At 43.5% G+C, this 144,179-nt stretch overlaps 5 protein-coding genes and 1 pseudogene across 5 annotated transcripts in view; 3 read left to right on the top strand and 3 right to left on the bottom strand.

The window, feature by feature from the left end:
* Positions 1–6,185, top strand: part of LOC137632508 (acetoacetyl-CoA synthetase-like) — a 68,807-nt gene extending 62,622 nt beyond the window's left edge. Inside the window, exon 12 of the mRNA XM_068364473.1 lies at positions 3,418–6,185. Within this exon, the coding sequence (XP_068220574.1) occupies positions 3,418–3,555 (138 nt within the window). The 3' untranslated portion in view covers positions 3,556–6,185. The remainder of the gene's footprint in view (positions 1–3,417) is intronic.
* Positions 6,186–27,785: 21,600 nt separating this feature from the next.
* Positions 27,786–57,560, bottom strand: LOC137632509 (zinc finger protein 454-like). The gene is made up of 2 exons (XM_068364474.1): positions 57,385–57,560; positions 27,786–30,747 (listed from the first exon to the last, which is right to left on the bottom strand). The coding sequence occupies exon 2, from the start codon at positions 30,558–30,560 to the stop codon at positions 28,890–28,892; it is 1,671 nt and encodes a 556-aa protein (XP_068220575.1). The 5' UTR covers positions 30,561–30,747; positions 57,385–57,560; the 3' UTR covers positions 27,786–28,889.
* Positions 46,810–47,766, bottom strand: LOC137632398 (zinc finger protein 664-like). Its single transcript, XM_068364331.1, has one exon. The coding sequence runs from the start codon at positions 47,764–47,766 to the stop codon at positions 46,810–46,812; it is 957 nt and encodes a 318-aa protein (XP_068220432.1).
* Positions 57,561–60,483: 2,923 nt separating the features above from the next.
* On the top strand, positions 60,484–127,319 carry LOC137632394 (zinc finger protein 721-like). Its single transcript, XM_068364329.1, has 5 exons — positions 60,484–60,886; positions 65,346–65,422; positions 70,212–70,274; positions 97,273–99,564; positions 124,149–127,319. The coding sequence occupies exons 4-5, from the start codon at positions 97,832–97,834 to the stop codon at positions 125,848–125,850; spliced, it is 3,435 nt and encodes a 1,144-aa protein (XP_068220430.1). The 5' UTR covers positions 60,484–60,886; positions 65,346–65,422; positions 70,212–70,274; positions 97,273–97,831; the 3' UTR covers positions 125,851–127,319.
* LOC137632396 (uncharacterized) lies at positions 60,899–63,833 on the bottom strand (annotated as a pseudogene).
* LOC137632395 (zinc finger protein 501-like) lies at positions 70,436–71,647 on the top strand. Its single transcript, XM_068364330.1, has 2 exons — positions 70,436–70,984; positions 71,147–71,647. Exons 1-2 carry the CDS (start codon positions 70,436–70,438, stop codon positions 71,645–71,647), a joined length of 1,050 nt encoding a protein of 349 aa, XP_068220431.1.
* Positions 127,320–144,179: the final 16,860 nt, after the last annotated feature.

Below are 144,179 nucleotides of genomic sequence, written 5' to 3'. Positions count from 1 at the left end.
TGAGGAAGTTGATTGTTGTCGCTTGTCGCGAAGAGGTCGATCTGCAGTTCCGGGACTTGACAGGAGATGAAGGAGAATGATCTTGCGTTTAGGGACCATTCCGACTCTATGGGGCTTGTCCTCGATAGAGCGTCCGCCGTCACATTGTGGAATTCTTGCAGGTGAACTGCAGACAAGTGCCATTTTTTCTTGTCTGCCAGCAGAAAATGGGCTAAAGCACTTGGTTGAGGTGGGGTGATCTTGAGCCCTGACGGTTGAGACATCTGACTACCACCGAGCTGTCCAGAGTTAGACGAATGTGGATCGAAGGAAGAGGAGATAGTTTCTTCAGAGTGAGAAGAACCGCCATGGCCTCCAAGATGTTGATGTGAAACGTCTTGAACAGGGGAGACCATGTTCCTTGAACTTGTCGTTGGTGGGAGTGACCCCCCCCCTCCATCCCTCTAGCGAGGCATCCGTGTGGGTGTTGATCGGTGGAGGTGGTGGTTGAAGAGGGACAGATCTTTTCAAGGTCCTTGCCTCCGACCACGGCTTGAGGAGTGAGCGAAGCCTGTTTGGTAGGGGTCTTTTGAGATCTCTTCAAGCGATGGATGCGTTTCGTCTCCAGAGTCCTGAAGCATCCTTTAGCTGTGGTCGTAGCACCGGGTCTGTCACTGAGGCGAACTGTAGGGAGCCGAGTACCCGCTCCTGCTGTCGTCTTGAAATCCATTTGGATTTGAGAAGTCTTTAGACAGACCCGGCTGTTTCCTTCCTTTTCTTCAGAGAGATGGAAAGGTGGTGTGACTGAAGATTCCAATGGATTCCTAACCATTGAAACTTCTGCGCTGGAGACAGGCGAGACTTCTTGGTGTTGATTTTGAAACCCAGATGTTCCAGGAATTGGGTCACCTTTCTGCAGGCACGCAAACATTCTTCTGATGATGGCGCCCAAACCAGCCAATTGTCTAGGTAAGCCATCACCTGGTCACCTTGAAGGCGTAGCTGTTGGACGATCGTGTCTGCTAGTTTCGTGAAGATTCTTGGAGCCACGTTGAGCCCGAAGGGCATGACCCTGAAGGCGTAATTTCTTCTTTGGAGCCTGAATCCTAGGTAGGAGGAAGCTTGGTGATTCATTGGAATATGCCAATAGGCATCCGCCAGGTCTATTGAGACCGTGTAAGCCTTGTGAGGCAGTAGGGCTCTTATATGTTGAAGAGTCAGCATCTTGAATTTGTTGTTCACAATGAACTTGTTGAGAGGGGACAAGTCGAGAATGACTCTGAGCTAGTCTGAGTCCTTCTTGGGAACACAAAACAGTCTTCCCTGGAACCCGATGGACTTTAATCTCTCGATCACCTTCTTGTTCAAGAGTTCTAGGACATATTCTTCTAGGATGGGGGTTGAGGGCTGGAAGAATTGGTGGAAGATTGGAGGTGGTTGTATCCAACTCCACCCTAGTCCCTTCTTGATGATGCTGTGTGCCCAAGGATCAAAGGTCCAACGATCCTGAAAGTGGCGGAGTCTTCCTTCCACCGGAAGCACTTCATTGCTTCTAGTTTCCTGAGGGTTTACCACCTTGGCCGCTTGCTCCCCTTCCTCCTTTGCCTCTGGAAGGACGACGAGAGGAGTCTCTGCCGGAGCCTCTACCTCTGGGACGAAAGGTAGTGGACTGTCTCTCGTAGGCAGGAGTGAAAACTGGTGATTGGGACACCACCGGTTGAGGGACCAGCTGAAAGGTCTGCTGTGGCTGGGCCACTATCTGGGGAGTAGCGGGAGCCGGAAACTGATGTTTGGCGTGACGCTGTTGTCTAGGCTTGGAGGGTTTCCTCTTAGGTTGCGGACTTTCATCCTGAGAGGACTTCCTCTTCCGGGACATGCCCCACTTGTTGAGAAGGTTCCGGTTCTCAGTGGCAGCCTTGTCCACGATCTCCTTCACTAAAGCTGTTGGGAAGAGATGTTTGCCCCAGATGTTGGAGGAGATCAGTTTCCAGGGTTCATGCTTCACGGCTGCATTGGCGAACATGTACTCTCTTCAGGCTCTCCGGGCCTTGATGAAGCTGAACAAATCCTTCATCACGGTCGCAAGGTGGGTCTTAGCAAGAACCATGTAGAAGTCCGGGACCCGAATGTCCCCGGCCATTGCCTCAAGTTGAACTTGATGGGATAGGGAGGCAGCTAGCCTCTCCTTGGTGTCTTGTTCCCTACGTAGCAGATGGTCGTTAAGCTTAGGGAGTTCTTAATTACCTTCCCTTAAAGGGACTCGGAAGGCTTTTAACTACCATAAAATTCATCGTCACTGAAGAAATACGCCCCCAAGGCTTTTTTTACAGAGGTAAGCCACTTAGACACTAAGTTAGGTTTTTGGGTAGTTTTCCCTATTTCGGGTGTTCTCTTTCGATGGGTCAGCGGAACCTAGCCCCCTATCTAGGTTTCCCCTTTTTTTGCTTCCATCTTCCCAGTCTCTGAGCCCTGCAGTACACTCCCACTTCCTAAGGTATAAGTCTCCTAAGAAAGTAGTTCGAGGTAAGTACTCAGTGTTGGAACAAATCACAAATTTTAAGTAATTTGTATTTTTCCTAACAGTACTTACCTCGAATTACTTTCGGGTTATGGCCCACCCATCCTGCCCCGAGTGACTTACAGGACTTAATAGAGAGATGAGAACCTCTTTCCACCAAAACTTACTGAGGAGCGAGACCTGAGAAAGCATGCTCTCTTACCCTGGGTTATCTCTGGGCGCGTATACTCCGCCAGAGATTACCCCACATAGAGAACGGGAATAGGGTAAACTACACAAAATTCTGGTCGGATGGAAGGAGATCCCAGATCCTCCTAAGAAAGTAGTTTGAGGTAAGTACTGTTAGGAAAAATACAAATTACTTAAAATTTGTGATATCTCCTTCCATTCCACTACTTTACCCGTCATCCATTCACTCAGCAATAAAGCCACTCCTTTTCTTGCTCTTCCCCTTTCAATCCCAGACACTATACCAGACATTTCACCAAACATCACTTTACCTTTCCCTTTTATCTTTGTCTCACACAAAACCAATATATCCATCCTTCTATTCCTAAACATACTTCCAATCTCACATCTTTTACTCTCTATCGCACTACATCCACGCACATTCAAACACCCCAAAACTAGAGTGCGGGGAGCAGTCACTCTCCCCACAACTCCACCTCTTTGATGTCTCACAGGATTGTAATACAGGAAAGGGGGTTCCCAGCATATATATATGCTGATTTGCTCCCCCAAGAGGAGAAAGATATAAGGGTAGAGAGAGAGAGCTTTAGTTTTCTATTTCAACATTGAGAAACTTACACTTAGAGGATATTAGCTTAATGGCTTTGAAGTAAGTATTGAAATTATTTATTTTTTTACAAAATTCTGTTATTCAATCAAAATTCAAAGTTTTCTTTTCCTTTTTGTTGCAGTACACTGTCAGTGGCAAGAAAGTAGAAGTGGCAGTTAGGCAAATGATCGAAGGAGCAACAGTCAAGAATCGTTCAGCCCTTTCCAATCCTGATTCACTTGACCTTTATGCAAACTTGCCAGAGCTACAAGGATGGTAACAGTTTCCTGTTGCAATATGTAAGTCATTCTGAAGCATGCTACTTTGGGTCTTTTTATATTTTTTTTCGATTATATTGTAGATCTATTCCCCAAGATTTTAAAAAGTTCAAACCATAGTGAATCTAATTTTTGGCAGTATTAAATAATGTCACCTGTTGACTTCATGGGGTATGAAAAAATTGTGTTGAGAACTGAATCTCATTGAACTGGCTCATTATATTTTTTTTATTGTGTATGTAGTTTTAGTTATTTTTGACAAAGCCCTCTCAAAGTAGTATCTGTTGCCTGATGTTAGTATTAAAGCATTCATTCCATTTTTATGGTGCTACCATAACTAATACTTTATTGGTGATGTTCACACAATGGTATATGATGGCCTTAAACCTGGTGTTCAATGTAAGCCATTTTATTAGAAATAAATAATTCATATTACATACTATCCTAGAGTCCAATAATATGTATTCAAAAATCTATTTTCTATGAGTGTAAAGGATCTCGTTTTATGATATTAATATTTTATATTTTATATATATTTAGTGAAAAAAGAAAAGCTATGATCTGCAATTCTTTGCCTGTCCAATCTCATCACTTTTTATTGCAGCCCTGCCATATTATCCATGCTGTTCCCCCCATTATTCAATTTGGTTGAATTTATTTTTTCTAAGATATTCTTGTTCCTCAGAAATCTGAATACCACATTTAAACCGTGTTTGATGTGTCATTTGTTTCAGCAATCTTGAGTTTTCATAACTCAAAGTATAATATATTTCATTTCTTGAATATGACATTTTGCATCACAAATAAATTGCACCATCACCAATATCATTTAGTTTTATGAATCTCCCCCAATGTTCATATTGCTTCTTTTCCAGAAGCTCATTTTATCGATACACGCCTCCATCAAAGTAATGAAACAATTTAGTGCTTAGTGGTAAGTAGCACTCTAGAAGCTTCCCATTCCTCAGTTTCCTCAGTCGAATTACCTTGGTAAGAAATGTATCTCCCCTTCCAGATTGTGATGTTTTTATTGTATTTCAATCCAATACTTACCCATTAGGTTAGCACTTCTACACAAGGAAACCAGGGTGATTTATCAGCTCAGTTGCATCACGTGATCACTCTGGATGACAGTGCGTTTTTGTTCGATTACAAGCTTGGCCACTAGTTCATCACATTTACTTATTTTGTGTGGTAATTTCGAACACTCATGGTTCTATTACCCTTCTGAGTCTGGCTGTAAAGAAGACTTAAATACTATATTGTATAGGATTCTTTGTTTGCCTCTATAGTAGATCTGGTGTTAAAGAACAGACCTCAACTTGGTGTAAAAAAGGGCAACTTGGAGGGAACTTTGGGACTGCCAAGTACTACTGCCCTGTTGGTGCAAAACGATTTTCAGTTCTTGAGGTGATGTCAAATGCTTTGGTTAGGTCGGACCCTTTGGTTCCTCCCCCAGTTTTCATGATCATTCCTACATATGCTTCCAAGTCCGGTTGGGGAGATAATTCCGCAAATGTTCCCTCGTTTCTCTGTATTTCACATATGTATGTTGGAACTGATGGTGTCCTTTCTGACATTGAAGAGGATTTGTCCAAGATGAAACTCATATGTGAAAATCTTCATGGACAATTAGGTGGCAATCTTTTACCTCATAAAAAGGGATCATGATTAAACACCTCAGTGCAGAGACCCTCTCCATTTTGAAGTTACTTCAGGAGAGGAAATTGTATCTCTCGCCATTACATCTGACGGTTTCACTCAGTGTAGTGGTGGACATCCTATCCAAGCAGAGAGTCATGCAGAAGTCTTTTCTGGAGGTCCTGGAGTTAGTGCTGGGTCTCCAAATAGACTTGTTTGCTCTGAAAGAGAATCACCATCTGCCACTCCACATAGCTTTGAATATGGACTCCCAAGCAGTGGCAAGAGATGCTCTGAATCTAGATTGAAATAGGTGGTCATTGATTTATCTGATAATGCTGACAAATTTAATTTCAAAGGCTTTGAAAATCCTTCAAAATTTTAGAGGGACAGGTGTGCTAATAACATCACTTTAGGCCAACAGCCTGTGGTATCCACTGCTTCTTCATCTAAGACCAAGAATACTCTTTCTTCACTCACACATCTGTATCAGAAACTGGGAGGGCAGATTACCTTCGCTTCCTCTCTTCTGACCTGGAACCTTCATGCTTGGATATTCTCTCCCTTATTTTCTAAAAAAGAATTCTCAGCCTACAATTTGACTTATTCGAGGAGTTGCAAAAGTTCTTCATACACAAGACAATGCCAATCAATGTGGAAGACGTGGTTGGCTTTTCTGCGGAATCGATCAGTTTGTCAGATAACCCGAGACTTCTTTGCTTACTTTCTGGTCCCCCTCTTTAAGGAGAGGAATCTCCAGCTATCGACTATACTGTCATATAGATCCATTTTAATGGAGCCTCTCAAGCGTGCTTTTGATGTGAATCTCGACTCTGACATGTTTCATGTCATTCAATATTTTGCCTTGAGAAGACCATCACCATCCAGTCCAGTGGTCTCTTGGTCTGGGTAGGGTCTTGGAGTTTTTAGCTAGATTGGCTGACTCCACCGTTCCTTTTAATGAATTATTATTATTATTATTATTATTATTACTACTACTACTACTACTACTACTTGCTAAACTACAACCCTAGTTTGAAAAGCAAGATGTTTTAAGCCCAGGGGCCCCAACAGGGAAAATAGCCCAGTGAGGAAAGCTATTTTTCTTATAGCATTACCTTCTGTAGCTATTCAAGTGATCTTGTAGACTTTCTCAGAAATCGGGAGTTTACTACCGTACTCCAGGTTGACTCTTGATTTTTACTCTAGGACTCTTTTTCTTAGCCAAAAATATTAAGAATAGATCAGTTATATATAAACGATAAAGCTAAACTGTGTCAACCTTATCTATAGAAAAGTATATTTAAAGTAAGTTTGAACTTCTGAGTCCCACCGATTCAACTGCCTGATTAGGATAAATCATTCCACAATCTGATCACAGCTGGAATAAAACTTCCAGAATACTGTGTAGTAATGTGCCTTATAATGAAGAAGGTATGATTGTTAGAAGTAACTGCATACCTATTACTACGAACGGGATGGTACAGGAGAGTTTGTAAATTGTTTTGTTGGAATATGGTCCCTAATCACCCTTTAACCAAAAATGCAATGTCACTCCTAGTTCTAAGTTTGGTCACAGAAGCTCATAAAGAATTAGATCAAAATCTGATGAAAGGCTTGAAAGTATATGGTAATAGGAGAGCAGATACATCCCTTAATTTTTGTATAAATCTTTCTTTTAAAAGTCTTATCAGCAGCTTAGTGGCGTACCAAGTCGATTTTTTCCAAATATTATCTTAAAGAATCCTGGTATGCTTATTAGGAAGATTTCTGTGCCCCATAGTGGCTTCAGGACCGTAGTCTAATTAACTTTGAGTTTAGCAGATTAATAATGTATCTGCGAGTTATTATTATTATTTTTATTACTTGCTAAGCTACAACCCTAATTGGTAATGCAGGATGGCAAAAGCTCAGGGCGCCTCAACAGGTAAAATAGCCAAGTTAGGAAACGAAACAAAGAAAAATAAAATATTTTAAGAACAGTAACATTAAAATAAATATTCCCTATATAAACTATAAAAACTTTAACAGAACAAGAGGAAGAGAAATTAGGTAGAATTGTGTGCTCGTGTGCACCCTCAAGCAAGAGAACTTTAACCCAAGATAGTGGAAGACCATGGTACAGAGGCTATGGCACTACCCAAGACTAGAGAAGAATGGTTTGATTTTGGAGTATCCTTCTCCTAGAAGTGCTGATTACCATAGCTAAAGAGTCTCTTCTACCTTTACTAAGAGGAAAGTGTGCCACTGAACAATTACAGTGCAGTAGTTAACCCCGTGGGTGAAGAAGAAATGTATGGTAATCTCAGTGTTGTCAGGTGTATGAGGACAGAGGAGAATCTGTAAAGAATAGGCCAGACTATTTGGTGTATGTGTAGGCAAAGGGAAAGTGAACCATTACCAGAGAGAGGAATGCAGTGTAGTACTGTCTGACCAGTCAAAGGACCCAATAACTCTCTAGCATGTTTTATTTGATAATTTATTTGAAATCGATCAAAAGGATCATTTAGAAACAATCTACATTCTAATATTTTATATATCATTAGTAAACAGTCTGGAGACCTGTATTTCAAACAGTATTTTGAGATGGTTTTTAAGAAGCAACCCAAACCAAACTAGTAAATATGAACTAAATTGCTTTTACTTAAGGTTATCCTATCCCTTCACTGGCATGGCACTTCTAGCAGTGTGGGAGTCAGCACTATGAACATCAGGGAAGGTTCATAGAATTTTGTTAATAATATTTCTTATTTTTGTATTCCCCAATGACCTGTGGTATCAAGAGGGTAGAGATAATTTTGACTTTGAAACTGAAAGACCAAACAGATTGGCCTTTCATTTCTGGGCTTCTTACCACTTTACTAAGAGCATATGTTTATTGAAGGGAAAGATGGTAAAGTTATTAAAATTTTAAAGTTCCATGTGTGATATCGATTAAACAGAGCTTCTAAAGAAGAAGAAATATGAACATTGGGTGATTATAGAAATGTAAAATTTAATTATAAAAATTCCATTTTTATTTTATAATTATTGAACTTCATCTGTAAGAAGCTTTCTTTTTGAACCTGAAACTCAAGATCTTAACAGGACATTAGAATAGTCATATAGAGGACCCAAAGTTGGAAGAATGATATGATTGAAGTAAAAAGACAATATAACTATTCCTTAAAGAGCTGTAGTTTTGAAGACTTGGAGTTTAAGTTTTGTTTTGTCAGCAAGTTATTTAACAAAAATTGCCACAAAAAGTGGCTTTATATTTTGTTAAATATTAGTGTTATTTGTACCCTTCATTGCTAATTTTATCATGTTAAGTATTGTAGAATGTTGTAGACTGATGTAAATATTGTTTTGAAAAAAGGTTTGTTGTTATTTTTGGAGCAATTATTGATTAGAAATTTTTAATGTATAGATTTATGAGTACAAATGAATATTTGAAAAAAGGTTACAATTTATTCTGTTATTTTAAAGAAAAATATTTTATTAGCAATAATAAGTTTCATTTGTGGTTGAAGTGGCCCAATGATCTGTCACATTTATTGACTGGGTATTTGAGAGCTGTGTAATTTGATGATTATAATTTCTTAAGATAATGTTTCATCATTCTTTATATGTTTTATTGTAGCTGCATTGAATTGAATGTTAAGCCTATTTGAATGGTCCAATTTAAAGTCCGTGCATAATGAAATACTACTCTAAGAATTACTCATATTTCCCAAAGTAGGGTTGTGGTGGCTGCTTAAACTTGATAGTTTCTTTGGTTGCTATAACCTCACCATCCTTGTGAGCTAAGGATGGGGGTAATGGGGAAGTTATAGGTCTATCTGCTGAGTCATCAGCAGCCATTGTCCGGCCCTCCTTGGTCCTAGCTTGGATGGAGAGGGGGCTTGGCTGCTGATCAAATGTTTATATGGTCAGTCTCCAGGGCATTGTCACTGTCCCTTGCCTCAGCCGTTCATGAGCGGCCTTTAAAACTTTAAACCTTTAAAACCATCACTCCATTGTTTATACAGAAATAGATTACTCCTTTGGTTACTATTGTACAGTAGTTCAATGTGAAGAATGTATGAATTTTCCACTATATAGATACGAGACAAAATCATTTTGATCTCCTTTTCCTATAAATGGATTAATACAAAGTGAAAAAGAATGTTTATGGAAAAAAAATGTAAAAGAATTTCTACATGTAAGCACAGTGCATCCAGAGAGAGGTTAATAATCAAATGGATATCAGATTTGAAAATGTAAACTTTCATAATGCACACCTGGTTAGTCGGAATGAGTATTTGAAGATGAGTCGAGTGTGAAAGACAGAAAGAGGCTAAGCTTAGTAACTCAGCATAGGAAATGACCTTTGTGGATATTAGGTTTTCAGGCCAGCTCTGTAGTGGTCTAAGTATGAATGATTGGGGTAGTTAATCTCCTCCCTTAATGGTCAAGTAGATATTAGGCGAACCGGTAAGAGGTTGGTGAATGGAAAAGGACCACAAGTTGATGGAATTGCATGTAAATTACTGTTGTAAGGGGTGATTGCATGAATGAGTTGCATGTCAGTGTTTGTAAGGTGTCTACATACAGGAAATTTTTGAAGGAGTAGGCGAGTGGATTAAAGGTTGATTCACACTATCGGTCCGGTCTCGCTCCAGTCTCGGTTTGGTCTAGGTACCGGGGTATTCACACTTTCGGTTTGCTCTCGGTCTGATCTGTGTCTTGGCAAAATTATAAATATAAGGAAAAAGCATAATTGTATAGGGATATTGTTTAGTATTACTAGGAAATGTATTTACGCAGTAAACATCAGCCTGTTATTGTACATTCTATAATGCATCCCCAATTGTTCAATATCCTTATGGATGGACCGATGCATGAATTCAGAGAAATGATAATAGCCATCAGTAGTGAATGACGAATAATTGCAAATGAGATCATGACTGATTGGCAATACTAAATAGAAACTGAAGAAACTAGGGAAAGTTTGAAAACATCTTCTAAATGATATTGACGGTAAATATTAGTGAGGTCATGAAGATAAGTAGAAAGCAGGAAACTGGAAAAATTAAAACATATATGGTGGAAGAATGGAAGTATTTGATTTTTGTAGTTGCAAGTAAGAGGCGATTTGCAAAATATGAGGAATTATTTATGGATGATATTGGAAGGAAATGGTGACCCAAAATATTGATATGAAAGTGATTGAAAGAAAAACAGGTGAAGCAAATATGCTGTTAGGTTAGAATTTTGATTTCATCATGTGGACAGAATGAATAATAAAGAAGTTATAGTTGAGGATGACCTAGAAACTGTTGGATAGATGCTGTAAAAGATCTATTTGAGAAGGGCCTAATATTTCTAGTGAAGGCGTAAATGAGTGTACGAGAGAGGCAAGTGCTCCTGTGTTTGGGGTCATTCAATGCCCTGTTAATAATATAGGTTTTTAAAGCAGCTAATGGAGTAGAAATTTCCAACCCTTGTGGTTCTTCCATGATCTGCAACTGAAGTATGAAAGTGGCAGTGAGTGTTAATTATACTCTCTGGAACCCCTCCCTTTTGGGAAAAGTGCATTAATGATAAATATTTTTTTCTGTACAGTTTAGATATTTTATTTATGTATCATTTTGAGTATTGTTAATTTTTTTTTCTTTGCTATATTTACTTATAATTTTCATAAAACTATGGTTGTAAGTGCAAGCTGAAATTGGTTAAGAAAGTTGTTTATGATATTGTACAGCTACCTTTAAAGCTCTCTTGTAACTGCATGCAATGTACTGCATGACAACTTTTATACATTTTTCAAATAAGTAGGAAATAAAAGGCTTTATTACTAATCAAAATGGTCTTGGAAGAAATGTGTATTTATATATTACAAGCCATAAAATACGGATATTTTGAATGGGATTGTACAATCCCACAAATGTAAAGTCATATAATAAGTTGTTGGTTACTTTTGGCATGTAAATACAAAAATTATATTTTATTTTATGAACATAACTATTTTGAAGAGATCTTAATTTCCAAAGATGCTTGTAATGTTAATTGGTAAGTGCTGATACACAAAAGAATATGTACAGAAAAGGAAACTCAGTAGCTAGTTTTAGATTATTAAATTCTTTGTTTTTATTGCATTTCAATGTAATGAAAGATATTAGTTCTGCAAACTTCCCTAGGCACTCATATTGCCTCCTTCATAGCTGGCTTAATTGATAATGTCTACAGTACTCAAATTTCCCTTTCCTTTGTAATAAATAGTTGCACCCCTCTTGTTATGTATTGAAATCGTATAATGGTACATAGCAATTATACTGTGCGTGTAACCGCACTCTTTGCCAGCAGCTCTCTCGTCACTTGATAATGCGTAGTTGCCTGTGGTCCAGATTTTGATTTTTTATTCAAATTAGAAAACTTTTATTTATGTAAAGGGGAAATCTTCATCTGGCTTTGCTATGTCTTATTGTGAGAGTTGTTCATGAGATGTATTCTTTGCCGATAATGATCTTCATTCTTTTTTTATCGTGACGGGGAAGTTTGTGAGATGAATGTACTGAGGAATGTAGTTCTCCCTCAGCTCCTTTCATGCAGGAGTATCTTCGGTTAGTAGCAGTTCATGTTGAAGATTCTATTCGTAAAAGCTAATTATCTTGTAATTCAGGGGATAAGACTACTAATCATGACAAAAGTGAGATTGCTGATGCCTTGTTGACTAGTACCAAGCTTGTGGGTCTTGAAAGTATTAAGCTAAGAATTTGGAGCCTATTTTAGTTTAAGATAGGATTGATAATGTGGTAGCCTCCTGAACTTAAATTGATGATCTGAGGTCCTTTTCATGGAAGTCTTCTTTTTCACCCTACTAGTCAGGGATATTTCTTTAAAAGGATCTGACTCCATCACCACTAGGGAACATTTTCGAGGCACTGAGAGGCCTTCGGGATTTTGCTCTTAACCCTTTTACCCCCAAAGGACGTACTGGTACGTTTCACAAAAGCCATCCCTTTACCCCCATGGACGTACCGGTACGTCCTTGCAAAAAAATGTTATAAAAATTTGTTTTTCATATTTTTTGATAATTTTTTGAAAAAATTCAGGCATTTTCCAAGAGAATGAGACCAACCTGACCTCTCTATGACAAAAATTAAGGCTGTTAGAGCAATTTAAAAAAAATATACTGCAAAATGTGCTGGGAAAAAAATAACCCCCTGGGGGTTAAGGGTTGGAAATTTCCAAAAACCCCGGGGGTAAAAGGGTTAACAAACTTGTCACTCTTATAGAAGAACATTATGGTGGTCCATCCATCGAGATCCTTGTAGGCAGAAGGCTCTCACATTTTGATCAAGTTTAGGAAATCCTTTAACCCAATCCTTAGGTCTCATCTGTGGTAAGGGAAGAGTATCGCTTTCCTCTGTCCGTAAACCTCCCCTGCCAAAGGAACCTCTCCCCCTTTCCATTTATCAAATAAAAGACCTGAAAACTAAAGTTAATGATATTAAAAGTGCAGCTGCCACTTTTGATTTCAGCAAGAAAATCTTTCTGCACAATGGCAGCTGTTCAGTGATGTACCAAATCTGCTTTTTCTTAACATTATTTAAAAGAGGACTGGCTTGTTTAAAGGAATTTATGGGTATTTGTTTCTGTGGTTACTGCTTGATATATATAGTTCAGTAAAAGTTTTCTTTTTAATTTATCTTTTGTGGTTCTTTTAAATTTTATTTTCATTTAAACTTTTCCAAATTGGAATACAATAGGGAGATGGGTAATTTGATATTTGCATTTTTTAATTAGTTATGTTATTCAGTTTTAAATTCCATAATTTTTCTATTAATGGTTAAATCCTCAGGGGTTTTAATCTGGATGGACATTTTCTTAGTTTATGAAGACTTACTGTTAAACCTTTTTCAAGTAAAGGCAAGCCTAGTAATTTAGTTACTAAATTAATCCATCCTTCACCAAATCAATGTGGGAGTCGGCAAAATTAATGCCTGGGGAGGTTAATAGAAATACAATCAGAATCTTAATAATGGAATTACTTATTTCTATACTAAGATTCTGATTTTTATATCTACTGAAAACTGTTTAACTGACCTGCCAAACTTTTCAACGCCTATGTTACCAAGCTTCAAGGTTATGTAATATACAAAAAACATAGAATTATTAAAGTCTGGGCATCAGTGACTGTGTCTGTCTGTTCGTCCAGCATTTTAATCTCTTGTGCTGGATGTGTACTAGATATTTAAGGTAATTTTCGATTACCCAAAATTTAGTTTTATTATTTTATGGAGGTTGTAATTTCAATAAAGGCTAAAACAGAAAGAACTATTTTATGTAATATTAAGTATAGAAATATATATGCTAATATTTGGTAGTATAACTTGCTGTTCTGGAATAGGGGCATGAAATGCACAAAAACTCTTGTAATCATTAGCTTATTTTCATGTGTCGGTGCCGTTATAGTATGTGGCCTACCTTTTTGGATCTGTTATAGTATGTGGCCTACCCGGTTTGAATGTGTCCTACCTTAGAGAAGCTAACTTAAAAAACCCACCTAACCTATGCTAAAAGCCGTGTCCTTACCCGGGGGGGCTGCGCCCCCTCGGACCCCCCCCCCCTTCACAACATTAACATTAACTACATAGTTAAATACTGAAATCCATGTGTACTTACATGATCAATATTCGTAATAACAGTATGTAGGCCACATACTATATCAGAGACAAAATTCCGTAGGCCACACTCGAAAGGTAGGCCACATACTATAACGGCACCCATGTGTCTTTAGGAACTTTAGAAAATAACTATGTATTATAATTATAGAACAGTATGTATCTTTGAGAAAAGATACTGTATTGAGTGATATGTAAGACATTAGCACAAATATTCTCAAATGAGTTACTGGCAGCTATTAATATTTGAAAAGAATTTTTTCAAATAACTTTAAAGAATGTTTATACTCTTTAGAAAATAACTATGGATTCATTAAAGATTAATGTTTAATTTGAATTATATATTTAGCGTGTATTTATAAATACAGAACAATATGTATTTTTCAGAAAAGAGATACTGTATTGGGTGATATAAGATAGCAAAAATAATCTCAAGTGATTTACTGGCAACTGTTAATTGCAATATTGCCCTCTTAAGACATGTTAATTCAACTTTTGGTTGTTCCCATGTGTCATACAAACCCCTGTCCTTTAATTAAGGAAATTACTTAGGCGCCATCTGGAATCAGTCGCCAAAATGGACAACGAGAAGGCCCGATCTCCTTCCAGTCAGCTCATCACTCACTTTTGCTTCAACCTCTGTGGTGTACGGACATACTGCAGCGCTTGTCAAAACTGTTCATTCTTTCTCTCTTTGACAAATGTGGTTGTTGATAATGGAATGGAAACAGGAACTTCAGATTTGCCTGAGGATCCACACTCCCTCTGTGCTTTGTGTCGGGAGCATGTCTGTTTGCAGGCATTCCCTTGTGCCGACGAGTGTCGATCGTGGCCTCAGGTGCAGTAGTAGGCATTATGCCCTGAAGGGGAAGAAGTTAATGAGGCGATCGTCTGGGTCAAACTTGGCAACACCTAAGAAAGCAGCAGCAAAGACCGCCACTGACTCTTTTGGGAGTGTATCTGCAGCTGCTACCCCTTCGCTTATACCTGTGGATTGATCCCCAGAAAGTACATTGTCGGAGTCGGGAGAGTTTGGATCAACATTGGCATCCTTTTCAGTCTTTGACAGTGAGCCGGGAACCCCAAGTGTTTGCTGTTCCCCTTCAAAGGCCGATTAATCTTTGTGGACTGCGCATGCTGCTGCCGACGAGTTTGACCTAAAAGGGCTTGGGCTTCCTTAGTTCTTTCAGGTAGGCCTTCCAAGACACTTTTGAGGGAGGTGGTAGCCAAGGCTACTTCCCCCCTCCCCGGTACCCCCTTAGCCCGTCATTAGAGGGTGATGGATCCTTCAGTGGCAGACTGGTGGTCAGTAAGTCAGGTTTAGCTGCCCCCACCATAGCCAGCAAGGGGCTAGGGGTAGGGGCCATGGACCCAGTAAGAATTGTAAATCTAATGGTAAGATTAAGTGGTGTCCACCCTTTCCCTGACCCTGATCCCTGACTCAGTGCCAGTGCTCCCCACCTCTTCCCCTGTGTCCTCAACCCCTATCTTTGTGCCAGGGAGTCCGGAGTTGGTTCCTCCTCCCTCAGTGTCAGTGGTTGTACAAGACGGGTCGCAGGGTCTAGTGATTGTGCCTCTTCTTGCCCCTGTGACAGTGCTCTCCAGTGTTGTGATTCTTGTGGGAGCAACCCATGTAGTTTCTCCCTCCGGGGAGTGTCATAATCAGTGGCGACCACTCAAACATCGACCGCTCTGCTTGCAGACCCAAGATAAGGAAGAAGCGTGTGTATTTCTTCCTCCTCTTTTTTGTCCTCTGACTCTGATTTTCACTTTATCTCTGAAGAAGAGGAGGAAGAGATCAAAGAAGTTCAGGAAGGCTAGCCGTAGTCACAGGGACAGGGTTCCCTGCGACACCATCTCTCTTGTAGGAAGGGTGGATGGTACCCGTACAGTTCCCTTCCCACACGGGCCCGTGGCCCAGCCACCCCAGTTACTTTGGTAATCAGGGCCAGCTGAACTGCCTACCCTGGTAGCTGGATGGAACAGAGGTGTAGAGTCCCATGCATAGTTTGTCCCAAGGGTAATGGAGGAGCTATGCCAATCTCCATTTCCCTTCCATCCTAGACATACAACGGCTGCCCTCCTACCTTTGTGCAGTGGATTATGAAGGAGAAGATAGTACTATTCAATGTTGTACTAAACTGCATGTGCGCTTAAGTAGAAAAAGAATCTGGGGTAGTAGGCCTCTCTTCAGGGCTGTGATTGACCCTCTGCTCCAACCTGTGGCACCAGAGCCACAATGTGCTTTTCAGATCTCCTCCCGTGCCATATGCCTGCCCGGGCATTCATCGGCCCTTGACTATGTACTGTACCTGGACTGTTGTACTTAAGGGGTGGGTTGTAGATTCTAAAGAGCAAGCTGCCTCACCCTCGCCATAGGCTGAGGACGAGAGAGAGAGAGAGAGAGTGTATTTTCTCGGCTAGATTCCTGTTGTGTATAACACGCTGGTAAAAATGTCACGTCCTGATAATGGAGCCTATTTATTTTACCCCCCAGGTTCTGAGTACATTTCTTGTATTCCTCTATATTTTTTGGATAAAATTACATTGAAACCATTTAAATTCTAAAATTTCATGCATTATAATAAGTCCCTAAACAGTCTTAAAAGAATTGCTGCAATATGAATGAATTATTTTGAAATCCCGCCAGGTTACCCGCTAGCCGCAGCCATGGTTTAAAACCCGCAAATCAAATTTCGATTCCCCCAGAACTAGCGGGATTCCCACTAGTTTGGCAACGCTGGTCTTGAGGACTCTGAACCATATAGTCTGAAGCCTTTGGTGGCTTGACTACTCTAAGTCAAAGAGTTTCCTTATGAAGTTCTTTGGTATCATTTGATAGTAAAATGGCCAAGGGAGAGGTTTTCGGTAATTAATCGGCACTTCAGTTCCCCTCAAGGATGGAAGCCCTCATTGGAGTTATCCTGGTTGGATCTTTTGAACCTGGTTTTGGACTGGTTAGATGATCAGATATCTGGATCTGAGAATTCTCTTTGTTCCAGCAATTCAAACAAGATCCTGTCTCCCTGACTCTCAAGGCAGTAGAGGTTCAATATGCTGGAGAAAGCCCTGTCTGCACCTGTGCAGGTAGACCATTCAGTTTATATTCTGACGGGAGGGTGGGAGGACATACCCACTGGAGATAATCATGGTGGAAGGTACCTCCTCGGCCTCCGAGTCGGAAGTCATGGAGGCCAAGGCCTTGGCTTCTGTCCATTCTGTCAACTGGCTGGACCAGTGGTCGGTGGCAGTGATCTACTTCAGAAAGTCGATGAGGTTATCAACCCCAGAGGCTTTAGAAAAATACTGTACAAGAGCCTTGTGCTGTATATGTGGAAGGCAAACACCTTCATGGCTTAACAGACAGCAAGCCTGTTGGCTAACTGGGTTTTAGAGAGGCATGATGCTGTAGTCTCTAGCTTCTGAAAATAGGTTATCCCTGAGGTAGCGTCAGCGTTGAGGAACTTGTCAGTGCGGGATGCCATGTCTCTCCTGCCATAGAGTCATGTATAGGCAACAGTTAATCATAGAGGACTGCTTTGTAGGGCTCCCTAATCCACCAAGCTGTTGCCTTTGAGGGTTCCATCCCTTCGAAGGGAACAGCGACCAAACTCCAGGGCTGCAGGTTCAGAATCGAGGAAGGGCCCTGCGACTGCTCTGAGACCCTGTTCTGCAGCTCCCGGCGACTTCTTCTCTAATAAGAGTCTGGTCATGCTCAGCCTTTTCTACCACCTCGATCCTCTCCTTTTAGAAAAAGGGGAGGGAGAGGAAAACACGGAAATTGTTTATTGTCTCCCGCTGCCGAGAGTAGGGAGTTGCTTGTTTCGCCACTGGGAAACGTGGCAGAGAGACAGGGCTGATTCCTGGGTAGTGAGTATCCTTCAGGATGGCTACTTTCTACCCTTTCTTGGACCACTGGACCACATATCTCCTGTACCATTCGAATTCCCAATGGAGCGCCCAGCATTGGTGAAAGTCTTGGCTTTGCAGGCATATGCAGAAGCAATGTTGGAGAAGAACACTTTCGATGACTTTCGAGACGAATCTCCGGGCTTCTACAGTCACCCTAAGACAGGGGCTGGAGTCTGGTCATCCACCTTTCTCTGCTGAATAAGTTTGTTCAATAAACAAAGTTCAGGATGGAAATAGTATAGTCTGTGCTGTCTTCCATGAGGGAGACTTCATGCTTTATGAAAATCTGAAGAACTTGTACTTTCAGGTGCCTGTTCATCAGACCTCTGGAAAGTACCTCAGCTTTTCCTTCTACAGTACAGTATATCAGTTCAAGACTTTGCTTCGGACTGTGCACAGCTCTTAGGTGTTCACTCGGGTGTTCACCATGGTAGCCAATTTAGCCCAGTCATGAGGTATACGTCTCATGATGTATCTCTATGATTGGTTGATCCTGGCCTCCTCAGAGAGACAATTGCTTCAGAACTAAGATCAGATTTTTTCATTTTGCCCCAACCTTTGAATTGTTGTAAACTGGTAGAAGTCGAATCTCATACTCAAGCAGAGGTTGAAGTACCTGAGCTTGCTCATAAGCTCGGCAGTAGCGTGAGTCTTTTCCACAGATGAAAGTGTCACCAAACTCAGGGAGGTCACACAACTCTTTCTGTACAAGGCAGTTGTTCCTGCTTGGCAATGGCAAGGTCTTCTCGGCCATCTGTCTTCATTGGAGAATCTTCTTTACAGGCGATCCCACCAAAGATTCATTCAGCAGTGTCTGAAGGATCACTGGGTAGCCAACAGGGATCTCCCTGTTCCATCCTTTGCAAGTGACACAGGAGGTCCAGGACACTTCTCATCTCCAGACTTTGATGACTTGGTTGCCTTAGGAGTGTGGTCTGAAGAAGAGAGGCATCTTCACATCAATGTCCTGGAAATGCAGGCAGCCTTCCAAGGCTTGCTGGCATTATGAGAACATTTGAGGCGGCACTTTGTACTGTTGATGAGTGACAACACCATTGTATTGGCTTAAGTCAATGAGGAGGGAGGCACGGTCTTGCACCCCTGTACGAGCTGATTAAGCAGATGCACATCTAGGTGGCGTTTCATGCTGCGGAGGTGTCAACAAGATACATCCCAGGCAAGAGGAATGTACTGTAATAGCAGACACACTAGTAGGCAGAGACAGGAGTGGTATCTACATCCTCTGGTAGTGGAAAGGCTTCTTTCCCTGTGGGGCTCTCCTGTGATCAATCTGTTTGCATCTGGCTGGACAGGAAACTCTCCAAGTTCTGCTCCCTCCTTCCAGATCCTTGGGCTATGTTAGAAGACACTATCTAATACTCATGTGATCACCTGGATGTGTACTTCTTTCTCCCGTCCAGCCTGATTTGGCCGTCAATCAACAGTGTTGATTATACGAGGACTCAGGATGACCCTTGTGGCTCCCAGGTGGCCACATGCCAAGTGGTATCCCGATCTTACTCTTCTGGGCGAGGTCCCAAGAGAAATCCCCCCCGGCTTATTTTTCTCTATTAGCCGCACTTGCAAAGGTACAGTACCACCACTCCATGCAGTCGTTAGCTCTTTACAGATGAAGATTCTCCACCGTCTCCTCTGAGCAAAAGGCTTTTTGCAAGGCACTGCACAAGAAATGTCTGGATATCTCCAGAGGTTATTTACAGAAGTTTACCAGGCTAAGTGGGCTATCTTCTGCAATTGGTGTTGAGGGGGTATTTCTCTGGTCAGAACATCTTTAGCACAGATCGTGGATTTCCTCAGCTTCCTTCGCCAAGAGAAGCATCTCTCAGTTGCGACCATCAAAGTCTACTGCTTAGCCTTGAATATGGTCTATTGACTTAAGGGCTTAAACCTCTCCGCTTCCTGGGAGTTGTCTATACTCGTGAGTACTATCGAGAAGTCTTGCCCACCCTGGAATCATAGGCCCCATAGTAGGATGTAACCTTGGTCCTCACGGCTCTGACATGTATCCCGTTTGAACCTTTCAAGAGGTGGTCATACAGAAATAGGACTATCAGGACTGTCTTTCTGCATCAGTGAAAAGAGTGAGTGAGTTGTACAGTCTCTTATGTAGTCACCCACGGTCATTGATGGAAGGAATTCTCCTTCAGTTTTGTGCCAGACTTTATGGCCAAGACTCAGAACCCAGTGGTGCATGACCCCAGCTTTGAGTCCTTCTCCATCCCCTCTCTCTGTGAGGCATCAGGTTTTCATGAAGATGAGATGTTCTTGTGTCCCATGATAGCTCTGAGGTGATATCTGAAGTGGAACCAACATCTCAGGCCAAAGTGTAAGAGACCTCTCATTAGCACCGGCAAGTACAAGAAAGAGATGTCAAGAAGCAGTCACTTTCTGGGTTCGTGATATGATCTGTAAAGCTTACGCCTCAGCTCACAAAAGTGTCGAGGTACCAGCCAGGACTAGAGCTCACAAAGTCAGGTGTATTGCACCCACACTAACTAATAGAAAGAAACCTGTCAATGGGCAAAGTGCTGAAGGTAGGTGTCTGGAAAAGACACAAACCTTCACGGCCTTCTACCTGCTGGAGTAAACCCACATGCTTGGTTCAGTGGTGGCTGCTCAAGCTGTTGTTTAGCAAGCCTAATTCCCTTATGGGAGAGATTGCATCTTATCTATAGTGACATTTTTTATGTAAGTCAGCAATGAATAGTCCCCACACTTTGTTTCTCCACAGATCTAGCCTGGAACACTTTCAGAGAAGTACAGAACCTTCCAGTTTTGGTTCCAACGAGACTTTCATCCCTCCAAGCACCGAGTCTCCCTAATTAAAGGATGAGAGTTTTTATGATGTGTAGGAACAACAAATTTCAAAAAATAATTTGTACGTTTCCTATCCATACAAACTTGAGTCCTCTAAACTAACTTCCCTCTAAGTCTTGGGCCGAAGTATCTAAAGTAAGTGATGAGCCGACTGGAAGGGGGCAGAGACTTTTGCCCCGCCCCTTCTACAGTCGGATTACTGTTCGTTATCCATTTTAACAACTAATTCCAGCTTGTGCCAAAGTAATCTCCCTAATTAAAGAACTCAGATTTGTATGGCTAGAAAAACTACAATTTTTTTTTATTTTAGGTGTTTGTCTTAGAATTGCTTTATGTCTCCAATGGGGCCTATGCATTTTTGCCAAGTATCCAGCTGTTGGTCTTTATGGGGTGTTTTTATAGTTCAATCCTATTAGTTTTTTAGGGAATGCCTTTTATTTTATTCTACAATGCATTATCTGGTATTAGTTAGCAACCAAGCAGGCTGCTATATTTCAATTTCTTTATTGCAGTGGTGGAGAAACATTTGGATAATTGCTTTTATCATTTTATAAGCTTTGCTTTTTGTATATGGGAGAGGATGTTATATATTTTAGTAAGGTTGTATGTTATCTAATAAAACTTTAGTACATTATGTGATATTTAATATTCTGTAAGCATCCCCAAAATTATGCTATCATAAGGGTTTAAAGGACTCAAGCCTATAACAAAAGACTCATCTTAACCAGCTTTTATGTCATATAATTCACATAATATTGAATTATAATCTTCACTGTCATTTGTTCCTATGCGGTATGCAAACCCATGTCCTTAATAAGGGAGATAGATTCAGCAAGAGCTGGAGTCTGTTGTTAAAGTTGGATAAGAAGCGTATATACAGCTTGTGAGGGTGCACGGTGAGTAGCCACGCCCCCTTTCCACCCAGAGAGCCTTCACTTATGATTTGGCAACTGACTGGTACACATGTACAACAATGTTTTCATTTTCTTTCTCTTCTCAGGAAGTGATTGCAGTCGCTAGTGATGGACTGGAAGAAAGAATTTAGTGTATGTTGGTGGAAGGATGGACGCCATAGCCGGTTAATGGCTGTACATCCACAGTCCCTCGATGCATTTTGTAGTGGGCATGATTGTTCGCATTTATCCACATCCGCTGGGTGTAGGTTGTTGCCTCCGGTGCTGTAGTAGGCATACGGCCAAGAAGAGTCCGATGAAATCTTTCCCTATTTCGGTCTCCTGGGCGGGGGGTTGCGGTTGATGCTGCCTCCCGTGCATACGCTCTGGATCGGTCTTTGGGGAGTATGGTCCAAGGGTTTGAAGCTCTCTGATCTACATCAGCAAGTTTTTAAAATTTTGCTGGTGTGTTGGAAACGCTGTAGTCTTTGCCACACCCCTTCAGAAGCTGAAAGCCCGTAACCTTGCAGCCGGTTGATGATAAGTTTGACCTAAGGAAGTCTTGGGCATCCTAAGGAGCTAGCAGCCAAGGCTGCTTCTCCCCCGTATCCCCCTTACAAGTACAGTATCGAAACTGTCCCTCTTGGTGATGTAAGATATGAAGGGGAGGTGGTTCTCCCAGTATCAGGGATCCCATAGTTTCCCCTTTCTAAAGCCAAAAGAGCCTGGTAAGTATGGTAAGGTAGCTCCCAGCCCAGTAGGCAACGTGCCAGCATCGAGAGGTGTTGGCCACGTAAGTGGGAATAAAGCTAGGGCCAAGGCAAAGGTAAGTATTACCTGTCCCCATGGTTACCACAATACCTGACCCGGCCCCTTCAATTCCCACCCCTTCCCGTGCTCGTGATTTGGAGCTTGGAACAGGCGTGTCCTCCTTGGGAACATACTTAAATCTCCATCTTAGGATTTCATAAAAGTTCTAAGGTTACTCATGATGGCACCTTATGAATTACATAAGGCGTCGGATAAGGATCTAACGCTTTAGATGGTTTTCTTCTGCCCCTAGCATCTGCCAAGAGGGCGAGGGAAATACACAGCTCACAGTACTCAACATCGTTTCAACGTGTCACTTTTTATTCAAACCCGTGACACCTTGGACCTTTTTGATAACCAAGTCTTGGCTACCAATAAATCTACTTGATCCAGTAAGTCATCAAGACTACCTCCATTAGCACTTTCTCACTAGAGAAATTTCTATTTAGATTCTGAGGCTTACCCGAGTCCTTTCCCGATAGATCCGACATCGCTGCCCTGGTACCAAGTGTACCTAGAGATAAATTGTCTAATCTCCCTTTCACTTTCTTAGCATCAGAGCTGCTAAACATGCAAGTGGCTGCCATGTCAGCTGTCCAGGCATGCTCTTGGTTAGATCACTGGTCAGGAACAGTGCTACTCTTTATAGTAACAGAGAACATTAAACACTCTAAAGTAGTTAAACATTTCGAGGAACTGTTGTGGTCTGGGGCTAAAGCCTTCAAGATTTTGCATCATCAAACAGTAACTGTATCCTCAAATGCAAAGATACTGTTTTGCCCAGATGTACCAAACAGTTGTCTCTCAGCGATTCCTGATGTCTACATAATTTTAATGGGATTGATTTTCTCACTGTCCTTCCCATACAGAAGTCGCTTCTGCGACACAGAAGGCAGAAAAGGCTAACCAGTCTTCTTTCATGAGGAGAGCAGTGGCCCCTAGGATGCCAGCCCCTCAGCAACCATCGAGACATTCCCCATTCAAACAGAAATATGAGCAACATAGGATCTTGCCACCTGTGGACAGCCAGCAGCCTAAGAAATCATCAACACCATAAAGTGACCTTTGAGGATCTCCAAGAAGTGGAGTAACACCAAGTATTTTATCTCTAAATAATTGATGTGGCAGGTCCTGTCTTCCTGTGACGATATTCCTGAGATTTGCTTCTCAAGATAGAAGCATCAGGTATCCTCCCACAAGTGAACGGGCAAGAGGAATGCCGCCTATGAGGAGTAAGAGGCCTGAGGCAATAACCCAGAACAGCCATGTCTCGCAAGACTTGTCGAGGCTTGTTGCACCCTAGGGGCAAGGTGACGAGAGGTAATAACCGCAAGCGATCGGTGTGCATCACCATCTGAGAGCTCTGAAGAGCTGGAGCGAGGCTTAGACGATTCTAATGACCGCTTACGAGAAACTTGAGGGGTTACCACTAGAGAGAGGAAGCTCTTTCGTGCTAGTGAGAAGGGTGGAGGAACAGTGCGAACGCATTTCTCCTGCTGAGGAAAGTAAGCACGCTGAGCAAGCTCAAGTTGCTGAGTGCGCCCAGCAAGCTAAGAAAGCTAGGCTGGCTAACCGAGATCAGCTGGCCTGGTCACTCTGGGGGGATCGAAAGCCTGGCAGGGGCTCCAATGGATGAGAATTTGTGGGAGATGCTTCGGCTAAAGGCACAAGACACTCTGAAGGGACTCCACTCCAGAGGCTCGGGGAGGGGGAGGCCATGGCCAACTCCTGCAGAGGCAGAAGTGCGCTCTCTACAAGCCCATAACTTCAGCACCTCTAAAAGTGATTCCTTATAGGGGGGGGGGACTGGAAATCTCCATGGAATGCCAAAGTTGACGCTACCAAGAGAGACCACTTGGGCGATGACAGTGTCTTTCGTATCCGAGTTGTCTGGGGATCAAAGGGTCATCGCTCTTTCTGTCAGCATGGGGCCGACAAGACGCTGGAGTAAGAAATCGGGACCTCTTCAACCTCGAGGACAACCCTGAGGGAAAAGGATCCCTTTTAGACTTATTCTGTCGCCTACTGAACCACACCCACTGGGAGGATGGTCTCTACCAACACTCGGCACAAGGAGACTCCTGAGTGCATGATAGTGCCGCAAGAGCGCCCTTTGGTGCCATGACAAACACGCATCTTATTAAGGCCTCAACCAATTAAACCTGAAATAGAAATTGAAAATAAAGTACAGTAAGTTTATAGCCAGTTTTAAGGGTTTACAGGAGCCAAATCAAAAGCAGATAACAGTACACCTGTGTGTGTGAGCGGGGTGGTTGGTCCAACCCTCTGCTAACTAGTGGGATGTTGTTTACCTTGTGTTAAAAGTGTACGGTTATTTTTCCAGCAATCCAGAATAATATATCCATTCTAGAGAGAATGGCTTGTAAGTGTGTAGGAAGAAATCATGAATTAGTTAACTTTTAATAGTTTTACAGAGTTCACCCAATTAAGTCTACCTTTCTCCAAAGTTTGAGAACTAAAGATTGTGTGTTTATGAACACTGATATATTCCTGCTTATTTAGTTACTGACTGTAGTTTAGATCATTAGAGTATACCACTGAAATATAAAGAAACACTTTTGTTGATCATAGGTACAGAGTACAATAAAGTATTTTCTAAATAATACGAACAAAAAATAAAAGTTTTTAAACTTTTATCATTGGGCATACAATCTCGTTTAACCTCATCAAAGACTAACTTGTCCAAAAGTAAAGCAAAATATTATCTTTTTTTCACAATCCATCGTCAACAAGATCAAGTTACTTATATAAACAAAACCAAAATACTTTCATTTCTTGAAGTAAACAGTGGCAACAAATTACCTAAATTGTTTTTAAACATGGAATAAACAGTGTCACCTACATTACTATAAATTAATACAATCTGCCATTCACCCACTTACCCATGCAAGTTTGGAGCTCCAAGACTTATGCTCTTCTTTGAATACTTGTTTGGTAACTGTCAATGTTTAAGATTTCAAAGTAAATATCTCAAAATTCTAAATACTTTCTGTATTGAGACCTGTGCATTTTATAATACAGAAGTGCAAAAGGAACTAAAGTGTTGATTAATTACAGAAATATTTATATAAATAATGTACTCACTTTATACATGTTGAAATTACAATATCTCAAATTGACAATTATTTGTTATGAGTAAAGAATATTAAAACATACACTTTAATTACATCCAAATAAGCATAAAAAATCATAAAAATATATTCAATCAGTTTCAAATTTTAGACAAATTTTTTTTTTTTTTTTAATAGTCCAACTGACAAAATATTCACTTAGGAAGTATGAACTTTTCCTCAGAATTCACATGGAAAAAGGGCACCATCAGGAAAGAAAACTAATGTTACAGTTTGACATATAATCAAAGCATATGAAGAGGAAGCAAGTTAGCTCGCAGTGCGTTTTGCACAGCTAGCTTTGGCACAGTCTGTCCCAAATTTGTCAGAAAGCCAGACAAAGATAGTTGGGTTGGCTGGAAAGTCTATTGATTAGTTTGATAGGTATGAAATGATGATCGTGAGTAAAGTCATACTCAAGAAATATTGATCTTATCACTCAGTCCACATAACAATGTTAAGAGTATCACAATAACTTGGTGTCCGAGCACATTCAGTATTAGGAAAAACGGGATGAATGAGCAACAAAAGACGTCAGTGGTGGGACACACAAGGACTTAATGGCTTGTCTGTAGCTTTTGAGCACAGACATCCTGGCGTGAATTTTATGAAAGAGTTTGTGGAAGGGGTAAGATGAAAAAAAAAAATGGCATAATTAAATGCTACTAAGAATGTGGAATTATGTTGAACTAAATCCCATTGAAGCAGTGACCTAGATTGGTATTAATCTCTTCATGGTATTCTAAAAATAGAATTTATATTCATAAGAAACCATATCGGAAGCAATGGAGGACATGTTACGTGGACTCAAAAATTCCTGAAAAATAATCCAGTCGTAAATACCGCCCACCTTCATTTCCTTAATGATAACTGCTTAGCTGCCAAAGCTTGGGACCAGGGAGGCCGTAGTCATCAGAATGAAAGGGGGGACACCTGTATTTGCTTAATGAAATTGAAATTAACATAGGTAGGAAGAAGAAAGTGGGAAGAGAGATACACCCAGAAAGGGGTTCTCAGTAGCAAAAGGACACATAAATATTTGTTCTCTGATATGCTGTGTTTGCACTATATTCTTCCATTCAAGATTGTCTCTTTACTTATACATTAACCAATGGTCTTTCTTTGACTTGTGTACGGATTTGAGATACAAAAATGAGGAGGGGGAAGGAAAAAAGGTGATTAAATTTCTGAAGATACAATATGCAGGATTGGGGAATGAAGCAAATGGTACAGGTGGTCAACTTCATGTAAGACAGGAGAGAATCATCATAGAAAATGGTGAGGTCTTTCATGGAGGCCATCCACAAGGAAGTGCACACCTTTGCTTGCTGTAAGTCCATGTCTGTTGAATTCCACGAGAAGCAGAGGAGGAAAGCTGTTTCAACTAACGAAAGTAAAGGGTGAACAATTGTTGCATCTGCTTTTTTTAAGTGAACTCTTTCAGATAAAGAACAGAGGGTTTAAGTACGTTTCATAACAGCAAAAAGGCTTTTGATAAGTGTAAGTAGGGAGAGCTATTAAAAATGTTCAATTCTATGAGTAGATAGAAGAGATACATGAAAAGAAAACTTAGGTCAAAGAATCAAAAGTCATAAGTAAAGACGAGACTGCACTGTTGCCGATTCCCAAGAAAAGTTGCAAAGATTGTTAGTAGTTGATATACTGTACACTGGAACATCCTGGAAATCGTGTGATGATTGCACTCATGGATGATTGTGAACGTAGACCATAGTGGGAGTGAAATTTTTGAGCATGAAGACAATCGTGTTCGTACCATTCTCATGCCCGTGGAGATGTTCATGAGTTTGTAACATCTCATGTGCTTGAAGTTGGCAATAATCGATAACTTATGTAAGTTCCACATTATGCTGGCAATCACGTTCCTGGGAGCGATAGAGAGTGTGGAGAGAGACCATGAGGTGATTATGATTGTATTGTCGTTTCGTGAAGCGTGGTCTCGTGGCAATCATAGCACTTGTGTAGAAGGAAGATTGTCTCATGGAGACTAGGATTGATAAGTAGCCTTCTTCATGTGTACGTGAGGGAAAGGTGTTCACTGCTTGTGAAAACTGATGTGAAGAGTCAACCCTCTCAAGAGAACTCCTGATGGTCGTCTGGTAGTTCGTGCACGTGAAGAGATCACCAAGATCACCAAATTATCCAACAAGTGTCCTGGCAGAATAGGAATTAGAGCAAGGCTATGCATCTTGACCAACAGAGCTTGTGCCTTGTCTCTTCCAAGATTTGGCATTTGTACCTCAAGTGTTGGTACGAGAGAGAGAGAGAGAGAGAGAGAGAGAGAGAGAGAGAGAGAGAGAGAGAGAGAGAGAGAGAGAGAGAGAGAGAGAGAGAGAGATTTATATATATATGATCAACCTTCCTGGACCTCTATGAAGATGAAAGAATACTTGAAATTCATCTCCTGAGAAGTCATGTAAATGGATGATGACACACTTGTAGGGCAGAACAAACCAGCCAGGTGATACATCCTTACTGTTTTCAGGGATCGGCAGACACTGAAGGTCACACACACATAGGAGGGATAAGACAGCAACAGACATGCCACCCAACAGGAACAGTATTTGATGAAAGCAGGTAGCACAGAGACTGTAACACAATTACGCCACCTGGTGAGCACTACAACTACTACTGTTACTACCTGAAGTCATAATCATATCAAAGGGCGACAGTTTGTATAACATGAAGAAAAAAACAATAATAGAAGTTAAAATACAAAATAATTTCAGCATAATAATACATTGTGTGAAATTTCACTTAGTTACAAGATCATTACAGAAAGATGCACTACAGTAATCATGTCCCTCCTCCAGTACATACAGCATAAGAGATCAGGAGACAAATGCTTATGAAACACATGTTTTCTGTTGTGCAATTATTTCCTTTAACCATTTAATATTTACAAATACCATTCAAGTTTCTAACTGTCATATGATCTTAGCCAACTAAAAATTTAAATAAGTAGTGATTCAGATATAGTAAAATGAGGAGGTGCATAACTAGCTAACAAGAGAAGACCCCTCAGAGTACAACATCACAAGTAGCTGAACATTGGAAACAGAAGCTCTCGTTCAATCGGACATGTTTTTCTTGCATAATCAAAATTTCCATTAACCTTATTTGTAATGTCCTCTTAAGAGTCATTTGCAGAGTTTGATTAAACTAAAAAGAGACAGTACAACTAGTCTAGCTAGTATGGAAATTGAATTGCTTTGTGACAGCCTTCTCCTCTTTTCACAAGAACACAACTTCCCCAATTCCTTATAAATTTTCTCCGGCACAAGTCTTCTCCTTTTGTCATTATCTTAATTGGTTTTACTTTATATCAATGGTGCAATGGACCCCAACCTAGGGTCTATGGTTGCACCTCTATACTCCACTAGCCTTGTATCCGAGGGCTCTTTTCAAGACGGTCACTGTTCCCTTGATGAGAGCAATCTGCACCTCATTTATGCTCTGGCAATTTGGTATCACCTGAAGGTACTGCCTCAGTTTTTTCTTCCGAATTCCTCTTGTCCCCACTAGGTTTTTCTTCAGAAGTCCTCTTGCCCCCACCAGGTTTTTCTTCAGAAGTCCTCTTGTCCCCACCAGGTTTTTCTTCAGAAGTCCTCTTGCCCCCACCAGGTTTTTCTTCAGAAGTCCTCTTGCCCCCACCAGGTTTTTCAACAGAAGACCTCTTACGCCTACCACTTATGTGAATTCTATGATGATTTTTTAGTGTACATTTCTGAGAAAATGCTTTATCACAGACATTGCACTTGAATGGCTTCTCCCCAGTGTGAATTCTATGATGTTTTGTGAGATCACTTTTACCAGAAAATGCTTTGTCACAGACACTGCACTTGAATGGCTTCACTCCAGTGTGAATTCTATGATGTTTTGTGAGATCACTTTTATCAGAAAACGCTTTGTCACAGACACTGCACTTAAAGGGCTTTTCCCCAGTGTGAATTCTATAATGTTTTGTGAGCTCACTTTTTTCAGTAAATGCTTTGTCACAGACGTTGCACCTAAATGGCTTCTCGCCAGTGTGAATTCTATAATGACTTGTGAAATTACTTCTCTGAGTAAATGCTTTGTCACAGACATTACATTTAAATGGTTTCTCCCCCGTGTGTATTCTGTAATGGATTGCGAGACCACTTCTATCATAAAATGCTTTGTCACAGACGTTGCACCTAAACGGCTTCGCCCCCGTGTGAATTCTATGGTGCTCCGTGAGAAGACTTTTCCGAGTAAATGCTTTATCACAGACACTACATTTGAATGGCTTCTCCCCAGTGTGATTTCTATGGTGCTCCGTGAGAAGATTTTTCCGAGAAAATGCTTTATCGCAGACACTACACTTGAATGGCTTCTCCCCAGTATGAATTTTATAATGTCTCGAGAGACTTTTCTCAGAAAATGTTTTGTCACAAACATTGCACTTAAAAGGCTTCTTTTTAGTGTGAGCTTCATAGTGTGTTTCAAGATCAACTTCGTTAGAAAATGTTCTGCCACATTCGCTGCATCTGAACTGGCCTCCGGTGTGAATTAGCATGGGAGTGTTAGGGTTAACTATTCCAATAAACTGGTTTATATAATTCCCACCCACAAATGACTTCTCTCTCATATCAACATCAGTGTGAGTTTTGGAATCACTTTCCTGACTAAGAGGTTCTCCACATCCACTGTTTTTTATCTCTTCTTTCTGTAAACATTCTTTCCCCATTTCTCTTCCGATTCCTTCGTCCTCTTTTCTACTGGATCCCAAGTGTATGTCACATTCCTCTTTCCCACCTATCGTTACACCCTCTTCCTCTTTATTGACTTCCCTTTTGCTGACTTGTAAATCCTCCTCACTCACTGATGCATCATTGTCAAAAGAATATTTCATGTCGCATTTGCTTGGCTCAAATATTTTTGGCTCTACTTTGATTAATACTTCTGGCTCTGCTATGAATTCCATGCCTGAATCCATGAAATGCGAGCCATCATTAAAATGTCCAACACTGTCAACAAAATCATCATTTTCCAACTTGACTGCAGAGTGTGAAAATGAACCTTCCATTTTGTTTTTTATTGGAAATTCTAATGATTCAGAGTTCCTTATCGTCTCCCTATCACAAGATGACATGCTCTTTAATGTTATCTTCAATATCAAGTTAACGCTAAAACTTTCTATTCTTTACATCAAAATCCTACATGAACCAACATAGGACCCTTCTTCCTTTTCCCAGTCCTGTATTTCTTGCAGATATCTTCAGTAGTCTACACAATCTCATCCCAGGAGGTGGACAATTATTTTCTTTGTGATAAAAAGCCTGAAATTATAGAGAATAACCATCAGTGGAGACCAGCAAAATGAAAATGTTGGAGTCTTCTAAAATAAAATGACACCTCTTTGTACTTAAATAACAAAATCTTAAAGTAATATTACAAAATTGTAGGTAATTTGTATTTTTCCTAACATATACAAACCTGTATCTGTTTATACTGGAACTAGCCATAAAACTTTTAGCAAGGTGGAACTACTCCACCATTAGTTAGCGGGGGGTAGGCGGCCACCCCGCTCACACACACACCTGTGTTGTCTAGTCACTTTTTATTGCAGGTAGGAATTCTGTGGGAGATAGGTGATGGCAGGCCAATTAGTATAAATAGCTCCAGGTTTGAATACGTTAGGAAAAATACAAATTACAAATTTGTCATTTGTTCCAACACTCATGCAAACCCTACACTGTTCATTAATGGATGACTCACCCCTTAGGAGGGTGGAAGTCCGGAACAATTGGCTGGTCTTTGACCCGGGATTTCCTGTACGTGCTTTGCACGTAACAGAGAGAAACCCTAACGCCTCGTTAAACTTGTCACGCAAAGCAGGGTTAGCAGCTTGAGCAATTTTGGTGAATGAGTGATGACTAGCCTTGGAAAAAACATTCTCAGAAACGTAGGACTCTTATAATCAACCAGAGACATTACCCAATCCCACCTTGCCACGGGGGTATAGGAACGCAACAGGTATCTCCATTTAGATGAGGTTACACAAGGGAAATGGTTCTACCTGCAGACAGTAGAGGTCAGCTTTGCAGAGTACCATAGGAGGTGTTGCCCCGTAGGAGGGAAGATGAAAGAAAGAAAGAGCCAGTCACTCTTTGTCAATCATTCTAGGCTTATCCCTGGTTAAACTCTCCCCTTGCCATCTGCTAACAGTCCATTAGGGAGATTGAGGCCTTATAAACCATTTACTGTGTAGTCACCACAGGGACAATGAAGAGCGTCTCCATGTTCCTGTTGGTCAAGTCTTGCGGAAGATAGGCGATGAAGATCATTAGGGCTTTCACCTAGCCACTGGTATGGCCTGCGTCACAGAGTAGCTTTTTGTAAGCGTTAGGGGCGTATTCCTGCTCTTAACGTTATGAGCTCAAAGTCACCTCTATGAGAAGAAAAAGGATTCAATGACAGGTCTATGACCTTCTGAATCCCAGTTAAGAATTTGTTCATGGTGAGCCTCTTTGACCTTCCCATGACTGGCAAAGCGTGCCGAACCCTCGGGGTGCACTACTGTATCTTCTTTGAGGTAGAACCTCAAGTTAATCATGTGTAATCACCATTGATGTGGACCTTTGATCATGGTATGAAGGAATTCCTAGTCTGAAGGGCTTAAACCTCGGGTTCAAGCTGCCTGGAGAGATATCAGATATTACTCGGTTCTTCACTGTGAATGAGAGATGTTGAGGGCGACCCATGGGGTACTCCTACTCTCTGGGCCGAAGGTAACACCATGGGAAGACCTGTCCTCAGAATCCGGTGAAGATCTGCTGCCTAGGAGTCCTGGATCACCATGGAGGAGTTTTCTTACCTGACTGCAGGTAGGTAGACTCGAAGTCTGGATGAAGAGCAACGATGGCGACCTAGAAGAAAGGTTAAGCTTTTCCTTCTGGAGGAGATGCTCAAGGAACGAGCAGTGACCTTCCATTGCCTGAGACCAGAAGCAGCCTTCCTCCCAATGGCAAATTGAGGAACCAATACTGGAATAGTGGCCTCGAGAGAGAGACAACCCTTATATGATTCTCACCACTGAAAAAAAATGGTCCCCTCCTCAGGGAGAACGAAGCAAAAGAAAACTTCAGTATCCAGACATTCTCTTAGCAACTTGTTGCAAAGATGGGGTTGTACTCCCAAGAGAGGAGGTGCGGGATAGTTTCTAGGCGTGGGGTCGCAGCAAAGCTACGCTTTGTGAGAATTGTTCACATGTGGTTGCCAAAGTAGATCCTGTCGTAAGGGAAGTTCTCGGTGGGTGCTCTGCCGGGAGTTGCAGATGAGTCATTGGGAAAGAAGAGAGTTGCTGGCAAGGTGAATCCAGTGGCCTAGCTGAATCCCTTAACAAAACAAGACAAGACTGCTGACGACGAGGCCAGCTTAATGGCGCCTATAGGAGAAGCCATTTACCCCCAGAGGAATTGCTCAAAGGGAGCCTTACAGTTGAAAGAAGTCTTTCTTCCGAAGGTGGAAGAAGAAATCAATGCCTGTCGCTGCTATCCTCACTTCCTCCCGTAAGTAGGAAGACCTCTGAACAGAAGCTGGAGGAGGGAGCCTCCCAAGGAAGGGGGAATTGGATAATTCAAAATCCCATAGAAGGAATCAAGGGGATACCAAACAGGTGATGATTGATTTCAAATCCCGTAGAAGCCGAATAGGAGACCAAACAGGTGAAGGAAGCGTTTCCTATAAACGGGAAAAAAAGACTAACCTCTGTTGTCACAGTAGGCAATTCTTCCTGAAAGAAGAAAGATTGCATCTCAAGATTTAAGAGACGGTACCATATGTGCTCCGACCATAATCCTGAGGACGTGTCGTACCGTATGTTGCCTTCCCCCATTCATTTGATGCATCTGTAAGAAGCATCAAATCCGGGAAAAACGAGGAAGTCCACTTCTTGGATGTTATTCTCGTCTGGCAACCTCATTACCAGGACTGTCTCTTCCTTGGATCTCGTAGTGAACAGGAGAACTGGAAGATGCATGGTGCTGAAGCACCTGGAATTGGGCGTCCGCCATGCAAGGGTTTCTTGGTTGCTGACACCTGTGTACCACACCTGATAGATGGCAATTCCTCTTGAAGGAGTGGGGACCGCCGATGAAGTGAGTCATTCAGCAGAGGGCGACAGGTGTCATCCCCACGACGCTCACGCAGGGTGATGGTCTAGTGCAGGCTAGGAAGGACAAGTAGGGTGATCGTCTCACCTTGGCGAATGACAAGCCTTACCCAGCGAATGGCGCTTGCATGCCGGCAGGTGACCAAGCAAAGCAGTCAGCCCAGCTGATTGATGCGATGGCAAACGACGAAGTGCTGAAGAGCTGCGAGAAAATAGGAGAGTCTGAGTTGGCGAACGCCGAGGAAGTGACAAACAGTGAGTTCTGGGAGAGTCCTGGGGTCTTGCAAGTGACTAACACTTGCTAAATGTTAGCGAGACTGGCACTGGCAATCTCGCGAGGAGTGAAAGTCACGGGGTGATGAGTGACGATCACGAGCAGCAGGTTGCAAGGGCCCGAAGGTGAATGTCTGGCCGGCGACAGCGAAGATCGATAGTCCTTAGCAGGACTGAAGAAACGTCTCCTCACTGCAAGGGAAGGAGATTGTCTAGCGCGGCGAAGAGTACAGAGGTCCCAAGAAGAGTAACAATCCTCCCAAGAGGATTGTCGGCGGCAGCGAGGTTTCTCCACTGAGGAAACCTGATCTGACAGGGTCAGAGGAGATCTACGATGGTCTTTGTAAGATCTGTGGAACTGACTCACTATGGGGGCCTTGCTCATGAATGGGAGATGACCACCCACAGGCGAGGCGGAAGCACCATCTTCGGTATCAGCAGCGGCAGCAGGCGAAGGCAAAGGGGGGGGACTCTTCTGCAGACAAGGTGCCAGAAACTCAGGGTTCACCATGGACAGCACTCATCGGCGACGGACCCTCCTCCGAGGAAGCCGATGTCTGCTTCCACTTCACACCCAGGTGGAGAAGTTCCAACAACGCCTCCTTCGACTGGGGATGAGCCATACCCAACGATAGCCAGACCTGTAAAATATCAGAAAAAGAGCAGGTGCTGCCTGGGGGGAGGGGCAGAACCGCTTCTCCAGGGGAAGTAGTTCTATCCCCTGAACCCCTAGGTTAAACGATCTATACTTCTACTCAACAATTCCTCAGGGGAGATTGATTGAGCAGGAGCTTCGGGAAGAGATCGAGGGATCAATGTTGAAGTCCGAGGTTTTTTCAACTTCGAGTAAGACCCCGAAGGCGAAGAATCTATCTTTAGACCACTTCTTGCGCCAATGCCCAAACCTCTCCCACTTGGAGGCAGACCATTCCTGACACTCAGGGCAGGAGTTGTCTTGATCACAAAGCTGGCCTCTAAAGGACGGACAGAGATGGTGTTGTCCATTTCCACAGAGGGCACAAAGGTACCGCAGGTGCAGCTTTCATGTTCAGAACAGGTGGCGTGAGGCTAGTCAAGAAGAATCACAAGTAGTTCTCCACCGAGCCAAAAGCAAAGTGGGTGCTCAGCCAAGGTGTCTGAGTGAGCAGGGTAGCCTGCTACACCCCACCCATCCCACTAACTAGCAGGATGGGTAGTTATCCCTCGCTAAAAGTCTTATATCCCTATAAATAGCGAAGGTTGTATAGTGACAGGACAATTGGCAATCAGCGAACAGCACGCTGGATATTGGCAAATGCCAAGCGATTGGAGAGCTGGCGAACGGTGCTCGGTGAGCTAGTGAAGTTGGCAATCGGCGAACGATCAACTGGGGAACGGCAATCAGTGATTAGCGATCGCCGAATATCAACTGGCGAGCTGGGGAACAGCAGGCTGGCTAATCGGGGATCAGTGAATGGCAAGCTGGCATAATCACCGATCGGCAGGTCGAAGGTCGGCGAGCAGCGAGCTGGCGATCGACCAACCACGGATGGGCAAACAGCGATTAGCTTTCAACGTAGGGGTCTGAACCTCTCTTGGAGGAGGTTCCTCATCCTACAGAGGTGGTCTGGAGACCATTCGTAACTCGGGCAGCACTACTTTAATCGGCGAAGCCCTGAAGTAAGGCATGAGCGAGATCTCTTGAGGAGGGCCTTTAGATCGGCATGAAGAGGGGTCTGCTTTAGAATCTTCCTCTTCTGGTCCGTTGTCAGGACAAGTGTTAATTCCAGTCGGGAGAAGTCCTGCTGAATCCCGTGAGTCCCCCTTGCTGCTGCACGAGGTCTTCCAATGGGAGAGAGAATCATATGGGGCTCTGGGGCCCTACTAGAAATAGGCCTCCTGCTGGGGTCCATTAGGAAAGCAGAAGAAGAGACGGAAACCAACTTCTCCAACGGGATCCTCAGTGTGGAGGCCACTGCCGACCTCTGCTTGAGCGGCTGTTGCAGTGGTAAGACTCTACGCTGGCTGGGTAATGTTCACCACTGCTTGCCTGATGGCTTTGATCAATGTATGAAACCAAGATGGCTGTTCCCCAATAGCAACTAGGTTCGGGGTGTCCTTGGATAGGCCTGGAGGTGGAGAACGCTTCTTCGGGGAACACTCCCTCAGTACCTGAAAGTAAGGGGGAGAGGGTTGCCTACCTTGATCAACTCGTACAGGCATCAAAGGTCCTTCTGGGTGATCTTCCTAGGACAATCTGCAGAGATGGGAACACCAGCATACTTGTTCGGTGGTTCCCTGAAACATTCTGGAGAAGGGATGGGCCTTCTGCCTCTTGCTGATGTTGTTGAAGGCTTCTCCGCTGCTGCTATTGCCTCTTTTCTGTGGTGTCAGCGACCCAGACCTTCCTTGATTGCAGGAGTGCATGAAAGAAATGCGTAAGCATGTAAAGAGCATGCGGAAACATAAGCTTCACGCACAGGAGATGGTAGCGCGGTGGAGAAGGCAGGGCAAGTCTCGGAGACCTCTGAGGGATTGGTGAATGGCGATTACGTGCTGGAAATTGACGCTTTGGTGAGCGGCGAGAGGGCGAACTTCGAGAAGGTGAGAGCAGACGCTTTGGTGAGCAACGCATTGAAGAATAACACATTGGCGAGCAACGTGTTGGCGAGCATCGCGCTGGAGAGAGACGCGCAGGAGAACGATGTGAGGACGTGCGACGCGCTGGCGATCGGCATGTCGGTGAGAGGTGATCAGGCACACGACAAACTGGAGATTGGTGAGCAGGTGAATGACGTGCTGGCAAGCGGGGAGCAAGAGAGCGCCGCATTGGTGAACAGCGAGATGGCAAGTGACGTCCAGGCAAACTACAAGATGATGTGAGATGTGCCGGAGATCTCTGGTGGGAGATCGTCTAGGACAAGATGTGAACAACACATTGGAAGATCGCGTACTGGCGAACAGCAAGCTGATGGAGAACGGCAATCATGAGGAGACACGTGATCGCATAAAGAAGAACAGCGAGAAGGTGAGCATCCAGCCAGAGAATAACGATCATCAGAAGGAGAACGATGGTCAGCAGAGCGTCGAACACCCACCGGTAAGTGATGATCACGAGGTATTGAGTGATGACCACGAGCCGGAGAGTGATCACAAGAAAACCGATGATCACAAGAAGACCGACGAGCACAAGCAGGAGAATGACTATAAGAACATTGATCTCGCAAACTCAAGCACTACCTGATGGAGGGCGAAGACGAAGGTCTGGGAACGTGTAGGGGACTACAGTTCCTGCAGGATAAAGAGATCTGAGGGTGGTGTGAGGTCTCTTCGTCATCAGAAGGTCGTCGGTCGGTAGACAACCAGGCGCGCTGATCTCGTCGGGGCACAGGACTAGCAGGAGCAGATGCAGGCGAGAGATGGGACTCGCAGACAGCAAGAGCTTCCACAGGAGACAGGATTTCTACCTTGGAAGAACAAAAAGAAGGACCCCCTTGGGCCCCTTGCTGCAGAAGCTCCTTGGAAGGAGGCCCAGCCACACCCAGCAATGCCCAAGCCTGCAGAACATGTAAAAGGAGGAGAGATTCGCCCTAGGGCGGGGGGCAAAGTTGATCCTCTAGGGGAAGCAGCTACGTCCCCAGAGCACCGAGGTAGCCCTGGTGTTAGCTGGTTTACGCTCATACTTGATACCCCTTCGGAAGAGGCCGAATGAGCAGGAGCTTTGGGAAGAAACTGGGGGGTCAGAGAAGATTTCCGAGGTTTCTTCGCCCTTGAGGAAGACCCCGAAGGTAAAGAATCTCTCCTAGACTAGTTCTTCCCTCATCAGCCAAATGTCTCCCACTGGGAATCAACCCTGCCCACAACGAAGTCCTATGAAGGTCGGACACAAAGAATGGGGTCAGTCTCGACCAAGGACATGAAGGCAACACAAGAGTCCTTCAGGCCCTGGACGAGTACGCATGAGGACACGGGAAGGAACAGGCCCATCTGAAAAGATAAAGCAATGAATGCTGTAATGCCCAAGTCTTGAGAGCAGAGAGTGGACACGTCCGTTCTCCTCAAGCCAAAAGAAAAAAAGTGACTCGGATTCACTGGTGTGTTAGTGAGAGGGGTAGCTGGCAACCCCTCACTACCCCCCCGCTAATTAGCGGTTTAGGTAGTTACCACCTCAATTAAAAGTCGTAATGGCTAGTCTTCCAGTTTCGCTGAAAGATGAACCCTAATAATGAGAGGAAGGTTTGTATATTGTCAGAACAAATTTGAGTTTGACCTCTGACTTTCACTTGCTTTCACATCTGTTTTTCTTTCTTTCGGCAAGGATTTCAACATGCCAAAGAAGAAAAGACAATCAAAACATCTAACTAACATACAGAAGAATGAAATTTTCCCTAATATTCACACAAAATTTTTAATATTAGTGGAGTTAGTGAAGGAGAGAGAGAGAGAGAGAGAGAGAGAGAGAGAGAGAGAGAGAGAGAGAGAGAGAGAGAGAGAGAGAGAGAGAGAGAGAGAGAGCATGGGGGGCCAGGAGCCAAAAGCAGCAAGATTTTTGGAAAAAGGATCTTCATTTAAAATTCAATTGTGATAAATAACAGTTTTGGTGTATCAATGCACAAAAAGAAATATAAAATTTATAAAAATCATGATTTATTAATATTGTCTTTGTGGAAATACAAAGAAAAACTTTGAATGGCCATATCTCAAAACTACACTTATTGACTTTCAAATTCTATCTTCTCTCTTAGTTTTAAAGTTATAGCATTGACATTTAGTATGTAACTTAAAGAGACATTATAGAACAATGAAATTAAATTTTTTTTTCCAATTCTTACTTTATATTTTACTTCCTTTATTTCCCCCCCCCCCCAATTTATTTTACCATAATGAAAAAAATTCATATCTAGCAAAAAATTACTTTTAGAAAAATAAACTCTTCGATTGGTGGGAGGTCTGTATCAGGTCTATATATGGTAGTAATTAAGTCTTAACGTTAAGTATCAAGGGAGGAGATAGAATTTGAAAAATGCTTTTCAGGATAAATAGCATAGGCGTCACAAAATCGAAGGTCAGAGGCGAAAATCACATGCATTTAGGAGATGTCCCAAGTCACCTTATTAAGTTGTACGAATGTCAAAATCCTATCCTTAAAAAACTACATTGACCAGCCAGCTAACTTTAATTAATTTTTATTTTTCCTAATGATACTGTTCAAACCTTGAGTTCTTTATCAGAGATATACTGGAAGACTAACCATAAGACTTCTGTCGAGGTGTAACTACCCCACTGCTACTTAGCGGGGCAGGGGGGGTAGGTGGATAGTACCGGTTACCTTGCTCACACACACACACCTGTGTTCTATCGTCAAAATTGCTTGCAGGCAGGACTTACTGGGGGATAAATGATGGCGGGCCAAATTTGTATAAAGAGCTCAAAGTTTGTATTGTTAGGAAGAATACAAATTACTTTAAATTTGTCCTTTGTTCTGACACTAAATGCAAACCCTTTCGCTCTTTATTAGGTGGGTGAAAGTCCTAACCAACTGGCTGGCTTTTGATCCGGGGTTTTTTCCCCTTCGTACTACGCATGTATAAGGGGGAAAACCGTAACACCATGCTAAAATCTATGTGCAATAGCACGTTTTAGCAGCCTAAGCAACCTGTGTGATTGTGTGATACTAGCAGTGTGACTAGTCTAGGTATAAATTCTTAGAAACGTAGGAACCTTTGAACCAGACATAGACATTACCCAATACCACCTCACAGGGGGTATAGGGATGCAAATAGTATATATTATTATACCATGTTACACAAGAGAAATGGTTTTACCTGCAGATAGAGGATGCCAGCTTGCAGAGTACTGCAGGCTCTGTTCCCCAAGAGAGGAGAAGCTCAAAGAAAGAAAAGGCCAGTTTGTGGGACCTGCGTCACGGAGTAGTTCTTCTTGAACGCTAGGTATGCATTTATGCCCATAATGTCATGAGCTCTAAGTCTCCTCGTTTGAGGAGAAGGCATATGATTCAATGTCCAGTCTATGACCTTGCGAATTCATGTAGAGATCGTGTTCTTGGTGATCCTTCTCTTGACCTTCCCCGTGCTGACGAAGAGTATTGCACTCGGGGGCGAGATTCTGCAGTTCTCTTGAGGTAGCTACCTTAAGCTCCTCACTGGACAAAGTACCAGTTGATCTGAATCATTGGTTACATACAAAAAAATCCCATTCCGGAAGGGGCCAAATCTAAGATTCAATACCCAGGATTTTGATTCTTGGTGATAACTCAGGAACGAAGCCAAGCATTACCTCTCCCCATCGCCTTGAATGGGACATGTCGTAGGAAAGACCATGGAGTTCGCTGACTCTCTTGGCTGAGGCCAAAGCAAGCAGGAAAACCATCTTCTGAGTTAGGTTCAGATCTGATGCTTGGAGTTATGGTTCGTTGTGAGCACCTTTCAGGGACCAAAGGACAAGAACCATGTTCCATGGGGGTGGTCTAACTTCCGACTGAGGGCATTCAAGTTCAAAACTGTATGAGGAGAGGCAACTCCAGCAAGGAGGCAATACTAACTCGTTTCAGTCTAAAGACTAGGCTCAAGGCTGAGTGATAGCTTCTCAACACTGAGACAGAGAGGAGCTTTTCCTCCTGAAGGCAAGCAAGGAACTCCGTTATTGCTGAAATAGTGGCATCAAGGGGAGAAATACCCCTGCCACGACACCTTACTTCTAATTATATTAAGACTGTATATTAATTGTTTAACCCGAAAACCATAAGGCTGCAGAGATTTTGTATACAACTAAGTATGATGTGTGCTTTACAAGGCTTGCAGTCTGATAGACTAAAGAATTAGGAAGTCTTTGCAACCTAAACCAATACCGAACAATAGAAGACATTCGGTAAAGATCTAAAGGTAATTCTCCAGCATCAACAAGGAGACTTGTGATCGGCAAAGTTCTAAACGCTCCTGTGGACAATCTAATAACAGCATGATGTATTGAATCTAATATCTTTAATTGACTTGGGGTGGCTGAGGAGTATATTTCACACCCATAACTAATTTTTGAGAAAATCAGGGCCTTGTATAAAAATTTAGCTTCACTTACACATGGGATACATTGACCTTTAATGTATATATCTGGATCTGGATGTATTCCTCGAATAAGACATAAATGGACAACAACAGTTTTGCTTGTCGAAAACTTGAACCCATTCATATCAGCCCACTGAATAATTTTGTCCATTGAGAGTTATAGTTTTCTCTCAACCATTGCCATTCTAGCTCCAGCAAATGATATGGAGAGATCATCAACGAATAGTGTTGGGAGAATATCTTGAGGAATGACAGAGGATATCCTATTAATGGCTAGTACAAATAGGGCAATCCTAGGGATCGCAGTACTGTGTTGGCTGCAAGGATGACTTCTTGAAACTTAACTTTAATCCTCAGGTCGTGACAAATCCCGAGAAGCCTGACTAAGTTTTGGAGAAGAGATGACCCCAAGTCTGTTGGAATTAGCCAGTCATCTAAGCATCTTAACAGACGAAAGCTACTCCTGTGACAGGAGGTGCGACCAAGTCGAAAAATCATAACTCAACTGGTGCCATGCGTAGGGGACTACAGTCCCTGGAGGACGAAGAGATCCTAAGATAGCATGAAGGCTTGTTGTCAGCAGGTCATTGTTGGGAGGCGAGCGGGAACGCTGGTCTTGACGACGCACAGGACTAGCAGGAGAGGGAAAAGGCGAGAGATGGGCCTTGCAGACAGCTACAGCATCGACAGGAGACAAGACTTTACTTCATAGGAACCAGAAGGACCCCTCTGCACTCCATGCAATATTAGTTCTAGAAGAACCTCCTTGGAAAGAGGACCAGCTACACCCAGCAAAGGCCAAACCTGCAACACGTCAGAAAGTGAAAAGGACTCGCCCGAGGGCGGGGCCGAATTTGCTTCTCTAGGAGAAGTAGCAACATCCTCAAGTCCCCTAGGTTGCCCTGGAGTAAGCTGGTTTATGCTCCTACTCAACCGCCCCTCAGAAGAGGCCAAACGTGCAGATGCTTCGGTATGTCATCGGGGGGCGGGGGGGTCAGAGAAAATGTTCGAGGCTTCTTTGCCCATAAGGAAGACCCAGGAGAAGAATCCCTCTTGGACTTTTTCTTCCACCAGCCCTAAACCTCTTCCACTGGGAAGCAAAGCACTCCCTACACTCCCCACAGGTGGAACCCTGCTCACAACGACGTCCTCTGCATGTCGGATACAACGAATAATGGTCAGTCTTGACAGAGGACATGAAGGTGGCACATGAGCGACCATCAGGTCCTGGGCAAGTCCACATGAGGATGCAGAAGAAGGAACATACACACCTGAAAAGAAAAAGATTACAATGGCCAAGTCTTTTGAGAGCAGAGAGCAGACATGTCCGTTCTCCTCGGGTCACAAGAAAAGAGTGACTCGGATTCACTGGTATGTGAGTGAGAAGGGTAGCCGGCAACCTTCGGTAACTAGCGGTTTGGGTAGTTGCCACCTCGCTTAAAATTCTGAATGGCTAGTCTTCCAGCTTTGCCAAAAGATAATTCCTAATAAATAGCATAAGGTTTGTATTATAGGAACAATGAAACTTTTGTTTATCATAGGTACAGAGTACAGTACAGTATTTCTAAATGTTAACCCTTTTACCCCCGGGCTCTTTGGAAATTTCCAACCCTTAACCTCCAAGGGGTTATTTTTTTCCCAGCACATTTTGCAGTATATTTTTTTTAAATTGCTCTAACAGCCTTAATTTTTGTCATAGCGAGGTCAGGTTGGTCTCATTCTCTTGGAAAATGCCTGAATTTTTTCAAAAAATATAAAAAATATGGAAAAAAAAATTTTTATAGCATTTTTTTGCAAGGATGTACCGGTACGTCCATGGGGGTAAAGGGATGGGTTTTGTGAAACGTACCAATACGTCCTTTGGGGGTAAAAGGGTTAAGCACAAAAACCAACTAAAGATTTTGAAACTTCTATCAGATTAAATAAAAATCAAATATACTTTAATTACCTGGAGTAAACCATGTCAACAAATCACTTAAATTGTTTGGAAACATTGATTTAACAGTGTAGCCATGTCCCGAACATTATTATAAAGGAATCACAATACAACCTAACTTTCACCCATTTGCCCAGTGAGTTCAGCGCTCCATGGCTTATGCTCATCTTCTTTGAATATTCATTTGTTAACTGCCAATTTTTAAGATAAAGAAGTAATTATCTCGAATTCTAAATACGTTCTGTATTGAGACCTCTCCATCTAATAATACCGGAGTGTAAAAGGAACTGCAGTGGAAATTAAATACAGAAATTTTCTATCAAAATAATTTATTCAATTATAAAGTACATGTTAAAAATATGATATCTCAAACTAACAATTATTTGTTATAGATAAAAAATATTACAAGCTTTAGATACATACAAATAAGCATAAAAAATTATAACAAATACTCATTTAATTTACAATTCTACAGACACAAAAACATTCTATTTTCTTTATAGTTCAACTGACAAAATTATTCATTTAGTAAGTATAAACTTTCTCTCAGTATTCAAATTGAAAAGGAACCTTTCTATCAGAGTTCTAGTTTGACATATTAAATATCAATGCATATGAAGAGGAAGCAAGATAATTTGTAGCGCGTTTTGCAAAGCTAGCTTTGATAAAGTCTTTCCCAAGTCATCAGAGATGGTTGGAAAGATTTGTTTGAAAGGTATGAAATGATGATCATGAGAAGAGTCAAACTGAACAAATACACAATACTGTATGTGCATTTAATAGATTGATCTTATCACTCAGACCACATAAAAATGTGTGCATCAGAGTAATTTTTTGTTTGAGTACATTCAGTACTGGGAAACGAGATGAATAAGCAATAAAAGACGCCAGTGGTGAGGACTCGAGGATTCACTGGCTTGCCTGTATCTTTCTGGAGCTTTTGAGGACATACGTCCCCACATCAGTTTTATGAAAGAGTCTGTTGAAAGGGAAAGATGTATTGACAACAGGTTTTTGGTAGGAGTAAATAGCCAAAAATACACTTTACAATAACATTAGTCATAATCAAATGTTACTAAGAACCCGGCAGCCCGATGCAACCAACATCGGAGAAGCCGCCTGTCTCATATATCTTGAGCCGCGGTGAAAACGGTGTGGGCCAAGTGTGTGTGCGTGGCCGTTGCAAAGCCACGACCACCCAAAACAATATACCCAGCTACTGGCATTCTGTCGTTTCCTCCACCCTTCTTCATCTCTTTCTCATAGATAGGAGGCTGATGGCTAACGACAGAACCCAATACTCGGACACGAGTGGGCGCCGACGACATTATTTAATGATAACTGCTTGACTGCCAAGGCCTGGGACTAGGGAAGCCATTTAGCATTAGAATGAAAGGGGAGCGACCTGAATTTGCATCATGAAATTGAAAGCTAAGAGAGGTAGGATGAAAAAATTGGAAAGAGATACCGACAACACTGCATTGCTTGCTGATTTCTAAGTTGCAAAGATTGCTACTCAGCGATATGCATAGGAAAGTAGCATACAGACCCTTAGGGCTTGGAAATCTTGAGTGATGATGGCACTCATGGATGATTGTGCGCAAAGACGATTTTATGAAAGTTCTAGATCAAGCCAGCAATCATGTTTATAGGAACGATCGTGCACGTGGAGATGCACCAAAGGGTGATCGTATTTGTTGCCTTCATCTCATAGATCGTCATCTTGTGAAGTGTAGTCTCATGGAGACCAGGATCAAAATGCAGCCTTTTTCATGTGTACATGAGGGGAAGGGGTTCATTGCTTGTGAAAAACTGAAAACTGATCCGGGAAGTCAACCATCTCAGGTGCATCCCTGGCATGCACTGTGAGAGAGAGAGAGAGAGAGAGAGAGAGAGAGAGAGAGAGAGAGAGAGAGAGAGAGAGAGAGAGAGAGAGAGAGAGAGAGAGAGAGAGAGACATAACTCCTATCAATCGGCCTTACAGGACCTCTATGAAGATGAAAGAAGAAAGAACTTGAAGTTCATCTTTTTTCTGACGTGTCATGTAGATGGAGGATGACACAAACACACACACACACATACACAACACACACACATACACAACACACACACACACACACACACACTCTCTCTCTCTCTCTCTCTCTCTCTCTCTCTCTCTCTCTCTCTCTCTCTCTCTCTCTCTCTCACACATACTGCAAAACACAACAGCCAGGTGATATGTCTTTATAACCTTCAGAGATTGGAAGATGCTGAAGGGGAAAAGAAGCAGGGCAGTGCCTCTCCCTTTTACATGTGGCAACCATCTGCCAACATAGCACCAATTATGCAAAAGGGAAACCCTCCTTACTCTCTCGTTGTCGGCCACACAAATGAGGGATAGGACAGCAACAGACATGCCGCCCAACAAGATCAAGTGCATTTGATAGAGGTAGCACAAAAAATGTAACACAATTACGCTACCTAGTGGGTAGGTGGGGCCTACCCATCATCCACTACCACTTCTACAACTACCCGAAACAATTACATCTATTGAGTTAAATTTCCCTTAGTACCTTCTTTCTCTACAAGCTTGTCCTTATTTGGGGTTGCTGTAATGGTCCTTCAACACATTTCTCCATTTCCGTCAGTCCAGTCCATCATCGACCCTCAATCAAAACTCCCTTATATCTCTATTTACACAGTCAATCCATTGCAATTTACATATGAAAATCAGGCTATATATCGGTTCAGCGAGATCGGTGTTACTGTATGGACGTGAGTCGTGGTATGATAAAGAAACAATATAAAAGAGATTTTGTAGATTTGGGAACAAAGCCTCAGAAGAATATTGGGAGTTAAATGGCAGGACAGGATTAGAAATGAAACTATAGGAGAGATTACTCGAGGGCCATATGTGTATGAGATCATGATGAGGGGTAAAAGGAGATCATTTGGGCATGCTCTTCGCACTTCCCAAGAGAGATTAGTTCACCAAACGTTCAGCTGGGCTCCACATGGCACTAGAAGAATTGGAAGACCTAGGCCTACGTGGCTGAGGAATATGAAGCGTCAAGTAGGTGATGATGAAGGGAGAAGTATTGATTTAAAAGCTCAAGATAGAGATGACTGATGAAATCTAATGGAGGTTCTTTGCGTCGATAGGCGTAGGAGATGATGATGATGATGAACCTTCTCCCACCAGGTAGTCCCATATCCATCATCTTCCTTATCGGATGGCCTTCCTCTCATCTTTTTATATGTCCATACCATCTCAGTCTACTTTCTCTCAACTTGGTTGAAGCTGGTGCAATTTGAGAGTGCTTCTAACATGTTTGTTCTCAACTTTATCCTTTCTCGTAAGTCCACGTTGCCACCTCAACATTCTCATCTCAGTTACATCAATCCTGTTCTCATCTCTCCTCTTAGTTGTCCATGTTTTGGACGAGTACAACATTGCATATATGAAAAGAAAGATGCACTACAGTAATCATGTTCCTCCTTCAGCACATGCAGCATAGGAGATCAGCAGACAAATGCCTATGAAACTCTCTTGTTTTCTGTTATCCAAGCATTTTCTTTCATCATTTAATGTCCACAAATACTGTTTAGATTTCTAACTGTCAAATGTTCCTAACAACAAAGGATGTGAATAATTAGTGAGTCAGAAGTGCAGTACAAAGAGGTGCATAACTAGCTAACAAACGATGACTCATCAGAGTACATCGCAAGCAGCCGAACATCAAGGAAACACAGCTCTCATTCAATCGCACATATTTTTCTTGCTTGATCAAAATTCCAGTCAACTAATTTGTAGAAGTCCTTTAAAGAATTATTTGCAAAGGAACTGTCTCAATTCTCGTCAATTAAACTATAAAGAGAGTGTACAAATAGTGTCTATTAATATGATAATTGAATCACTTTGTAACAGCATTCTGCTCTTTTCAAAAGAACACGATTTCACTTCCTTACAAAATTTCTAGCCACAAATCTTCATATGACTTGAAAGACAAGATCTCCAGGCAAATGCTTTCTTACAGACAGTGCACTCGAATGGCTTCTCCCCAGTGTGAATTCTATAATGATTTTTGAAAGTAGTTTGCTGAGAAAATTCCTTATCACAGACAGTACACTTGAATGGCTTCTCGCCCGTGTGAATTCTATTATGTCTTGTGAGAACACTTCTCTGAGAAAATGCTTTGTCACAGACATTGCATTTGAATGGCCTCTCCCCCGTGTGAATTCTATTATGTCTCGTAAGAAAACTTTTATCAGAAAACGCTTTGTCACAGACACTGCACTTGAATGGATTCTCTCCCGTGTGAATTCTATAATGTCTCGCGAGATGACATCTATGAGAAAATACTTTGCCACAGACGCTACACTTGAAAGGCTTCTCCCCAGTGTGAATTCTATTATGGCTCGTGAGATGACATCTATGAGAAAATGCTTTATCACAGACACTGCACTTGAAGGGCTTATTCCTAGTATGAGTTTTATAATGTGCTTTAAGATCCATTTGCTTAGAAAATTTTTTGCCACAATCTCTGCATCTATTTCCAATCTCAACCTCTTTCTGTAAACATTCTTTGCCCCTTATTCTTCCGTTTCCTTTGCCCTCTTTCCTTCTGGATCGCAACTGTATGCCATACTTCTCCTTCACTCCTGTCTTTACACTCTCCTCCTCTTTATTGATTTCCCTTTTGTTGATTTCTAAATCCTCTTTACGCACTGATGCATCAGAGTCGAAAGAATATTTCATGCTACCTTTGCTTGACTCAAATACTTCCGGCTCTGCTTCGAACTCTACTTCTGGCTCCGATTTGAATTCCATATCTGGATCCATGAAAAGAGAGCTATCATCAAGGAGCCCATCACTCACAAAGATATCATTATTTTCCAACTTGACTGTTGTGTGTGAAAACGAGTCTTCCATTTCGCATTTCATTGGAAATTCTGATGATTCAGAGTTCCTCGTCCTCTCCCTATCATAAAATGACATCCTCTTGAATGTGATCTTCGACAGTTTACAAATATATAGTTAACGCTTAACTTTCTACAACATGAACGAACATATACTTAAAAGACATTTTCAGTAGTTTACACCATCTTGCCACAAGAGGTGGATGGTTATTTCCTTTGAGACGAAAAGTCTGAAATAATAGAGAACAACTGTCAGTGGAGAAGGGCAAAATGAAAATGTTGGAGTTTTCTGAAATAAAAGGACAACTTTTACAACTAAATTAAAAAAAAAAAAAATCTACTTTTCCCAGCCATACGAACCCAAGTCCTTTAATTGTTGTTGTTATTATTACTATTATTATTATTATTGTTATTATTATTATCATTATTGAAGTATATTTAGATGGAAACGAAACTCAGATAGGTCCTTCCTGAATGACTTTATTTTCAAGACTAATTTATAATGATATACAGTTTAAAAGAAGACAAGATAATTAACAGGGTAGTTATGCTTAATGAGTAGTAAGTATCTGTAAACACAAATATAACCTCCTGTAATAGGAAGTTATCAACATAAATACATAACACCTTTTCCCCTCGCGAAAAAGAATGAAAGATTAAAGCAAATAAAAGGATAAAACAATCAATAATTAAATGGTAGCATAGCTTCGAATAAATAATGCAAAACATTTGTACATGCTTGTATATACATGTGAATTGAAATTCACCTGATATTCATGGAAATTTTCTTCTTTTACAGGAGGAACATCCGAAGTGCAGTAGCGTCTTCTGCAACGTCCGCAGTAAGAACTTCTGCGGGCATGATTCGTGTAGGAGGCACGCGGCTTGCGCAGCCTCCAAGGATGATCTCCATTACTGGGACCCTCAGGTATGTTCAGTGTGTACTAACCTGCTAGCTGAGGCCTTTGATTCCCCTAGGTCGGCGGAGTCAAGGGATGCAGCGAGGGAGAAGCTTTGTGGGTAAGGGGTTTCCAAAAGAATACCTCTGGACCTTATCTTCCAAGTGAGAAGATGAGGGCGTACCTCTTTCCCAAGGCTTCTGCTGACGCTGTCATCCCCCAGCCTCGGCCGGAGATCCCTCTCGTCCAGATCCCCGTGGATGCTGAAGTCACGGATGCCATGCAAGACATTCAGCTGGACGACAAGATGTCGGACGTGTCCGAACGGGCGGAAGAGGACCTCCTCGTAGGGGGCGAGGACGAGGATCAAGATCCGATCGTCGTGGAGGAAGAGGATGCTGTGCCATCGGACGCTCCAGTTCAGGCCCCTGAACCTATCCCCTCTAGTTCGTCCGCTCTTCCACCAGAGCTGGGACAAGCTCTCTCTTCTATTGTTGGCATGATATAACAAATGCAGAAGGAGAACAATCAGAAGGCAGCTGCAATGGAACTACAGATGCAGAGGATTGCAGCATCACGTGGGCCTCAGAAAAAGCTCAACGTGAAAGACCTTCCTGTGTGCTCGGATGCCAACCCGTGGAGGTATGCCGAGCACATACCGATGACGGTCGGAAAGATCGTCATGTCGGAGAAGCTGGGTTCAGTTCCCCTTGAGGAGGTGGAATTCTGGCCCAGCAGAGGGGCCTATCCGGACTGTTACGTCCGTCTGAAGAAGGAACCGGCCTCGAAGGAGGAGATGGAGCCGAAGGAGGTGATCGTCTTGGATCACGCCAAGGCTCAAGCTTTGCTGGCGTCTGCAATGAAGGAGAGGGGCTTCTTGAACTCGAAAGTTGCTGCTTTGAGTAAGAAGCACCCTTCCTTCGTATCCTCTGCGGCTAGGGCCTTCCCCTTTCTGCAGAAGGGGTTCGCGGCCGTTCTGAAGGCAGTCGAGGCTGGCAAACCATGCCCCTCCTTGGAGGAATGCAAGCCTTTGTCTTTAGCCTTGCCGATGGACAAAAAGGACTGGAAGGACGTCCATCTTACCTTTTCGGTTGGGAAGTTGGACGCCGATATCACAGGTCGGCAGTTCGGCGAAAACCTCCCTAAGCTGTCTGAATTCCTTCTGCGAAGGGAGCTCGAGACGAAGGAGCGTCTGGCAGCCTCGATGTCTCTCCAGACAACCATGGAGACAATGGCAAGCGACCCCAAGGTCCATGAAATGTTCATGGTGGTGGCCAAGACCCATCTGGCCACGGTGACAAAGGACCTCTATAGCTTTGTCAAGGCGAGGAGGGCCTGCAGGGAGTTTGTGTTCGCCTTGGCTACAGTGAGGCACGAACCGAAGAAATTGATCTCATCCAACATCTGGGGCAAAGATCTCTTCCCCAGTGATGTAGTTAAGGAGGTGGTGGACAAGGCAGCCACGGAGAATAGGAATCTTCTCCTTAAGTGGGGCCTGTCTCTCAAGAGGAAGTCTTTCCCCGATGAGGGTCCCCAACCGAAGGGGAAGACGAAGAAATCTAGGTTTTCTCCCCGCCCAGCCAAGCCTTTCAGACCGCAACGTCAGCAGCAGCAACAGTCGGCTTTGCCTCCGGTGCCCCAGATGGTAGGCCAGGCCCCGACCACCTTCCAATGGGTGCCCCAGGTCGTGTCCTCGCCATCCCCGGCATTCAACCCAGTGTTCGAAGGGCAGTCTACTACCTTTCGAGCAAAGCCTAGAGGAGCAGCCAGAGGCTCGTCTAGACGCCCCTCAAGGGGAAGGGGATCCAGAGGTGGTCGCGGCCAAGGAGGCAAGACTGCAGGGCAGCAGTCAAAGTGAAGTGATGCCGGTAGGAGGGAGACTACAGTACTTTCGGGATCGTTGGACCTTCGATCCCTGGGCCCACAGCCTGCTCAAAAATGGACTGGGTTGGAGCTGGTACAGCACTCCGCCCCCGTGCCCTCGATTTTTCCAACACTCCACCCCCGTTTTGGAGGAGTACATTCAAGAACTGTTGGAGAAAAAGGTGATCCGGAGGGTAAAGTCCATCAAGTTCCAAGGGAGGCTGTTTTGTGTTCCCAAGAAAGACTCGGGGAAACTCAGAGTCATTCTGGACTTGTCGCCACTCAACAAGTTCAAGATGTTAACGTTGCAACACATAAGGGCCTTACTGCCCAAGAGGGCATTTACCGTCTCCATCGACTTGTCAGACACCTATTGGCACGTTCCAATCAGTCGCCGTCTCTCCCCCTACCTAGGATTCAAGCTACAACGAAGACTTTACGCCTTCAGAGCGATGCCTTTCGGGCTAAATATAGCCCCAAGGATCTTCACGAAGCTTGCGAGCGCAGCGCTCAAACAGTTACGCCTAAAAGGGATCCAGGTGGTAGCCTACCTGGACGATTGGCTGGTGTGGGCATCATCCAGGGCGGAATGCTTGCAGGCTTCCCTACAGGTGATTCAGTTCCTAGAGTATCTAGGGTTCAAGATCAACAGAAAGAAGTCTCGTCTTTCTCCATCTCAGAGGTTCCAGTGGTTGGGAATTCACTGGGACCTAGTGTCACACCGATTCTCCATCCCGATGTTGAAAAGGAAGGAGATAGCGGGGTCTGTCAAGAGACTTCTAGATTCCGAGAGGATATCAAGACGCGAACAAGAGAGGGTTCTGGGCTCTCTTCAGTTTGCGTCGGTAACAGACCCGGTGCTAAGAGCACAGCTAAAGGATGCAGCCGGAGTTTGGAGAAGCTTTGCATCAAACGCGCGAAGGGACTTGATGAGACCGGTTCCGCTTCGGCTACGTTCTCTTCTCAGACCGTGGTCTCAGGCCAGTCGTCTAAAGAGGTCGGTACCTCTTCAGCCACCTCCCCCGTCAGTGACAATTCACACAGACGCTTCAAAGGAAGGGTGGGGAGGTCACTCTCATCGAAAGAAGGTCCAAGGGACCTGGTCCAAGCTATTCAGGACCTTTCACATAAACTTTCTAGAAGCTATGGCAGTACTTCTTACCCTGAGGAAAGTTTCCCCGCATCATTCGATCCACATAAGGTTGGTACTGGACAGCGAGGTGGTTGTGAAATGTCTGATTCGGCGGGGATCGAGGTCCCCAAGCTGAAGGTTGCTGAAGAGCGCTGTGCGTAGTGAAGCACTGGCACGCAGGAAGCGCTGGCTCGTATTCAGGAGAGCGCTGTCGTGTAGGAGAACGTTGGCGAGTTGGAGACCGAGGTTGCGCAGGAGCACGCTGACAAGCTCAAGCTGGAGAGGGCAGTTGCGCTGGCAAGCTGGTAAACATTGCTCCCTGGAACGGCGAGGCGTCGCTGGAGAGCGCAGGTGATCGGGAGATCGCTGGGGCATTGGAGGCCGCTGAGGATGAACAGGAGAAGGCTGTAGGTCAGGCGAATGCCGAAGCATTGTAGAGCGTTGACGAGCTGGAGAGCATGGGCGCTCTGTAAAGCGTGAAGGAGCAGGCTGGCGCTGATGAGATGTTGGTGAGCGCTGGTGCACTGGAGAGCGTTGGCACGCAGCTGCACGATTAGATAGGGCCTCAGGATGCTGTACCGAAGACAGGAAGACAGGAACGGTGACGGCAGGTCGGCAGGTAGGACGAACAGGAACCGGGATGTGCCCTTTGGAAGGGCGAACATCTACAGAAGAGTCCATGACCGAAGTCCAAGGACTAGCTGCAGCGTCTTGGGAGAAGGGGCAGGAGACTCTTCTGTGGGGGACAGCTGCGATGACGAGGCTTTAGTGCCGAAGAGGCACCTTTTCACCGATGGTGAAGGACGACCTCTAAGGCAAAGCAGAGGGCGATCTATGTGACGGAGACGCCCATTAGGGGCCATTGGATCAGCAAGCTGACCATGAGCAGCAGCAGTCCTACGAATAGGAGTCTATGAGAAAACTCCTTCGAGGGAGAGAAACACTCGCAGGAGAGACAGACGTAGGACTAAGTTTCCCCCTCGAAGGATGATCAGGAACGGGGGAAACTAAGTCAGCAGCAACAACTGGAGAGGCAGGGGTGTCGGCAGAAGCCACAGAAGACGCCTCTGACACCACGACATCAATGAGCGCAAAAGGATCCACCTCCAAAGTCAACGACAACGGCTGCACACTCGCACCACGAAGGATGAGCTGCATCAAGGAGTCCTTGGAGGGCGGACCCGGAAGCCCCAAGGACGACCACACCTGCAAAACAAAAGACATAGACAAGGCCTCACCCAGGGGGAGAGGTGGGGCAGCTTTGGTAGGGGAGGCAACACCATTTCTCGAGGACCGGGGTTGGCCACAAATAAAAGGGTCTATGCTACTACTCAACGGTCTCTCGGAAGAGGTCAAACAAGTAGGAGCTTCGGAGGAAGGTTGCAAGACGGAAGAAGAGGTCAATGCTTTTCTCTCCTTATATCCTGCTTAGATTTCTCCTTCCGTCGTTACCCGAACCTCTCCCACTGGGAGGCAGACTACTCCCGACACTCAATACACTGATTACCAATTTCACAATATTGACCTCTGCAGACAGACGAAGAGTGTGGCGATCGGTTTCCACGGCCGACATGAAGGTTACGCCGGCCATCAAGTCCAGGGCAGGTGCACATGATCGCAGAAGTCAACACAAACACATACTTACACAAAGAGAAAGCACAAAAGAATTAATGGCAGTCCAATTATAACAGCGAAGGATGAGGAACGGCAACAACCGGTCTCCATCCGAGCCAAAGGCAAATTGAGCTAAATCACCAGTGTGTGAGTGGGAGCCTTAGCAAGCAAACCCCCCTACCCCAGCTAGCTAGCAGTATGGGTAGTTAACCCTCACTAAATTCTAATGGCTCGTCATTTCAGCTTCGCCAAAAGTAATACAGTACCCTTAAATAAATAGCGTAGATTTGTATTCCAGTTACGGAACAAAGGCTATTTATATGAAGAAATACCAATAGCGCGGGGGTAATACACCCTCGTTAAATTCTAATGGCTCGCCATTTCAGCTGCGCTAAAAGGTAAACCCAATGTAAATAGCGTGGTTTGTATTTCGGTTACGGAACAAACCAACTTGATAAAGTTTAAGATGGTATTGCTTCAAGGAGTCACACTTACCCCTATGAATGGACGATGGTTTGTGTAAGAACAAATTACAGTAGATAAGTGTCTTCTTAACTTGGAAAATACAGTTTTCTGACTTATTGTCATCAAAATCATGGAGCCTTTGTAGTTTGTTGGGACAGGGTTGGGATCACTAGATATTCAAGTATAAAATGACAGAAATCGGCTGTTTTTCATGGGAACTATAACAGAATGAAATATTAATGAATTAACTAGTTTTGTAAATGCTTGTCCCAACAAACTACATACATAGGGTTGGGATCGCCAGAAAATATAGTATATAACATCAGAAATCGACTGGTTTTTCACGGGAATTACAACAGAATGAAATACTAATGAAATCACTAGTTTTGTAAATGTTTGTCCCAACAATCTACATACTAGGACCACTCAGCGCATGAATGTCGGAACCGTGCAAGAATAGCCAACATGAAATGGAACACCAAGAAAGACCTAGTTTTGTGCTAGGCATTTCATACAATATCGACTAAAACTTCACTCGTTCTACATATTCGGAAGTGTATATGAACATGTTGGAACCCCCTCTTCCCGACGGACATAGGTGCGAACCTGGGACTTTGGGTGTGCAAAATACAACCTAACCTAGTAGTTCCCAGATCACAACCCCTAGCTGGGGGGAAAGACCCCAGACGCCCTTCCCAGGTCACAACCCCTAGCAAAATTTGTTAAAGGCAATAGAACCTAACAAACCCACCTAACCTAACCTATTAGTTCCCAGGTCACAATCCCTAGCTGGGGGTAAGCCCTCCGACCCTGTTCACAGGTCACAACCCTTAGCAAAGTTTGTAAGAGGCAAAAGAACCTAACAAACCCACCTAACCTAACCTATTAGTTCCCAGGTCACAGCCTTTGGCCGCCGGACCCTCTTCCCAGGTCACAAACTAAAACAAAATAAAAATAATTTCTTACATTATGATAGAGTGAATCACAAATAAAACTCTCTCCTACACAATAAAAAGCAATGGAAGGACTCTAAATTATATCTTAACTAAACTGTAATAAAAATGTTACTCAGTATTACCTTAATGTGAATATTTTACGACAATTGCACCTCTAATTATACACGATTGTCCTCAAAGCATCAAGGTGATCGATACGAGTAATAAATTCAACCAAATCGCTCAAAGAAAATATATAGGACATATTGTCTGTCCATTACGGCCGTTAGCGTTAGAAAGGCAGACCTCGGATACTCGTCGGGTCAATCTTTGGTCACGAGGGGGGGACATTAATACACGCAGCCAACAAAAGCAGGTATTATTTTACAAGCACTTACCAGGCCATAGGCGATATTTGCCATTACAAACAACATCAGCTACACATTTCAGTCACTTTTTCTTCTATGCACTTTTCGGCGGAAATGCATAATTAACGAGTTATTCAATATCTTATTTTTAATATTTGTTAAAAATGGACAAGTCATTCGACATGTTGACTCCACAGGTAGCTCTTGTTAGTTTGTATATCTGTTTTCATCTTACTTGGCTCCTCCCATTGCGCAATGTGACAATATTTGCTTGAATGCGCATTTGCTCCTCCCACTAATGTCGCTCCTCCCAATCTAAACACTACTGGGTTCTTTTCAAGGGTTATTATTGGACGATTCATTGGTCTCTCAGTCTTGTTTCAAGGATCCTGTTTTTCGTGCAATATAACATTGTAAACGATAGTATTTTGTTTTTTTCCCTATTTCATTATGGGAGAGAGAAAACCCGTGATTGTCGTTTGTTTTCGGTTTTCAAAAGTTCCGGTTTCTATATTTTCATCACACGTCATTTTACTGTCATGGATCCTCCGGTACGGTTGTGTGAAATATGTCGTTATTCCTATTTTGATGTGATCGGCCGATTTCATGGGAATTATAATGGAACTCCTGAAGTAGTGAATCGTTTTCTAAGGGAGCATTCCGTATTACCTTTAAGTGTCCAGTGTGGTAAATGTGATTCGCCTTTACATTTTCATGAGGATAGACATGTGTGGTATTGTACCAAATCTGAACGTATTCCAGTACTTGATGATTCAGAAGAGGGGTCAACCACAACCTTCCACATCTTCATCGTCATATTCCGTTTAAGGTAAGAAGTGATTTAACAAAATATATATATTCAAATTTACCCCTGGTTAAGGGGGGGGTCGCAGGGGGGCGAAGCCCCCCCCCCCCCCCCCCCCCCCCCCCCCCCCCCCCCCCGTAGGGGTACAGGGCCCCTAGGTTAGGTTAGGTGGGTTTGTTAGGTTCTGTGGTGCCCTGAAAATTACTGTGGCCTTAAAAGGGGTCGCAGGGGGGGGCGAAGCCCCCCCCCCCGGTAGGGGTACAGGGCCCCTAGGTTAGGTTAGGTGGGTTTGTTAGGTTCTGTGGTGCCCTGAAAATTACTGTGGCTTTAAGGGGGGGTCGCTGGGGGGCCCTACCCCTCCTCCCCCAGTAGGCCTAGTTAGGGGTATGGGGGAGGGGTGCTGGAACATTAATTATTCATTTATTGCAAATATCATTCAATGCCCCAACACCAGAAAATATGTTTTACCAGTAGATTTTGATGTGTTTTGCAGGAATTTCACCTTCATATTTGTCGAAAATACACAGTTTTTGTCACACACCATTTGGGGTGTGGGATAAAAACGGGTGATTTCCGCCAAAAATGAAGGTGAAATTCGTGCAAAACACATCAAAATCTACTGGTAAAACATATTTTCTGGCCCCTAGGCCCTGGTAAGTCATAGTAAAAATTTACCCAAAAGCAGGCCTACAAGCACACAGAAAAAGAGGTTAGTTCTGGTGGGCTAGTTTACTGTGGCTTAACCCTCCTAAACATCTTAACTAGACTTTGCCTATCCTAACCTTTGGTTGTATATACGACAAATTATTGGTTCGGCATAATTCCAAGACATGTCCCAACGAACTAGAATCTTAACAAGGGGGTAAAAATGTAGATTGTTGCGATTAGCAAAAACATAAGTCCAAACATCACTAAATTTCCAAGCGGAGCCACCAGCTGATAGGCGAACGGCGGGCTGCCCAACGAGTGTTATTTTGGTCAGGCAGGAATCAATGCATGAGAGAAATTTTATGATCGATGCATTATAACAACCTTTTCCCTACCTAACATTCCTTGGTAATTATTACAGCAGTATTAAAGGCCACTGTAAAGGACGGGTTCCAACCAACTACGAACTTAAGAGAGGTAAGAATGTATATTGATAGGGCAGCATTAGGGGTGTATGTATGATAGTGGCCACCTACTGTATATGTATGATTACGGCCAACTTAAAATACGGCAGTGTAAGGGGGGTTGCATAGGGCGTTAGCCCATTCCTGTTAGGTAAGTACATGGCTTGTAAGTTAGGTTAGGGGGGAAAGTTTAGGTTAGTTGATGTCCATTTTTATTCCACACGGGAGGAGCTGGCCGCTGATATACTAAGACTCCTATTCATGAATTGGTTAAGTCTACAATGCATACCAACGTTATTACAATATACTTTTGATATACATAAGAGTATGTACAACCTTGAATGATATTACAAACGTTCCTTGCTGGGAGAGAAAGTACATTGGTACACACGTTAGGACGTAAAGTAGTCTGAAAAAAAAGCCACAAGTAAAACTTACCAAAATGCCTTTAAAACGCCTGTTTTGTCTTGCTGCAGATAAAAACACAACACTTATATTCGCGAATTGTCGAAATTACGTTAAACTTAGAATCTGTTAACCAAGTATCGTCTTCAAATCGAGTGTCAGTGTCTGTCTGTCAGAGTCAGACATGATGAGACATCAACAACGTTGCCTTTTCATGGGCAGGGAACAACAACAAACATTTGGATGCGTTTAGTTTTACGATGTTTCTGTTTTCTTTATATATTCCACATAATATTTGTATTTTTAAATATAATAACGTATTCAATTTATGTAACTTATTTTATTAATTTTTAAAATATAATTTAATAATCAAAATAATTATTTTATTTTTATAAAAAGTAAATGTTCAAGAACATAGTAACTAATTTTATATGAAACGCCTCTACTAGCGATCAAGTGTTGGGCAGAAATTTGCGTTTTCATCGGCTACGATAAATGACAACAAACGTTTGGATGCGTTTAGTTTTAGAAGTTTGTATTTTCATTACATATTCCATATAATATTTGTATATTTGAATATTATAACGTATTAAATTTATAAAATTATTTTATTAAATATATATATTATAATTTAATAGTCAAAATAATTATTGATTTTTATAACAAGTGAATATTCAATAACAAAATAGCTAGTTTTATATGAAACGCCTCTGTTCGCGAGATGGAAAAGCTCCTGGGCCTGATGGAATTAAGCCAGAAATATAGACATGGGCCTGATGGAATTAAGCCAGAAATATAGACATGGGCCTGATGGAATTAAGCCAGAAATATAGACATGGGCCTGATGGAATTAAGCCAGAAATATAGACATGGGCCTGATGGAATTAAGCCAGAAATATAGACATGGGCCTGATGGAATTAAGCCAGAAATATAGACATGGGCCTGATGGAATTAAGCCAGAAATATAGACATGGGCCTGATGGAATTAAGCCAGAAATATAGACATGGGCCTGATGGAATTAAGCCAGAAATATAGACATGGGCCTGATGGAATTAAGCCAGAAATATAGACATGGGCCTGATGGAATTAAGCCAGAAATATAGACATGGGCCTGATGGAATTAAGCCAGAAATATAGACATGGGCCTGATGGAATTAAGCCAGAAATATAGACATGGGCCTGATGGAATTAAGCCAGACATATTCAAGACAATGAAAGATAGCGAAATTTAAAATGCATAAATGGACTGAGAAAATCGTAATCTGGAAAGTGGGGAGGAAAATCCAAACTGGGACATATCTAAAACTATTCTAATTCCAAAGGTAGTAAAGCTTACAGTTAAGGACTTTAGACCTATTGCACTAACAAACATTTCATACAAGATCTTTATGGGTTGGGCATTATAAGAGACAAAATAGAACACCTATTATTATTATTATTACTTACTAAGCTACAACCCTAGTTGAAAAAGCAGTATGCTATAAGCCCTGGGGCTCCAACAGGGAAAATAGCTCAGTGAGGAAAGGAAAAAAGGAAAATAAAATATTCTAAGAAGAGTAACAACAATAAATATCTCCTATATAAACTATAAAAACTTTAACAAAACAAAAGGAAGAGAAATAAGATTGGAGAGTGTGCTCGAGTGTACCCTCAAGCAAGAGAACTCTAACCCAAGACAGTGAAAGGCCATGGTACAGAGGCTATGGCACTACCCAAGACTGGAGAACAGTGGTTTGATTTTGGAGTGTCCTTCTCCTAGAAGAGCTGCTTACCATAGCTAAAGAGGCGTATTCTGGAAAGTGGGGAGGAAAATCCAAACTGGGACATATCTAAAACTAATCTCATTCCAAAGGTAGTAAAGCTTACAGTTAAGGACTTTAGAACTATTGCACTAACAAACCTTTCATACAAGATCTTTATGGGCATTATAAGAGACAAAATAGAACACCTAAATGAGAATGGTCTAACAAATGTACATCAAGCAGGATTCACAAAGAAAAGAAGAATAACAGATAATCTTTACCTATTATATTTACTGTATATTCAAAATATACTTAATAAAAAATGGATTAATTACTCTAAAGTGTCCTTAAAATATGCAATTTACAAATAGTGACACTTTTGAGTTATCACAATTCTTGATTAAGTATATTTTTAATATACAGTATATCAAATGTATGCTGGCATCACGAACTTCTGTTTGGTTGACTATGTTGACGTCAGTTCCATGTCGTTTAGTGAATTCGAGCTATTTTCTTTTTATAACCCCTTCTCCCCTCTTCAACATATCTTGCTAATTATTGCTTTCCCAGAATTTAAATAACCACCTAATTACTGTGCAAGAAGGTGAGAACTGCAGGATTCCATTATATTGGAGTAAATGGAGAGCGTGGTGTTCTATACTATTACTTAAGAGGAGATAATAAAACAAGAGATCAAGTGACAAAAGATAATACCATATAAAGAAAAGAATAGAGGGTTGTCTGGGTATATTAGAAAAGGCCATTGAAGTTAGAAGTAAAAGTATGCAATATGTGAAGCTGTCTGTGTAGGAGGTAAACTAATAATAATGAATTTTCTGCAGATTGCAGCACTTTTCATCTAATAGGCTTCATATAGTAGTATGCCCACAATCCAATGATGGAAATATAAACTGTATATTATGTGATGTAGAAGAAAATGCTAACCACTTTATATTATATTGTCCACAGTTTAGTGATATAAGAATAAAAGTAATTGAGCTTCAACAACCATACGAAGAATATAGTGCACAAACAGTTGGAAAATTCCTTTTTTGTGAAGAGAATATTGAAAATAAGAAAAGTATACTACAACAAATGTGGATGAAAAGAGAAAAACTAGTGAAAATAAGGAACACACAAAACTAAAAGACACAGAGGCGCCGTTGTAAAGGCTATGCCTCACCCCAGAACCTGAACCTGAACCTGAGAGCAACGAGGACCCTTAAAGCGTATTACACAGTGCCTCAAAATAAGGCATATTTTTAGAGGAGAAACCAACACCATTCTGTAATTGTGTGATATATAAACGCAACTCTGTGTGACTGGGGATATTTGTAAAAGTCAACTGATCGTTGTGAATCGGAATAAGGTAAGATAACTTGGATCTGTTTCTGGTTACTGATAATTTTCGCGTTTGTTTACACGAACGAAACACGACCATGTTGTGGAGAGAGCAACGAGGAACCTGGCACGTGTACCCTTCTTGTAAACAAACCAGTCTGGCTCAAGTAAGAAATTCCTTCTAATGGAAAACTCAAGTGTTAAAATTGATAATAAACCGTATAGAAAAGTTTGGATTCATGAATTTAATCAACAGAGGAAGGAAAAAAGTGAATTTTACAATTTATATTGTCAGTCTCGTCTAGAGGACGACAAATTTTACGAATATTTACGCATGACACAACAGACCTTTGATTCTTTGCTGGCAATATTGAAAGTCATGCTAAAAAAGAAAAGGACTAACTACAGACAACCTCTAACTCCCGAAGAGAAACTAGTAATAACTTTAAGGTAAGTAAAAAGAAAAGGTGCTATTATAGTATGCTATCTACCGTCAAATTTCTGCTATAGTATGGTATCTACCACAAAGTATGTTATCTACCGTCAATGTTAATCCTCCTGTTTGATGAGGATTATCAAACAGATTACTTACCACCACTATGTTATCCTCATTGGACTTTAATGATAGTTTAAAAATAATTATTGGAATGACAACATGGATGCAAAATTATAAACAGTTTGTAGGTTCAGTTAGGTTGGGTTAGGTTAGGTTAGATTAGGACATAGGTGCATAATTATAAGCAGTTTATAAGTTAGGTTAGGTTAACTTGGGTTGAGTTAGGTAAGGATAGGTTAGGTTATCAAGTCGGTATTGATCCTCCTTATTACAGGCGGATTAGCAAGTAGACCGTATCCTTAGGGACTGATGGTGGCTATCATACTATAGTCAGAGAGGGGTGGTAGATAGCAAAATCGGCGGTAGATAGCATACTGTAATAGCACCAAAGAAAATATGGGTTTTAAGATTATATTACAAAACTAACTACAAATAAGGCTATTTCCTGAGAATAATGTAGAAATCATTATTAGTTGAGAATTACATCGAAACAAAAATAAGGAAACCCTTGTATTATGTTGAAATGAAAAGAAAAAGATCAGAAGTTATCAATCTTATGTACAATAGTCGTGGTCCTGTAAATCTATGTAGGGATTGGGAGTTGAATGCATGGCGCCGATGGTCTCTCTTGAGGGCCTCTCGTTCTGTTCTACCTCTTCCATTTCTTCTAAGAAAAGATTTTGGGTTTTGTATTTGCGTTCTTATGCGGAGCTTTTTTGTGGGGTTTAGTTTCTTCATGTACGGAAACAAACTTTTGAAGATATACAAATCTTCATCACCAGATTCTTCCTGTTCCTTTCTTAACATTTCCAACTTCGGCTTTTCGATTTCAACCAGTTAATCATTTTTTCTTGCCATGTAATCAAGATTTGCTCTTCGCCGCTTCTTAGTCGACGGATTTGTTTGCCAACCATTATCTTGAGATGTAGATCCGGTGTCAGGGGAGAGAGCTGGAGAAGGGGTCCTAGAATTATGTATCACGAACGGTGGCGAAACATGACTTACATTAGACTCAATGTCATCATCAACTAAAGACAGGTCATCTTCTATTATCCTGATGTTTTCTTCTTGGCTTAAGTTGGAGCTCCTATATTCTGGCAGATAAATGTCTTTCAAAAATGATAATTGATTGAAGTAAGGCTAAGTACTATTAACTATTTCCGAAGCTCCGTCACCTGATTTGGGTTTCTCCAATTTCTTCAATTCTTTTCTATAATAGTCTTTTAGGTTTTTCCATTTTCTTTTAATAGAAATATCTGAAAGATACAATCAAAGTAAACCAAAGTGTAACATAGCTCTATACAAGTTTGAAAAAGAATATAAAAAATGGGATAAACAATGAGCTCCTAATAGAAATGATATATTAATTATCATAACAAACAAATTCTTTCCTTTTTTCTCTCCTTTTCAGGTTTCTGGCGAGTGGTGAATCTTTTCGATCTTTGGCTTTGCGTTTTCGTCGCGGTAGAAGCACTACTTCAGAAGTTGTAAAGGAAACTTGCAATGCTATTTGGGAGGCTCTAAACAATAAATATTTACCCCATTCAAATAAGGAAGCTTGGCTTGCAACTGCAGAAAACTTTTACAAAAAATGGAATTTTCCCAACTGTATTGGAGCATTGGATAAGAAGCATATTGAAATAAAGTGTCCCGCCAGGAGTGGTTCGACATGCAACAATTATAAAGAAAATATCTCTATATCGCTACAAGCAATGGCAGATGCTGATGGCAAACTTATCACAATTGATGTTGGTAGGCAGAGTGACTCAGGACTTTTCAGATCATCTGATTTATACAAACTTTTGGAGTCTGAACAACTTGATATTCCAGACCCGTCTACGCTTCCTGGTACTGATGTGGAAGTTCCCTATGTCATTATAGCTGATGAAGGATACCCCTTGTTACCATACCTTATGAGACCGTTTCCTCAAAGGAACTTGGATAACCAAAGAAGAATATATAATTACCGTCTATCAAGAGCTCGCAGAAGTGTAGAATGTAGCTTTGATGTACTGACAAATAAATGGAGGATATTATCTAAACAAATTGAGACAGATGTTACCACCGCAGTATCTATTGTTAAAGCAGTATGTATATTACACAATTATATTTTAGACAAGGAGGGGCAAAACTCAGTTTTTTCACATGCACCTGAAGAGAGGATACAAAGCGCCCAAGCATGTGCAAGACCTCAAGGCCGGCTACTAAGTGGTGCTTTAAATATCAGGGAAACCCTATGTAATTATTTCAATGGAGTTGGCAAAATTTAGCTTTTACCAGGCAATATAATTGCTTTAGATATGGCATAAAGTTCATAACAATTCATTGTCACTTTTACTTTTAAGATTATACAACTAGTATTGGCATAAATATAATGTTTAAACACATACAGGAGAGTTTCATTTGAAATTTCCCTACTCCATATTTTATAAATTTTCTGTGGTTATCTTTCACCTCTTGGTTGGAAATCTCTCTCTCTCTCTCTCTCTCTCTCTCTCTCTCTCTCTCTCTCTCTCTCTCTCTCTCTCTCATTTTTATATATACTGTATATATATATATATATATATATATATATATATATATATATATATATATATATATATATATATATATATATATATATATAAAGTTCTTAATAGAAATTAAGTGGTGATGCTTTCTAATAAACAGATTGCAATACACGAAAAGGCACACTCATTTTAACTTACCATCCATTTGCAGTTGATTCCTTAAATCTTCACAATGTTTTTTTAACACAAGGTTATTTTTATGTAATGGATGACGAGGATCCCATATTGCTCTCCTCCGGAACACCTCCCCAATAAATTCTTCCGTAGCCATGGCTGTAAAGACGACCGCCTGAAAGCGTGCAACTCCCGAACTGATAAGAAATATTGTGGTCTAGGGTGGAAACGCGCGAAGCCGCCACTGTATTTTAAAACATGACATAGGTTGGCAGCAACTGCAGCGGTTTGCGGTTTCCCGCTCATCCTGTCTGGCCATGTGCATAAGATACCTTATGTTTCAATTTTGCTCGGGAACCTCTTCCCACTAACCTCGCCGCTCATCGCGCTTGGTCTGGCCGGGCCTTTACTTTTGGTTTTTTCAAAAGTGTATTTAATTGAATTTCAGGATAAAAGGTGCCATAACAAGGCCACTAACGCCTTTCAAACCAACTTTGAGGATTGACTTCTTAAAATATTTTATATTTCCTTGTTTCCTTTTCTCACTGGGCTATTTTCCCTGTTGAGGCCCCTGGGCTTATAGAATTCTGCTTTTCCAACTAGGGTTGTAACTTAGCAATTCATAATAATAATAATAAGCCATCGGTTTATAAAATAAGTATTAAGTATCATGGGTAGGCCTACATAGCCCAATATTCTTAGTAATATATGAAAATGTATTAGAATTTGGTAATTCATAACTGACATTTTGGGTTGAATGTAGCTCGTTGGGACAGGGTAAGACAAGAGTACGGCAGTCTAAGGATACGGCTCCTAGGTTAGGTTCGTTAGGTTAGGTTAGGTAGGAAACAGAAACGTACGGTTAGGTGATGTTTTTGTGTCAAAAATGTGGTTTTTCCCAACAAACTACAAAGGCTCCGCATGGGGAATGCTTGTCAAAAACATTGTTCAGAACTTTTTGAGTGAATTGCTCAAGATATCCCTAACCGGATAATAACATAGCGCGTCCCTCGGAATTTTTATATTGCTGTTTGTATATACACACAAATAATGGTTTTGAGTTTCCATGGGGCTCCCCAAATGGAGTGAAAAGATGAGAAAACAATGTATTGACAATGGCATGTATATATTAACAAGGAATGCATAATGAAATGGCCGGACATGCGGCATGAAATGGAGAACATAATAAGACTAACCTGGCCGAACGAGATCTATTTTTGCATGACCTAGCAACGTTGTTCATGGTGTCTTCTTCTTCGGTTCTCCCTGCACGGGCCTGCCGAAATTCGCTCAGGACCAGAATTTTGATGGTCTTTCTTCACACACGTCGCAAAATAACAACAAATTAGGGTCCTGATGCGAATTTCCAGGTGTCCTACCGTTGCATATGGCAATTCTCTTACCTAGGAACGAGACATATCGACAAAACAATTAGGTATTTTGAGTTTTCCTTTCCAAGAACCTCTAAGAGTCCAATGGCACTTAACTAACATGTAGGAAAATACGTTCCAACAATGCGAGTGCTAAGGGAGTTTGTTTTCATATACAGCTAAATTACCTATATCATTCTGTTAAATTCAAATATACATCTTAATTGCATAAGATAAGTTAATTTTATTCATTAGTTGTAATTTACAAAATTATAATTAAAGCATTATCCAAATGACAGGCACCCTAGAGATGAGGATCTAACGAAGCTTATCCAATCAAGAGATTTGTCTAAGGCTCATAGCTGCGTCTCCACAGGTAATTATACTTAAATTTATCGTAATTGGTACAATTATATGTTATAAGTAGTATTCATTTAAGCAGAAAGTTCCCGTTCTTTTATTCTAGTTAATATTCATTGTAAATTATATCAAATAGGCCAGGGTACGTCACAAATGGGTTTAGACTAGGGTATTTGTTGGGTGCTACCTTAGCGTGAGGTCTACCGCCATATGTATGAAGTGTGTATCGCTAGAATAAATGTGGAAATTTATGATGACATTTTTATTTTTACCTTTCTTCCTACTCTATTTCAGTCTTTCGTAGGATATGTTTAAATTAATTGTTTATCATTAAAATAAATGGATGGAAATGTGTGATGTCAATGATTGAGGTAGATCTCACTCTAAAGTAGCACCACATATTGGATACAGTCCAATGGTCCATTCTGACTTTGTCATTAAATAAAAAGAGTAAATATACGATACTTTAATTTCTAGCCTGATACATGAACCATATATTTTTCCTACTCGCTATCTTGTGTTTGATGCATTTATGACCATGATTATTGGGGGCAAACCACCCGTTCATGAGTTTTTGGACCCCCTTACATAAAGACAATTATAGGGAACCCCAGTGGGAAACCAGGTTTTTTTTTGGGTGGAGAAATGTAATAAACGAGGGATTTGCAGCAATAATAATGGTCAGAAATGCATAATAAGCACAAGTTAACCAGTTTGAAAAATATATGGTTCATGTAAGTGACTGAAAACCGGACAAAACATGATTATTTATAACTTTTGAGAATTGTAAAAGGATACAGAACCTTACAAACCCACCTAACCTAATCTAGTAGTTCCCAGGTCACAGCCCCTATCCGGGGGCAACCCCCCTGGACCCCCCTTCCCAGGTCACAACCGCTAGCTGGACCTCCTATCCAGGTCTCAAACTAAAAGTAAATCACAAATAATTCCTTACCTTATGATTGACACAGTCTTCCTTTTTTTTTTTTTTTTTTTGTCTTGGCAATCTTTACAGAAGCTTTGCAGTAGAAATGTGCTGGTCTTTCCAAAAAAATTAATTGTTCCGTAACCGAAATACAAACCACGCTATTTACATAGGGTATTACTTTCGGCGTAGCTGAATGACGAGCCATTAGATTTTTAACGAGGGTTAACTACCCTCACGCTAGTTAGCAAGGGGGTAGGGGAGGGGTAGCTAGCTACCCATCCCCCCCTCACACTGGTGAACTGCATCACTTCACTTTTGGCTCGGACGATGAGCAGACGTGAGTTACTTAGACACTAAGATAGGTTTTTCGTGAAGTTTTACCTGTTTTCTCGTGTTTCCTTGGGGTCAACAGAACCTAGCCTCCTATCTAGGTTCTTCGGATTTGCTTCAGCACGGTCTCTAGGTCTGGAAGGCCACTCCCACCTCCTAAAGTATAAGTCTCCTAAGAAAGTAGTTCGAGGTAAGTACAAATTACTTAAAATTTGTGATATTTTGAATGTTTTTGATAATGGTTTCTGGTGGAAAGCCATAATTTTGTAGCTATTTTGGGTTGACTAGTGAGTAATACTAATGAAACACAGTCAAAACATTGGAGTTTTTATTTGGTAGGACTTACCTTGCGGAGCTTTTTTATTTCGGCGGCCATTTCCTCGTGTGTATAGAAAATAGACAACAACTAACCTAAACTTCTCCCACTTAACCTAAACTACAAGCCGTGTTCTAACTTACTTATTGGGGGGTGCTATTGCTCCCCTGCGACCCCCTTACACGGCCGTATTCATAGTCTGCCTTCATCATGCATACAGGAGGCCGCTATCTTACGTACACCCCCACCTGGCTCACAGAAAACGTGCCTTTCCATCTTATTTTCTATGGAGGTGTTGTAGCTTGGTTAGTAATATTAATGTTAATATTTACAAGGCATCCTGTCCCTTGTCCCTGGTATTCATGAGAAACCTTTAAACTGGTTTTATTGAAAGTAAATGCTGCCTTAGTGGCGTTAATTTTGTAATTGACGTTTTGTATTGTTCTTATTATCTTTTTTTCTTCATTGCTCTAATCTGCCAGTACCTGGGATTGTGACATTTTCCAGAGGAAGATGATGGAGTCCATATTCATTTACAATTCTTCTTTAAGATATCACTACATATTACAAAAGTCCAGATAGTAAGTATAAATTATGTCTGCCGTGACACACTATCACAATGTCAGTGTGCACAAAGTAATATTCACTTATATAAAAAAATTCGTTGATTTAAGGGTATCCCGGGTCACCGGGTACCCCCTCTCACTCACACATTACTGATATTTCACCACTTTTTCTTTTGGCTCTGGAGAGAATTGATGTGCCCACTCTCTGCTCCTACACCATGACATGGCCATGCAGACTTTTGCTTTTCAAACTGCTTTCTCTCTTGTTACTGGTGTGATTGTTCTCTTTGATGCACCTCATGCAGGTGTGTAAAGGAACTGAAGGGCTCAGTTGTGGTACCCTCATGTTGACCAACCCCCACTCCTTGTGTCCGACCTGCAGAGGGAGTTGTTGCAAGCAGGTTTCCACCTGCGACAAGTATAGGGAGTGATTTGTCTTTCAGAGGGAGAAGTTTAGGCGTTGGAGGAAGAAATCTAAGAGAGACCCTTTGCCTTCGGGGTCATCCTCGAGGTCTAAGAGACCTTGGACTTCTTTTTTCACCCTGCGACCTCTTCATGAACACGCTTAACTCCTTGGCAACCTCTGGGTACCGGTGACCTTGTTGTTTCTCATAGAGAAGCCCCTTTGCCCCCATCCTCGGGAAAGTCTTTTTCACTTTCAGATGTGTTGTAGGCTTGGCTGTCCTTGGGTGTTGCTGGACCTCCTTCTGAGGAAGTCTTTCTTAAGCTCCTTCAGCTGGGTGCCCAGAGTAATCCTGTTCCTGCTGCCCCTGTTGTTGCCGTCTCTTCTCCTGTTGATGCATAGTCTGTGTGAAGCCCATCTCTTGCCTTCTTCATATAGTGTTGTTCATGACCCTCGTACTCGTTTGCCCTCCCTTCGACGGCCACCTGGTGATGATGAGCCCTCCCATCACCCTCAGACCTCCATGTCTTCTAGGGATCACAGCCCTCTACATTCGTCATCCGCCAGGCAGCGCTCCTGTTCGCAAGATCGCCAATCTTCTCGTCGTTCTCCTGTTCGTCATCGTTAGTGTTCTCAGGATCATCACTCGCCGGCTCATGCTAGTCACTCCAGTGCTCTTATGACCATCTCCATGGAACGTGGTTCGAGTTCTCAGGTCTCTTGAGAGACCTTCCTATGAATCATTACGCCAGGCAACCAATCGCCACCTGACTTGGAAGACGGTGTTCCTGCTAGCTTTGGCTTCGGCCAAGCGAGTCAGTGAACTTCGTGGCCTCTCATGCGACATTGCCCATTCAAGGGGATGGGGAGAGGTAACGTTCAGCTTCGTCCCTGAATTTATTGCTAAGACTCAGAACCCGGGAGTAGCGCATCCATGATTCGACTCCTTCCGGATTTCTAGTCTCCGTACTGTAACAGATGACCCAGACGATCTCTTACTATGCCCAGTGAGGAGTTTGAGGCTGTATCTTAAGAGAAAAGCCGCAGCCGGTCCTTGTGTGTCTGCACTATTCGTCAGCACAGGAAGGACCAAAAGGAAGGTCACCAAGAACACCATCTCAGCGTGGATTCACAAGGTCATAGACCATGCACTGAATCCAGACCCTCCTCCGTCACGTCGCCCCAGAGCTCATGATGTCGGGCGTAGCTGTGTCCCTGGCATTCAAGAGAAACTTCTCAGTGACGCAGGTTCTTCAAGCTGGGGTGAGGAATTGTCAGACCACATTCACATCCCACTACCTGCAAGATGTAACCCACAGGAGACTCGATACATTCTCTATCGGCCATGTGGTGGCTGCACAACAGCTGGTTGTATACCTCAAGCTCCTTATTGGACAAGTAGCAGAAGGTTGAGGGCATTGTTACCAGGTTTTAGTCTGCGTGAATGAAAAGGTTTGACTGACCCTTATTCTTTTCTTCATTCTCCCCTCTCTTGGGGAAAGCAGCATTCAGGGTTCTCTGCATAGCTGACCTCAAACTACTGCTGGTAAACCATGCTCCCTTGTGTACCTAGTATTAAGACTAATACTGTTGCGTCCTCACACCCTGACAAGGTGGTATTGGGAAAGTCCTAGTTACACAGTTTTACCTTCTAAAGAACTCGGAATAACTTTACCAGGACAGTCACACTTCTACATTCCTCAACACACAGCTTGCTTAGGCCGCGGACCTTGCGTAACAAGGTTTTAGAGAGGTGCAGGGACTCCTTATTTTGTGAGTACTGATACACTCAGATAAGGAGCTCCCGGGTAAAGCCAAAAGCCAGATTGGCTGGGACGTCCACCCTTCCTAATGGGTGAGTCACCCCTATTAAATAGCGTGGTTCGTATTAAAGTTACAGAACAAATGAAAAATTCGTAGATAATTGTATTTTTCCTAACTATACAAACCTTAGCTATTTAAGCAAACTTACCTGCTAGCCCTTTCTCCCTTGAAGTCCTACATCCAAGCAAATTGAGCTCAATCACAGGTGTGTGTGAGGGGGTTCTGTAGCAAGCTACCCTCCTTACCCGCCGCTAAGTAGCGGTGTGGGTAGTTAACCCTCGTGAGAAATTAATGGCTCGTCATTTCAGCTACGCCGAAAGTAATTCCCCTATTAAATAGCTAAGGTTTGTATAGTTAGGAAAAATACAAATTATCTAAAGATTTGTCATATTTTCATTGTGGTCTTCTCCAGCTGATTGTAGTTTTCTATTATTTCAGACTTTTCATCTCAAAGGAAGGAATCATCCACCTCTTGCTGCTAAAGCTTGTAAGCTGCTGAAGGTATATGCAAGAGACGTAAGACTGGAAAAGAAAGGGTCATGTTGGAAGTTTTTGTTGTACAGTATGATGTCTGAGAATAGGAAGTTCAGTCTTAATTTCCTCTTTGAAGCCTATTGAAAATAATATTAAGGGGTTTGTCATCTTTTGATTGGGAGAGGATGATGAATTCTGAAGCACCTTTTGAATTTTCAATGAAAAGTGAAATTGAAGATCTCTTTTCACCTGCAATCGATCCAGAAAATAATGATACATCTGGCAGTGTTGCTCTCTTTAATAATGGCGCTCTTTTCTTGGACCCAAAAATGGAAGTCAAAGTAGAGCCAGAAATATTTGATTCTACCGAAAGCAACCTGAAAAATTCCTATGAGTACGATGCATCAGTGAGTGAAAAAATTTCAGTAAGTTGTAAAGGGGAAGTCAATGATGCAGAAAATGTAGAGACTTGCTCAAGTTCAGTTATGAAAGAGGATAAAGGAAGACTTTCATGTGTAATCAGTGGAAGAGAGTTATTACAGAAAGATGTTTTGAATCAAGAGGTGAATCAAATAAATGAGAAGCAGATAAAAAAAAGTATCTCTGGTAATGTTAACTCTAATGCTCTAGCTAGAAAGCGATGCACATGCAGTGAATGTGGGAAAACGTTTTGTGATAAATATACTCTTATCGTACATTTCAGAATTCACACGGGAGAGAGGCCATACAAATGTAATGTCTGTAGCAAAACATTTATTACAAAATCAGATATCACTAAACATTTAAGAATTCACACAGGAGAGAAGCCATACAATTGTAATGTCTGTAGCAAAACATTTACCGAGAAACAAAGTCTCACTGTACATTTAAGAATTCACACGGGAGAGAACCTATACAAGTGCGATGTCTGTAGCAAAACATTTACTAGAAAACCATATCTCACTGAACATTTAAGAATTCACACGGGAGAGAAGCCATACAAGTGCGATGTTTGTAGTAAAATATTTAATAGACAATCAAGTTTCAATCAACATTTAAGAATTCACACAGGAGAGAAGCCATACAAATGTAATATCTGTAGGAAAACATTTATCCAGAAACAAAGTCTCACTGTACATTTAAGAATTCACACGGGAGAGAAGCCATACAAATGTAATATCTGTAGGAAAACATTTACCCAGAAACAAAGTCTCACTGCACATTCAAAAATTCACACGGGAGAGAAGCCATACAAATGTAATATCTGTAGGAAGACATTTACCCAGAAACCATATCTCACTGTACATTTAAGAATTCACACGGGAGAGAAGCCATACAAATGTAATATCTGTAGGAAAACATTTACCCAGAAACAAAGTCTCACTGTACATTTAAGAATTCACACGGGAGAAAAGCCATAGAATTGCGATGTCTGTGGCAAAACATTTAATACAAAATCAAATATCACTAAACATTTAAGAATTCACACGGGAGAGAAGCCATACAAGTGTGATGTCTGTAGTGACATCACGTGAAAGTTCTATTCCAGTGTCATGAATGTGGCTAAACATATAATTTAAAACAGAGACTTCATAAACGTTTAAGAACTCACATGGAAGAAAAACCATTCATGTGCACGGACTGTGGTAAAGCTTTTTGCTCTGAAGGTTTCCTCAAGAATCATCATAGAAGGAGGTGCTATAAAATCTGAAATTGGGATCTGGATTTAAGAAAAAACAGCAAAGATTATAGATATGAGAGGTCTTACCCCGTCGCACGATTGCCCAGGGTGTTAGCTCTCAGAGTCGACGAGGTGACATGGTGCCTCCAAACAGCTTATGCAAAGCACAGAGTAGCCCCCCAGGTCAGGCACTAGCCAGTTAGTTTTTTGGACTTACTGTACACCCACCTAACGGTGAATATGTGTGAATAACTGTAAATATCGTAAGGGTTTGTATGTAGTGCAGTAATAGATGACAAATTTGGAAAATATTTGCATTTTCCCTATGTATACAATCCTGGAGCTCTTAACACATACTGGTCCCGCCATCACCTTCCCCCAGGAAGTTTTGCCACAATTGCACAGTGACTTTCAGTTACAAGTGGTGGTGTGAGCAGAGTGGTTGGTCCAACTCTTGCACTCCCTTCGCTAAGTAGCTAAAAGTTTCACATCCAGTTCCAGCTGTTGCCAAAATGCATCTCTGCTGTAAAGAGCTCCAGGTTTGTATAGTTGGGAAAAATACAAATTATTTGCAAATTTGTCATATTAGCCTAATTATTACTATTAGAAGCCAAGGTGCAAAAGCAAATTGCCACTAGCACAAGGGACCAAATAGTTGACAGTCTGGTGCAGTGAAGAAATATTAATGTAAAGAATAAACTATATGAGAGAAAAATGAGATTATTTTAAGATAGATAACAATGTTTAATAAATAAGCATTAAAAAAACCAGGAAATGAAACTTCATCAACAGAAAAAACATTTGTACTAAGTTTGAACTTGGAAATATCCGCTGATTTAGTTTCAGCTCCAGTAGTTGATTGGCTTGGTCACAGCCTAAATAAAGCTTAGAGAATGATTTACAGCATTAAGCCTTTTGAAACAATGTTGGTGACGTTGTCTCTTTTTTAAAGTAATACTGGATGATTCTACCTGCTTTTTGTACTGTAGTGAATTTATGAATGTTAGCAGGAAGGAAGAATCAAAAGCCAGTCTACTTGTATTGGAATATGAAGCGATGCAATTATTTAGAAGTACTATTGTATGGAGATATCTTTTTGTTTGTTTGTTGAATATAAGTATAGTAATAAGGTAGAGAAGTATCATTATTTTTTAAGGGATTTTGTGATTTGGTTGATGTAATCTCTTTTATGGTCTTAGTGATTAGTTTAGGTTATATAAGTTTCATTGGATTGTCCTTGAGAGGAGAATCTTCATTAAAATATCCAAATATTTGGTTTCTCTTTCATTTCCACAATTGCTCTTCTCAAACATTTCAATCTGCATTGGTCCCTCTGGAGAGAGAGTTTCTCGTCAAATCATTTTACAGCATTCTTAGTACAGTACTGTATTCAGGTTTCACAAGAATAAAGTTATGATTTAAAGATATTTTGCTGAATAATATTCCAAGTCCCAGGGCTGGGTAATGTCCATAACCCAATTTATTTAATAATAAATTCTACAGGTTTCACTATTAATGTGAGTTTACTAAATTGAATATCTGATGTTATTAATTAAGTTTACAGTATATTGATTGTATTTGTGTGTGCCGTAACTGGAATACGAACCTATGCTATTCAATAGGGGTATTACTTTCAATGAAGCTGAAATGACGAGCCATTAAAATTTAGTGAGGTTTAACTACCCATTCCTCTAGTTAGCGGGCGTAGGGGGTTAGCTCCCTCTCGCACACCGGTGATTTAAGTTACTTATCTTTTGGCTCGGATGGTAAACGGCTGTTGCCATTTTTCATCCTCACCAAGTTATATTTAGAACTACCATTAGTGCTTTTTGTTTATGCTTTTTCTTTAATAGTGTGTGTTTGTGTTGACTTGTGCGACCATGCGTACTTTCCCTGGACTTGAAGGCCAACCCTGCCGGACCTTCATGTTGGCCATGGGCATTGATCGCCACACCCTTTCTCCTACCTGCAGAGGTCAACGGTGTGATTGTGGTAATAAGTGTAATGAGAGTCGGGAGTGGTCTGCCTCCCAGTGGGAAAGATTTGGTGAGGGCAGAAGAAGTCAAAGCGGGATATTTCTCTTTCGAAGGTTCCTTTGTGTGAAGGGAAAAAAACACAAGATCTCTTCTTTTGCCTCCCGACTTTCCCTTCGAAGCTCCTGCTTGTTCGGCCTCTTCTGAGAGACCGTCGAGCAGTAGTGTAGACTTTAATTTTTGCCAACCCTTGTCCTTGAGAGATGGTGTTGCTTCCCCTAGTGAAGTGGCCCCACCTCTCCCCCGGGTAAGGCCTTGTCTATGGTTTCTGTGTTACAGGTGTGGTCGTCCTTGCGGCTCCCGGGTGCGCCCTTCAAGGACTCCTTGCAGCAATTTATCCTCCGCAATGCGAGTGTGCAGCCGTCGTTGATTTCGGAGGTAGATCCACTAATTTTTGTCGATGTTTTGGTGTCAGAGGCATCTTCTGTGGCCGCTGTCGATGCCCCTGACCCTCTAGAATCTGCTGTTGCTGACGACTAAAGCACTCTCCTGTGCCAAAACTCTCTTCAACTCACCAGCATCCTCTGGCTCGTTGGCACTCTCCAGCTTGCCAGTGCTCAGCTGCGCGCCAGCGCTCTCATGCAAATTTACCGGAAACTGCACACCAGCATCCTCCTGCGTGGCGTCGTACTACGCGCTATTGCTCCCCTGTGAGCTCTCTGGCCCACCAGCGCTCCCCAATGCACTAGCGCTCACTGTCCCACTTGCGCCATGGCCATAAGCAGGTTCTACAGGCTCCTAGGTTTTAAGAGACATCGAGTAGACAGCTCACCATCGCATCATTCCCCTATCCGCAAACGCATTACAGCGCGACCGCCATGGAAAGGAGGAGGGGTCTCCACAAAAGGGTTCAAGATACCGAAGCTGCCTTCCTCGAAGGTGGATCCATCAACAGCAGAGATTCATCTCAGGAAACTGTCGGCTCTTTCCCTTCAGGGCCTTACAGGGCTCTGTCTGACAGTGCGTTAGTCAGTCAGCAGCCCTGGTTCAGGGTTATGGTCAGAGCAGTGGTGCAAGCCTTCAAGCGTGCTCTGTCTGCCAGCTCTTCGGAGCATTTTACAGCTACAGCAGACCTACTGTAAGGAAACACAGCTTCTTCTCCCCTGAAGAGGAAGAAGGTCTCAGACGTGGTTACTTCCCCTAGGGTAAAGCGGGACTCCTGTTAGGCTATCAAGGTCTGCTCCTGCATCTTCCACAGGACACTCTCCTACCTCACTTCTGCCGAGGGAGTAATGCCAGGAAGGGGCTTCCTCTCGTCCACCTTCGGAGGAAGTTTCCCCTCGCACGGAGAGTTCTCCACCACCGATGGAAGTCAGGAGGGACATGACAATCCGGCTTTCGATGCTTGAGCCCTACCTCCTTCCACGAAAGGAACCGAAGGACTCCAAGACTCTTCCTAAGTCCTCTTCAAGAACCTCTAAGCCTACAGATGAAGCCTGTCACTCGAAAGATGTGCGCGACCCACCCGGAGAAGAGCTCTTGGGGGTGGAAGAGGGAGACTTCGCTGCAAGTCCAAGTCCAACGTCGGAAGGAGAGCAGAAAGAGTTGGAACATGCATTTTGTCAGGTTCTGACTCTCCTCCGGGTTCTCAATGGGTTTACCAACCCAGAGATACCTTACGAGAGAGCAAAGACACGGTCTTATACCGTGTCTTTTGCACCTAGAAGCCCTCAGAGACCAGTGCAACCTTGCCTTGGTCTCAGGGCCTGAAGGGTGCCAGGGTTACGAATACCCTACAGCTCTCTGAGCTCTCCTCCTCCCAACATTCCGGCTCTACCACCAAGCTTCTCCCACCTCCTGTCTGCAGCAGAGGAGGTATTCTGAGATCTAAGATGTGTCTTGTCCAACTCTTCTTCTCCACATGCAGGTTACTTTGTGGCTTGATGTTTGGTTAGGGACCTTGGAAATCCTGGTAAGAACTGAGGATTTCTCAAAGAAATGTACCAGGAAAGCAATGGAGACTTTCCTGCTCACAGGCACCCACTCGATCGAGTTTCTCGCCCATCAGGTTTCAAACTTTGGGCAAATACCATTGGGAAACGTCGGGATGCTGTATCTGAGAGATTCCACCGGCAAGTCCCAAATGCCGAGATCACCAGGTTCAGGAATTTCTCTCTAGAGGGATCCCATCTATTTCAGCCTAAGGATGTGGAACATGTTGCTAAGAGATGGATGAAGTACCATCTGGACTCCCTTCTCCATTGGGCTTTGAAATCCATGCCCTATAAACCACTAGCTATTCAGCACCCCAGCACACCTAAGACCATGACAAACAAAACAGCAGCGAAGACAACGGTGTCCAAGAAGCCCTTTCCTCCCAAGGACAGGAAAGGCCCAAAGTCCTCCAGGGAAGGAAAATATCCTAGAGGGAGCAGCCGGAAGCGGTAGGATAGGCACTTCTCCTGCTTGTCCACCAGTAGGGGGATGCTTAAAAAGTTGCTTGGACAGGTGGAAGCAACTCGGTGCTGAACCCTGTACAATATCCATGATTTGTTTGTGGTATCGCATCCTGTTCATAACATCTCTCCTTACCCTGACCAGGAATCCGATGTCAATAGACCCCTTTGTGATGGGGTAAGCAAAGGGGCCAACCCTCCGGGCAGAAGGCCAGACCCTGTTGAAGAAGGGCGTTCTCCAGGAATTCTTCGACGAGTCTCCAGGCTTCTTCAGTCGACTCTTTCTTGTGAAAAAGTCTTCTGAAGGCTGGAGACCAGTCATCAACCTCTCAGCTCTAGACAAGTTTGTAAAACAAACTACATTCAGCATGGAGACATCAAACACGGTCAGACTAACAGTAATACTACAGGACTTCATATGTACACTGGACCTAAAGGATGCATACTTGTTCATCCTTGCCAAGATTCTTGGACATGATGTGTCCTACTATGCAAGTAGCATTTTTAGATTTATTTCAGAAGCAGGTCTTCTGAAGACTATTTAACTTTTATAATAACATTAATCTTTTATGGTTTTAATTGAATATTCTTTTATTTTTTTATATATATAAACTAAATGATATTGGCGTCAATGACCTTAGATGTCAGGATGCCTAAAAACTTTGAATCAATCAATCAATCCCTCCGTCTGCAAGGAAATACTGAAGATTCAGCCTAGACAACAGGAAATAACCAGTTGAGGATGCTGTGCTTCAGTCTTTCCACATGACCTCAAGTCTTCACTAGAGAGTTTGCCCTAGTGTCATCTTGGGGACACAGGATTGGCATTCCTCTCCTTCGTTATATGGACAACTGTCAAATCCTAACAGACTCTGTGTTAACCCTTCTTCAACATTGAGACAAAGGTCTGAGATTTTACCAAGATTTGGGGATCATGGTAAACATGAAGAAGTCCTCCCTGTTTCCTACACAGAGACTGGTATACCAAGGCATGATGATAGACACCAATCTCCACAAAGCCTTCCCAACAGACGAGAGAATATCGAGGCTGAGAAAGGTCGCAAGACCCTTTCTAAGACGATAAGAGCTTCCAGCCCAGACTTGGCTATGTCTCCTCGGTCATTTTTCATCGCTGGCCCCTCCAGTTCCTAACGGTTGCATCAGGATGAAATCCCTACAGTGGCAGTTCAATTCCCTGTGGAATCAGGCTCTCGATTCCCCGGATGTCCGGATCCCCATGGGATCAGCAGAACAGACGGACCTTGAATGGTGGGTGTTAGACTAGATCTTCTCGTCTTCCCTCAGATTTGATGGTGTCCTCAGACGCTTCAAAAAAAAAAAAGGGTGGGGCGACATGCTGCACCACACGACCTCAGGCCTCTGGTCAGAGTCAGAAGAGCACCTGCACATAAATCTGTTAAAGATGAAGGCTGTTTTTCTGGCCCTTTAACAGTTCCTACAGTTCCTAGCGGGCCACTCAGTGGTGGTAATGAGCGACAACACCACAGTAGTGGCTGACATCAACAAACAAGGAGGTACTTTTTTGCAGCCCCTGTCCCATCTAGCAGTAGAGATACTGAGATGGCCGAGATTCTCTCGATACCACTATCGGCACGCTTCATTCCGGGCAAGAAGAATATGCTCGCCGTCAACCTGAGCAGAGCTTCTCAGATAGTGAGTATCAAGTGATCTTTGGATCATCTACTAGCCAACAAAGTCCTAACTTTGTGGGGTTCTCTGATGGTGGATCTCTTCGCAACGGCCCTGAACTTCCTGTTCCTGTTATACTGCTCCCCAGTCCCGGACCCCAAGGCTCTCTGGCAAGAAGCTCTCCAACAACGGTGGGACAACATCAACGTTTACGCCTTTCCCCTGTTCTGTCTGATGAAGAGGGTACTCAACAAGGCCAGAACATCGGTCAACCTTTCAATGACCCTCATAGCTCCACTATGGCACCACGCAGAATGGTCTCCAGACGTTCTGCAACTCCTGACGGAATCTACACAAGACATCTCTCCACAACACGATCTACCCAAACAACCACATGCCAGCCTATTCCATGAAGCCATAGCTTTGCTACGACTTCACACCTGGAGACTATCCAGCATATTCTCTCTCGAGAGGATTTCCGCAATAAGTTGCTAGCAGGATATCTGGATACCTGCGAAAGTCATCAGCAACAGTCTACCAGGCAAAGTGGAAAGTCTTCTGTGGTTTGTGTCTTGGAAGGGGTATCTCTCCTCTCGATGCCACCATCCCAGCAATAGTGAAGTTCCTCGTGTATTTGCATGAAGAAATTGCGCCTGTCTCAGTCTCAGCGGTAAGAGGCTATCGCTCAGCCTTAACCCTGGATAGGTACGATGGGTCGTTTGCGACCCCGAGCGTCAAAAAAAAACAGGTTTTTCTCACGTGACTCACCCCCGTGACTGAATTTGTGGGTGATCGACCTGCAGGAGGTGTCTCCCCTACACGCTCTAGTAGTGTCCAGATGTGCATTGCTGTAGCTGTACTCCTTCCCCGATTTCTGAGACGCGCCGGGGTCGAGCGCGACCGAGTTTACCCTTCTAAGGTAGTTTGCATAATTATCAAAGTTATTACGTATTATGAAATTGTCGTAGAATGGTGCAACTTGTATAGGTTATCAGTTGTGGAAAGTCTTGGTGGATTGTTTGGCTACCATGTGCATGATTTTTTTTTTAGTTAAAATGTCGTTCATCACCACGAGGACCATTTTACCGCGAGTGCCCCTTTTTCATTTTTTTTCATTTTTTTGCCAAGTCATTTTTCCGTAAGATATTGCCAATTAGGGTCGTAAAACTTTTGCTTGTTTAGTGTTGGAAAGTGTGTCTAGATGATCTGGCTACCCATGCATGACTTTGTTTTTGTCAGATACGACGTAGTTATTGGTATATTGGGTATTTAACTGCGGTTACCAATTTCTGTTTTTTTTCAATATTTGTAAAAATTACTACGTAGTAAGGAATTGCCGTATATTATTCATTTTTTTTTCATGTTTATGTGTTAGAAAGTGTGCCTTGATGGTTGGGCTAACACGTGCATGTCTTTTTTTTTTATCTGAGATGCCGTATATTAGAATGTCGGGCATTTTACCGCGAGTGTCCCTTTTTCATTTTTTAAAATTTTTTTGCCAAGTCATTTTTCCGTAAGATATTGCGAAATAGTATCGTAAAACTTTTGCTTTTTTAGTGTTGGAAAGTGTGTCTAGATGATCTGGCTACCCATGCGTGATTTTGTTTTTGTCAGATACAACGTAGTTATTGGTATATTGGGTATTTAACTGCGGTTGCCAATTTCTGTTTTTTTTCAATATTTGTAAAAATTTACTACGTAGTAAGGAATTGCCATATATTATTGATTTTTGTTTTTCATGTTTATGTGTTAGAAAGTGTGCCTTGATGGTTGGGCTAACACGTGCATGTCTTTTTTTTTTATCTGATATGCCGTATATTAGAATGTTGGGCATTTTTCCGCGAGTGCCCCTTTTTATTTGTTTTGCATTTTTTTTGCTTAGTCATGTTACCGTAAGGAATTGGCAAGTAGTGTCGCAAAACTTATATTTTTATAGTGTTGGAAAGTGTTTCTAGATGATCTGGCTACCCATGCCTATTTTTTTTTTAGCCAGATATGGCGTATATATAAGTATGTGTTCGATTTTCCTGTGATTGCCATTTTTTCGTTTTTTCCCATTTCTTTCAAAATTACTACGTACTAAGGAACTATCACAGAGTAATATTTCATTTATACAGTGATACCTCGGTACTCGACCATAATCCGTTCGAGATCCGTGTTCGACCTCCGATTTGTTCGAGTACCGAATTTTTTTTCCCCATAAGAAATAATGGTATATATTCTATTCCGTTCCCAAGCACTCGAACAGGCCCAAAATATTAATAAAACGTGTACCTAAACAACAATAATTATCTAAATGTGTATGAAATTGGTCAGAAAATCCTATAAAACAATTTTAAACCATTTACTGTACTAAAATAAAACAATTTTAAACCATTTTCTGTACTGTAGTGAACATACCTTTGAGCAGCGGTTCGATGGCATACAGGGATGGATGTGGAGAGGATGGAAGGGGGAGGTTACTGCTTGGAAGGAGAGTCCCCTTCCATGATGTGGCGGGGTAGTTCTCCTTCAGGAGTTGTTTCTCTCTCCAATGAAAGGGTGGGCAGATCTATTTCAGGGGTTTCTTCTCTTCTTTGTCTCTTCTTTGGAGGAGAAACAGGCTTTGATGTAGCAGCTTTCTTTTCTTTTGTGAAAAACTGGTCTATTGTTAATTGTTTCTTCCTCCTCTGCAGTATTCTTCGAAAATGATACATGACACTATCATTAAACATATGCACTGCCCGGTTTGCTACTGCAATTTCTGGGTGGTATTTTTCAGCAAAAGCCTGCACATCTGCCCACTTGGAACAAATTTCATTGATGAGAGAACTTGGAACATCCTCCCTTACCTCATCCTCTTCTGAAGATTCCTGCTCCACAATCAGATCCTGCTGCTGTTGTTGTTGCAGGTGCAACAATTCCTCCACAGTCAACTCGGTAGAATGGCTTTCTACAAGCTCATCAATATCATCCTTGTCGACCTCAAGCCCCAAACTCCTGCCCATGACAACAATTTCCTCAACGACATCAGTGTCATCAGAAATTACAGGGGTAGCAGTGCTTGGACCCGCCTCTGGTTGGAAACCTTCAAACTCCCTCTCTGTGACACATGATGGCCACAGCTTACGCCAGGCAGAGTTCAATGTCCTATAGGTCACACCTCGCCAAGCTTGGTCAATCATGTTAACAGAGTTGAGGATGCTGAAGTGTTCCTTCCAGAATTCCTTTAGGGTCAACTTCGTGTCACTGGTCACTTCAAAACACTTTCTGAAAAGGGCCTTGGTATAGAGTTTTTTGAAGTTTGAAATGACCTGTTGGTCCATGGGCTGGAGTATGGGAGTAGTATTGGGGGGCAAGAATTTGATTTTGATAAAGCTGTATTCTTCTTTCAAGTCATCCTCGAGACCTGGAGGATGTGCAGGAGCATTGTCCATAACCAGAAGACATTTCATTGGCAAGCTCTTTTCAATGAGGTAAGCCTTAACCTGGGGGGCAAACACTTCGTTTATCCACTCAGTAAAGAATTGTCTTGTGACCCAAGATTTAGTGTTCGAGCGCCACATAACTGGTAGTGCACTTTTACAAATATTATTTCGTTTGAACACCCGGGGGTTGTCCGAGTGGTACACTAACAAGGGTTTGATCTTGCAATCGCCACTTGCATTTGCACACAGCAACAATGTTAGCCTATCTTTCATTGGCTTGTGACCTGGCATCTTCGTCTCGTCCTTGGTAATGTACGTATTGGCTGGCATTTTCTTCCAAAATAACCCAGTCTCATCACAATTAAAGACTTGTTGTGCGATCAAATTTTGTTCATTTATGTACCGATCGAATTCCCCCACGTATTTATCGGCTGCAATTTGATCCGAACTAGCTGCCTCCCCATGCCTAGTAACACGATGAATACCTGTTCTATTACGAAACTTTTCAAACCAACCCCTGCTCGCTTTAAATGTAAATGAATCACTTTCACTGGTACTCGGACTTTTCTTCACTAATTCTTCATAGATATGCAACGCTTTTTCACAAATGAACGCTTCACTAACACTTTCCCCGGCCAACTGTTTTTCTTTAATAAATATTAAAAGCAACTTTTCCATCTCCTCAATCACTTGTGGCCTTTGCTTAGTTACCGCCGTAACTCCCGTTGCAACATTCGCCTTCTTAATCATTTCTTTATGCTTTAAAAACGTAGAAATGGTCGACTTCGCCATTCCGTATTCTACCGCTAAATCGGACACTCGTACACCATTCTCATATTTCGCTATAATTTCCTTCTTCAACTCGATCGTTGTTCGCACTGTTTTCCTCTTCTCCTTCCCCTTAACACTCATTACTTTCTTGGGACTCATTATGAAAGCTAAAAAAGCAATTAAAAGCACTGAAAATCACTAAATCACAACGAATGCTGATCGCGCGTTGTCTGAGTGACGCTCTCGAGAGAACTGATGCTTCCCGAACAAGCGAGAGTGGCCGAGATGGCGCGATCATCACAAAGCCCATGCGGTCGTCACGTGTTCGGCTGGTCGAGTACCGAATTTTTGGTCGAGCACCGCAGCAAAAATTTCTCGAAAATTTTGGTCGAACTCCGAATTGTTCGAGTATAGAGTCGTTCGACTACCGAGGTATCACTGTATGTTTATTTGTCGGAAAATGTGCCTTGATGGTTTGCCTAGCACGTGGCTGAAATTTTTTTTTTCTGAAATGCCGTATATTAGAATGGCCATTTTTCCACGAGTGCCCCTTTTTATTTGTTTTGCATTTTTTTGCTTAGTCATGTTACCGTAAGGAATTGGCAAGTAGTGTCGCAAAACTTATAATTTTATAGTGTTGGAAAGTGTTTCTAGATGATCTGGCTACCCATGCCTATCTTCTTTTTTTAGCCAGATATGGCGTATATATAGGTATGTGTTCGATTTTCCTGTGATTGCCATTTTTTCGTTTTTTCCCATTTCTTTCAAAATTACTACGTACTAAGGAACTATCACAGAGTAATTATTCATTTAGATGTTTATTTGTCGGAAAATGTGCCTTGATGGTTTGCCTAGCACGTGGCTGAATTTTTTTTTTCTGAAATGCCGTATATTAGAATGTTAGCCATTTTTCCGCGAGTGCCCCTTTTTATTTGTTTTGCATTTTTTTGCTTAGTCATGTTACCGTAAGGAATTGGCAAGTAGTGTCGCAAAACTTATATTTTTATAGTGTTGGGAAGTGTTTCTAGATGATCTTGCTACCCATGCCTATCTTTTTTTTAGCCAGATATGGCGTATATATAGGTATGTGTTCGATTTTCCGGTGATTGCCATTTTTTCGTTTTTTCCCAATTCTTTCAAAATTACTACGTACTGAGGAACTATCACAGAGTAATGATTCCTCTAGATGTTTATTTGTCGGAAAATTTTGTTTACTTTTTTTTTATTGAATATCATCAAATTTTTTTAGCTAAAATATTATATTGTTTTACATTTTTTTTTTTTCGATTTTATTTCCCTTCAAAAAATTTTTTTTGGGTCAGAATTTCAATTTTATAGTCGTAAAATAATCGACAATTATCCAGCAACCCACCATACAATTTTTATGCATATCCAATAATAATTAGATTAGTAAATAACACCTTGAAATTGACATACCCTTCCTACATTTCAAGTGGCAGATTAGGGAGTCTGAGTCAGTGTGGTTGGCGGCCATTTTGTGAACATATCCGAAGCGTAAGCTGCCCTATCTATATATATTCTTGTTCCCTATAGAATTTGTGATATTTTGGTATATTTTTACCTGCATAAATATCATATATATTAAATATATGTATTTTTTTACGAAATTTCTAAGTACTCAAAAAATTACCTTTAGATATGGCCCCTGATATAAATGTAATTTACAAAATAATGAAGATTTTTTTACATATTTCTATTTTAGGATAACATATGTTTATTCCCTAAAAAAATTAGCCACTTCCTATTTCATTTGGGTACCCAAAAAAATTCATGAAATTTGGACAAATTTTTTTGGCCAAAAAAAGTTACCCTTTTTTTCTCATTTCAGATCTTCACCTCCATGGGTCTGACTTCATCCAAAATACATCAAGATGTGTCCTAAACATTCAAGAATCAATTCCTAGAAGGATTTGTGTATATATGTATAAACTTTTTTTTTATGAATTTTTATGTCAGGTCTTTTTTTCTTTCTACTTAATTTTTTAAAATATTTATAATAAATAGTTTTTCTGCAGATGAGTAGTATTTATCTTTACAGTTGTTTTAAGCATTCATTGAAGTTTTTTTTGGAAAAAGAAAAAAGGAGGTTACTGCAAAAACTGATTTTTCAAGAATTTTTTTTGGCGTCGGGGTCGTTCGCGTCCGAGTATACCCTTAAAGGGGTGTCCGAGGAGCGTACCTATCCAGGGTTAAGCCTCGCCTTTAGATTGAAGGGAATGGACGTTTCTTCATCGCTAGAACTTAACTTACTCATACAGAGTTATCAACTTACCTGTCCTCGGTCTGAAGTGAGATCTCCCCCCATGGAATGTGGTTCGAGTTCTCAGGCCGTTCAAGAACCAATACTCTAGGCAACAGATTGCCACCTAATTTGGAAGACGGTGTTTCTGCTTGCTTTGGCTTCGGCCAAGCGATTTGGTGAACTTCATGGTCTCTCATTCGACATCGCTCATTCAAGGGGATGGGGAGAGGTAACATTCAGCTTCGTACCTGATTTTGTTGCTAAGACTCAGAACTTGGGAGTAGCATATCCTCGATTCGACTCCTCCCGGATTTCGAGTCTTGTTCTGTAACAGATTACCCTGATCATCTCTAACTCTTAGTGAGGAGTTTGAGGCTGTACCTTAAGAGAACAGCCGCAGGCTGTCCCTGTGTGCCTGCACTCTTCATCAGCTCAGGAAGGACTAAGAGGAGGGTCGCCAAGTATACCATCTCAACTTGGATTTGCAAGGCCATAGACCATGCTCTGAATCCAAACCCTCTTCCTTCACGTCGCCCCAGAGCTCATGATGTCAGGCTGGGATTCAAGAGGAAATTCTCAATAACAGGCTCTTCAGGCTGGGGTGTGGAAACATCAGAACACTTTCACAGCTCAATGGCTGCAAGAAGTGACCCACAGGAAGCTCGATACATTTTCTATCGGCCCTGTGGTGGCTACACAATGACTGGTATAAAACCTCAAGCTCCTTATTGGACAAGTATCAGAAGGTTGAGGACAGTATCTGGTTTGACTGGCTCTTATTCTTTTCTTCATTGTCCTCTCTCCTGGGGAAAACAGCATCCTTGGTTCTCTGCATAAGATGACCTCAGCAGGTAAACCATGCTCCTTTGTGTACCTAGTATTAAGCTTACGCTGTTGTGTCCCTATACCCTGGCGAGTTGATATTGGGAAAGTCTTGGTTACAATAGTTTTTACTACAAAAGACTCTGAATAACTTTTACATGGACGGTCACACTTCTAAATATCTCAACATACAGCTTGCGTAGGGCAACTCCTGCCCTGAGTGTTGAGGATGATCTGCCTCCCAGTGGGAGTGCTTTGGACGTAGGCGCAAAAAGTTGAAGAGAGATTCTTTGTCTTCAGGGTCCTCCTCGAAGTCGAAGAAACTTCGGGCTTCTTCATTGCCCCCCCCCCCCCCCCCCCCCCCCCCCCCTCCAATCTCTTCCCGAATCTCTTGCTCGATCAGTCTCCTGGGGAACGGTCAAGCAGAAGCATAGACCATTTAACATCAGGTCAATTTTGGGGTTCGAGGGACAGAACTGTTTCCCCTGGAGAAGCGGTTCTGCCCTCCCCTCGGGGGGGTGGCTGCTCTTTTTCTGATATTTTACAGGTCTGGCCATCGTTGAGTATGGCAGGTCCCCTGTCAAACGAGGCGTTGTTGGAACTTCTCCATCTAGGTACTGAGAGGAAGTTGTCAATGTCCAAACCTTTCTGACTCCTTTTGTAGATAATGAACCACAATGTAGCGTGGTTCTCCTTTAAGTTTGAAGCTTTCTTATGTCACATGCTCCAAGGTTTCTTATGTCACAGGCTTTGAACTTTCTTATGTCACACACTTCAAGGTTCCTTGTGTCACTGTGTAGTGGTTTGCGGACTGTGGCCATACGTAGCACGCAGACTGCCTATTGTCCGAATGCCGACCACTCTTCAACATTTCCCTACACAAAGAGAAATGGTAGAATTCCCCGAAGGGGCGCTGAGGAGCATTAAGCCGTCATCAACGTGCCACATTGCTACTGGGGTCAACCACAGTGACCACCAGCGCTCCTACGTCCCCTGTTTGGCCAAACGGGAATGGTCTGGCCATCCCTGTAACTGGAGCAGAACCAGTGATTGGAGGTCTCCAGCCCCATCCAGGGTTCTCACCATTACTCCCACCTGTACCAGGCTTCTGGGAGTCTCCTGCTTGTGGTGGACCTTTTGCTTCCTCACCTGTTCCGGCAACTAACCCCTTTAGTCCGCCAGAGACTGCAGCCAGTGGACTAGGGGAGCAGTTCTTGGGTAACCCGGCCAAAGCCAGTAGGCCAGAAATGGCTCCAGTAGCTACAGCTGAGGCAGTTACCCTCTCTCCTCAGCAGCATTTAGTTCAACTCTCCAGGCCATCAGATGCTAAACATCAGTCTAGCCAGTGGTAGTGGCTCTCAACAGTTCCTGTACAGGTAGTGCCACTCTACAAGAAGGAGCAGAGGCACACTCAAGTGTATTCTTCGGGACAGCAGATGGCAGTGTCCCCGTCCAGGGCATCAGACGGCAGTGTCCCCCTCCAGGGCAGAAGACGGCAGTGTCCCCCTCCAGGGCATCAGACGGCAGTGTCTCCCTCCAGGGCACTCAGATGGCAGTGTCCCCCTCCAGGGCATCAGACGGCAGTGTCCCCCTCCAGAGCAGAAGACGGCAGTGTTCCTCTCCAGGGCAGCAGACGGCAGTATCCCCCTCCAGGGCAGCAGACGGCACTGTCCCTTTCCAGGGCAGCAGACGGCACTGTCCCTTTCCAGGGCAGCAGACGGCAGTGTCCTCCTCCAGGGCAGCAGACGGCAGTGTCCTCCTCCAGGGCAGCAGACGGTAACAAGCTTGGAACTTTCTTATGTCACAAGCTGGGAACTTTGTTTGAATACTTTGACCTTGACCAAAAAGGCTCTTTCTTGGTGTTAATTGCTAAGAAATTGTCATCATAAACCTAATGGGACTGTATTTTTAAATAGGACTTATATTTTATATATTTTTTTGGGTGTGTGGGTGCCCTAGAAAATTAAAACCAGGTACTTGTGTTTTTGTATTGATATAGGGGTGCCCAATCAGTGTGAGGTTTTTTTTCAAATAATTTTTCAGTCTTGTATTGTTTTTCAATTATTATTCCATATCATAGGAATGAACTTTGGTTACCAAGTCATCTTCCCTTTGTTCAAGTATCCCCAGTACATGAGGACAGATGCCCACTTACAAAATGAGGAAGTCTTCAGGTGTACACCTCCTCCCTCTCTCTGATCTGGGCATTTTATCAAGGCAAGGGAAACCAGTCTTCTTTTCTTGGCCCTCATCGCTCCCTTCTGGCCTCGAAAGGACTGGTTCCCAGACCTTTTTGAGGTCCTAGTGAAGCCTCCTGTCAGATTGCTAGAGAGACCAGATCTACTCAAACAGCCTCACTTTCATTGTCTTCATCAGGGGCTCCACATGCGTGGAGTCTGTCAGGAGGGTCTCAAGGTAAGAAGGCTTTTCATCTAGTTAGCCTAAGCCATGTGATGCTCTACATGTCGAGTTTATCAAGTCAAATGGGCAGTTTTTTTTTACGCTGGTGCCAGATGAAAGGTCATTCTTCTTCCAGAACCTCTCAGCCTAGAATTGCAGAATTCTTGGTCCATCTTCACAGGGATGGAGGGTATATGTAGGTCTTAAGAAGGCACTGGACAACACAAAGGCAACCAGAAAGAAAAAACTTATATTAGTAATGTTAATTAGCCATAACAGTAGAACCAAAGCAAAGGTAGAGGGAGTGATATGGAAGAGTTTATGGTAAATTTTCGTGTCTGTGTAAAATTACTATAAACGGATTTTGAGCGAGGCGAAAAATCTATTTTTGGGTGAGATAGCCATGTCGTCCTGATGGAAGGTTCCTTTAAGTAGCTTCCTAGGGAATATTTGACTACAGTGATATTCCCAGAGAATTTCCCATAAGGTCTCCAGAATTCTAACTCCTGGCGTGAATATCCTTAAAGTTTCCTTTAAGGATATCGCATAATATCAGGGGACGTATATCATGATATGACACATAGCAATCTTCACCCCGAATAGCGTTATCGCTTCGAGGGGGAAAGTGGCAAAAATAGAAGGGGAGCCGTTATCAAGGTACCCTTCCTCCGTGACTATTTGAGTACTGTATCTAGATGGCGCCATTGTCGCCGCTATGTTTATTCCTTGTAGCGTTGAGCAAGGTGCTGCAGATACAGTAGTTTCGGGAGGGATCCTGCCAAGGCCTTTTCCTAGAAGGGAGGGCGGTTCCATCCGGACGACATGGCTATCTCACCCAAAAATAGATTTTTCACTTCACTCAAAATCCGTTTTTTGGGATCAGACCATGTCCTCCTGATGGAAGGTTATCAGAGCATTAATGTATCTGTGGATTTCCAAATGTGCCTTAACCTCAATACAATATTTTCTTGGTCGCTCAGACCTTAGAGACATATGACGTTACCGTTATACGTCATTACTTCTAATCATGAACTATGTTAGTGCTTCCAGCCCCCTACAGGGAAGAGTCATACCAGACTCAGGAAAAGTCTCGAGGTTTGCATATCCCATATGAACAAACCTAGCAACAAAAGCATACAGGTTTCACTGTATACAAAACCTGCCGAAGTTTGTATTTTCAATACGAACAAAGGTTTACAAAAGCCAACATAGCATCCAAGACATACAGGCTTAGCTGTATGCAACAACAGACAAGTTTGTATCTGTGTAGGAACAAAGTATGCATAGGCAGAAAAAGGTTGTATACATGTAAGAACAAAGATATTTCAATTGTTCTCATGTCAATATGCAGAATATAAGCGGATAAATAGATAATGCTCACACAAATCTTTATTTATTTAAATTTGGGGCGAGATAAGATGCAAATACAGTACCAATCAATTATTTATTGGTAATTAATAAATAGTAATTCAACATACATTATATAGCATACAATTATTTATTGGTAATTAATAAATAGTAATTCAACATACATTATATAGTAACACTAAAAATGCATGTGAATAACAAGAAACATAAAAATGGAGATGAGACCAGAAATACTTGTTACGCCTGAAAGGAAACAGTAGTTAATGCCACCAAACTGAAAATTTAATAAATTTTCTAACATGCGTTTCTGTGAATGACTGTCTTTTCACATTGTGTAAAGAACACATGGCACAAGTGATAACTCTGTGTTTCTTCACCTTTAATAACTGGAACAGTCCATAGGGTGACACTTCACTTTACATGTTGCCCTATAAGGTGTCAACACGTACACCCTATACATGACAGTCCCAATCAATTCACTGTTCCTAGCAGCGCTAAGCAACAGGTTTTAGAACACTACCTGCTGCCACTCATACCTTTTCAACTCTTGCACTTGCTTCGCGTAGTGTTTAAAAAACACTCTGGATGACTTCCATCTAGTATACGAGTGAAGACGCTCGAAATCCATGTATTGGAAGAAGTTCAATGACGAAGCAATTTTTCTAGGATCGTGACCTGCGGGTGTACTGTCAAGATCCGCTCTGCGAATGAAGTAGGTGATCTTCGCCCTTAGCTGTTTTAGGGATAAGTTTGAGCCCGATGTTTCTCCTTTAAAATGCTGTCCTCCTCTGAAGTCTGAAGTTCTACGAAGATAGACCTTTAGACACTACTGGACACAGCGAGGCATCTTCCTTCAGAGGGCAGATTCTCCAGGGACCCCATCTTTTGGTAGGTAGCTCGTTCTTTCCGAGAAACGTTGGGTCAGGAAAGAGATTCAGTTCTCCCGCATCTGTGAACTGAATATGGCCCTCATCACGAGAAAGGGCCACTATTTCACTAACTCTGGCCCCCGAGGCTATAGCAAACAAGAATATAACTTTTTGAGTCAGATCTTTCAGAGAACTGTCCTCATTGTTCACTGTTGAGGCAAAGTGTAGGACCTTATTCAAGTACCATGATATGGGCTTCAGATGTGCTGCAGGCCTAAGCCTAGTACAGGCCTTAGGGATCTTGTTAAAGATTTCGATGGATAAGTCTACTTGGAAGGCGTAAAGCAAAGGTCTAGTCGAGGCTGATTTACACGTTATCATGTTGGCTGCTAAACCTTGTCCATGAAGGCAAATAAAGAAGGGTAAACAGAAGTCTGTTGAGATCTCTTTTGGTCTTTTTTCCTTGACAAAAGCAACCCATTTCTTCCAAGACGACTCATATTGCCTTCTGGTAGATTTAGACTTATATTCTTCTAAGAAGTCTATACTGTCTTTCGAGATCCCAAACCTTTTCTTAACTGCTAAGGAGAGAAAATCATGAGATGAAGGTTTTGGGTTTTCTGTGATGAAGCGAAGACAGTCAACTTCTGTACCTGTTGAGTCAGAACTGGGTCCGGGAGAGGGATCAGCCTCAGCTTCAGTTCCAATGCTAAAGGGAACCAATTGCTCGTCGGCCACTTGGGAGCCACTATGGCTGCAGTTCCCTGAAAGGATCTCAGCCTTTTGAGGACCTTCAACAGAAGGTTGGTTGGAGAGAACAGGTAAATCCCGGTCCATCTGTTCCAGTTGAGGGACATGGCATCCACCGCTTCTGCTAGAGGATCCTCGTATGGGGTCACATAACGAGGTAGCTTCTTGTTGTCGCTCATCGCGAAGAGGTCGATCTGCAGTTCTGGTACTTGACGTAAGATGAAGGAGAATGATCCTGCGACTAGGGACCATTCTGACTCTATCGGCGTGAGCCTGGATAGAGCGTCCGCCGTCACATTGCGGAACCCTTGAAGGTGAACTGTTGATAAGTGCCATCTCTTCTTTTCTGTCAATCGGAAGATGGCCAACATCACTTGGTTGATTTGGGGGTGATCTCGAACCTTGACGATTCAAACATCTCACTATCACCTTGCTGTCCAGAATCAGTCTTATGTGGACTGAATGGCGAGGGGACAATTTCTTCAGTGTGAGAAAGACTGCCATGGCCTCCAAAATGTTGATGTGGAAGGTCTTGAATAGAGAGGACCAAGTCCCTTGGACTTCCCGTTGGTGAGAGTGACCTCCCCATCCTTTCTTTGATGCGTCCGTGTGGATGATGACTGAAGGTAGAGGTGGTTGCACAGGCACCGACCTCTTCAGGTTCTTGGCCTTCGACCATGGCTTGAGAAGTGATCGTAGTTGAGTCGGTATCGGTCTTCTTAGATCTCTTTGAGCGCTTGGTGCGTATCTTCTCCAGACTCCTGATGCATCCTTTAACTGTGCTCTTAGCACCGGGTCTGTCACTGATGCAAACTGAAGGGAGCCCATCACTCTCTCCTGTTTGTGTAAGTTCCAATGTATTCCAAGCCATTGAAACTCCTGAGCTGGAGATAGTCGAGACTTTTTGACGTTGATCTTGAATCCTAGATGTTCCAGGAACTGGATCACTTTCTTGGGTGCTTGCATGCATTCTGTCTCGGATGCTGCCCAAACCAGCCAATCGTCCAGGTAGGCTACCACCTGGACACCTTCTAGGCGTAGTTGTTGAACGACTGCATCTGCAAGCTTTGTAAAGATTCTTGGGGCTAGGTTTAGTCCAAATGGCATGGCTGTAAAGACGTATTTCTTCTTCTGTAGCCTGAATCCTAGGTAAGAGGAGAGTTGGTGATTGATTAGGATATGCCAATAAGCATCTGCCATGTCTATGGAGACTGTGTACGCCCGTTTTGGCAGCAGGGTCCTTATGTGTTGAAGGGTCAACATCCTGAACTTGTAGTTTACTATGAACTTTTTGAGTGGCGACAAGTCCAGAATGACTCTGAGTTATTCTTGGGAACACAAAACAGCCTTCCTTGGAATTTGATGGACTTTGCCCTCCTTAACACCCGTTTGCTCAAGAGTTCTCGGGTATATTCTTCCAAGACGGGGATGGAGTGTTGAAAGAATTGAGGAAATGATGGTGGAGCTGTCTTCCAGCTCCAACCTAGTCCGTTCTTGATTAGGCTGTGGGCCCAGTTATCGAAGGTCCAGCGATCCCGAAATGAATGGAGTCTTCCTCCTACCGTAAGTATCTTCGGTTGACCGGAGGACTTGCCTTCTTGACTGCGCCCCCCCTACCCACTCTTCCTCTTGAGGGGCGTCTAGAGGAACCTCTATTTGACCCTCACCCTTTAGTGCGAAAGGTAGTGGTCTTCCTCTCATAGGTGGGAGTAAAGGCTGGTGACTGGGTCGCCATCTGCTGGGGTACCATTTGGTAGGTGGGTTGGGGTTGTGCCACCATCTGGGGCACCGCGGTCATCGGAAGTTGTTGTTGTCTGGCGGGGCGACAGGGCAGCCTTAGCCTCCTTGTCTTCCTTTTCGGTTAGGGACCCTCATCCGGGGAAGACTTCCTCTTAGACGACATACCCCACTTTTGGAGAGGATTCCTGTTCTCCGTGGCCTCCTTGTCGACTATTTCCTTGACCACTTCGCTCGGGAAGAGGTCTTTACCCCAGATATTGGAAGATATTAACTTCCTGGGTTCGTGCCTCACTGCAGCTGAAGCGAACATGAACTCCCTACATGCCCTTCTGGCCCTAACAAAATCATATAGGTCCTTGACTAGCATTGCCAAGTATGACTTGGCCATGGCCATAAACATGTCTGGGGTTCTTTGGTCACTTGCCATTGCCTCCAAGGTAGTCTGGAGGGACAGAGATGCGGCAAGCCTTTCCTTTGTCTCTTGCTGTCTGCGCAAGAGAAAATCAGACAACTTAGGGAGGTTTTCACTGAACTGGCGTCCAGCAATATCCGCCTCCAACTTCCCAACTGAGAAGGTAAAATGTATTTCTTTCCAGTCCTTGTGGTCTGTAGGCAGAGGTAGGGATAAGGGTCTACACTCCTCGAGTGTAGGACAAGGTTTCCCAGCTTCTACTGGCTTCATCACTGCTTTAAACCCTTTTTCCACAAAGGGAAAGGCCAGTGTAGCTGGAGCAAGAAAGGAAGGGTGTCTCTTACTCAGGGCTGGCACTTTAGAGTTAGTGAAGCCCCTGTCTTTCAAACTGTTAGCCATTAAACCCTGAGCTTTTCCATAGTCAAGAACTATGACCTCTTTCTGCTCTGTCTCCTCTTTAGACACAGGTTCTGCCTTCAGATGGACGAAGCAGTCTGGATAAGACTCAAAGCTGGGCCAGAAGTCGACATCTTTGATGAGGACGACTCCCAGCTTCTCTGAAATAAATATCTTCACGTTTGTGATCGGCACGTACTCTGCATGCCTCCACGGCTTTATATCAGAACACGAAGGAAGACCCTTCACGTTGAGTCTCTTGTGAGACCCGCAGGACGCTGCGAGATGATGTATCTCCTTCCTCAGTGCTGCTTCCCTTTCTTCACTCTGCTTCTGAAATCTCTCCATCATTGACATGAGGGTAGACAGGGTCATGAGGGTAGACAGGCACCGATTCGACTTCATCCTCCTCAGTTTCAGGAGCCAAGGTAGACTCCTCTTGCTGCCCTTCCGCAAGAAGGTCCTTTTCAGTGTCTTTTGACACTTCTGACATCCTCTCATCTAGATGGATGTCCTTCATCACATCCGAGACATCCTTATCTACGGAAATCTGGACGCAAGGGATCTCAGGGTGAGGCTGTGGTATGACGGCATCAGCAGACGCCTTAGGGAACAGATAGGCCCGCATCCGCTCATTTGGAAGTAAGGCCCCGTGGCGTTCTTCTGGAAGCCACGGACCCATCTATGCAGCTTACTCCGTGCTGCATCCCTTGACTCCGTTGTCTTGGGGTCATCAAAGGCCTCAGTAACCAAGGCTTTGCATACATTACATACCTGGGGGTCCCAATACTTGAGTGTTCCCTTGGTGATGGAACAGAGGGAGTGGACCCTGCACTCCTCGTGGCCACAGAAGTCCTTGCTCTTGACGTTGCATAAGACTCGGCGGCACTTAGGGTGGTCCTCCTGTAAAGAGAGGAAAACAAGATGAGTATATGGTAGTTCATCTCACTTGATAAACTATATAAATATTATCAATAATATTTTTGCATTTTATTGCATATAGCTTAGGATAGGCAAGCTATAAATTAATTAGGTAAGACACATACATGTGTTTCCAGTCCAGCCAATTGCTGTGACCTCTCTCAAAATTAAAGCCTAGTGTTATCCTATTCAGGAGGCCCATTGGAAGACTTCTACCCTGTAAGGATAGATAAGTGTAACTTAACACTAACTTCCCAAAAGTTTAATAATGAGGGTCATTTGAAACTGATCATCTATCAGTGTAAGGAAAGAAATTTCCTTTCCTTATATAGTATGGTCTCAACAATAGACTGCGCATGGACACACAGAGTATGTTGGAAATTTAACTACTGTATACTTTATACCATAGTTTTCTGTTTGCAGTATGATCTGTACTGCAAATATACTGGCTAATGTATAGTCATATAGTGTAGTTCTAGCCGGCATGTTGCCAGCAAGGCTAGCACCTGGGGCACAGTTCAGCCGGCGCATTGCCGGCTGGGATGGTTTCCGACGGATTGCCGGCCGCCGGCTGTCGGCACACTAGTCCAACTGCCGTCTTGTCGGTCAGAGTAGTGGCCGGCAGTCTGAACTCGGCCGGCTTTTGCCGGCCAAGTCAGTTGTGGTGGCGGCTTGTTGGCTTCCAGAGCACAAGTCCAGCCAGCATCTTGCCGGCTAGGGTAGTGGCCTGCAGCTGCCCGTTAGGTTAGTACCTGGCGGCACTAGCCGATAGAGAGAGAGAAAGCAAGGAGTGAAGGATGATGTAAGAGCTCTGTCTTACTGCCTTCCTCCAGAGTGAGGGTTCAAATGAAAGGGGAGAATATATTGTTCAGGCTTTTACCCATCCACAACTATTGCCGGTCTCTGCCGGCCATAGGTTTGTGAATGGCAGTCCAAGGGAGGACTGAAGAAAACTCTACAGTAAAGGGATCCTCTGCCGGCAGCCGTCACAGCTCTCCCGAAGCCTTGCGTCCGTAAGGGAAAGCTGAGTGACTAGGCCACTAAGAGTAGAAGCTCGAGCCCGTCCTACAACCTGCCGGCAAGCGGTGAAATATTGGGACGACGACTGAAGGGTTGCAATGGCTAGGCCATCACTAAAGGACAGAGGGGGGAGGCAAAAGGGTCCTGTATGAGGTGTGGAAGGAGCCGGCAGGGTTGCCGGTCCTACCACACGCTAAAGAAACTCTATTTCAGTATCGGCGTCATCCTAGGCAGTAGGAGAGTATCTATTCTCCAGCCTAGGGTCTGCCAATACAGTTAAGGGGCCGGCAGCAATCTTGCCGCCACCTGTAAACAAGAGAGAAACAGAGTTCCACTGCAGGTGGCATCTTAGACAACAGAAGAATGTCTATTCTTCAGCCTAGGGTCTACAAGCACAGGACTAATCTACTAGACAACAGGGAGAAGGTGGCAATATCACATAACCCTTTCAGGTGTGGTCTAGGGAGGTCTAGTCTCCTATGCCGGCAGCATAATCCGACGGGAATGACTATTCCCCCTGCCGGCCAGCTGCCAGCACAAGACTATCTACTCTGAGATTCTGACCGAAACCCAAAACCTGCCATCTGCGGCTAAGGGAAGGGACTGAAAAACCCTAGCTTAGTCCTGCCTGAATGACAACTCGAGCCACGACTGACTAGGGTTGTCGCCTAAGGCTACACTCAGAGGGAGGGAAGGATTACCCTTAGGTCTCCACCGGAGACGAGTATTGCTTTATATAATAATTTTAGGAGATATCTATCTCTGCCTGAATAGATAAAACGATACACGAGGGTAACCGAGGAACACGTATGAAAGTATACTAAAGCCGCTAGGCTAGTAGCACAGTGGCAGCGAGAATCGACTTCCTAAATCACCGAAACTCTCGTATACTAACTTAGAAATGGAAATTTTATATGCAATGAATATATCTCACATGTATTAATTGCCTAAATTGCTTCATTTAAAATTAATAACACTAGGAATGTCAATTATATCATGCATGAATGTAAACTGAAACGCCTAGGCTAGGTAGCCTAGCGTAAGCAAGGTTCGGTTACCTAAATCGCCGAAGCTATTACAAATACTATCAGCATAATATAATTAACTCCTAGCAATGAAGACTAAATAGCCATCTTTATTTATGCTATTTATACCGGGAAAGTCGTTCTGGCTAACTAAATAACAGCGCCCATGACGCCTCCGGTTCAGGCAACAGCTCTTCCACTAAGTTAACTTAAATTGACTTAATTTCACTGTGAGGCAAGAGCTAAAAATTTATATAATATAAAGGTCAAATACTCAACTTTTCAGAGGCAGAAGAGGCTGGTGATTGCATGATAAATCCAAAATAATCCAAAGTAACGAGAGAGCAACCGGAAAAATCACCGGGCGAGATCGATACAGATAAAGGAATGAACATGGCGTCGACGATGGCGCCATCTAGATACTTGAATAGTAACAGAGGAAGTGTACCTTGATAACGGCTCCCCTTCTATTTTTGCCACTTTCCCCCTCAAAGTGAAAACGCTATTCGGGGTGAAGATTGCTATGTGTCATATCAAGATATACATCCCCTGATATTATGCGATATCCTTAAAGGAAACTTTAAGGATATTTGTGCCATGAGTTAGAATTCTGGAGACCTTAAGGTAAATTCTCTGGGAATATCACTGTAGTCAAATGTACCCTAGGAAGCTACTTAAAGGAACCTTCCATCAGGACGACATGGCCTGAGCCCTAAACAGCCTTTTGCTGTTCATAATTCTGGAGGAAGGCTCTGAGGTGCATAGCAGTATTAGCAAGACAATTTTGATGGTGACTGGAGAGGAAGTACAATAAAGGAAATAAGACATTGGATGAAATGTCTTTGTCTTTTTGAAGAGCAAGGGGAAAACTGTTTAAAGAATAAAACCAATAATGTCAGAGGAGATGCTGTGGATTATAGAATCTACAGAGGATATGAGATTTTTAGATGCCTGAAATGTGTAACAAGAACAGATAGAACACAGATCAAAGTCTGTGGTTTGTATGTTTAGGAAAAATACAAATTACATAACTTTTATGAATTTATTTTAGTTTTAGAAAACTCCATTATTTTTATTGAGTTTTGCTCTTCTCCAACTGATTGTAGTTTTCTATTATTTCAGACTTTTCATCTCAAAGGAAGGAATCATCCACCTCTTGCTGCTAAAGCTTGTAAGCTACTGAAGTTATATGCAAAAGACGTAAGATGGGAAAAGAAAGGGTCATGTTGGAAGTTTTTGTTGTACAGTATGATGTCTGAGAATAGGAAGTTTAGTGTTAATTTCCTCTTTGAAGTCTATTGAAAATATTATTAAGGGGTTTTTCTTCTCTTGATTCGGAGAGGATGATGAATTCTGAAGCACCTTTTGAATTTTCAATGAAAAGTGAAATTGAAGATCTATTTTCACCTGCAATCGATCCAGAAAATAATGATACGTCAGGCAGTGTTGCTCTCTTTAATGATGGCGCTCTTTTCTTGGATCCAAAAATGGAAGTCAAAGTAGAGCCAGAAATATTTGATTCTAGCGAAAGCGACTTGAAAAATTCCTACGAGTACGATGCATCAGTGAGTGAAAACGGTTCAGGAAATTGGAAAGGGGATGTCGATAATGAGGAAAGTGTAGACACTTATTTAAGGACAGTTAAGGAAGAGGATAAAGGAAAAGAAAAGGGAAGACTTTCATGTTTAATCAGTGGGAGGAATTATTACAGAAAAATGTTTTGAAACAAGAAGTGATTCAAATAAATGAGAAGCAGATAAAAAAAAGTATCTCTGGTAATGTTGACTCCAATGCTCTAGCTAGAAAGCGATGCACATGCAGTGAATGTGGGAAAACGTTTTTTAATAAATTATCTCTTACAGTTCATTTAAGAATTCACATGGGAGAGAAGCCATACAAATGCAATGTCTGTAGCAAAACATTTAATACAAAATTAAATCTCACTATACATTTAAGACTTCACACGGGAGAGAAGCCATACAAGTGCAATGTCTGTAGCAAAACATTTATTAGACAATCAACTCTCACTGAACATTTAAGAATTCACACGGGAGAGAAGCCATACAATTGCGATGTCTGTGGCAAAAAATTTAATTCAAAATCAAGTATCCCTAATCATTTAAGAATTCACTCGGGAGAGAAGCCATACAAGTGCAATGTCTGTAGCAAAACATTTAATACAAAATCAATTCTCACTGCACATTTAAGAATTCACACGGGAGAGAAGCCATACAAGTGTGATGTCTGTAGCAACACATTTAATACAAAATCAATTCTCACTAAACATTTAAGAATTCACACAGGAGAGAAGCCATACAAGTGCGATGCCTGTAGCAAAACATTTAATACAAAATGCAATCTCACTAAACATTTAAGAATTCACTCGGGAGAGAAGCCATACAAGTGCAATGTCTGTAGCAAAACATTTAATACGAAATCAAATCTCACTGCACATTTAAGAATTCACACGGGAGAGAAGCCATACAAATGCAATGTCTGTAGCAAAACATTTAATACAAAATCAACTCTCACTGAACATTTAAGAATTCACACGGGAGAGAAGCCATACAAATGCAATGTCTGTAGCAAAACATTTACCCAGAAACAAAGTCTCACTCTACATTTAAGAATTCACATGGGAGAGAAGCCATACAAATGTAATGTCTGTAGCAAAACATTTAATACAAAATCACATCTCACTGTACATTTAAGAATTCACACGGGAGAGAGGCCATACAAATGTAATGTCTGTAGCAAAACATTTATTACAAAATTAAATCTCACTATACATTTAAGACTTCACACGGGAGAGAAGCCGTACAAGTGCAGTGTCTGTAGCAAAACATTTATTAGAAAATCAACTCTCACTGAACATTTAAGAATTCACACGGGAGAGAAGCCATACAAATGTAATGTCTGTTGTAAAACATTTACCCTGAAACACAGTCTCACTGTACATTTAAGAATTCACACGGGAGAGAAGCCATACAAATGTAATGTCTGTAGCAAAACATTTATTACAAAATCAAATCTCACTGAACATTTAAGAATTCACACGGGAGAGAAGCCATACAAATGTAATATCTGTAGCAAAACATTTACCCTGAAACACAGTCTCACTGTACATTTAAGAATTCACATGGGAGTGAAGCCATACAAATGTGATGTCTGTAGCAAAACATTTAATACAAAATCAACTCTCACGATACATTTAAGAATTCACACGGGAGAGAAGCCATACAAATGTAATATCTGTAGCAAAACATTTACCCTGAAACACAGTCTCACTGTACATTTAAGAATTCACACGGGAGAGAAGTCATACAAGTGTGATGTCTGTAGCAAATTCTTTACTTTGAAAAACTATTTCACTAAACATAAGAAATCACATGAGAGATCTATTCCAATATCATGAATGTGGCCAAAGAAATAATTTAAAACAGAGACTCGATAAACATTTAAGAAATCACATGGAAGCTTTTTGCTCTGAAGGTTTCCTCAAGAATCATCATCGAAGGAGGTGCTATAAAACTGAAATTGGGATCTGGAATAAGGGAGAAAAAACAGCAAAGATTATTGATGAGAGTTCTTACCCCTTCGCACGATTGCCCAGGCCGTTAGCTCTCAGAGTCGACGAGGTGACATGGTGCCTCCAAAACAGCTTATGCAAAGCACAGAGTAGCCCCTCAGGTTAGGCACTAGCCAGTTAGTTTTTTGGACTTACACCCACCTAATGGTGAGTCTTCACTGTAAATATCATAAGGGTTTGTATGTAGTGCAGTAATAGATGACAAATGTGGAAAAAATTTGCATTTTCCCTATGTATACAATCCTGGAGCTCTTAACACATACTGGTCCCGCCATCACCTTCCCCCTGGAAGTTCTGCCGCAATTGCACAGTGACTTTCAGTTACAAGTGGTGGTGTGAGCAGAGTGGTTGGTCCAACTCTTGCTCTCCCTTCGCTAAGTAGCTAAAAGTTTCACAGCTAGTTCCAGCTGTTGCCAAAATGCATCTCTGCTGTAATGAGCTCCAGGTTTGTATAGTTGGGAAAAATACAAATTATTTGCAAATTTGTCATATCAGCATAATTATTACTATTAGAAGCCAAGGTGCTAAAGCAAATTGCCACTACCCCAAGGGACCAAATGGTAGACAGTCTGGTGCAGTGAAGAAATATTAATGTAAAGAATAAACTATATGAGAGAAAAATTAGATTATTTTAAGATAGATAACAATGTTTAATAAATAAGCATTATAAAAACCAGGAAATGAAACATTGTCAACAGAAAAAACATTTGTACTAAGTTTGAACTTGGAAATATCCGCTGATTTAGTTTCAGCTCCAGTAGTTGATTGGCTTGGTCACAGCCTAAATAAAGCTTAGAGAGTGATATACAGCATTAAGCCTTTTGAAATAATGTTGGTGACATTTTCTCTTTTTGAAAGTAATACTGGATGATTCTACCTGCTTCTTGTACTGTAGTGAATTCATGAATGTTAGCAGGAAGGAAGAATCAAAATCCAGTCTACTTGTATTGGAATATGAAGCGATGCAATTATTTAGAAATACTATTGTATGGAGATATTTTTTTGTTTGTTTGTTGAATATAAGTGTAGTAATAAAGTAGAGAAGTATCATTATTTTTTAAGGATTTTGTGATTTGGTTGATGTTATCTCTTTTATGGTCTTAGTTATTAGTTTAGGTTATATAAGTTTCATTGAATTGTCCTTGAGAAGAGAATCTTCATTAAAATATTAAATATTTGGTTTCACGTTCATTTCCACAATTGCTCTTCTCAAACATTTCAATCTGCATTGGTCCCTCTGGAGAGAGAGTTTCTCGTCAAATCATTTTACAGCAATCCTAGTACAGTACTGTATTCAGGTTTCACAAGAATAAAGTTAAGTTGTTCCAACACAGAGACTTACCTCGAAACACTTTCTTAGGAGTTACCTTTAACCTCCTCTCAAACGACCAGAGTTTTGTGTAGTTTACCTTACTCCAATTTTCTATAGTGCTAGGCCTAATGGGGAAAAACGTGCTCTGAGGGCAAACCAAGGTAGGCCAGCTGCTTCCCAGGTCGCACCTCTTCAGTAAGTTTTCTGGTCGCGTCGTGTTATCACACGCCGCTCCTCAGTTCTCAGTGCGACCCCCTTTGTGTTCATCACCACGTGGTTACCACATGGTCTTTAGTATCTTTCCCGGCGATTAGTGCTATTGCTGTGTGCTTTTACCTTCATTCCTTGTGCTTTTATTGGTGTTTAGTGCTTTTCTTTCTTTCGTGCTTGTGTCTAGTGGACTTTGTGATTGTGTGCTATGGAGCATGCTCGCCGTTGTCCTGGGCTTAGAGCCGGGAAATCGTGTGGGGCGTTTTTGTCGAAGACCGATGAGGATCCCCATTCTTTGTGTTCCTTGTGTAGAGGTAAAGTGTGTTCGCCTTCGGACACGTGTCCGGAATGTGCTGGATGGAGTGAGGTCCAATGGGTCAAATTTGGGACCAAGAAAAAGAAGGCTACGAAGCGGTCTCCAAGGAAAACAAGTTTGTCTTACCCTGCGACTTCTGCGGGCGAGGGATCAGGTAGAGTTCCTTCTTCTTCCCCTACCCAGAGTAGGGGACGAGGTAAGTCGGTGAAAGGGAAAAAGTTGGTGCCTCTTTCCCAGGGGATTGATGTTGCGGGTGATGCTTCTGTTTTCATGGCGGATCAGGCGCCTGTAAGTGTGTGTAGTGGGGGTCTGAGGGACGTTGCTCTGGTACGTGGGGAGCGCGTCTCGGGGGAGGACCCCATGTGGAAAAATAATGTGCCTTTTTCGTTGCCAGATTCTTTGGTGGCTGTTTCAGGTGCTTCGGCTGCGGAAGGTGCCATCGGTAGAGAGGATTCCCCGCAAGAAGATCCGCTGGCATGGGGTGTGCCAAGGACTCCGTTGAGGTCTCCGTTGGATATGGAGGAGGACCTGAGCGAGTCCTTCCCTTTCATGGCTCGTCTGTCGTTGATGCCGCCTGCTTCAGCAGTTCCGGAGAGTTTTTGTAACCTTCTACGTCCGGAGTACAACGTAGATCCAAGAAGCCGCCGTCCGGTATGCAGTCGTGGTTCACGTGCAAGTCAGACTCGTCGGTGCAAGATTCATCGGGCTCGTCGGGTGAAGAACGTCGGAGGAGACGTAGGAGGAAGAGAGATCGATCTGTGAGGAGGAGCTCCCCTTCGAGGGCACCCACAGGATCTAGGGATAGGAGAGAAAGATCTCGTTCGCCTCCAAGTAAGAGCAGGAGACCTAGTTCTCCTCAGGGAACATGGGTCTTTGTATCCGACAACAAGCTGAGGGACCTTACAAAGACCTCAAGCTTGATAGCCAAGCGAGCAGGAGACAGTCCTCCTAGAAGGGCCTCCAGTAGCCTCGACATGGCGTCAGCCGATGAGCAGAGGGCCTCGTCTTGTAGGCATAAGTCCCGTCCTAGTGCCACTCAATCCACCCAGCGGAGGGAGTTGTCTCCTAGGACGGGCAGCCTCGACAGGTCTCCCCATCGAGGTGAGAGACGAGTGCGAGCTCCTCCGTCGAACAATCTCACGGAGGAGCCCGACATGGCGTCAGCCGATGAGCGGAGGGCCTCGTCTTGGAGGCATAAGTCCCGTCCTAGTGCCACTCAATCCGCCCAGCGGAGGGAGTTGTCTCCTAGGACGGGTAGCCTCGAGAGGTCTCTCCATCGAGATGAGAGACGAGTGCGCGCTCCTCCGTCGAACAATTTCACGGAGGAGCCCATCCCTTCCCCGAGGCCTTTGAAGAGGACGGAGCCTTCCGTTGACAAGTATAGGAAGAACCGAGGGTCCCGTCCAAGTGGAGGTGCCCGTGATCACTCCTCTCCCCAGCGTAGGATGGAGGAAGTGGACGACGAGACTACGCTGCCGACGGAGGACTCCGCATATAGGAGGGTGATCTCCTTGATCAGGGGCTACAATAATTTAGTGGACCCCATCCCACAAGAAGAGGAAGTTTGGACCTCCGGGTTGAACAAGCTTTTGGCAGCACCCGCACAGAAGAAGTCCTCTTTAGCCCTTCCGGAGGCCAGAGACGTGGGGGTAGGCCAAACGCACATCGAGAAGGTCATAGCCCGAAATGGTGACTCAGATAAAGGCTATAGTGCGGCTAAACTCTTGCAGGGACTTAAGTCCCAAAGCAAGTATTATGCTTTGGAAGGAAGACCACACGGGGCAAGCAAAAAGTGGTTGGCACATAATATTATCTTCCATGGGGGAAGCCGACTTTTGTCCAAAAAAGTACCATTATAGGCCGTAACGGTATACCCATAACGACGTTTCGTCTTAGTTTTACGGATGGTGGTTTCAGTAGAGCAATAAAACCCGTGAATATCTGCCCTATAAGATAAAAGCGAACGACACTTGGGGCAGTTTAAACGCTGAGGAATAACGTTGTGAGATTTAAGAAAATGCTCAACATTACCTGAAGCATAAAAAAAATCACCATGGAATTGAGCCACTGCTTTTAGATACGGAATACTGCAGCCGGTACAAGTTTCTATAATATGCTCCATCTCAAAATATGAAAAAAGAAACCGCACTTGTAACGAAGAACGCCTAACCAGGTCAAAGGTTACAACGGGAAAGGCATTGGAACAAAGGGTATGAAAAGAGCGGTTAAAGACATTAAGGAAGGGGGGGGGGGGTAGGGAGATATCTGAATAGGCCTAGAGTGGTGATTGGTTAAGGGAAAAACAACGAACAAAAGCGGGAAAACATGAATGAACTAAATACGGAAACTAGACCAAAGAAAAGTTTTATAAGACACAGAGGAGAGAAAAGGAACTAACCAACAAAAATAAATAAAAACAATATAGGAAGATAAAATGGAATGAACGGTAAATAATAGTGAATGGTAATATAAAATGAGGTGATCATACCGAGAATTAACTGGATAAAAAAACTAGTCCAGGGTAAGTATTTATGTGCAACCGGGAAGAGATAAAGAAATAACCAAACAAATAAACCCAATATAGGAAGGAAAAATGGAATGAATGATAAATAATATTGAATGGGAATATAAAATGAGAAAAAAACACGGTAATAAAAAGAGTAATAGGGGAGAGGAAACTCCTGCGAAGGGGGGTGATATATGCGCAGGACGGAAACTGGTGCGAACGAACGTACGAACAAATGGGAAAGGAAATAACCAAACAAATAAACCCAATATAAGAAGGGAAAATGGAATGTATGATAAATAACAGTGAATGTGAATATACAATGAGAAAATAATACGGTAAAAAAAGAGTAATAAGGGAGAGAAACTCCTGCGCAGGGGGGTTATATATGCGCAGGACGGAAGCTGGTGCGAATGAACTTACGAACAAATGGGTGCTAATATTAGCAGGAAATGCTAACATTTGATCTACATCAGGTATGGAATGCTAACATTTAATCTACATCAGGCGTTGGCAGCACTGGTTACTGTATTTCTACAAGAAATAACCTTTGAAATGGCTCCTCCCAAATATATCCAGGTATACTGATTTGTATTTTCCTACGGTTATGATAAATACAAGAAAGAAATGTATAGAGAAGAAAAGGCCTGATTTACGGTTATATATCAGTTCCCCAGTATGTTTTCCCCAACCAAAACCCCGGGTTCCCAAAGGGGGTCCCCCATTATCGGCGGATATAGATGTATATATATTTCTGTAACTATTCATTTCCTACGGGAATGAGTGTTATTTTCGAAGGGAGAGTAATTTTTCCTATAAGAAAAAGTAATTGGAATACTAGGATACATTGCCATGTAATAAACTACAATGAAACCCTAAAGTGTAAGTCTCCTAAGAAAGTGTTTCGAGGTAAGTCTCTGCGTTGGAACAAATCACAAATTTTTAGTATTTTGTATTTTTCCTAACATACTTACCGAGAAACACTTTCGGGTCATGGCCCCCCAACCGACCCCCAGTTGCCTCACTGATCTTGAGTATTGTTCCTTACTTAAAACTTACTGAAGAGGTGCAACCTGGGAAGCAGCTGGCCTACCTTGGTTTGCACTCAGGTCACGTTTTCCCCCGCTAGGCCTACCACTATAGAAAATGGGAGTAGGGTAAACTACACAAAACTCTGGTCGTTTGAGAGGAGGTTCCAGGTAACTCCTAAGAAAGTGTTTCTCGGTAAGTATGTTAGGAAAAATACAAATTACTAAAAATTTGTGATATTTTAAGATATTTTGCTGAATAATATTCAAAGTCCCAGGGCTGGGTAATGTCCATAACCCAATTTATTTAAGAATAAATTCTACTGGTTTCAGTATTAATGTGAGTTTACAAAATTGAATATCTGAGTTAATTAAGTTTACAGCATATTGATTGTATTTGTGGTACAGAGCAGTAATCATGTCCAGAGGCTGTCATTAAGCTCACCTTAATGTTAAGTGTACTAGGTGCAATCATTTGGGTTTAATTTCTGGTCAAGTTAGTTATCGGTGTTTGCAAATGAAAAATAGAAAACTGAAGGATTAAAAGCAATATTTTTTTTTATGTAACTTTAAAGAAATATTTGTTCCGTCACTCTATACCTTCGCTGTTTATGGGATATTATTTTTGGCGATGTTGGAAGATGAGCCATAAGACTTTTAGTGAGGGATAACTACCTAAACCGCCAGTTAGTGGGTAGCCGGCTACCCCGTTCACTCACACACTGGGCTGAGCATCTACTTTGCTTTTGGGTCGGTGAAGACCGGACATTGCTGCTTTCCTGGTCCATTGCCTTTTTGACTTGCCATTGGGTGATAGCTTTGAATTATTCTTTTTGTGTGCCGTAACTGGAATACGAACCTACGCTATTCAATAGGGGTATTACTTTCAGTGAAGCTGAAATGACGAGCCATTAAAATTTAGTGAGGTTTAACTACCCATTCCGCTAGTTAGCGGGCGTAGGGGGTTAGCTCCCTCTCGCACACCGGTGATTCAAGTTACTTATCTTTTGGCTCGGATGGTAAACGGTTGTTGCCGTTTTTCATCCTCACCAAGTTATATTTTGGACTGCCATTAGTCCTTTTTGTTTATGCTTTCTCTTTAATAGTGTGTGTTTGTGTTGACTTGTGCGACCATGCGTACTTTCCCTGGACTTGAAGGCCAACCCTGCCGGACCTTCATGTTGGCCATGGGCATTGACCGCCACACCCTTTCTCCTACCTGCAGAGGTCAACGGTGTGATTGTGGTAATAAGTGTAATGAGAGTCGGGAGTGGTCTGCCTCCCAGTGGGAAAGATTTTGGCGAGGGCGGAAGAAGTCCAAGCGGGATATTTCTCTTTCGAAGGTTCCTTTGTGTGAAGGGAAAAAACACAACATCTCTTCTTTTGCCTCCCGACCTTCCTCCGAAGCTCCTGCTTGTTCGGCCTCTTCTGAGAGACCGTCGAGCAGTAGTGTAGACTTTGTAATTTTTGCCAACCCTTGTCCTTGAGAGATGGTGTTGCTTCCCCTAGTGAAGTGGCCCCACCTCTCCCCCCGGGTAAGGCCTTGTCTATGGTTCCTGTGTTACAGGTGTGGTCGTCCTTGCGGCTCCCGGGTGCGCCCTTCAAGGACTCCTTGCTGCAATTTATCCTCCGCAATGCGAGTGTGCAGCCGTCGTTGATTTCGGAGGTAGATCCACTAATTCTTGTCGATGTTGTTGTTTCAGAGGCGTCTTCTGTGGCGGCTGTCGACGCCCCTGACCCTCTAGAATCTGCTGTTGCTGACAACTACAGCGCTCTTCTGTGCCAAAATTCTCTCCAGCTCACCAGCATCCTCTGGCTCGTTGGCACTCCAGCTTACCAGTGCTCAGCTGCGCGCCATCGCTCTCATGCAAATTTACCGGAAACTGCACACCAGCATCCTCCTGCGTGGCGTCGTACTACGCGCTATTGCTCCCCTGTGGGCTCTCTGGCCCACCAGCGCTCCCCAATGCGCTAGCGCTCACTGTCCCACTTTCGCCATGGCCATAAGCAGGTTCTACAGGCTCCTAGGTTTTAAGAGACATCGAGTAGACAGCTCACCATCGCATCATTCCCCTATCCGCAAACGCATTACAGCGCGACCGCCGTGGAAAGGAGGAGGGGTCTCCACAGAAGGGTTCAGGGTCCCGAAGCTGCCTTCCTCGAAGGTGGATCCATCAACAGCAGAGACTCCTCTCAGGGAACTGTCGGTCCCTTTCCCTTCAGGGCCTTAAGGGGATCTGTCTGACAGTGCGTTAGTCAGTCAGCAGCCCTGGTTCAGGGTTATGGTCAGAGCAGTGGTGCAAGCCTTCAAGCCTGCTCTGTCTGCCAGCTCTTCAGAGCATTTTATAGCTACAGCAGACCTATTGTAAGGAACCACAGCTTCTCCCCTGAAGAGGAAGAAGGTCTCAGACGTGGCTACTTCCCCTAGGGTAAAGCGGGACTCCTGTTAGGCTATCAAGGTCTGCTTCTGCATCTTCCACCGGACACTCTCCTACCTCACCTCTGCCGAGGGAGTAATGCCAGGGAGGGGCTTCCTCTCGTCCACCTTCGGAGGAAGTTTCCACTCGCACGGAGAGTTCTCCACCACCGATGGAAGTCAGGAGGGACATGACAATCCAGCTTTCGATGCTTGAGCCCTACCTCCTTCCACGAAAGGAACCGAAGGACTCCAAGACTCTTCCTAAGTCCTCTTCAAGAACCTCTAAGCCTAGAGATGAAGCCTGTCACTCGAGGGATGTGCGCGACCCACCCGGAGAAGAGCTCTTGTGGTGGAAGAGGGAGACTTCGCTGCAAGTCCAAGTCCAACGTCGGAAGGAGAGCAGAAAGAGTTGGAACATGCATTCTGTCAGGTTTTGACTCTCCTCCGGGTTCTCATTGGGTTTACCAACCCAGAGATACCTTACGAGAGAGCAAAGACACAGTCTTATACCGTGTCTTTTGCACCTAGAAGCCCTCAGAGACCAGTGCAACCTTGCCTTGGTCTCAGGGCCTGAAGGGTGCCAGGGCTACGATCACCCTACAGCTCTCCGAGCTCTCCTCCTCCCAATGTTCCGGCTCTACCACCAAGCTTCTCCCACCTCCTGTCTGCAGCAGAGGAGGTATTCTGAGATCTTAGACGTGTCTTGTCCAACTCTTCTTCTCCCCGTGCAGGCCACTTTGTGGCTTGATGTTTGGTTAGGGACCTTGGAATTCCTGGTAAGAACTAAAGATTTCTCAAAGAAATGAACCATGAAAGCAATGGAGACTTTCCTGCTCTCAGGCACCCACTCGATCGAGTTTCTCACCCATCAGGTTTCAAACTTATGGGCAAATACCATTGGGAAACGTCGGGATGCGGTATCTGAGAGATTCCACCGGCAAGTCCCAAATGCCGAGATCACCAGGTTCAGGAATTTCTCTCTTGAGGGAGCCCATCTATTTCAGCCTAAGGACGTGGAACATGTTGCTAAGAGATGGACGAAGTCCATCTGGACTCCCTTCTCCATTGGGCTTTGAAATCCATGCCCTATAAACCACTAGCTATTCAGCACCCCAGCACACCTAAGACCATGACAAACAAAACAGCAGCGAAGACAACGGTGTTCAAGAAGCCCTTTCCTCCCAAGGACAGGAAAGGCCCAAAGTCCTCCAGGGAAGGAAAATATCCTAGAGGGAGCTGTCGGAAGCGGTAGGATAGGCACTTCCCCTGCTTGTCCACCAGTAAGGGGATGCTTACAAAGTTGCTTGGACAGGTGGAAGCAACTCGTGGTTGAACCCTGTACAATATCCATGATTTGTTTGTGGTATCGCATCCTGTTCAAAACATCTCTCCTTACCCTGACCAGGAATCCGATGTCAATAGACCCCTTTGTGATGGGGTAAGCAAAGGAGCCAACCCTCCGGGCAGAAGGCCAGACCCTGTTGAAGAAGGGCGTTCTCCAGGAATTCTTCGACGAGTCTCCAGGCTTCTTCAGTCGACTCTTTCTTGTGAAAAAGTCTTCTGAAGGCTGGAGACCAGTCATCAACCTCTCAGCTCCAGACAAGTTTGTGAAACAAACTCCATTCAGCATGGAGACATCAAACACGGTCAGACTAACAGTAATACTACAGGACTTCATATGTACACTGGACCTAAAGGATGCATACTTGTTCATTCTTGCCAAGATTCTTGGACATGATGTGTCCTACTATGCAAGTAGCATTTTTAGATTTATTTCAGAAGCAGGTCTTCTGAAGACTATTTAACTTTTATAATAACATTAATCTTTTATGGTTTTAATTGAATATTCTTTTATTTTTTTATATATATAAACTAAATGATATTGGCGTCAATGACCTTAGATGTCAGGATGCCTAAAAACTTTGAATCAATCAATCAATCCCTCCGTCTGCAAGGAAATACTGAAGATTCAGCCTAGACAACAGGAAATAACCAGTTGAGGATGCTGTGCTTCAGTCTTTCCACATCACCTCAAGTCTTCACTAGAGAGTTTGCCCTAGTGTCATCTTGGGGACACAGGATTGGCATTCCTCTCCTTCGTTATATGGACAACTGTCAAATCCTAACAGACTCTGTGTTAACCCTTCTTCAACATTGAGACAAAGGTCTGAGATTTTACCAAGATTTGGGGATCATGGTAAACATGAAGAAGTCCTCCCTGTTTCCTACACAGAGACTGGTATACCAAGGCATGATGATAGATACCAATCTCCACAAAGCCTTCCCAACAGACGAGAGAATATCGAGGCTGAGAAAGGTCGCAAGACCCTTTCTAAGACGATAAGAGCTTCCAGCCCAGACTTGGCTATGTCTCCTCGGTCATTTTTCATCGCTGGCCCCTCCAGTTCCTAACGGTTGCATCAGGATGAAATCCCTGCAGTGGCAGTTCAATTCCCTGTGGAATCAGGCTCTCGATTCCCCGGATGTCCGGATCCCCATGGGATCAGCAGAACAGACGGACCTTGAATGGTGGGTGTTAGACTAGATCTTCTCGTCTTCCCTCAGATTTGATGGTGTCCTCAGACGCTTCAAAAAAAAAAAAAAGGGTGGGGCGACATGCTGCACCACACAACCTCAGGCCTCTGGTCAGAGTCAGAAGAGCACCTGCACATAAATCTGTCAAAGATGAAGGCTGTTTTTCTGGCCCTTTAACAGTTCCTACAGTTCCTAGCGGGCCACTCAGTGGTGGTAATGAGCGACAACACCACAGTAGTGGCTGACATCAACAAACAAGGAGGTACTTTTTTGCAGCCCCTGTCCCATCTAGCAGTAGAGATACTGAGATGGCCGAGATTCTCTCGATACCACTATCGGCACGCTTCATTCCGGGCAAGAAGAATATGCTCGCCGACAACCTGAGCAGAGCTTCTCAGATAGTGAGTATCAAGTGATCTTTGGATCATCTACTAGCCAACAAAGTCCTAACTTTGTGGGGTTCTCTGATGGTGGATGTCTTCGCAACGGCTCTGAACTTCCTGTTCCTGTTATACTGCTCCCCAGTCCCGGACCCCAAGGCTCTCTGGCAAGAAGCTCTCCAACAACGGTGGGACAACATCAACGTTTACGCCTTTCCCCTGTTCTGTCTGATGAAGAGGGTACTCAACAAGGCCAGAACATCGGTCAACCTTTTAATGACCCTCATAGCTCCACTATGGCACCACGCAGAATGGTCTCCAGACGTTCTGCAACTCCTGACGGAATCTACACAAGACATCTCTCCACAACACGATCTACCCAAACAACCACATGCCAGCCTATTCCATGAAGCCATAGCTTTGCTACGAGTTCACACCTGGAGACTATCCAGCATATTCTCTCTCGAGAGGATTTCCGCAATAAGTTGCTAGCAGGATATCTGGATACCTGCGAAAGTCATCAGCAACAGTCTACCAGGCAAAGTGGAAAGTCTTCTGTGGTTTGTGTCTTGGAAGGGGTATCTCTCCTCTCGATGCCACCATCCCAGCAATAGTGAAGTTCTTTGTGTATTTGCATGAAGAAAATGCGCCTGTCTCAGTCTCAGCGGTAAGAGGCTATCGCTCAGCCTTAAGCCTCGCCTTTAGATTGAAGGGAATGGACATTTTTTCATCGCTAGAACTTAACTTACTCATACAGAGTTATCAACTTACCTGTCCTCGGTCTGAAGTGAGATCTCCCCCCATGGAATGTGGTTCGAGTTCTCAGGCCGTTCAAGAACCAATACTCTAGGCAACAGATTGCCACCTAATTTGGAAGACGGTGTTTCTGCTTGCTTTGGCTTCGGCCAAGCGATTTGGTGAACTTCATAGTCTCTCATTCGACATCGCTCATTCAAGGGGATGGGGAGAGGTAACATTCAGCTTCGTACCTGATTTTGTTGCTAAGACTCAGAACTTGGGAGTAGCATATCCTCGATTCGACTCCTCCCGGATTTCGAGTCTTGTTCTGTAACAGATGACCCTGATTATCTCTAACTCTTGGTGAGGAGTTTGAGGCTGTACCTTAAGAGAACAGCCGCAGGCTGTCCCTGTGTGCCTGCACTCTTCATCAGCTCAGGAAGGACTAAGAGGAGGGTCGCCAAGTATACCATCTCAACTTGGATTTGCAAGGCCATAGACCATGCTCTGAATCCAAACCCTCTTCCTTCACGTCGCCCCAGAGCTCATGATGTCAGGCTGGGATTCAAGAGGAAATTCTCAATAACAGGCTCTTCAGGCTGGGGTGTGGAAACATCAGAACACTTTCACAGCTCAATGGCTGCAAGAAGTGACCCACAGGAAGCTCGATACATTTTCTATCGGCCCTGTGGTGGCTACACAATGACTGGTATAAAACCTCAAGCTCCTTATTGGACAAGTATCAGAAGGTTGAGGACAGTATCTGGTTTTAGTCGGTGTGAATGGAGAGGTTTGACTGGCTCTTATTCTTTTCTTCATTGTCCTCTTTCCTGGGGAAAACAGCATCCTTGGTTCTCTGCATAAGATGACCTCAGCAGGTAAACCATGCTCCCTTGTGTACCTAGTATTAAGCTTACGCTGTTGTGTCCCTATACCCTGGCGAGTTGATATTGGGAAAGTCTTGGTTACAATAGTTTTTACTACAAAAGACTCTGAATAACTTTTACATGGACGGTCACACTTCTAAATATCTCAACATACAGCTTGCGTAGGGCAACTCCTGCCCTGAGTGTTGAGGATGATCTGCCTCCCAGTGGGAGTGCTTTGGACGTAGGCGCAAAAAGTCGAAGAGAGATTCTTTGTCTTCAGGGTCCTCCTCGAAGTCAAAGAAACTTTGGGCTTCTTCATTGCCCCCCCCCCCCCCTCCAATCTCTTCCCGAATCTCCTTGCTCGATCAGTCTCCTGGGGAACGGTCAAGCAGAAGCATAGACCATTTAACATCAGGTCAATTTTGGGGTTCGAGGGACAGAACTGTTTCCCCTGGAGAAGCGGTTCTGCCCTCCCCTCGGGGGGGTGGCTGCTCTTTTTCTGATATTTTACAGGTCTGGCCATCGTTGAGTATGGCAGGTCCCCTGTCAAACGAGGCGTTGTTGGAACTTCTCCATCTAGGTACTGAGAGGAAGTTGTCAATGTCCAAACCTTTCTGACTCCTTTTGTAGATAATGAACCACAATGTAGCGTGGTTCTCCTTTAAGTTTGAAGCTTTCTTATGTCACATGCTCCAAGGTTTCTTATGTCACAGGCTTTGAACTTTCTTATGTCACACACTTCAAGGTTCCTTGTGTCACTGTGTAGTGGTTTGCGGACTGTGGCCATACGTAGCACGCAGACTGCCTATTGTCCGAATGCCGACCACTCTTCAACATTTCCCTACACAAAGAGAAATGGTAGAATTCCCCGAAGGGGCGCTGAGGAGCATTAAGCCGTCATCAACGTGCCACATTGCTACTGGGGTCAACCACAGTGACCACCAGCGCTCCTACGTCCCCTGTTTGGCCAAACGGGAATGGTCTGGCCATCCCTGTAACTGGAGCAGAACCAGTGATTGGAGGTCTCCAGCCCCATCCAGGGTTCTCACCATTACTCCCACCTGTACCAGGCTTCTGGGAGTCTCCTGCTTGTGGTGGACCTTTTGCTTCCTCACCTGTTCCGGCAACTAACCCCTTTAGTCCGCCAGAGACTGCAGCCAGTGGACTAGGGGAGCAGTTCTTGGGTAACCCGGCCAAAGCCAGTAGGCCAGAAATGGCTCCAGTAGCTACAGCTGAGGCAGTTACCCTCTCTCCTCAGCAGCATTTAGTTCAACTCTCCAGGCCATCAGACGACAATGCTAAACATCAGTCTAGCCAGTGGTAGTGGCTCTCAACAGTTCCTGTACAGGTAGTGCCACTCTACAAGAAGGAGCAGAGGCACACTCAAGTGTACTCTTCGGGACAGCAGATGGCAGTGTCCCCGTCCAGGGCATCAGACGGCAGTGTCCCCCTCCAGGGCAGCAGACGGCAGTGTCCCCCTCCAGGGCATCAGACGGCAGTGTCTCCCTCCAGGGCAGCAGATGGCAGTGTCCCCCTCCAGGGCATCAGACGGCAGTGTCCCCCTCCAGAGCAGAAGACGGCAGTGTCCCTCTCCAGGGCAGCAGACGGCAGTATCCCCCTCCAGGGCAGCAGACGGCACTGTCCCTTTCCAGGGCAGCAGACGGCACTGTCCCTTTCCAGGGCAGCAGACGGCAGTGTCCTCCTCCAGGGCAGCAGACGGCAGTGTCCTCCTCCAGGGCAGCAGACGGCAACAAGCTTGGAACTTTCTTATGTCACAAGCTGGGAACTTTGTTTGAATACTTTGACCTTGACCAAAAAGGCTCTTTCTTGGTGTTAATTGCTAAGAAATTGTCATCATAAACCTAATGGGACTGTATTTTTAAATAGGACTTATATTTTATATATTTTTTTGGGTGTGTGGGTGCCCTAGAAAATTAAAACCAGGTACTTGTGTTTTTGTATTGATATAGGGGTGCCCAATCAGTGTGAGGTTTTTTTTCAAATAATTTTTCAGTCTTGTATTGTTTTTCAATTATTATTCCATGTCATAGGAATGAACTTTGGTTACTAAGTCATCTTCCCTTTGTTCAAGTATCCCCAGTACATGAGGACAGATGCCCACTTACAAAATGAGGAAGTCTTCAGGTGTACACCTCCTCCCTCTCTCTGATCTGGGCATTTTATCAAGGCAAGGGAAACCAGTCTTCTTTTCTTGGCCCTCATCGCTCCCTTCTGGCCTCGAAAGGACTGGTTCCCAGACCTTTTTGAGGTCCTAGTGAAGCCTCCTGTCAGATTGCTAGAGAGACCAGATCTACTCAAACAGCCTCACTTTCATTGTCTTCATCAGGGGCTCCACATGCTTGGAGCCTGTCAGGAGGGTCTCAAGGTAAGAAGGCTTTTCATCTAGTTAGCCTAAGCCATGTGATGCTCTACATGTCGAGTTTATCAAGTCAAATGGGCAGTTTTTTTTTTACGCTGGTGCCAGATGAAAGGTCATTCTTCTTCCAGAACCTCTCAGCCTAGAATTGCAGAATTCTTGGTCCATCTTCACAGGGATGGAGGGTATATGTAGGTCTTAAGAAGGCACTGGACAACACAAAGGCAACCAGAAAGAAAAAACTTATATTAGTAATGTTAATTAGCCATAACAGTAGAACCAAAGCAAAGGTAGAGGGAGTGATATGGAAGAGTTTATGGTAAATTTTCGTGTCTGTGTAAAATTACTATAAACGGATTTTGAGCGAGGCGAAAAATCTATTTTTGGGTGAGATAGCCATGTCGTCCTGATGGAAGGTTCCTTTAAGTAGCTTCCTAGGGAATATTTGACTACAGTGATATTCCCAGAGAATTTCCCATAAGGTCTCCAGAATTCTAACTCCTGGCGTGAATATCCTTAAAGTTTCCTTTAAGGATATCGCATAATATCAGGGGACGTATATCTTGATATGACACATAGCAATCTTCACCCCGAATAGCGTTTTCGCTTCGAGGGGGAAAGTGGCAAAAATAGAAGGGGAGCCGTTATCAAGGTACCCTTCCTCCGTGACTATTTGAGTATCTAGATGGCGCCATTGTCGCCGCTATGTTTATTCCTTGTAGCGTTGAGCAAGGTGCTGCAGATACAGTAGTTTCGGGAGGGATCCTGCCAAGGCCTTTTCCTAGAAGGGAGGGCGGTTCCATCCGGACGACATGGCTATCTCACCCAAAAATAGATTTTTCACTTCACTCAAAATCCGTTTTTTGGGATCAGACCATGTCCTCCTGATGGAAGGTTATCAGAGCATTAATGTATCTGTGGATTTCCAAATGTGCCTTAACCTCAATACAATATTTTCTTGGTCGCTCAGACCTTAGAGACATATGACGTTACCGTTATACGTCATTACTTCTAATCATGAACTATGTTAGTGCTTCCAGCCCCCTACAGGGAAGAGTCATACCAGACTCAGGAAAAGTCTCGAGGTTTGCATATCCCATATGAACAAACCTAGCAACAAAAGCATACAGGTTTCACTGTATACAAAACCTGCCGAAGTTTGTATTTTCAATACGAACAAAGGTTTACAAAAGCCAACATAGCATCCAAGACATACAGGCTTAGCTGTATGCAACAACAGACAAGTTTGTATCTGTGTAGGAACAAAGTATGCATAGGCAGAAAAAGGTTGTATACATGTAAGAACAAAGATATTTCAATTGTTCTCATGTCAATATGCAGAATATAAGCGGATAAATAGATAATGCTCACACAAATCTTTATTTATTTAAATTTGGGGCGAGATAAGATGCAAATACAGTACCAATCAATTATTTATTGGTAATTAATAAATAGTAATTCAACATACATTATATAGCATACAATTATTTATTGGTAATTAATAAATAGTAATTCAACATACATTATATAGTAACACTAAAAATGCTAGTGAATAACAAGAAACATAAAAATGGAGATGAGACCAGAAATACTTGTTACGCCTGAAAGGAAACAGTAGTTAATGCCACCAAACTGAAAATTTAATAAATTTTCTAACATGCGTTTCTGTGAATGACTGTCTTTTCACATTGTGTAAAGAACACATGGCACAAGTGATAACTCTATGTTTCTTCACCTTTAATAACTGGAACAGTCCATAGGGTGACACTCCACTTTACATGTTGCCCTATAAGGTGTCAACACGTACACCCTATACATGACAGTCCCAATCAATTCACTGTTCCTAGCAGCGCTAAGCAACAGGTTTTAGAACACTACCTGCTGCCACTCATACCTTTTCAACTCTTGCACTTGCTTCGCGTAGTGTTTAAAAAACACTCTGGATGACTTCCATCTAGTATACGAGTGAAGACGCTCGAAATCCATGTATTGGAAGAAGTTCAATGACGAAGCAATTTTTCTAGGATCGTGACCTGCGGGTGTACTGTCAAGATCCGCTCTGCGAATGAAGTAGGTGATCTTCGCCCTTAGCTGTTTTAGGGATAAGTTTGAGCCCGATGTTTCTCCTTTAAAATGCTGTCCTCCTCTGAAGTCTGAAGTTCTACGAAGATAGACCTTTAGACACTACTGGACACAGCGAGGCATCTTCCTTCAGAGGGCAGATTCTCCAGGGACCCCATCTTTTGGTAGGTAGCTCGTTCTTTCCGAGAAACGTTGGGTCAGGAAAGAGATTCAGTTCTCCCGCATCTGTGAACTGAATATGGCCCTCATCACGAGAAAGGGCCACTATTTCACTAACTCTGGCCCCCGAGGCTATAGCAAACAAGAATATAACTTTTTGAGTCAGATCTTTCAGAGAACTGTCCTCATTGTTCACTGTTGAGGCAAAGTGTAGGACCTTATTCAAGTACCATGATATGGGCTTCAGATGTGCTGCAGGCCTAAGCCTAGTACAGGCCTTAGGGATCTTGTTAAAGATTTCGATGGATAAGTCTACTTGGAAGGCGTAAAGCAAAGGTCTAGTCGAGGCTGATTTACACGTTATCATGTTGGCTGCTAAACCTTGTCCATGAAGGCAAATAAAGAAGGGTAAACAGAAGTCTGTTGAGATCTCTTTTGGTCTTTTTTCCTTGACAAAAGCAACCCATTTCTTCCAAGACGACTCATATTGCCTTCTGGTAGATTTAGACTTATATTCTTCTAAGAAGTCTATACTGTCTTTCGAGATCCCAAACCTTTTCTTAACTGCTAAGGAGAGAAAATCATGAGATGAAGGTTTTGGGTTTTCTGTGATGAAGCGAAGACAGTCAACTTCTGTACCTGTTGAGTCAGAACTGGGTCCGGGAGAGGGATCAGCCTCAGCTTCAGTTCCAATGCTAAAGGGAACCAATTGCTCGTCGGCCACTTGGGAGCCACTATGGCTGCAGTTCCCTGAAAGGATCTCAGCCTTTTGAGGACCTTCAACAGAAGGTTGGTTGGAGAGAACAGGTAAATCCCGGTCCATCTGTTCCAGTTGAGGGACATGGCATCCACCGCTTCTGCTAGAGGATCCTCGTATGGGGTCACATAACGAGGTAGCTTCTTGTTGTCGCTCATCGCGAAGAGGTCGATCTGCAGTTCTGGTACTTGACGTAAGATGAAGGAGAATGATCCTGCGACTAGGGACCATTCTGACTATCGCCGTGAGCCTGGATAGAGCGTCCGCCGTCACATTGCGGAACCCTTGAAGGTGAACTGTTGATAAGTGCCATCTCTTCTTTTCTGTCAATCGGAAGATGGCCAACATCACTTGGTTGATTTGGGGGTGATCTCGAACCTTGACGATTCAAACATCTCACTATCACCTTGCTGTCCAGAATCAGTCTTATGTGGACTGAATGGCGAGGGGACAATTTCTTCAGTGTGAGAAAGACTGCCATGGCCTCCAAAATGTTGATGTGGAAGGTCTTGAATAGAGGGGACCAAGTCCCTTGGACTTCCCGTTGGTGAGAGTGACCTCCCCATCCTTTCTTTGATGCGTCCGTGTGGATGATGACTGAAGGTAGAGGTGGTTGCACAGGCACCGACCTCTTCAGGTTCTTGGCCTTCGACCATGGCTTGAGAAGTGATCGTAGTTGAGTCGGTATCGGTCTTCTTAGATCTCTTCGAGCGTTTGGTGCGTATCTTCTCCAGACTCCTGATGCATCCTTTAACTGTGCTCTTAGCACCGGGTCTGTCACTGATGCAAACTGAAGGGAGCCCATCACTCTCTCCTGTTTGTGTAAGTTCCAATGTATTCCAAGCCATTGAAACTCCTGAGCTGGAGATAGTCGAGACTTTTTGACGTTGATCTTGAATCCTAGATGTTCCAGGAACTGGATCACTTTCTTGGGTGCTTGCATGCATTCTGTCTCGGATGCTGCCCAAACCAGCCAATCGTCCAGGTAGGCTACCACCTGGACACCTTCTAGGCGTAGTTGTTGAACGACTGCATCTGCAAGCTTTGTAAAGATTCTTGGGGCTAGGTTTAGTCCAAATGGCATGGCTGTAAAGACGTATTTCTTCTTCTGTAGCCTGAATCCTAGGTAAGAGGAGAGTTGGTGATTGATTAGGATATGCCAATAAGCATCTGCCATGTCTATGGAGACTGTGTACGCCCGTTTTGGCAGCAGGGTCCTTATGTGTTGAAGGGTCAACATCCTGAACTTGTAGTTTACTATGAACTTTTTGAGTGGCGACAAGTCCAGAATGACTCTGAGTTATTCTTGGGAACACAAAACAGCCTTCCTTGGAATTTGATGGACTTTGCCCTCCTTAACACCCGTTTGCTCAAGAGTTCTCGGGTATATTCTTCCAAGACGGGGATGGAGTGTTGAAAGAATTGAGGAAATGATGGTGGAGCTGTCTTCCAGCTCCAACCTAGTCCGTTCTTGATTAGGCTGTGGGCCCAGTTATCGAAGGTCCAGCGATCCCGAAATGAATGGAGTCTTCCTCCTACCGTAAGTATCTTCGGTTGACCGGAGGACTTGCCTTCTTGACTGCGCCCTCCCCTACCCACTCTTCCTCTTGAGGGGCGTCTAGAGGAACCTCTATTTGACCCTCACCCTTTAGTGCGAAAGGTAGTGGTCTTCCTCTCATAGGTGGGAGTAAAGGCTGGTGACTGGGTCGCCATCTGCTGGGGTACCATTTGGTAGGTGGGTTGGGGTTGTGCCACCATCTGGGGCACCGCGGTCATCGGAAGTTGTTGTTGTCTGGCGGGGCGACAGGGCAGCCTTAGCCTCCTTGTCTTCCTTTTCGGTTAGGGACCCTCATCCGGGGAAGACTTCCTCTTAGACGACATACCCCACTTTTGGAGAGGATTCCTGTTCTCCGTGGCCTCCTTGTCGACTATTTCCTTGACCACTTCGCTCGGGAAGAGGTCTTTACCCCAGATATTGGAAGATATTAACTTCCTGGGTTCGTGCCTCACTGCAGCTGAAGCGAACACGAACTCCCTACATGCCCTTCTGGCCCTAACAAAATCATATAGGTCCTTGACTAGCATTGCCAAGTATGACTTGGCCATGGCCATAAACATGTCTGGGGTTCTTTGGTCACTTGCCATTGCCTCCAAGGTAGTCTGGAGGGACAGAGATGCGGCAAGCCTTTCCTTTGTCTCTTGCTGTCTGCGCAAGAGAAAATCAGACAACTTAGGGAGGTTTTCACTGAACTGGCGTCCAGCAATATCCGCCTCCAACTTCCCAACTGAGAAGGTAAAATGTATTTCTTTCCAGTCCTTGTGGTCTGTAGGCAGAGGTAGGGATAAGGGTCTACACTTCTCGAGTGTAGGACAAGGTTTCCCAGCTTCTACTGGCTTCATCACTGCTTTAAACCCTTTTTCCACAAAGGGAAAGGCCAGTGTAGCTGGAGCAAGAAAGGAAGGGTGTCTCTTACTCAGGGCTGGCACTTTAGAGTTAGTGAAGCCCCTGTCTTTCAAACTGTTAGCCATTAAACCCTGAGCTTTTCCATAGTCAAGAACTATGACCTCTTTCTGCTCTGTCTCCTCTTTAGACACAGGTTCTGCCTTCAGATGGACGAAGCAGTCTGGATAAGACTCAAAGCTGGGCCAGAAGTCGACATCTTTGATGAGGACGGCTCCCAGCTTCTCTGAAATAAATATCTTCACGTTTGTGATCGGCACGTACTCTGCATGCCTCCCCGGGTTTATATCAGAACATGAAGGAAGACCCTTCACGTTGAGTCTCTTGTGAGACCCGCAGGACGCTGCGAGATGATGTATCTCCTTCCTCAGTGCTGCTTCCCTTTCTTCACTCTGCTTCTGAAATCTCTCCATCATTGACATGAGGGTAGACAGGGTCATGAGGGTAGACAGGCACCGATTCGACTTCATCCTCCTCAGTTTCAGGAGCCAAGGTAGACTCCTCTTCCTGCCCTTCCGCAAGAAGGTCCTTTTCAGTGTCTTTTGACACTTCTGACATCCTCTCATCTAGATGGATGTCCTTCATCACATCCGAGACATCCTTATCTACGGAAATCTGGACGCAAGTGATCTCAGGGTGAGGCTGTGGTATGACGGCATCAGCAGACGCCTTAGGGAACAGATAGGCCCGCATCCGCTCATTCGGAAGTAAGGCCCCGTGGCGTTCTTCTGGAAGCCACGGACCCATCTATGCAGCTTACTCCGTGCTGCATCCCTTGACTCCGTTGTCTTGGGGTCATCAAAGGCCTCAGTAACCAAGGCTTTGCATACATTACATACCTGGGGGTCCCAATACTTGAGTGTTCCCTTGGTGATGGAACAGAGGGAGTGGACCCTGCACTCCTCGTGGCCACAGAAGTCCTTGCTCTTGACGTTGCATAAGACTCGGCGGCACTTAGGGTGGTCCTCCTGTAAAGAGAGGAAAACAAGATGAGTATATGGTAGTTCATCTCACTTGATAAACTATATAAATATTATCAATAATATTTTTGCATTTTATTGCTTATAGTTTAGGATAGGCAAGCTAGAAATGAATTAGGAAAGACACATACATGTGTTTCCTGTCCAGCCAATTGCTGTGACCTCTCTCAAAATTAAAGCCTAGGGTTATCCTATTCAGGAGGCCCATTGGAAGACTTCTGCCCTGTAAGGATAGATAAGTGTAACTTAACACTGACTTCCCAAAAGTTTAATAATGAGGGTCATTTGTAACTGATCATCTATCAGTGTAAGGAAAGAAATTTCCTTTCCTTATATAGTATGGTCTCAACAATAGACTGCACATGGACACACAGAGTATGTTGGAAATTTAACTACTGTATACTTTATACCATAGTTTTCTGTTTGCAGTATGATCTATACTGCAAATATACTGGCTACTGTATAGTCATATAGTGTAGTTCTAGCCGGCATGTTGCATGCAAGGCTAGCACCTGGGGCACAGTTCAGCCGGCGCATTGCCGGCTGGGATGGTTGCCGACGGATTGCCGGCTGTCGGCACACTAGTCCAACCGCCGTCTTGTCGGTCAGGGTAGTGGCGGCGGCTTGTTGGCTTCCGGAGCACAAGTCCAGCCAACATCTTGCCGGCTAGGGTAGTGGCCGGCAGCTGCCGGTTAGGTTAGTACCTGGCGGCACTAGCCAATAGAGAGAGAGAAAGCAAGGAGTGAAGGATGATGTAAGAGCTCTGTCTTACTGCCTTCCTCCAGAATGAGGGTTCAAATGGAAGGGGAGAATATATTGTTCAGGCTTCCACCCATCCACAACCATTGCCGGTCTCTGCCGGCCATAGGTTTGTGAATGGCAGTCCAAGGGAGGACTGAAGAACACTCTACAGTAAAGGGATCCTCTGCCGGCAGCCGGCACAGCTCTCCCGAAGCTTTGCGTCCATAAGGGAAAGCTGAGTGACTAGGCCACTACAAGCAGAAGCCCAAGCCGGTCCTTCAACCTGCCGGCAAGCGGTGAAATATTGGGACGACGACTGAAGGGTTGCAATGGCTAGGCCATCACTAAAGGACAGAGGGGGGAGGGAAAAGGGTTCTCTATGAGGTGTGGAAGGAGCCGGCAGGGTTGCCGGTCCTACCACACCCTAAAGAAACTCTGTTTCAGTATTGGCGCCATCCTCGGCAGTAGGAGAGTATCTATTCTCCAGCCTAGGGTCTGCCAATACAGTTAAGGGGCCGGCAGCAATCTTGCCGCCACCCGTAAACAAGAGAGAAACAGAGTTCCACTGCAGGCGGCATCTTAGACAACAGAAGAATGTCTATTCTTCAGCCTAGGGTCTACAAGCACTGGACTAGTCTACTAGACCACAGGGAGAAGGTGGCAATATCACATAACCCTTTCAGGTGTGGTCTAGGGAGGTCTAGTCTCCTATGCCGGCAGCGAAATCCGACAGGGGAATGACTATTCCCCCTGCCGGCCAGCTGCCAGCACAAGACTATCTACTCTGAGATTCTGACCGAAACCCAAAACCTGCCATCTGCGGCTAAGGGAAGGGACTGAAAAACCCTAGCCCAGTCCTGCCTGAATGACAACTCGAGCCACGACCGACTAGGGTTGTCGCCTAAGGCTACACTCAGAGGGAAGGAAGGATTACCCTTAGGTCTCCACTGGAGACGAGTATTGCTTTATATAATAATTCTAGGAGATATCTATCTCTGCCTGAATAGATAAAACGATACACGAGGGTAACCGAGGAACACGTATGAAAGTATACTAAAGCCGCTAGGCTAGTAGCCCAGTGGCAGCGAGAATCGACTTCCTAAATCACCGAAACTCTCTCGTATACTAACTTAGAAAAGGAAATCTTATATGCAATGAATATATCTCACATGTATTAATTGTCTAAATAGCTTCATTTAAAATTAATAACACTAGGAATGTCAATTATATCATGCATGAAAGTAAACTGAAACACCTAGGCTAGGAAGCCTAGCGTAAGCAAGGTTCGGTTACCTAAATCGCCGAAGCTATTACAAATACTATCAGCATAATATAATTAACTCCTAGCAATGAAGACTAAATAGCCATCTTTATTTATGCTATTTATACCGGGAAAGTCGTTTTGGCTAACTAAATAACAGCGCCCATGACGCCTCCGGTTCAGGCAACAGCTCTTCCACTAAGTTAACTTGAATTGACTTAATTTCACTGTGAGGCAAGAGCTAAAAATTTATACAATGCAAAGGTCAAATACTCAACTTTCCAGAGGCACTAGAGGCTGGGGATTGCATGATAAATCCAAAATAATCCTAAGTAACGAGAGAGCAACCGGGAAAATCACCGAGCGAGATCGCTACAGATAGAGGAATGAACATGGTGTCGACGATGGCGCCATCTAGATACTCGAATAGTAACGAAGGAAGGGTACCTTGATAACGGCTCCCCTTCTATTTTTGCCACTTTCCCCCTTAAAGCGAAAACGCTATTCGGGGTGAAGATTGCTATGTGTCATATCAAGATATACATCCCCTGATATTATGCGATATCCTTAAAGGAAACTTTAAGGATATTTGCGCCATGAGTTAGAATTATGGAGACCTTAAGGTAAATTCTCTGGGAATATCACTGTAGTCAAATATACCCTAGAAAGCTACTTAAAGTAACCTTCCATCAGGACGACATGGCCTGAGCCCTAAAAAGCCTTTTGCTGTTCATAATTCTGGCTCAGAGGTGCATAGCATTATTAGCAAGACAATTTTGATGGTGACTGGAGAGGAAGTACAGTAAAGGAAATAAGACATTGGATGAAATGTCTTTGTCTTTTTGAAGAGCAAGGGGAAAACTATTTAAAGAATAAAACCAATAATGTCACAGGAGATGCTGTGGATTATAAAATCTACAGAGGATATGAGTTTTTTAGATGCCTGAAATGTGTAACAAGAACAGATAGAACACATATCAAAGTCTGTGGTTTGTATGTTTAGGAAAAATACAAATTACATAACTTTTATTTTAGTTTTAGAAAACTCCATTATTTTTATTGAGTTTTGCTCTTCTCCAACTGATTGTAGTTTTCTATTATTGCAGACTTTTCATCTCAAAGGAAGGAATGATCCACTTCTTGCTGCTAAATCTTGTAAGCAACTGAAGGTATATGCAAGAGACGTAAGACTGGAAAAGAAAGGGTCATGTTGGAAGTTTTTGTTGTACAGTATGATGTCTGAGAATAGGAAGTTTAGTCTTAATTTCCTCTTTGAAGTCTATTGAAAATAATATTAAGGGGTTTGTCATCTTTTGATTGGGAGAGGATGATGAATTCTGAACCACCTTTTGAATTTTCAATGAAAAGTGAAATTGAAGATCTCTTTTCACCTGCAATCGATCCAGAAAATAATTATACGTCAGGCAGTGTTGCTTTCTTTAATGATGGCGCTCTTTTCTTAGATCCAGAAATGGAAGTCAAAGTAGAGCCAGAAATATTTGATTCTAGCGAAAGCGACTTGAAAAATTCCTATGAGTACAATGCATCAGTGAGTGAAAACGGTTCAGGAAATTGGAAAAGGGATGTCGATAATGAGGAAAGTGTAGACACTTACTTAAGGACAGTCAAGGAAGAGGATAAAGGAAAAGAAAAGGGAACACTTTCATGTTTAATCAGTGGAAGAGAATTATTACAGAAAGATGTTTCGAATCAAGAGGTGAATCAAATAAATGAGAAGCAGATAAAAAAAGGTATCTCTGGTAATGTTAACTCTAATGCTCTAGCTAGAAAGCGATGCACATGCAGTGAATGTGGGAAAACGTTTTTTAATAAATTATCTCTTTCAGTGCATCTAAGAATTCACACAGAAGAGAAGCCATACAAGTGCGATGTCTGTAGCAAAACATTTACTAGAAAATCAAATCTCGCTGAACATTTAGGAATTCACACGGGAGAAAACCCATACAAGTGCGATGTCTGTAGCAAAACATTTACTAGAAAATCAAATCTCGCTGAACATTTAAGAATTCATACGGGAGAGAAGCCATACAAGTGCGATGTCTGTAGCAAAACATTTATTAGAAAATCAAATCTCACTGACCATATAAGAATTCACACGAGAGAGAAGCCATACAAATGCAATGTCTGTAGCAAAACATTTACTAGAAAACCATATCTCACTGTACATTTAAGACTTCACACGGGAGAGAAGCCATACAAGTGCAATGTCTGTAGCAAAACGTTTATTACAAAATTAAATCTCACTATACATTTAAGACTTCACACGGGAGAGAAGCCATACAAATGTAATGTTTGTAGCAAAACATTTATTACAAAATTAAATCTCACTATACATTTAAGACTTCACACGGGAGAGAAGCCATACAAGTGCAATGTCTGTAGCAAATCATATATTACAAAATCACATCTCACTGACCATTTAAGAATTCACATGGGAGAGAAGCCATACAAATGTAATGTCTGTAGCAAAACATTTATTAGAAAATCAACTCTCACTGAACATTTAAGAATTCACATGGGAGAGAAGCCATACAAATGCAATGTCTGTAGCAAAACATTTAATACGAAATCAACTCTCACTGTACATTTAAGACTTCACACGGGAGAGAAGCCATACAAATGCAATGTCTGTAGCAAAACATTTACCCAGAAACAAAGTCTCACTATACATTTAAGAATTCACATGGGAGAGAAGCCATACAAATGCAATGTCTGTAGCAAAACATTTAATACAAAATCAAATATCACTAAACATTTAAGAATTCACACGGGAGAGAAGCCATACAATTGCGATGTTTGTGGCAAAACATTTAATACAAAATCAAATATCACTAAACATTTAAGAATTCACACGGGAGAGAAGCCATACAAGTGTGATGTCTGTAGCGAATTCTTTACTTCGAAAATCTATCTCACTAAACATAAGAAATCACATGAGAGATCTATTCCAGTGTCATGAATGTGGCTAAACATATAATTTAAAACAGAGACTCGATAAACGTTTAAGAACTCACATGGAAGAAAAACCATTCATGTGCACGGACTGTGGTGAAGCATTTTGCTCTGAAGGTTTCCTCAAGAATCATCATAGAAGGAGGTGCTATAAAATCTGAAATTGGGATCTGGAATGAAGAAAAAACAGCAAACATTATAGATATGAGAGGTCTTACCCCGTCGCACTATTGCCCAGGGTGTTAGCTCTCAGAGTCGACGAGGTGACATGGGGCCTCCAAACAGCTTATGCAAAGCACAGAGTAGCCCCCCAGGTCAGGCACTAGCCAGTTAGTTTTTTGGACTTACACCCACCTAACGGTGAGTCTCCACTGTAAATATCGTAAGGGTTTGTATGTAGTGCAGTAATAGACGACAAATTTGGAAAAAATTTGCATTTTCCCTATGTATACAATCCTAGAGCTCTTAACACATACTGGTCCCACTATCACCTTCCCCCAGGAAGTTTTGCCACAATTGCACAGTGACTTTCAGTTACAAGTGGTGGTGTGAGCAGAGTGGTTGGTCCAACTCTTGCTCTCCCTTCGCTGAGTAGCTAAAAGTTTCACAGCTAGTTCCAGCTGTTGCCAAAATGCATCTCTGCTGTAAAGAGCTCCAGGTTTGTATAGTTGGGAAAAATACAAATTATTTGCAAATTTGTCATATCAGCATAATTATTACTATTAGAAGCCAAGGTGCAAAAGCAAATTGCCACTAGCACAAGGGACCAAATAGTTGACAGTCTGGTGCAGTGAAGAAATAGGAATGTAAAGAATAACCTATATGAGAGAAAAATGAGATTATTTTAAGATAGATAACAATGTTTAATAAATAAGCATTATAGAAACCAGGAAATGAAACATTGTCAACAGAAAAAACATTTGTACTAAGTTTGAACTTGGAAATATCCCCTGATTTAGTTTCAGCTCCAGTAGTTGATTGGCTTGGTCACAGCCTAAATAAAGCTTAGAGAATGATTTACAGCATTAAGCCTTTTGAAACAATGTTGGTGACGTTGTCTCTTTTTGAAAGTAATACTGGACGATTCTATCTGCTTATTGTACTGTAGTGAAGTTATGAATGTTAGCAGTAAGGAAGAATCAAAATCCAGTCTATTTGTATTGGAATATGAAGCGATGCAATTATTTAGAAGTACTATTGTATGGAGATATCTTTTTGTTTGTTTGTTGAATATAAGTATAGTAATAAGGTAGAGAAGTATCATTATTTTTTAAGGATTTTGTGATTTTCTTGATGTAATCTCTTTTATGGTCTTGGTGATTAGTTTAGGTTATATAAGTTTCATTGGATTGTCCTTGAGAGGAGAATCTTGATTAAAATATCTAAATATTCGATTTCACTCTCATTTCCACAATTGCTCTTCTCAAACATTTCAATCTGCATTGGTCCCTCTGGAGAAAGAGTTTCTCGTCAAATCAATTTACAGCATTCTTAGTACAGTACTGTATTCAGGTTTCACAAGAATAAAGTTAAGATTTAAAGATATTTTGCTGAATATTATTCCAAGTCCCAGGGCTGGGTAATGTCCATAACCCAATTTATTTAAGGATAAATTCTACAGGTTTCAGTATTAATGTGAGTTTACTAAATTGAATATCTGATGTTATTAAGTTTACGGTATATTGATTGTATTAAAGAGCGGTAATCATGTCCAGAGGCTGTCATGGTTTGTTTTTGGAAACTCAATTTGTTTGGGCTCATAGCTCACCCTATTGTTAACTCTATTACTAAGTGCAATCATTTGGGTTTAATTTCGGGTCAAGTTTGTTTGTTCCGTAACAGAAATACAAACCACGTTATTTACATGGGATAATTACTTCGGCGTAGCTGAATGACGAGCCATAAAAGTTTTAACGAGGGTTTACTACCCCGCCAGGGAGGGGTAGCTAGCTACCCCCCCCCCCCTCACACACCGGTGAAAGGGTCACTTTACTTTTGGCTCGAGAAGAGAATAGACCTGTCTGTGCTCTCCCTTGCTTTGACTGCCTTAACTAATCTGTCTTTTTGCTTTTTCTCTTTCGCAGTGTGATTGAAGTTGGCCTCTATTGATAATGCGTACTTGCCCTGGACTTCCCGGCCGCCCTTGTGGGACCTTTATGTCGGCGGTCGACACTGATCCCCACACCTTGTGTCCTCACTGTAGGGGCCTACGGTGTGATAGTGCCCTTTCCTCCTCCGAAGCTCCCCCTCGAGCGGTCTCATCCGAGAGGCCGGCGAGTGGTAGCGTAGACCGCTGTGCTGTTGACCGATCCCGGGGTGCGGGAGAGGTAGTTGCCTCCCATAACGAGGCAGCTGCCCCTCCTCCCCCGGAGGAGGATTTTATGTCTAGTAATGATTTGTTGCAGCTTTGGGCTTCCTTAGGGCTGCAGGGTTTGCCCTCCAAGGAGGCCCTGTTTGACATGATCAAACTGGGTGCGGCCGTCAAACAATTGCTAACTTCAGCGGAGATAGATCCTCTGTCTGTGCTTGACGTTGTGGTGACGGAGACATCCCGTGGGTCTAGCCAAACACCCGCTCCTGTGGCTGAGGTAGCTGAAGGCTTAGATTCTCCCTTCGAACATCCTTCGAGGGAGGATCTAAGTCCCACGGTCTCTCCTGCCGGTGATTCTCCCTCTCGGGGGGGTTCACTAACAGAGACTCCTCTTCAGAGGCCCATCGATGGTCAGCTTGCTGATCCCACAGCCCCTCGTGGGCGTATAAGGCGGAAGACTCGCCCTCCCCTTTGCCGTAGAGGCCTTCCTTCCCCTTTCAAGGGGGTTAAGAGGAGCCTCTTTGGCTCGTCGTCACCACAGTCCTCTGCGGAGGAGACGACTCGCCGTTCACCAGTCCTGCCAGCTACCAACCTAGACCTCTCCAGGGTTCGTTCGCGATCGCCTTCGGATGATGGTCGTCCTTCGGGACATTGTGACCAGTCTCCCAGACCATCCACGTCTAAAGTTCCTGATGCACGTGACGCGCCACCTGATACTGCCACTGCGCAGTCTCCAGGCCCTTCGAGGCTGAAGGGTCTTGAGCGCAAAACCATGCCTCTTGACCTCAAGCGCCAGGTTCCTCCTGTGCGCTCTCCCGTTGCTGTCGCTGCTGTGCCTGCCGCTATTCCTGACTTAGCGCCACGGTGCTCACCCTTACGCATTCGCGCCACCGTTCCTGCCAAGCGCCAGGGTCCCCCTGCGGGCCCACACCCTTCGGCGCCCAGGCGCCCTCCAGCAGTTTCTGATATAGCGCGCCAGCGCTCACCTGCGCATACACGCCCACCAGCAGGTCCTGACACGGTGCTCCAGCGCTCACCTGCGCGTACGTGTCCACCGGTGCATCAGCGGCCACCTGCGCTAACACGCCCACCAGCAGTTCCTGATACGGCGCTCCAGCACTCACCTGCGCATACGCGCCCACCGGTGCCCCAGCGGCCACCTGCGCTCACGCGCCCACCGGCACCCCGGTGTCCACCAGTTCCTGCTTCGTTGCACACAATTCAGGAGGCCCCTCTGCTGGCGCACAGGCGCCCACAGGCCCCTCCGGACTAGTCGCGCCCGTCTGGGTAGACGCGCGATAAGCGCCCATGCGCGGTTCCAGCTCCAGCGCTCACCAAAGCGCCAACACGCTTCAACATCTCAGCGCGTCGCCCAGGAGGCTCCCAAGTTAGCGCACGGGTACTCACGGCCGCCTCTGGGCTCTCCCTCCAGACCGCACGAGGTTGCATATGATGCAACCGCGCACGACGCTCCGGTTACGCGCCCTGTTCCTGCTACACGCCCCGTTCCTGTCTTCAAGGAGCCCAAGGTAACCCTTCAGCGCACACCTGAGCGCCCTCATCCAACCGCGTGGTCGCCGCAGCAACGCACTCCAGTGCGACCGCATCCTGATGCGCGCCATGCGCGCCCACGATCGCCGGCGCGCCCACAGGCGAGCATGCCGGTCCTATCAGATCAGCGCCAACCTCTGCTCCAACGCGCCATCCTGGTCACTCGCGATCCTGTTTCAGTGCTCACGCGCCATCGTCTGGTTCTTCCGCGCATGCGCTCAGGCGCCCCCGTTATCTCGCGCCCTTCGGGGCCTCATCAGGTCACTGCGCGCCCGCGCGTTCGGCCGCCTCCCGTGCTGGCTCCTGCACACCACATGCCCACGCCATCGCCTACGCGCTCTCGCGACCATGTGCCCGCTCCAGCTGCTGTGCGCTCACGCGCCCGCTCTATCACAAGCGCGCCATCGCTTCTGTTTCCTCGCCTGCGCGCCATCGCGCCCGCCCCCGCCCACGCGGATACGCGCGCGCGAGATTCCTGAATCGCGCCAGCCATTCACACGCGACCCTGACCAGGGCCCGACACACGAGCCCCAGCGCGAGCACCGCCAGGCGGACAGTTCTTCGTCTCGTTCCCCTTCCCGCAAGCGCAGACCAGCGTTCTCGCCGGAAGAGGGGCGTTTCCCTGACAGGTCTAGGGACTTTTCTCTTTCAGCCCCACAGGCGAACCCTCGTTTCTCGACTCCTCCTAGGGATCCCTCGATCCCCTTGCCTCCAGAGGGGGTGTCTGACAGCGCGACCGTCAGGCAGCAGCCCTGGTTTGGCACCCTAGTCAGAGCCCTTGTGCAGGCTATCAAGCCCGCCCTCTCTGACTCGGGCCACAAACCAGCGGCAGCTTCCTCCCCCCTGAAGAGGAAGAGAGGAGTCTCTCCCGTGGAATCTCCTCCGAGGCTTATTCTGTCTCCTCGCAGATCCTTGCGCAAGGCTCCTTCTCCCCCCCAGACCTTCTCTCCCTCCCCTGCGTAGGAGGATTACCCCTCCTCAGGAGAGTCGGATGAGCTGGATCATTCCCCCATCGCACCAATCGGGGAAGCTCCGTCTCTCCCTGAGAGGTCGTCTTGTCCAGAGGTGGAGAAGAGCCTGCCCCCTTCGCTTCTCGAGTCCTGTATCCCGCCTAGGAGGGAGCCTAAGGACTGGAAGACGATTCCCAAATCTTCAGCGAGGATCAGACAGGAACCGTCTAGAGCCGTCGAGGATGTCCACGTGTCCTCCCAGGAAGAGCCACTGGGGACGGGAGACTTCGCTGCCAGTCCTTCGGGAGGAGAGCACCAGAAGTCAGAACATGCTTTCTGGCAAGTCCTGACCCACTTGAGGAACCTCAATGGGATCCCGGACCCTGAGGTCCCACCTCGCGAAGGCAAGGACACGGTCCTGGACCCCGTCTATGGCACCCAGAAACCCTTTAGGGCCAGTGCAGCTTTGCCCTGATCCCAGGGGATGAAGAGTGCCAGGGACAAGGTCGAGGGCCAGCTCTCTGAGCTTGCCTCCTCCAACAGATCGAGTGCCGGTAACAAGCTCCTCCCTCCTCCTCGAGTCCATCAGAGGAGGTACTTCGAGACCCTCGAGGAGTCTTGTCTGAGTCTTCCCTTACACCATGCCATGGAAGAACTCACAGGGGGAGTCCCTCTTGAGAGACTTTCCAACCGGCACGTGTCCTCAGCCACTGAGATCCTGAGCCAGGAGAAGGTCACCAAGTGTGCCATGCAGGCAACTTCGTGGCTCAACATCTGGCTAGGGTCTCTGGGCATTCTGGTGCAGTCCGAGGACCTCTCCAAAGAAAGCATCAGGAAAGTGTTGGAGACTTTCCTACTCTCGGGCACACGAACCATTGAGTTTGTGGCCCACCAAGTCTCGAGCTTGTGGGCCAACACTATCCTCAAGCGTCTGGACGTTGTGGCCGAGAGGTTCCATCATAAGGTCCCCAGTGCAGAGGCTAGCACGCTCAGACACTTCCGTCCTCGGTAAGAGCCTGTTTGAGCCTAAGGACATGGAGCTTGCCGCCGAGAGGTGGAGGAAATCCAACCAGGATTCCCTCATCCACAGGGCCCTGACATCAAGGTCCTACAAACCTCCAGCGGTTCAGCAGCCCCGTCCAGCTAAGGACACAAAGAAGACGACCACAGCGAAGCCCAAGGTGTCTAAGCCCTTTCCTGCCAAGAGCAGAAGGAGCAAGAAGTCCTCCAGGGGAGGCAAAAACCCTAGAGGTACCAGCCGAGGCCGGAAACGCTAGGGTTGGCAATCCCCCTGCATGTCCACCAGTGGGGGGATGCCTACAGAGTTGCGCGACAAGGTGGCAGCAACTCGGGGCGGATGCCTGGACGATCTCCGCGATCAATCTAGGTTATCGCGTCCCGTTCACAGCCTCTCTACCTCCCCTGACAGCGAATCCAGTGTCATTAAGCTCTTTTGCTATGGGATTGGCAAAAGGGCAAGCCCTCCGGGCAGAAGTCCAGACCATGTTGAAGAAAGACGCGCTCCAGGAGTTTGTAGACTGGTCCCCAGGCTTCTACAGTCGACTCTTTCTTGTGAGAAAGGCGTCTTGAGGCTGGAGACCAGTCATCGACCTCTCGACCCTGAACGGGTTTGTCAAGCAGACTCCGTTCAGCATGGAGACGGCAGACACGGTCAGACTTGTGGTGAGACCACTCGACTTCATGTGTACAGTACACTGGACCTGAAGGAAGCGTACTTCCAGATCCCAATCCATCCATCTTCAAGGAAGTACCTAAGATTTTGCCTAGACAATAAGATCTACCAGTTCAAGGTGCTGTGTTTCGGTCTCTCCACAGCCCCTCAGGTGTTCACCAGAGTATTCACCAGCATCTCTTCGTGGGCCAACAGGATCGGCATCCGTCTCCTCCGTTATCTGGACGACTGGCTGGTCCTAGCGGACTCGGAGGCAACCCTTCTTCGCCACCGAGACAAACTCCTCAAAGTTTGCCAGTATCTAGGGATCGTGGTAAATCTCGAGAAGTCCTCCCTGCAGCCCTCTCAGAAACTGGTATATCTAGGCATGGTTATAGACACCAATCATCCTCAAAGCCTTCCCATCAGATGAAAGTATAGCAAGGCTGAGGAAGGTCGCGAGACCTTTTCTCATTCGAGAAGAACTCCAAGCCCAATCGTGGCTTCGTCTCCTCGGCCACCTCTCCTCCCTGACCCGTCTCGTTCCCAACAGTCGCCTCAGGATGAGATCCCTCCAGTGGCGACTCAAGTCCCGGTGGAGTCAAGGCCACGATTTCCCGGACGCCATGATCCCTATGGGACCTGCGGAACGGGCGGACCTCCAATGGTGGGTGGCAGACGAGAACCTTCGAAAGGGAGTGGATCTTCTCGTCCCTTCCCCGGATTTGATGCTGTTCTCGGACGCATCAAACAAAGGGTGGGGGACCCATGTTCTGAGCCACAGGACCTCAGGCCTGTGGTTAGAATCAGAAAAGTACCTGCACATAAACCTGCTAGAAATGAAGGCCATGTTCCTGGCACTTCAGAAGTTCCACCAAGTCCTGGCGGGCCACTCTGTGGTGGTGATGAGCGACAACACCACAGTGGTGGCTTATATCAACAAACAGGGAGGTACCTTTTCGGAACAGCTATCCCATCTCGCAGTAGAAATCCTGAGATGGTCCGAAGCCCACTCAATCTCACTAGTGGCTCGCTTCATTCCAGGCAAAAGGAATGTGCTCGCCAACAGTCTGAGCAGAGCGACGCAGATAGTGAGTACCGAGTGGTCTTTGGATCCTCAGATAGCCAACAAAGTCCTGACTTTGTGGGGTTCCCCGACAGTGGATCTGTTCGCTACGGCGCTGAACACCAAGCTCCCGCTGTACTGCTCCCCAGTCCCGGACCCCAAGGCTCTCTGGCAGGATGCCTTCCAACAACAGTGGGACAACGTCGATGTGTACGCCTTTCCCCCGTTCTGTCTGATGAGGAGGGTACTCAACAAGACCAGAACATCGGTCAATCTCTCAATGGCCTTGATAGCTCCGCTATGGCATCATGCAGAATGGTTCCCGGACCTTCTGCAACTCCTCACGGAGATTCCGAGGGAGCTCCCTCCACATCACGAGCTACTCAAACAACCACACTCCAACATCTACCACAAAGCATAGCTTCGCTTCGACTTCACGCCTGGAGACTATCCAGCATCTCCTCACTGAGAGAGGATTTTCGCAACAAGTTGCAAACAGGATGTCTGGCCACCTGCACAAGTCATCCGCAGGGGTCTACCAGGCGAAGTGGCGAGTTTTCTGTGGTTGGTGTCGTGGAAGGGGTATCTCTCCCCTCGATGCCACTCTACCAGCAATAGCGGAGTTCCTCGTTTATCTGCTGGAGGAAATGCGCCTTTCAGTCTCGGCGGTGAAAGACTATCGCTCAGCCTTAAGTCTTGCCTTCAGGCTTAAAGGAATGGACATTTCCTCCTCGCTTGAACTTTCCCTTCTCATACGGAGTTGCGAATTTACCTCCTCCATGGAATGTGGTTCGAGTTCTCAGGTCTCTCAAGAGACCTCCCTACGAACCATTACGCCAGGCTTCTGATCGCCACCTTACCTGGAAGACGGTTTTCCTTCTAGCTTTGGCCTCGGCCAAGCGAGTCAGTGAGCTTCATGGTCTCTCGTACGATGTCGCCCATTCAAGGGGATCGGGGGAGGTAACGTTCAGGTTCGTCCCTGAGTTTGTTGCTAAGACTCAGAACCCGGGAGTGCCGGACCCAAGGTTCGACTCCTTCCGGGTCTCGAGTCTCCGTTCTGTAACAGATGACCCAGACCATCTCCTACTGTGCCCAGTCAAGAGTCTGAGGTTGTATCTTAAAAGAACAGCTGCAATTCGCCCCAGGTGTGGGCTTTGTTCGTGAGCACTGGGGAGACGAAGAGGAGGGTCACCAGAAATACTATCTCGGCCTGGATTCGCAAGGTAGTTCATCAGGCCTTGAATCCTGACCCTCCTCCGTCACGTCGCCCTAGAGCGCATGATGTCAGGGGCGTAGCTACGTCCCTGGCCTTCAAGAACTTTTCAGTGACTCAGGTCCTTCAAGCTGGGGTGTGGAAGTGTCAGAACATCTTCACGGCCCACTACCTCCAAGACGTGACACACAGGAGGCTCGATACGTTTTCTATCGTCCCTGTGGTGGCTGCACAATAGCTGGTTTAACCTCAGGCTCCTTATTGGACAAGTAGCAGAAGGTTGAGGGCATTGTTACCTGGTTTTAGTCTGCGTGAATGAAAAGATCTGCCTGGCCGTTATTCTTTTCTTCATCCTCTCGTCCCTTGGAGAAAGCAGCATCCTGGGTTCCTTGCACAGCTGACCTCGAACCTCTGCAGGTAAACCATGCTTCCTTGTGTTCCTAGTATTAAGTTGTAATACTGGCATGTCCCCATACCCTGGCGAGGTGGTATTGGGAGAGTCCTAGTCTTGATTTCCATCTGAAGAACTCCAGGTCAACTTCCTAGGACGAGTCACTTTTCACCTTCACACACAGCTTATGTAGGCCGCAGCAGTTTCACAACTGCCAGCGAGGAGCAGGGACCCCTTACCCCTTGAGTTCCTACAAACTCAGGGTCAGGGTCCCCGGGCAACCCAAAGCCAGTATGGCAGGGTACTTACCACCCTTCCTAAGGGTTAAGTCACCCCATGTAAATAGCGTGGTTTGTATTTCAGTTACGGAACAAATGACAAATTCGTAGATAATTAGTATTTTTCCTAACTATACAAACTTTAGCTATTTGCACATATGTGCCCGCCAGCCCTGTCCCCCAAGATAAGTCTTACCTCTAAGTAAAGTGAGCCTTTCACCAATGTGTGTGAGGGGGGGGGGGGGTAGCTAGCTACCCCTCCCTAACCCCCCGCTAACTAGCGGCGGGGTAGTAAACCCTCGTTAAAACTTTTAGGGCTTGTCATTCAGCTACACCGAAGCAATTACCCCATGTATATAGCTAAGGTTTGTATAGTTTAGAAAAATACAAATTATCTACGAATTTGTCATTTTTGGTGTTTGCATATGGGAAATAGAAGACTGAAGGATTAAATCAAATATTTTTTTATGTAACTTTTAAGAAATATTTATTTGTTCCATCTCTTTATATAAACCTTCGCTATTTATAGGGATATTACTTTTGGCGAGGCTGGAAAATGAGCCATAAGACTTTTAGCGAGGGTTACCTACCCATTCCGGTAGTTAGTGGGGGTAGGGGGGATAGCTTGCTACCACTCCCTTTAACACACCGGTGATTTAGGTCACTTTGGTTTTGGCTCGTTGTCATTCTTCATCCTCACCAAATTATATTTTGGACTGCCATTAATTGGATTTTTTTTGTGCTTTCTCTTTAAGAGTATGTGTTTGTGTTGACTTTTGCCACCATGCGCACCTGCCCTGGACTTGAAGGCTGTCCCTGCGGTACCATCATGTCGGCCATGGACACCAACCTCCACACCCTTTGTCCCACCTGCAGAGGTCAACGGTGTGATTTTAGTAATATCTGTAATGAGTGTCGAGAGTGGTCTCCTTCCCAATTGGAAAGGTTTGGGTGACGGCAGAAGAAGAAGTCAAAGCGGAATATTTCTCTTTCCAAGGTTCCTTTGAAGGGAAAGAAACACAAGACCTCTTCTTCAGCCTCCCGACCTTCCACCGTTTTGTCCATCCTTCGAGGGGGAAACTTAAGTCCTTCATGTGTCTCCTGTGAGTGGCTCTCACCATCGGGTGAGTTGTCTCATAGAGACTCCTCTTCGGAGAATTGCTGGTACAGTATAGGTGAGCTTGCTGTTTCCACGTCTCAGAGCTCACCCTCCGCTTCGCCTGAGAGGTTGCCTTTGACCATCGGTGAAAAGGCGCTTCTTTGGCCTTATCTTTGCAGCCATTCCCCGCAGAGGAGCCTCTGCTTTAGTCGTCTTCTGGCCTTCAACCTTCGCCCATTCCTGGTCATTATCCTGACGACGCTGCTGCTAGTCCTCGGCCATTGACTCTTCTGTGGATCGTTCGCGATCCCTATCAGTGGATGTTCGCCCTTCCAAAGGGCACATCCTTGGTCCAATTCGACCTTTGTGACGACCTGCCGTCATCCTTCCTGTCTCTTGTACAGTACATCATCCGGATGTTCTTCCAAAGCGTTCAGCTGCACGCCAACACTTTCCAGCTCGCCAGCGCCTTGCAGTGCACCAGTGCTCTCCAACAGCATGTCAGCGCCAGCCTGTATTCCAACGCTTTCAGAACGTCTTCTCTCTCCAGTGCTTCGACATTTGCCTGACCACCAGCCTTCTCCTACTCGTCCTCAGCACCCTCCAATCCCCCAGCAATCTACCGACTGCCGCCGCTCTTCAGTGTAGCCCCTCCATTCCAAAAAGCAGCGTTTGCCATTGTTTGCCAGCCAACCTACGCTCGCCAGTGCAACAGCGCTCACCAGATCAAGCTCGTCATCGCTCCCCAAGACATCAGCGCTCTCATGCGCAGTCGTGGTCTTCGGCTCGCCAACACTCTCCGGCAGGAAAGCGCTCTCCAAACCAGCGTGTGCCAAAGCTCTCTCCCGCTCATCAGCACCCTCCAGCTCCCCGGCATTCTCCAACGCCCACCTGTGTGCCAGTGCTCTCCTGCGCATTCACCAAAACTGCGCACCAGCATCCTCCTGAGCAGTGCCTTACTGCGCCCCAACGCTCTTCTGCACACAATCTCTCTCCGGCCCACCAGTGCCCGCCTATGGGCCTGTGCTCACCGGCTTACTTGCGCCATGGCCATGAGCAGACTCTACAAGCTCCTATGTTTATTGAACATCAAATTGACAGGTCACCATCGCCTCATTCCCATCCCCGCAAACACATTACAGTGCTACCCGCGGGGAAAGGGGAAGGGGTCTTCACAGAAGGCTTGAGGATCCCGAAGCTGCCTTCCTCGATGGTGGACCCATCAACAGCTGAGACTCTTGACAGGGAACCTTTGGTCCCTTTCCCTTGAGGGGATCTTTCTGATAGTGCGTCGGTCAGTTAGCAGCCGTGGTTCAGTGTTATGGTTGGAGTAGTGGTGCAAGCCTTCTCTGTCTGCCAGCTCTTCGGAGCAACCTTACAGCTCCAGCAGACATACTGCAAGGAACCATGGCTTCTTGTTCTCCCCTGTAAAGGAAGAGAGGGGTCTCAGATGCGGTCACTTCCCTAAGGGTAAAGCTGACTCCTGTTAGGCCATCAAGGCCTGCTTTTCCTGCATCTTCCACCAGACACTCTCCCACCTCACCTCTGCCGAGAGTCGCGTGAAGGAGGGGCTGCCTTCCTTCCACCTTTGGAGGAAGTTTCCCCTCGCACGGATAGTTCTCCACCACCATTGGACTCCAAGACTCTTCCAAAGTCCTCTTCAAGGACCTCTAATTCTACAGATGCAGTCAGTTTGTAAATATATTCTAAGTTAATAGAATTTATATTAAACATTAAACAAGGAAACTTAAAAATTAGCAATCAAATATATTTTTAAAAGAACCAGAGTTCATGGAATATAAAATGTAAAAACCATTACTCGACAATGTGTGTGTGTGTGTGTGTGTGTGTGTGTGTGTGTATTTCTAGCCAAACTCTTAATTCTTTCTTTACTCGTAAAAGCGCATAACTCTTGATGTTTCCAGCAAGGTAGAGGGAGAAAGATCAGTGGCCTTTAGTGAACTCTCAAATGGTAGAAATGTCCCTTGGTCCAGTGCAACCCTTTCAAGTGGGAGAAGGGTGCGAAGTATCTCACAATAGATAAATAAAGATCTTAAGTAAGTTTAAAAATCCAGAGTAAAGCTTAACTTCATGGAAACTTAGTGTCCAAAATTGATCTAAGATGGCAAATTAGAGCAGCCTTTGCCAGTTCTTGTAATATATGGCCTGGATATGTGTATTCACTGAAAGAAGACTTGACTGGATTCGAAAAAAAAGACTTGGATAGAGGAACGTGGTTTCTACATTCTGGGAGAGAGCATGGCACTCCATATCAGCAAGGTTTTTCTTTCTTATTTAGGGAACACATTGCTTGAACAGAGATATGCGGAAAATATAGCAACCAACTTGACCATTTATCAATAATGTAAAAAGTCACTACTAGACACTTGAGACACTAAGTTGAAGACCAGGAAAAGTAATGAAAACCTAACCTATAATTCTCAGATATGACATTGAAAAACTGAGATAACACAAGTAGTAAAAAGGATTGTTATAGTGCCGAAACAGATTTTCAGGCTTAGAAATGTTACCTGATGATAAAGTAGAAATAGATTTGAATATTTATTGCAAAAAAATTGAAATCTTTCAGGAATCTGCCAACATCACAAACAGACAGCGAAAACTATCAATCCTAGATTTCAAGATACTATCTACTTTCAGTTTATGGTGATAGTTTTACTATTCTTAAGTATATCTTACTAATTTTACATCGTACAATTATACAAGTTATGGAAGGTAATATCCCTAGAGGCATTAACTCATAAATTTGCTAAGGCGACTCTATAACAAAAAAAAAAATCGTGGTGATTAAATATAATATAGTTAGCCTCAAATTAAGTTTTCTTTAAACGGAAAGTCACGCCATTTTCTTTTACTTGAGTCCGCTTTTCTAGGGGTAACTTCCTTATACATTTCACTCTTATACTGTATATCATTTAAATATTCAATTATATTCTTATCAAATTCAGCTTTAAACGGCCAACCTAACAGTATAAAAAGGCCGAACTTTATTCATCTAGTGATTTTTTATGAAATATATATTTAATACAAAATTATTTTAAACAAACAATAAATATATTCATGACTAATCTAGAAAAGGCAGAAGTTGCTAGCAGTTATTAAAGAATATATATTTTTTCCAGTTTCTATCCCAGAAATCCAGTATATTACGAATGCCAATGAAAGTAGACACAATTTCTATGATATACGTTGCAAATTTCATTCATCATATTGAGCACGTGTTGCACAAAATACCTTTGCATAATTCACTAATTTGATCTTTATCATTAGCATAATTAGTTATATTTTCTGTCAGTAGGTGTCCATATCATCGCAGTGGCCATGAATTTCTTAAATTAAAAGCCTTAAATGGAAAATAAACATCTATAAGTCATGAAAGGAAATAAACAGCTCATATTTCAAAATATTTAAAATTAGCGTTATATAAAACAATTGGATGAACTCTAGTTTTGTTTCCTTATTAGAAAATCGTCTGCCAGCAGAAATCTAGATTTATTTAATGTTTTAAGTTATATGTATAATTTTTTAGTGTTGAATATTCATTATTTATTAATTATAATTATAAGATAATGTAGTCCATTTATAGGACTAGAAAATAAGTCCTTAAACAGAATAAGGAAACGTTTGTCAGTCAACTTTCTTGTTACTTTTCATAATTAATTTATAAAATATAATTCCACGTTTACTGTACTGTCCATGGTTTATGAAAAAAAATAGTATTATTTTATAATTTACAGGAGAAAATCGTAGATACGAAACTATATATTTTTTCTCGAGATTCTCGAAGTCACCAAGTCAGTGTTGCCAGATATGAGAATGATTTATCCTTAGATTTGGGGATTTTGAATGTCTGATTGAGATATTCTGTACCAATTTCTACGAAGAAACAAACATTTATATTGTTGCAATTAGTTATCTTGCACTTATATGCAGTATATTACTAAACCCTACGTGACCAGAAGAAAATATATTTGTGAAAATGGGGATTTTTTATCATGAGTTTTAGGAATTTTTACACTAACCCTACTGGCAAGTGGCAACACTGCACCAAGTGAGTTCCTTACTTTCTCCTCCTTGTCAACAAGGAACTGCGATATGTATTGAACTGTGCTGTGAATTTCTTCTGTTTCCTTTACTGTGAAGGTAATGCTCAATAACTTCATGATATTCAAATTATTTTACAGTTAATGTTTGTCTTTTATTCTTGGTGTGAGATTAGCCTGATAGAAGTGTATCTTAGCGTAGGCCTATATTTCTTTCAAGACCAAGCAACTTCATGCTAGATTAGGCCTACCCTTAGAGTATACTTAACGGTACAGATTTGCGTAGGGCGTATCTTTGGGCGTTTTTGAAATAGGATTTAATAAGGCAGTAAAGCAAACCAAATTATCTTAATGCTCTGGAAACCATAGGATGCATAGTTCCTCGGTGAATTCAAGTCTTATGTCTCTTTCCTGTACCATATCTCAGTTCAACCCAATTCTCATATGCAATCTCCCTCAGTCTTTGTTATAGCTGCTGCCTTTACTATTGCTGCTGCCATTGATTCCCAAAATCCTACTCAATGCTGTATTTTCAAAGGCAAGAAATTTGGTAAAGTTGTATTGTATTACAGGGTGTGATTTCGAACAGAAAACACATGTATTCCTATAGTAAATAACGTGATTTAACCGAATTTGACCTTCATTTCAACCGCAAACAAACACATCAACCAATTCGACTAACTTTTAAGTTGCCTATTTGGCGGCTGTTATTACGGATGAAATGAGGGTGAAAAACGGTTAAATCACTTTATTTTCTACAGGAAAACATATTTTATCTGTTAAAATGGCTAAATATAACCACTGTTGTCATATGTGTTGTGTTAAAATATTTAAATATAAGCACTTGTTCAACGGTGTCACTTCACTCACGAATGTACTGCGAACGATAACATTAGCAGCTTTACCAATGATACACAGTGTTATTGTGGCGGGAGGTAAACAAAACAACCCCCACACTCTTGAATCTTACTTCTGACAATTGTCTCCGCAACACAAACTTTTCCCTGACGTTATCATAAACTGGACTCTTAGACTGAAGGGCAACAAAAACAAAACATGACCTTAAAACTATATTTCTCAAAACTTAAATCTAAATCAATAACCATCCACATTCAAATTATCAACACATAAAACTAATCAAAAATTCAACACTAAATAACATATATATAGTAACCAAAAGCACCATTCATATAACCCGCAAAAACCCTAACAGACTGAAAATTATCCCATACACCAAAACCAATATTTGTTTGTGTGGACGTCTTTGTCCACACAAGGGCCAACAGTCCTTTTACAGCCCAACCACAGCTCTCTAGCTACCGTAACACTGACAAATGTTATTTCATAATTGCATTAATCATCATCATCTTCATCACAATCCTTATTATCGGTGATCCAAACGGAAAATCCTTCAAACGGGCTGGGTCATTATGGCATCAAAATCAAGAGAATCGTTCAGTGCAATCAAATCGTAATCCTAATCGTAGTTCAGGTCATCAACGGTTGCGTAATCCAAGAGCAGTCTTAATACAATCTAATACAGGCCAGGTCATCAACAATATATCCACTTTTCAAAAATTTAAGTCTCTCCAAAGGAAGAATCACGGCCTGTCAAAATAAAATAGAAAAACACTTATGAATACTCCTAACTTACTGAACTATCGCACTACTGTATAATCAAAGATAAATAATAAACTTTCTATCATTCACGAACGCGCCTAACAAAAATGAATAAAAACAGTACTTACTCCGATACAAGAAAAATCACTTTAAAGCCGGCTGCCAATGAACAAAAAATCACAACTGACTCCTGCTACAGTCAAATATCCAATGCGTTCGCCCAAGACATTCATTGCCGCCCTAACCTAGCTAAAAAAATGTAAACAAACAACCTCAAATATACCGACATTCTTTCCCACTACAAACAATCATTCGCTAACTACCCTTGTTCTTCGGCGCGCACCGCGGACACACAAACACACACGCACACACAAACACATATACTCTCTCGCGCACGCACGATCTAGCAAAACTAAAGCAAATGAAATTCTCTCTCTCTCTCTCTCTCTCTCTCTCTCTCTCTCTCTCTCTCTCTCTCTCTCTCTCTCTCTCTCTCTCTCTCTGACAAAACTAAAACAAATAAACACTCACTCTCTCTCTCTCTCTCTCTCTCTCTCTCTCTCTGACAAAACTAAAACAAATAAACACTCTCTCTCTCTCTCTCTCTCTCTCTCTCTCTCTCTCTCTCTCTCTCTCTCTCTCTCTCTCTCTCTCTCTCTCTCTCTCTCTCATTAATGACAAAGCTAAAGCAAATAAAATATCTCGATTTAACAATACTAAAACAAACTCTCTCTCTCTCTCTCTCTCTCTCTCTCTCTCTCTCTCTCTCTCTCTCTCTCTCTCTCTCTCTCTCTCTCTCTCGATTTGGCAAACAAAAAAAATAAATTAAAATAAAATTAATCCTCCACATTATCAACGATGCCTGGGACTGTTACGGTAATATTACCAGTTACACAATATATAAATATTACAAAAAGGGCACAGAACCTAAGAAACCCACCTAACCTAACCTAGGGGTTCCCAGGTCACAAAACTCGTATATACTAGGAATGTTAAAATAAGGAACGTTACCAATTATACACTGTTAACAACGTTACAAAGGCATTGCTAACGGTAGCAATGCTACGGTAATATTATCATGCGTATTTTAATGAATTGTTCCTATACACTTTACACTATATAAAAAGGTACAAAAAGGGTACAGAACCTAACACACCCACCTAACCTAACCTAGAAGTTAACAGGTCACAAAACACACATAATGACTTTTGTTGAATGACTTACCTTTATGAAGGGGACGTCGAAACTTGCGGGACACGGGAGGGTGAGACTGACGGCTTAACTTTACAGTAAATAATATCTTCCAAGGGGGTAGGCGACTTTTTCCTAAAAATGTACCTTTATAAGAAGTAACGGTATAACGACACCGACGTTTATTTTTGGTTTTAGGTATCTTGGTTTCGGTGTTACAATAAAACACGTGAATGTCTTTCTTGTAAGATAGGAGGGAACGGCACTTGGGTCACTGTAAACGGTGAGGAATTACATCGTGTACTTTAAGGAAATTATCAACATTGGATGAAGAATCATAAAAATAACCATGGAATTTAGCAAATGCTTTTAGGTATGGAATACTGCAGCCGTTACAAGTTTCTATAACTTCCTCCATGGCAAAATACGAAAAAATAAATCTCACTTGAAATTACGTACACCTTACTAGGACAAAGGTTTCCAGCAAAAAGGATTTGGTGGAAGGGGTATGAATAGACCATTTAAATAGATAAAGGAAGGGGGTAGGGAAATATTAACTGACAACCCCCTTGTGTAAACTTTGAATACGTATATGATCATGATTGGTTAACGGGAAAACAACGGAGTCTAGAGGGTAAACATGAATGAACTGAATAGAGAAACTTGTATAGAGCAAGTATTTATGTGAAATCTGGGTTGTGACAAAGAAATAACAAAAGGAGTAAAACCAATATAGGAAGATAAAATGCGATGTATGATAAATAATATTGAATGGGAATATAAAATGAGTTGATTTTATAAGGTATAGGATAATAAAACGAGTAATTCTAGGGTCAAAAGTATTATGTATACGGGGGTATTACATAAGTAATCATGTAATAGACTCAAACAGAGCTGGTAGAGAGACGGAGAGTTACATTTCACGGTTAG

The sequence above is a fragment of the Palaemon carinicauda genome, chromosome 41 (assembly GCF_036898095.1).
Source record: "Palaemon carinicauda isolate YSFRI2023 chromosome 41, ASM3689809v2, whole genome shotgun sequence".
Taxonomy (NCBI): domain Eukaryota; kingdom Metazoa; phylum Arthropoda; class Malacostraca; order Decapoda; family Palaemonidae; genus Palaemon; species Palaemon carinicauda.
The sequence above is the reverse complement of the archived record's forward strand: the minus strand, read 5'-3'. Positions and strand labels throughout refer to the sequence as shown.

Bases quoted from the DNA above. Each gene is read 5' to 3' on its own strand.
- LOC137632394 (XM_068364329.1), top strand. From the start codon at position 97,832: ATGTTTAATCAGTGGGAGGAATTATTACAGAAAAATGTTTTGAAACAA. The intron at 99,565-124,148 runs AATGTGGCCAAA...TCCTCTTTGAAG, and splicing joins AGATCTATTCCAATATCATG to TCTATTGAAAATAATATTAA.
- LOC137632398 (XM_068364331.1), bottom strand. From the start codon at position 47,766: ATGGAAGACTCGTTTTCACACACAACAGTCAAGTTGGAAAATAATGAT.
- LOC137632509 (XM_068364474.1), bottom strand. From the start codon at position 30,560: ATGTCATCTTGTGATAGGGAGACGATAAGGAACTCTGAATCATTAGAA.
- LOC137632395 (XM_068364330.1), top strand. From the start codon at position 70,436: ATGAATTCTGAAGCACCTTTTGAATTTTCAATGAAAAGTGAAATTGAA. The intron at 70,985-71,146 runs GTCTGTAGCAAA...AACCTATACAAG, and splicing joins AGAGGCCATACAAATGTAAT to TGCGATGTCTGTAGCAAAAC.